Consider the following 144179-nt stretch of genomic DNA (forward strand, 5'->3'; position numbering starts at 1 on the left):
GCCACTCAAACACCATCTAGGCCTCAAACCGACAACCAACTACATATCTCATTTAAAAGCATTTAAGGGCTTGATTTTTTCAATGGTTCTCAAAATTAACCACACAATTTTTAGTCCCAACACATGGTATTTATGAAAAGGATTTCTTGTGATAAGAAGTGTGCTTATATGCTTATGTAATTGTGAATTGGGAATTGAGCAAAATTCTGTGAAAGCGATATGTGTAAATTTTTATCTAGTGATCCAAGATTGAGCTAAAGATTAGAGATTAAACAAGAAAGGAAAATAATAGTAAATTACTTGTTTGAGTAGTTAGCTCTTCTTGTAGTTGAAATTACATGTTTGGATAGTGGGCTATTCTTGCATACATTATACTAAAACTCCTAATAGGGTTGGAATCTACCAATAGGGATTCAAAGTCTCCTAATAGGGACTAGTTATACTGAATTTTCTTATTGACTCCTAATAGGGTCCATCCTCTAACAAGGAACATATATATCAGTATATTATCTAGTGGATATCATCCCCATTGGGTTTTCCCTTGGTTAGGGTTTCCCTAGTTAACAAAATATGGTGTCATGAGTTATCTTTGTGAATTGTTACTATTATTGTTCAACATTACTTTATTGCTTTGTTATGCATGGTTTAAGGTAAGTAGTAATATCTAGTTGGTAACTAAAGTTTGTAGATTACTGATTCACCCCTACCCTCCGTAATCCCTATTTTCAATAATTGGTATCAGAGAATAGTTACTTTCAAGAGGCTTAATAGCTTAAGTAAGATCCCTATGGATATAGAATTGTTGATGAAGATCCTTGAAGAATCTCTTGAACAAATTGATTTCCATATTGAAAACGAGACAAGCTGAAGGATAGATATGAAGAATCCAAAGTATACATTAGTGAGTTGAAAGAAAATATTGAACATCTAAAATCAAAGTTTGAATTTACTAAATTTGGAACTACTGATGATGACTATTCAAAGTTGAAGATAGAGTACCAGATCTTGAAGCATGAATTAAAGATTACAAATCTGAAGTTGACTTTGAGAAATAATCCTAGCAAATTTGAAATTGATTTGAAGATTGAAAATGCAGATATGAGAGCAAGTCTGGCAAACAAAACATCTAAGTTTGAAGCATTGGAAGAAGATCATGAAGAAATTCATAAGTACAATATTATTGTGAAAAGTTAATTGACGCAGTACAAACAACAGCTTGAGAAACTTTATTCTAGTAGAGAAAACCTTGATGATTCTATATCTATATAGAGACCTTCTTATGACAAGACTAGTCTTGGTTATTTGATTAACATGTCTACAAAGAAACCTAAAATTATATTAGATCCAAACAAAAAAGACAAATCTAATGATGAGATTGAATAAAGTCAATCTTCTGAGAAACCTATAGAAATTGAGCAAATCAATGAAGTTCAAATCGTGAGTCTCCAAGATAGCTAGGTATGAAATTAGAGGTAAGTTCTTTATATGTAATGAAATAGGTCATATGAAAAGAGATTGTACTAATAAGTAATTTAATCATGTCAAGGACTTTTATTGTCGTAATTGTCATGGTATGGGTCATAATGCAATTGATTGTAGGAAGCCTACATATGATAATGATAAGAGAAATAGTAGAATGTCTAGAAATACTAACCCTATAGATAGAAGAAGATCTAATTAAAGGGCATCAGGAGAAAGAAGATCTTATGATGAAAGAAGATAGATCATGTGTTACAAGTGTAACAATTTAGGAAACATTTCTCAGAATTGTCATGTACCTAATAATTAGTAGAATCCTAGAAGTAGAGTACTTGTATGTCAATTATGAAAGAACTTCAAACACATAGTGAATTATTGTAGAATGGACAAAAACTTTGGAGATAGAAGGAACAATGGAAGAAACTTTAGAAATAGAAGGAATGATAGAAGGAAACATGAAAGGAACTTTGGATCTAACAATGAAGAACAAAGAAACATTGTGAGTGAACTTTAAGAAGAAATTAATGAAGCATTCATAAAAGGAATAGATATTTCAAAAGAAAATTTAGGTGATGAGATAGGGAGATCAAAGTTAGTTGTTGAGTTTGATTCAATCAAGTTGAATTAAGCTTGTTCACAGCATCAAAATTTGAGAATTTTAGTTAGAGACAAAATTAGAGGTAACAAAGTTGGGAAAAGGTGTATTCAGTCATATTTAGATGGTACCTAAGCTCACTTGTGATTTCAAGCTCATGTAAACAAGTTGTGATGAAATTCAAAGTTACTGGTACTATAGTAAAAGTCGATTCTATAACAAAAGATGAAAGGTATATTTTTGAAGAGAATTTTGTGATGCAAAGTCTTGAGGATGTTTATCATGATGGAAGGAGACTATAGTAAACTTTGGGTGACATATAAAGATCAAATAGATATGGTTGGGAAGTTATCTCATTGTAGAATGCAAATAACAACCTTTTCATATTTGTGAAGTATGCAATTAATGTAGTTTTCAAGTTGATGGATAAATGGAGTACATAATTAAATTTTACTTCATTATGAATAGTTTCAAAGTGAACAGCATCCAAAAGCAACTTGTCAGAGTACTTTCATAGAAAATCCTATTTTTAGAAAGAGGTATTTTATCATTTTGGCACAAAATTTGTTTGGTAAAAGATATTGTTGATAAAGATCATGGATATGTTAGTTGTTCACAGTGTTGAGAATAAGGATAGATGTAAGCTCAAGATAGTTTCCATAAAACTTAGTGATGGAAACCCTAACTCTACATTGTATATTACTCTGAACAATGTAGTTTACCTTGAAGATGTAGAAAATTATTTAAATTGTAAGTTTGAGTCATTTGGCAATGAATATGTGAATAAGGATATGGAACTAGTGTTTAACCATGACATGAGTATGAAGCCCAAATTTGATCACTTAAAAGAATTTGATTTGTTTAAGTATATTTCTACCACAAGCTAGATACATATGAATGTACTCAAATCATATTGAGTAGGATACATGATGGAAAATTGTGGATGCAATACAATGTAGTAGACATTTCTGCCAACTTGATTCATCAGGTAACTAGTCTTGGCAATCAAGGTAGTGTACCTATAGGTGAAAAGATGGTTAGAAGAAAGTAGAAAGTTACACTAAGGAAGTACACAATGGGAGAGCCATGGTAATCAGATCCATCAAGAAGGATGATGTGAGATTTCTTGGCACAATTGTTGCTTATTTAGTTTGTGCAAGTTCTAAGATAGATGAACTTTCAACAACATTTATTTATGTAGCTTACAAGATATGTGTTGAGAAAGAGAAAGTTAATTTGAGTGAAATACTAGGGATGCAACTCTTGGAAAATCTTGAAAAGATTAAAAGAATAAAGAATGGTGTATTTAGATTCCAAACAATGATAAATCACATATTATTTTATGTATTGAAGAGATTTCCTTACTTGTCAATAATAGATATAATGAGTAGTGATAGATGCACTATGGAAAAGATTACAAAGGTATGCAAAAGGCAGCCTGCAGACAAGGTATTAGACAATGGTAATCTAATTATGAGGACATTCCAAAATGAGATGAAATAGAGATTTAGGATCTCACCTAAAATTATGGATAGGACAAAGGAGGACATATCTATTCTATTTGATACAAACTATACATACATTCAAGCAATAGAACCTTGGAAAACATTTTTGGATCCTTTGAGCTATGAGTTGAGTGATGGTGTTGCAGTTAGCTACATTGAGTTGTTGTTAAATTTAGAAAAAGATAAAGTTAAGTATAGACTTAGTATGTATGATGAGATTACACATAATGCTCATCAAGAAACCTTGGAGAAGGCATCTCATAAGAAGCTTGAGTCAATCATGAAGAGGGCATTATCTGAGGCTAGAATGATAGAAAGTGAGACTAAGGCCATGAGATAGATAATGAAACAAGATGTATTGAACATATAACCATTGTCAATTTCATTTGCTAAGAAAAATTCAAATAGAGAACTAATCTGATGTTTATCCCAATGAACACAAGAGAAAATCAGAGAGATTGGTTGAAGCAATGTCAAAAAAGACTAAGAGAGTTAAATAGATGGCTACAAGACCTAGCAAGAGGTAGAAAACATTATTGACAATTGAATCTAGTGATGATGAAGAGGTTGAGGAATAGGAAACAAAGCAAGCTGAAAAGGTGACACCACCTAAACAAGAAGTAGGAAAATTTTAGCAACCACGGAAGCCGAAGATTGAGAATATAAATATAGCAATTATGAATGAGGAAAACTTTGTTCAAATGAACAAGTTTTATGATCTATACAATAATTTTGAGAAAGATCAAATTGATATATCTACTATGAGACATATCATTGAAAATGATCTAACTATGAAGGATATCAAAGGAGTAGTGAACCAAAAAGTCTATGAGGGACTCATAGAAAAGAAGACTCTAGAAAAAGAAAAAGACCTTGAATTTCATAAGTCTATGCTAAGGAAAATTTTCAAGACTAATGTAAGAGATTGTTAGATAACCTCACACCATACCCAAGGAATAAGTTGAGGCCATTCTTATTTATTTTTGGTGAGAAGGATAATTTGAGAAAGGAGACTGCATCAGCTATTAGCAAGATTTTGTTAGAGTCATAGGCAGTATCTCCTCTAGCTCCTCAAACCTCAGAAGTGTCAGTCAGTAGAGACACTATGAAGATTAATCAAAGCAATATTACTCTCAACATTGATGACACCAATCCATTTAGTGGTTAGAAACCAAATGTATCAAACACCAAACATATTGGGGAAAATTTGAAACAAATTGAGGAAGAGAAGAGGCTAATAGAAGTTGAAAAGAAGAAGATAGAGGAAGCCAAGAAAAAATTGCTTGAGGAAGATAGAAAAAGAAAGGAAGATGAATATAAGAAGAATGATTGTAGAAGAAGTAAAGAAAAATAAAATAGAGGAGGAGGAAAGGAAAAGATTAGAAGAGAAGAAAGAAAGAGAGGATAAATAAAGGAAGGAAGAGGAGGAGAGGAGAGCTAAGGAACCAGCAAAGAAACAAAAGGAGGATGAGAGTAAACCATCTAGTTCATCTACTCTGCTTTGTCTTACTAGTTTAGCTACTAATAATGATGATCAAATTGATCTAATTTCATCCTTATCCAAACTTTTACAAAAGTATAAGATAATTAAGACTTTGTAGAGGTCACTAATGGAAGTAACTGATAGATTGTAGAGTACCTTGACAGTACAACATATTGAGTAAGATCCTAAACTAAGAGCATAGGTAGTGCTAAAGTCTTTTGATGAAGAGTTTACTAATTTAATGAATATTGTAGAGGTGAAGGCTCAAATTTCCCATGATGCTAACTTGTTTCATAACAACATCTGCTAGAACATTAAGAATGACTTAGTTAATCTTGATACATGCATAAAAGAACTTCAGAAATGTTAGTAGGAAGGGAAAATTTTGTCTGTAAAGAAGACCTTATCATAAAAATTGACTAAGGATTTGGATAGTTAGATAGAGGAAAAGATGAATGAGCTAGAGGATTTATATAGCTTAATCTAGTACCCATCTAGCAAATTTGTTGATATTGAGAGTCAAGTTGCCAATTTTCATAGCAATATCAAGAAATTGTAACTTTAGAAAGATTAGATATTAAGGAGAACATCCAATTTCAAAGAATCCATTGCTTTGAAGTTATCATTTTTTGAGAAGCAGCTAGAATAATGTTCGAGGCCAAAGACACATATACAAACTTTTTGTATTCAAATATCAATGCAATTGAGATTGCATCATATGCATTATGTGCAATTATCACATCAGCATAGTCTACCAAAGAGACATGGAACAAAGTTATGAATAGCCTAAAGATTAGTTTTGATGATTGTATGAAGATAATATCAACATAAGGGAAGATAATAGTTTCAATAGTTTTTGATAGTTTTGGATGGAATCTTGGCATTTCGACCTTTATCATTGATGTCAAAAAGGGTTGTGATTCATGTGAAAATTGTATATATATCATTGTTGGGAAAGATACAAAGGGGAGAGATACATGTGGAGATTGTAAAAGTGTAAAGTATATTGTAAGGGGGGGCATATGTAAAAACTTATCTATTAGTTGTAAGGTGGTATTTACATTAGTTTTTGTCACTTAGCCAATTTTCCCTATTTTGTTATCATCAGTGCCAAAGGGGGCAATTGCTGACCATTGGCTAATATGATATGTAATTATTGTTATTAATGGAAACACATGATATATATGTTAACACAAAACCTTAGAAATAAAGATACTTAGTGTTTGGCTATCAAAAAATTGTCTAAGTATAGAATTTGGTTTATAGAAGTGTATTGTTTTGTTTATAACATGTTGCAAACATCATATCATGACAAGAAAAGCTACATGGTAATAGTATGCATGTTGGTGATGACATGTATAGTTTTGAAAGTTTATACAAATTTTATAAAACAAAGTTAATCATGTTTTGATGAAGTAGTACAACAAAATTGAAGGAAAGAATTGTTTTGGTTGCAAAACAATTACTTGTCCAATTAGGGCCAACATCCTAGATGTTTACTCTAACTTGGAAAACTGAATTGTGGTCTTAGCTGACCCAATAATATTTTATGTAAAGGCATGGTATTTATGCAAAGGACTTCTTGTGATACGAAGTGTTCTTGTATGCTTATGTAATTATGAATTAAGAAGTGAGAAAACTTTTGTGAAAGTGATATATGTGAAGTTTTATTGGGTGATCAAAGATCAATCTAAAGATCATAGATCAAACAAGAAAGGAAAATAATAGTAAATTACTTTTTTGAGTAGTGATCTCTTCTTGTAGTTGAAATTGCATGTTTGGGAAGTGGGCTCTTCTTACATACATTATACTACAACTCTTAATAGGGTTGGAATCTCCTAATAGGGATTCAAAGTCTCGTAACAAGGACTAGTTATACTAAATTTTCTCATTGATTCCTAATAGAGTCCATCCTCTAACAAGGAGCCTATATATTAGTATGTTATCTAGTGGGTATCATCCACACCAAGCTTTTCCCTTGGCTAAGGTTTCCCTAGTTAACAAAATATGATGTCATGAGTTATCTTTGTGTATTGTTACTAATACTATTCATGATTGCTTTATTTCTTTGTTATGCATAGTTTAAAGTAATTAGTAATATCCAGTTGGCAACTAAAGTTTGTAGATTACTGATTCTCACCCCCCACCTCACCCCACCCCCCACCCCACACACACACACTAGTAATACCTATTTCTAACAATTAGATGAAGGAAAGGGAGGACCTAAGTGGCTAGATCCTACCTTGATCTTTACACAATGAAAATAGGAGCTTGAAAGAAAATCTATTATGTCCTACCCTAATTCTTCCTAGGAGGAATGATAAAAAGAATAAGGGGGAGATATGAAAATAAATAATAATCATGCATTAAATAGGCAATAAACCATTATCAAATAGAACTTCTTCCAATTTAAGATGTTACATTTACCTGCACTTTAGTTAGAGTATGGAATCCAGATGGTTGGAAAAGTATAGCACAAGACATAAGATAAACTTATAATAATCAAGGAGACAAAGAATCCATCAAGCTCCAAAGGGATTTAGTCTTTTATAACTCTTAGATCATAATAAGAGAGAAATTATTGTTGATCTTAGATTAGTTTTGATAATTGAGTGTCAACACACGTAAGCCATTTACTTAGTTCATGTGAAACTAGTAATACATGTCGAGCACAACATGTAAATACTAAACTATGTTGAGTTACAATGAGTGTCGAGTCACTCATGTTCCAAGTCACTCAAGTGCTAAGAAAATAGACCATGTTAAGTGATTTAGGAGCTAAATAAATAGTGGATGTTGAGCAATGTAGGTCCTAAGTCATACTATAAATATTAGTGCATGTTGAGCATAAGAAACTTCATATGATGAGTGACACAATTTTGACATATTTGTTTGTAATGGCACAAACAACTATGTAAATTTTTTTTTATCTGACTTAAGATTATATTTTGATATTTTTGAGATAAGGAAGAATATCTATTTGGATTCTTTATGCAATTACATGCAGCCAATTAGAAAATGGGAAGGATTAAGTGAAAAAATGGATGAATCTGAACCATAGATTCATACCTAACCCTAAGCCACCAAAGTCTTCTTAAGGAGGATGAAGTCCTAAAATATATAGAGAATGGAATGGAATATTTAAGGAATTAAAGGAGTGAACATGATAGTTTTCATGTAGAGCATTCAAGGTGACTTAGAAGTTATGAAGAAAGAGTGAATTGTAGAATCAATTAGAGAAGAACAGATGATAGAGAAAAGGATACAACATTGAGACATCTGATCAAGAAGGATAAAGAAGACATTGTTTAGAGGTGATCTATTATTAGGGAAGCAAGTGCCAACCATAGAATCTATGCTGAGACATTTTAACATGTGATTTCAGTCAAATCTCTTTCTAAAAGTAGTTCTAACAGGCTATATGAAATCCTTTTACATGGTACTTATTTATTTGTAAGTTGAAGTCCTCTAGCAATGCACACTTCTAACAGGGTGTTGAAATCCTCTAACAATGTGAGACCTAAACAGTCTTTGTAAGCCTTTAATATGTATATCTTTCATAGATTAGATCATGTTTCATTGTAAAAACATTGTAACCTTCATTAGATACACTTTATTACTATAGTAGTGAAGATTTGTGGGTGTTAACCCCATCTCAATTTTACCCTCTCACTTGAAGGGGTTTTGGGTAATCATATCTAGTGTTATGTGTGTGAATGCTTACATGGTTATATGATTTAGATGTATATGCTTTGCATGCTATTTTAGTTTACTTATTGAATGGATGTGATGTATGTATGGTGAAAGTTTTATGGGTCCAAGTTTAAACTACTAACTCACCCCTACCTCCCCCCACTAGAATTTTACCTTTCCTATTATAATTCAAAAAATTGGTATCAGAGCCTTGTTCTCTAAAAGAGAGGCTTTGTAGCTTTGTGGAAAGATCTTAAAATGGAAGTCTACAAGTTGGGAAAGACTATTGAAAACTAGGAGATTGAAATGCATCTTATACTACATCAACTAAATGAAGCAAGAGAGGAACTCAAGAAATTCTTAACAAGAAGGAAAGAGATTGCTATTATGGAGAATGACACACTATATAAATAGATAGACACTACTAAGCTATTTGTAGATGATGAATCCTATTGGAAATATAGAAGGAGTAGTTGAGAGTGGGGGGATGAATCAGATACCACTAAAATAAGCCATAGACGCCTTAAATGTCAATAATAAAATTTAGACTAAGTAAACTGATTATTATTATTACTCGGTAAGTGTAGAGTGTGAATTAATTTTGATAGATCTTAAAACATTAATAGTAAGTAACTTCCAAGCATAAGAGAAATAACATGAACACATGAGACACTAGGATTTAACGTGGAAACCCAATTTGGGAAAAACCATCAATGTAACTAGTTACTATTTTTCACTCTTTTGAAGTGAACCCTCTTAGGAGCCAACCTTATTAAAGGTTACAAACCACACTGTTAGGTGTGACACTATTAGGGGATTTAATCACCCTATTAGGAGTGGCCTTGCAAGAGGTCTTAAAATAATTCAATAGAATTTCCACCTTGTTAGAGTATTTACAATTGGTTGTTAAACCAACTCTTACAAGATTTTAGATCACTGCTGCAATGGTTAGAGAGTAACAATGAAATGACCTGATTGTGATGCAACTGAATTGTTGAATCCATATCTCTTTTCTACTTAAACTTTATCCTTCTTGATCAAATATTACTTTTATGCTCCACAAGGATACCTACTTATCCTTCAACTTCACTCCCTCTCTTTTCCTTTTTCAATTCAATCAACACACTTTCAAGCACACTAGAAATCTCAACTTGACCTTTCATTTATACCTTCTAGATTGTCAATTCAGCCCAAATTCAAATTACAATAATCAATATTCATCATCATAGTTGGCTAGAATTAATACATAAAGTAATTAAGCTTCATATGCCAAAATAAGAAAATTCCTTCATAACTCGATCCTGCTTGGTAGAAACTAACTTTGCAATGATTTCCTATGTTAACCAATAGAAGCCTTGTTAACACTGAGGACTTGCGAAAATCCTTTAGCAACTAAGAAAACTTGATAAGTACTAACTTTGTCTGGCTTTCCCTTCATTAATCGAGAGAGCTTGTTAACACTCTTTTCTATCTTAATTCCTTTGACACCCGAGTGGCCTCGGTAGACACTATCATCCATTGAGAGTAAACCTATGAATACTCAATAAACAAGGAAAACTATATTCACTGACCAAGTGAGCTCAGTAAGTATTGTCTCTCAATTGACATGACATTTGTGTAACATTAAAGACAACACACAATTAATCAATTGTATCCAACAATCTCCCTCTTTGGCATTGATGACAACACAACATGTCATAGAGCAATGAAATTTTGAGAACAAGACTCCCTTTGACAAAAAATTTCTCCCTCTTTGATTTTACACAAGAACTTCTTCTCGTTTTTTGTATTCTCCCTTTGCATAACTTCTTTTCAAACTTCTCCCTCTACAAAATTTTAGAAAGATAAAGATATGACAATAAACTTCTTCCTCTTTGACAACACATGCCAAAAACAACACATGCCAAATTTGTATCAATGTACCTTGACTATTGATTGATCTTTAGCTTGGTTCTAGTTGATACATCACTAAACTTTATTTAGTGAGCTTCAGATAATGGAATGACCCCTAGCTTACCTCTTAGATACAAGAATGCATCCTTAGGTAATGGATTGGTGAATATGTCTACAATTTGTTCTTTTGTATGGACATATTTCAATATGATTTCTTTTTCTTTCACCAGTTCTTAGACGAAGTGATATTTTATAGCAATGTTTTTTGCTTTGGAATGCATTACTAGGTTATTTGATATGTGAATTGCACTGGTGTTATCACAATACATAACTACTGGCTCTTTGATTTCAACCTTCATTCCTTCCAGCAATTATTTGAACTGAACAATGTTAGAAAATTTTTTTGCTACTACTACATACTCTGCTTCTACTATGGATTGGGATCTGTAGTTTTGTTTCTTCCTTGTCAAAGATACCAATCTTTTTCCAAGAATGAAAGCTCTACCACTAGTACTTTTTTGTCATCAAAATTTCCTGCCCAATCAGCATCAGTAAATACCTTTAGGTCTAGATTTCCTCCAAGTTTGTACCATAAACCATAGTCTTCAGTACCTTTTAGATATCTTAGGTTTCTTTTTATTTTCATCATGTGATTCTCTTTGGGTTTAGCTAAGAATCTTGCCACTATCCCAATTGCTAAAGCAATATTAGGCCTTTTGTGAACTACATATAGTAATTTTCCCATTATTGATCTATATAAGGTCTGATCTACTTCTTTGGAGTCATTATCTTTGGTAAGCTTGAGTCCAATACACATGGGGTTACCAATTGGTTTAGAATCTTCCATATGTCTTGAGTATATCTTTTACATACTTTGATTGGGTGATATAGATACTAGTTTTGTTCTATTATATCAGAAATCTAACAAAGAATTTTATTTCACCAAACATGGACATCTCAAACTCTTTGTTCATTTGTTCTGAAAATGCTTTGCATATGTTATCATTTCCTATAAATAAAGTATCATCCACAAATATCTAGGCCAACACAATTTTGTTATCTAGTCTTTCCTTGATGTATAGACTACTATTATGATTTGTTCTCTAAAAACCAATCTATATCAAGTAGTTATGTAGTCTTTCATACCAAGCTCTATGAGCTTGTTTGACCATTTAGTGCTTTCTATAATTTGCACACCATCTCCCTTTTGTCAAGATCAACAAAACCTTTATGGTTGTTCAATGTAGACTTCTTCATCAAGAATTCTATTCAGGAATGCAAATTTAACATCCATTTGATATACTTTGAATCCTTTGTGAGTTGCATATGCAAGTAGGCTCCTAACACCTTCTAATCTTGTAACAGGGGCAAAAGACTCACCATAATCAATTCCTTGTTCTTGAGAATAGCCTTTACACACTAATCTAGCTTTGTTTCTTGATATTTGTGTTGGAAATATAGAAGGACTATTTGAGAGGGGGGGTGAATTAGTTACCACTAAAATAAATCTCAAATCCCTTAGATGTCAACAATAAAATTTAGACTGACAAAACCAATTGCTACTGTTACTCGATAAACACACAGAAAATATTGTAACTCAATAAATGCAGAGTGTGAATTACTTTTAGCTAATCTTAAAACATTAACAGTAATTAATTTGAAAGCATAAGAGAAATAATATAAACACATGAGACACCTGGATTTAACGTGGAAACCCAATATGGAAAAAAACACCAATGTAACTAGTTACTATAATTCACTCTTCAAAAGTGAGCCCTGTTAGGAGCCAACCCAGTTAAAGGTTACAAAATGCACTGTTAGGTGTAACCCTGTTAGAGGATTTAATCACCCTGTTAGGAGTGGCCTTGAGAGAGGTCTTAAAACAATTCAATGGAACTATCACCTTGTTAGAGGATTTACAAATGGCTGTTAAACTGACTCTATTAAGAGATTTTAGATCACTGCTACAATTGTTAGAGAGTAACAATGAAATGACCTAATTGTGATGCAAATGAATTGTTGATTTTAGATCTCTATTCTACTTCATGCTTGATTCTTCCTGATCAAATAACTCTTTCTACTCCACAAGGATACTTGCTTACCCTTCAAATTCACTCTCACTCTTTCCTTCTTAATTCAATCAACACTCTTGCACACACACTAGAAATCTCAACTTGACCTTTCATTTATACCATCTAGATTGTCTAGTCAGCCTAAATTCAAATTACAATAACCAGTAATCATCACCATAGTCAGCTAGAAACAATACTTAAAATAATTAAGATTCTTATGCCAAGACAAAAAAATCCTTCATTGGCTGACCCTGCTTGGTAAACACTAGTTCTGAGATGATTTTCTATATTAACCAACAAAAGCTTGGTTAACACTGCAAACTTGCAAAAATCCTTTGGTAAATGAGTGAACTCGATTAGCACTAACTTTGACCAACTTTCCTTCATTAACCATGAGAACTTAGTTAACACTATTTCCTACCTAAATTCTTTCAATGCCCAAGTGAGTTCGGTAGACACTATCTTCGAAGAGTAAACTTCACGAGTGCTTGATAGATAAGGAAATCTATTTTACTAACTAAGTGATCTTAGTAAGCACTATCTGCCATGTGATATGACATTTTTGTAGCATCAAAGACAACACACAATTGGATGATTATATCCAACAACTTGTTCATCTTCATTTAGCTTATTTCTGAATACGCATTTTGTACCAACAACATTTTTATCTTCAGGCCTAGGAACAAGAGTCCAAGTTTTGTTCTATTTCTTTTTTCATTGCCTCAATCCAACTTTCATTTTCTATGGCATCCTTAACACTTCTAGGTTCAAAATCAGCAACTAAACATGTGCCTTTCAATTTGCTTCTTGTCATAGTACCTTCTAATTTATCTCCAATAATCTAATCAAGTGCATGATGCCTTCTAACATATTTGGCCAATATAAGTTCTTTACCTTTTGAATGAATTACATTGTCTTCATTTTGAATTTCAAATTTAGGCTTAGGTCATTCAAACTTGGTAAGCATTAGCTTGGTAGATACAAAATGTGACTCAAGTCGCTGTGACTTAGTTTGTACTTCTTGCAACTTAGTATTGTGGAAGACTCGAGAGGTGAAGTCTCCTTATTGTTAGATGTGCCTAGCAATGTATCAAGTTTGACATAAACAAATCATTTTTAATCTTCTGGTTCCCTTTTGCTTTCTTCTTTAGTCTTTTCTAAAAACTCATCAATTCTCACATGTGTACTTTCTATCATTTTATGAGTAGACAAATTCAAACAGTTATATGCCTTACTTCTGAAAGGATATCCTAAGAATATACCTTCATCACCTTTCACATCAAACTTACCTTTTCTAGACTCTTTCAAGATATAACATTTACTACCAAATACTTTCAGATAACTTACATTGGGTTTGTATCCATATCATAGCTCATAGGGAGTTTTATGTGAGTCCTTCTTCAACTGTACTTGGTTCAAAGTATAAAATGCAATGCTGATGGTTTCCTTCCAATATTTGATAGCAGCATTCCTTTCAATCATTAGAGTCCTTGCATAATCCATAATTGATCCATTTCTTCTTTCAACTATTCCATTCTTCCCAGGAGTGTCAAGGGTTGATACTTGCCTTTTGATTCCTCTTTCAATGCAAAAATTATTGAATTCATTGGAGATGAATTCACCACCTCTATCTAAGCTAAAGAATTTCAATATTTTTTCCTATTTCTTTATCTACTCTTTGCTAGATACCATTTGAATTTATCAAATGCTTGTGACTTTTCTCTAAGATACATAACAGTCATCATTCTAGAATAGTCATCAACAAAAAGAATAAAGAATTTTTCTCCACTATCACTTTCTATTCCAATAGGTCCACATAAGTCAGTATGTACAATTTTTAAGACATCTTTAGATTGATAGTTTTTCTTTTAAAACTAGCATTTCCCATTTTTCCAATCTGACAATTTTTGCATAAAACAACATTTGGTTTCTTCAAACTAGGGATACCTCTTACTTTTTTGAATTTTCTTATCTTGACCATATTATCAAAGTTTACATGACAAAGTCTTCTATGTAATAACCAACTTTCTTCCATTTGAGAAATAAAACATGAGCAATCACCAAGATCAAGATAAAATAAGTTACCTCTTATTTGTTTGCATGATCTAATCAGATTCTCTTTTTCATCTAGTAGTCTTACCTTGCCATGCATGAATTCTAACTTAAATCCAATGTTGATTAGTTGTGCTAAACTTAGTAGGTTATGTTTTAGTCCTTCAACCCAATAGGCATTGTCACATACAAGTCCATTGGTTAATGATATGCAACCTTTCCCTTTTATGCAGGAAGGTTCTTTCTTTCAAAACCTTACACTACCTCCATCATAGCATTCAAAGTGTTCAAATTTTTTTTTGTCTCCAGTCTTATAATGTAAATATCCACTATCTATGATCCATGTGTTATTTTTACTAACATGACAGATAAGTGCCATCTTTTCTTCTTCATCATCAGATTCATCTTTTACAACAATCTACACTATCTCATCTTCACTATTATTAAAATCTTTAGCTATAAAATAAGTCTTCTTACCTTTGTCTTTGAAGGATTTGTGACTTTTGGATTCCTTCTTGCCTTTGTACTTGTGGCTCTTCTTCTCATCCTTTCTTTCTCTTTTTTGGCACCTAGCAAAAATATGACCAATTTCTTCATATGAAAATTAGATTAAAGAAACTTTACCTTTATACCTTCCTTTACCTTTAGAATATTTCTTTCCAAGTAAATCTTCAACAACTTAAAGATCACTATCAAAACTTTCCTCTGTTTCCTCTTCACTTTCTGATTGAATGTCCTTTATTTTTTTGCCTTTTTTCTTTGAGTGAAAGTTTAGCTTCAAATGCAGACTCAAAATTTTTGGAAATTGGAACATAATTGTCAAATTTGTCTCGCTCAAATGTTGTCAATCTTCCTACTAAGGCATCCAAACTTAACTTGTGATTTGGATCACACCTATTTTCTTGAATAGAAAATACTCTAATTGCATAGATAGGAAGAAATGTTCTAAGAACTTTACTTACAATAGTTTCTTCAGTGATTTCTTCTCTAGAAGCTCTAATTGCACTGACACGAGCTTTAATTCTTTCTACATATTTGGCAACATTTTCATCTTCTCTCATTCTCATTTGATCAAACTATCCTCTAAAGCTTTCTGCTTTGGCTCTCCTTACATTTTCATCACCATCATAGATATCTTTTAGCTTGTTCCACATATCAAAAGTAGTTTTACACTCTTTGACATCATCAAATTCATTATAGCTAAGAGCAGATGCAATATCAATCATCATGATGTTTTGGTTCTTTTTCTCAGCAAGATCTCCAATAGATAATGTACCATTAGGAGTTTTGTATACTTCATGAAGGTATTTGTAGCCTAAATCACTAATGGTGGCTAGATGAAGTCTTATGAGCCCCTATCAAGCTAAAAAGCTCTCTCTGTTTAGCTTTGGAATCTCTCTCTTGTAAGACATCTTGATCTTTAGCTTAGGTCCTTGAAACCTTTCTTGCAAGAACCAAATGCTCTGATACCAATTTTTGGAAATATAGGAGTAATTGGGGGGTGAATCAATTACCACTAAAATAAGTCATAGATCTCTTAGATGTCAACAATAAAATTTAGACTGAGAAAATTGATTACTATTATTACTCGATAAGTGTAGGGTACGAATTAATTTTGGCAGATCTTAAAACATTAACAGTAATTAACTTCCAAGCATAAGAGAAATAACATGAACACATGAAACACCAAGATTTAACGTGGAAACCCAATTTGGAAAAAACCACCAATGTAACTAGTTAATATTTTTCACTCTTCTAAAGTGATCTCTATTAGGAGCCAACTCTGTTAAAGGTTACAAAACACACTATTAGGTGTGACCCTATTAGGGGATTTAATCACCCTGCTAGGAGTGGCCTTCTAAGAGGTCTTAAAAAAATTCAATGGAATTGCCACCTTATTAGAGGATTTATAACTAGTTGTTAAACCAACTTTGTTAAGAGATTTTAGATCACTACTACAATGGTTAGAGAGTAACAATGAAATGAATTGATTTTGATGCAACTAAATTGCTGAATCCATATCTCTTTTTGGCTTAAACTTGATCCTTCCTGATTGAATATTACTTTTCTGCTCCACAAGGATACCTACTTATCCTTCAAGTTTACTCCCTCTCTTTTTCTTTTTCAATTCAATCAAGACACTTGCACACATGCAAAATCTTAACTTGACCTTTTATTTATACCTTCTAGATTGTCAAGTCAGCCCAAATTCAAATTACAATAACCAATATTCATCATCATAGTAGGTTAGAATCAATTCATAAAGTAATTAAGCTTCATATGCCAAAATAATAAATCCTTCGTAACTTGAACCTACTAGATAGAAATTAACTTTGGAACAATTTCCTCTATTCACCAACACAAGCTTGATTAACACTGTGGACTCGCAGAATTCCTTTGGTAGCCAAGTGAACTCAGTGAAAACTAACTATGTTAAACTTTTTCTTCATTAATTGAAAGATCTTGGTTGACACTCTTTTCTACCTCAATTCCTTCGACGCTAAAGCGAGCTCATTAGAAACTATCATTTGTTAAGATTAAACTTGTGAATGCTCGGTAGACAAGGAAAACTATCTTCACTGACAAAGTGAGCTTGGTGAGCACTGTCTATCAATTGATATGACATTTGTGTAACATCAAAGACAACACACAATTAATAAATTCTATCCAATAGACTCTAATGAATTTGATGTAGTAGTTGTAGATCTAATGGAAAAGAATATAGTCCAAGCTAAGGAAAACATAAATCTCAAGATAGACTAAGAATCACAAGCTATACTGCTATGTTAGGTAAGTGAACAAAAGTAGAAAGCCATGGAAGACAAACACATGACCTAAGAGGACAAAAAAATTCTAGCCAACATATTGGAAGAGAAGTCAATAGATTCTCTAAGTCAAATGATGAATGACAAGTATGAATTAAATATCAAGGAAATTGAGATAACTACATTGAAGTTGCAAATGAACAATTGCAGAGTGACCTAAAGAGAGAAAAGGAATTTCCTAAAAGTTTCAACAAACCAAATGAAGCCATCAAATATTTTGAGCAATTATTAAGATCCTCTAGGTCCAACAATGATACATCAAGACTGGGGTACATGAGCACTGAAGAAGGAGAATCATCCAAAGATGTAGAAGAAAGGAACACCAAAGGTAAGAGCTCCAAACCTACTTGTCATAATTTTGGTAAGAAAGGACATACTTCTGATGTGTACAAGAGAAAGACTACAAATTAGAATGTAAAGCCTAAGAACATGACTCATTGTTATACATACAACAAGCAAGGTCATCAAGGCACATGAATGCAAAATTAGCATCATGCCTACACAAAAATTTGAAGGATATTGCTATAGTTGTCAAAGTATGGACATAGAGCTTTTGAATGTAGATCCAAATCCATGTGGTCATCAAACAAGAAAAAAAGGTAAGGAACAATAGAAACTCTTATAATTTGAATTATAATACAAAATATAACTATAATTATTGTCAAGAATATGGACATGTTCCTAAGAATTGTGTTAGAACAAACTTCAGTGGTAATTACAAAAGATAGTTAAGTCAAACTACATGTTTTAGCTATTTGAAGATTTGTCACATCAGTAAATATTGTCCAACTAAGTCAAAGGCACCAAGTTGTAAATTTGATAAAGGTAAAGACAAGGTAGATGTTGAACACATCAAAGATGAGATGAACAAGACATGGAAAAAGAAAGATATTTTTAGCACATCAAATCGAGAAGGGATCACTTCACCCAATGGGTCAAGTGATCACATCTCACCAAACTAGGAAAACAAGAGGTATGTGGGACTGATATTTAAAGGCTATATCATACATCAGTTCCAAATGGAGATAGTACTAAAAGGAATACATTAGCACAAGTAAAGATGCAAGATGTTATTAGAAATTCAAAAAAAATCTTTATATTTTTTATGTTGTTGCCGAGTATTGAAAGTTTCCTATGTGTGTCGAGTGGAATGCAAGAAGTTGTTGAGCTATTAGACTAGGTGGTTGATGTTGAGCTCATAGTAGTTGTCGAGTGATGAAAATATCAATGAATGTTGAGTGAGCCCAAAATTGGTTATTTTTGAGCTTACATTTTTGTAAGAACTTAACATTAAATACAAGGTTTTCAAAGGGTATATGATCAATTTGAGCTCATTTTTCATAATTTCAAATTTGAGAAAGAGCAAGAAGAGCTAGAAGAGACTTGGAAATTTGTCAAAAATGATTGCAAAAGATTTGTGTAGTGATTCAATCCTAGTTCATCAAATTTTATAAGGTATTTATCAACAGTTGAACTACGTTGCTTAAATGTTCATAAACCCTAGCTTGACAAAATGACATCAAGTTCAAAAATTGTTGAAGGGAAATAAGTTTTAAACATTCAGCTAGTTAGTAATGAAGTTAAGAAGCTTGTGTTTAAAGCCATTCCTAACATCCCTTATAAACAAGACCCTTTTGGTGCATTGTCTATGATCCCACCAAATGTGATAATGGTGAAATATGTGAGGAAATGCTACAATTCCAAGATAGGAAGCATTGGTGACATGGAAATAAGAGGTGTATAGAACAGGTTGTGTGAAAATAGTATTTTAAAATAAGAATTCAAAATTATTAAGAAAAAGGGTTTAACATGAGCCCTAGATTTTCCTAATGTATTTAAAATAGAGTGGATAGCTATGGATGTTTGTTATAGGATTGTTAAGAAAGATCATGCATATGATCTAGCAGAACTTCAATTGCAACAACATATCGAGAACCTTGGAGCAATAAGGAAAATTAAGAGTGAAAAATGCAAGTTTTGTTCTATACTAGTTTGTATATTCTTTTATGTATAGAACACATTTCCCTCATTTGGAACAGTAGGATGGAGGACTAAAAGATCAGTTGTAGTACAAATTAGAGTGTATATTAAGAAACTAGGTAGAAACTTTGAATCCTTAATGACTACCTACTTTGAAAATTGCAAAAGGTCAATGAAGCAGAGAAATAGAATACCAGTTTCCTTAGTTGAGAAACATTATAATGATGTATGTTTTCTTGTTGATGCTGACTAAAAATTCGTACAAGATGCCACACCAAGGGTAAGATGGTTGAGACCCTTAGGATATGAGGTAAATTTGGATGAAGACTTAGTAGCCATAATAGCTCTACTTTTAGAAGAAGTGGAAAAAATTGCAAAAGTTTTTGGAAACTATGAGACGGTAAATTCTAAAATTACCATGGATTTAAAGACTATCTTTTTCATAAAGAATAAGGAAAAGATAGTAAAAAAGTTGAAAGAAAAATTTGGGGAAGGTGCCAAGGAGGAAGAAGAAGAAGAAGAAGAGGATGAAGAGGAAGAACAAACTCAAGCTCAAGAACCTCTAGCATTAACACAGGGCATGGGAGAAGATAAGGAAGAGGAGGAGACTAAAGGTGCTAAGTGAGAAGAAGCCAAGGAAGCACCTAGTCCTACTGAGAAAAAGAAAAGAAAGGAAAAGGAATATGTAGTGGAAAGGACAAAGAAACTTGTCAAACCAAGTTAGCCAAAGCCCACTACACCTAAAACTAGAGCTTGCATACATGCTACAACACAAAAGGCTAAAGAAAAGATAAAGAAGATAGAGCAAGGAGGTCAAGAGTAGAAAATATAGAGAAGGAAGTATGTGGCTTAACTATATTCTAATGAAAAGAAGACTGAATCAAATGATAATAGCCAATTCAAGGTGCTAAGTCACAATCCTCTCTTAGATCTTGAGAATATATGTGAAAATGTCTAGAACAATGTTGATTTATCAGGTTTTAGTCATGATGATTTTGATAAATTGGGTGAAGAAGAGAAAATCCAAATGGAAGAGGCATTATATGCCATGATGTCAAAGTTCATGACCATGCCACTAGAATTCGCCAACACAATACTAGAAATTCTATATGGCATAGTTGAGCATTATTGTCTAAATTTAGAAAGACAAATTAGGGAAACAACACTAGCCCAAGTAATGCCTAAGTTGACAAAGGAACAAATTTCTAAGATAGTAAAGAAATATCTAGTTTGGTTTACACCTAAATATAGAACCTTTAGCATTCTCCAAAATAATATTGAAGATGTTGTTAAGAGATCAACATAAATTATGGAAACTCATTTATGAGTTAACCACTGTCAAGAAAGGAGAAGTTGACCCTTTAGAGGGTAAAGATGATGATAAAAATGATGAAAAAGATGATGATAAGGAAGATGATGACAAAGATAACACAGTTGGAGGAGAGATAGAAAAGCAAGAAGATGACAAGGTAACAACTGAGCATTAGCAAGAAGAATAGAGTTTACATCACACACATTGTTGAGTGTTAGTCCTCCCAATGACATAACCAAAACATCATCTCAGAACATCAATCCTCCTATTGTAGAAGATTTAAAGAAGATCTTAGATCAATCTACATTGAAAGTCAAACTATGTGGCAATCCAATTTTGGTTAGTGTAGATGAACTAGAAAAGGTAGTAACTGATGTCACAAGGGAAAACGTGAATCCATAAGAACCACCTTCCATCATCCCTTCAATTACTAATATAAAACTTTTAATCCAAATGATAGTATATACTTTAACCAACATTGATACAATCAAGAAGAAAATAGCAGAAGAGAACAACAATACTATAGGATAACAAAAGGAAATAGGACAGATAGATTCATTTATACCTACAACACAAGAACAAGGTGCAAGCCAAGTCATAGTGATAGACTAGGCCAAGCTTGAAGAGATAGAACCAAAGGTGAAGGAAGAAGTGGCCATCTAAGCATTAGTAGCTTTACCAATATTTAGAACTCCTTCCACACAAACTCTTCAAAAGCTAAGCACATATGCTACTCCATTGTAGATCTTAGTGCCAAGCCAAAGCTCGTCAAAGGATGAAAAGGTAATATATTATGGAGATATAAGCCTTGATGAATAAATTATTATTCCAAAGTATGATTATGATAGTATGAAATTTGAATAAATAGGCATTTTGTAGCAAGCCTTAGGAAGGAAAAAGCATCAAGAAATGCTTAGGAGAGAACATAGGTAGAAGCAAACACTTCAAGATATTAAGGACATCTTTCTAGATGCATTCAGTCTATCAACCCTTGAATTGACCAAGCCACTAATAAAACAATTAATAGATATAGTGGAGAAGGTTAGTAATGAAGACATTGATACAAATGCAAAACTATTAGAATGATAAGAAAAGAAGTTCCAAAATAAAATAAATGAAAAAATATATGGTGATATAACACTTACTCAATTTGCATTAGAAACAAAGGTTGAGGATGTGAAGAAGGTACTTGAGAATATATTCTCATTGTACACAAAACTATGCAATTCTACACTCTTCACCCAAGAGACCAAAAGTCACATTCTGAGTTTCAAAATTCAAATATATGCATCAGGTACAAGACTGCCTACAAATCTAGCTTAGAGTGAGAAGCATTTTAGGACATTACTTTAGACATAGACTCAGCTAGCTATCTTAATAGCAAATGAGGCTAACATAAGAGCCAAACTAACATGCATACAAGCTATCCTCACCCCACACATAAAGATATTGTAGAAGGAGCTATTCTATGTTGAAACTCTATTGAAGAAAGATATTGATCTTTCTATTTTAGATGGTCTAGTACACCTACAATCCAAATTAAGTCATTGGATTTTGCATGTGATCACTGGGATGCAACCCTCAAGATCATAATGGATGTCTATAAATCCTTTTTGGACAAACACACACCAAGTTTACAGCCCATTTGACATAAGTTTCAAAAACACTCGAATATAAAATGTTATCATTAATCTCTAGAGCATAGCATATCCATGACTCATCTTATACATAAAATTTCCAAATGTTGCACTAACTTGTATACCTCAAAATTTGATAACTCCCCCTAAGTTAATATGTCTATTTTGTACCCAAAATATGTACTCCTTTCTAAGTAAATGTGTCTCTATTGCTACACTTTGACTTCAATGCACTATGTTATTGATACACTTTCATCTGATATGCTCTCTCTTGGCTAATAGTTCTCCCTTTCTACTCTTTCTCCCCAAAAAATATATATCTCCCCAATAATATATTAGCTAAGGCAGAGCATATCAAATGAAATAGTATCAGTAACATAGTGCATTGAAGTCAAAATGTATCAAAAAAGACACATTTACTCAGAAAGGAGCACAGATTTTGGATACAAAACAAACACATTAACTCAGGGGGAGTTATCAAATTTTGAGGTATACAAGTTAGTGCAACATATTGAAAATTTGAAATGTTGAATATAAGCCAAACCATGCATAAGTGTTTTTGACACTCATTAGATTAGTTTTGACAAGTGAGTGTTAACACACTTAAGCCATTTACTCAATTCATGTCGAACTAGTAATACATGCTAAGCACAACATGCAAATACTAGACCATGCTGAGTTGCAATGAGTGTCAAGTCACTTATTTTTTGATTCACTCAAGCACCGAGTAGATGGACCACGTCAAGTGATTCAAGAGCTGAGTATATAGTGGATGTCACGCAATGTAGGTGCCAAGTCATACTATAAATATTAGTGCATGTCGAGTATCAAAGACTTCATATGCAAAGCAACACAGTTTTGACATATTTGTTTGTAATAGAAAAAAAAACTATTTAAACCATTTTTTAGCCAACTTAATATTAGATTTTGATATTTTGGAGATAAGGACGAATCTCTATTTGGATTCCCTATGCAATTACATGTAGCCATTCAGAAAATAGGAAGGATCAAGTGATAAAATGGATGAAACTTGGCCATAGATTCATACCTAACCCTAAGCGACCAAAGTCTTCTTAAGGAGGACAAAGCCCTAAACTCTTTAGAGAATGGAATGGAATGTTTAAGGAATTGAAGGAGCAAACAAGATAGTTTGCATGCAGTGCATTCAAGGTGATTTATAAGTTATGAAGAAAGATTGAATTACAGAATCAATTAGAGAAGAATAGAGTATATAACAAAGAATACAACATTGAGACATCTAATCAAGAAGCATCAAGAAGACATTTTTTAGAGGTGATCTGTTATTAGGAAAGCAAGTGCCATAGTAGGATCTATGCTGAGACATTTTAATGGGTGATTTTAGTCAGATCTCTTAATAGAGTAGTCCTAATAGGTAGTATGAAATCCTTTAACAGGGTTCTTACTTAGTTGTACGTTGAAGTACTCTAACAAGGCACGCCTATAATAGGGTGTTCAAATCCTCTAACATGGTGAGACCTAATAGTCTTTGTAAGCCTTTAATAGGAGAGACCTTTTACAGGGTAGATCATGTTTCATGTTCAAAACATTATAACCTTCATTGGATACACTTTATCACTATAATAGTGAAGATTTGTGGGTGCAATCCCCACCTCAGTTTTACCTTCTCACTTGGAGGGTTTCTAGGTAATCATATCTAGTGTTATGTTTGTGAATTCTTACCTAGTTATATGATTTAGATGTATATGATTTACATGTTATTTCAGTTTACTTATTGGATGCATATGATGAATGTATGGTGAAATTTTTATGGGTCCAAATTTAAACTACTGATTCACCCCTTTCTGCCCACTCTCACTCAAAAGTTTACCTTTCCTATTCTAATTCCAATAATTATTGATTGAATGAAGAAAGGAGAGAAGGGGTGTAATTACCTAACCAATGAGAATTGTACATTTCATTGTCAATCATAGAAAACAAAAACAAAAAATGCATTATGAGCGTACATGACTTAACATGTTGTGCTTGATTACATTACCTATATATGAGATATAGAAAATTCTTATGCATTATACCTATATATAAGGTTTATCATATATCATTGGATATTTTACCCACATATAAGATTTAGCAAGCTCGTATGCAATACCTATATATGATATTTAGCATATGTGTGTGCAAAAGAAGGAGAGACATAATCTCAAATATTCTCACATCACAAATTGAAGGTGTGCATGGAGAATCCATTCTTTAGTAATGTGTATAATCCATAAAGGGATTTACATAATGTGTACAAAAAGGGTGATGAAGCAGCAATGCATAGATTTAGGGATGACTCAAAAATCATACCAAGCATTGAAAGATAAAGTACTCCAAGCAATGCATAGAATTTGTATTGGCTACTCCATGATAGTAAGAAAAACTTATTAAAAAGTAAAGTCCACCAAGATAACTAAGATGGGGGAGAATAAATTATGAATTTAAAATAAGTCTCAACATCTTTATTAGTTATAAAAAAATTAAATAATAAATGCAATAACCCACTAATACATTTGGTACCAAATTGCAACGGCAGTGCCGTTGCAGTTTTTCCATCACAACCTTGTCGTCATCTCAATTGCGACGGTAGACCATCGCAATTGCGATGATGACAAGGTTGTGACGGAAAAACTGCAATGGCACTGCCGTTGCAATTTGGTACCAAATGTATTAGTGACCATAAAAAGATAACCATGCAACACTATATATTTGATCTAGGGAAATCCTTTATTATAGGGAAATATAATGGGGAGGATCCCTTCTATGCCATGGTTCCCCACTAGAACTCTCCTAGAATTCTTTCTAAGCCTCTTAAGATCTTTTACTTTATCCTAACACAAGAGGAATCTCTTTCCTATTCCCCTTCTTCGCTAGTCCTCACCAATCAATTCAAGAACCTCTCCAAACATTGAAACACACCTTAGTTTTCAATTGATCAAATACATCACCTAACAAATTAAGGAGCATTTTTTAATAAGATAGCATACAAGAGATTCTTTCAAGGTCCACTCAATAGTTTTTTTTTTCACCTTGGTAGTTTTACCCATGATTTCCCAATCGATCTCTTTGTGCACTTGTTAGAAGGGCTCATAGGCCTACCTAGTGCACAATTAGACCCCCAATTGGACTTTTTTCTTAATAACTCTCCAAACTTATTAAATATTCTCTAAAATAATCAAGGATATAGATACCATTTTGGAAGTACTCAATTTTATTTTTTTGTCTTGGGGTCCCAGACTATCTATATAGTGTTTTTCCAAATCTAGGCTACAAATGAGGGTTTCTAACTTGGTATGGTTGTAGTCCTTAGGGTATGTTTAAATAATGGTGTGATGGGATTCTAAAAAATTTCCCCGTTTATCCTTCATTTTATTCTCTTTCTATCCATTCACTTGGATTGAGAGAATTAATTCATTCAAAGTGCTATTCAAACTTCTGATTATTGAATGATTGCCTAGTTGTGTGTGTTAAACTTGTATATGGATTCTTCCCAAAACTAGAAAACCTACTTAAAATGAAACAAAAATGTATATTTACATAATTTACATAGTGTGTTACTTGTTTGCAAATGGCCATTAAGGTTTGACCGTTAGAATTCAAGTTAGAGTCATTTCATGGTTGATTTCTCTATTTAGAATAATGAACTAGCAACTTGAAGCAAATTTGAAAAATATTATCCAAGATTAGTAACCAAAAACCAAATAATTGTCTAAGAAAATAATAAAAATGATCTATCGAAACATGTTGAATAGAGTTCCCACTCAATCCATTAACACGTGGATGATGGGTTTGCATAGAAAACTAAGACAACTTTGCTTTGTGTTGATGCTAGTCGCAGACTCCAACAACATACAAATGACTTCCAACTCTTGTCATGGGTTTGGCATAGTCTTATATTGTTTTCTTTCACATGTGGAAATTTTTAGAATGACCATTTGACTAATTCTCTTGAAGTTGTTCATTTTTTGTCAATGTTGTGATGACAACTTTACAAAGTTGCAAAGTTGTAATAATCCACTTTTACAATTTTTGTATTTTGAGTCTTTCTAACCTCAAAACCTTACCAAATGAGCCTAATGTGAGTTGATTCAACAATTTGACACATTTTCACATCTTTTTACTTAATCTGAGGTCAAAGTCAATGATTGGCCAACTTTGACATGCCTAAAAAACTTTTGCAACTATAGACTCATATTACCAACTTGTTGGTGAACAATTTTTTTTGGTTAAAACCTACAAGCCTTTTCTACTTGATTCTAGGAAATCAACACAATTTTCATCGACCAAAAAGGTTGAAATGAAATTACTCAACCTCCACTCTTCCCAACTCTTATAGAGGAGGAAAATTGCCAATGCAGACTTGAAATTGATACTCTCGAGTGGGAAAGCACTTTCTCAAGCAGAAATCAATTGTAAAATTGAATCGTTGAATGTTTTATGAATTTTTTTAAGATGATTTCAAATAATTATTAGAGATGAAGATGAAAATGGATGAATGATATGCAGGTGATTAGGGTAAAGAACCACACTACAATGCAACTAGAAATTTAAATAAATTAATGAATACCATTCCCTAGGTCTAATTGGGAAAATGGAGTCAATACTATAAGAAATTGTCATCAAAATCTTATGGAGATGGTTGGCCAAACCATCAACTATTGGACAGAGAACTTAGAACATAAAACCATTGTCTAAATAAATTTAAGTCAAGCTAAAGGAGGCGAATTAGACAAATACTATAATGCACTATGAAAATATTTGATGATCAAGAGTAATCATGAAGTTCAATCTATCAAATAATAGTTATGTATCCAAGAGGACAATATAGCATGCAAGTTTCAATAGAACCAATTTCTAATATTAGATAGGAAACTACATCATTTTATTTATTCAAAAAAAAAAAACAATTGAGTTTTGTTCAAGTTGCATTACCAAACCATACTACTATAAGCATACATCCAATATCTATAATTTCAAAATGTTTTTCTACTACTTAACTACATCTAACTTGAACGATCCAAAGGATTCGTACAAGGTTCAGATCATTGCACCATTTCCTAAATAACTAAAATGAAATTGAAACACTTAATAATTATAATTCAAAGATTAAATAAAATAATTAGTCTGGAAGATCATCTTTGTAGGAAAGTCAGGGCCCTGTGATTGAGAGAATAACTAAATCTTTGACACCTTTTCTGATCTCCTTCATATCTCTTAGTAAATACCTTCATGCTTTAGATTCTAAAATAAGTCTTGCACAAAACATAAATTAACAAGTGCCACTTAGTGGCATGTACTTGCCATAAAATAATTGTACTAGAAATAACTTTTGAATATTATAATAATTAATCATAGATTAAAAAAAAAAGAGGAATAATAAAAAATTTTCATTATATAATATATAATTTTAATATTATAAAATGGATTATAAAACAACAGATTTTAAAATAATATTTTATTTTAAATTTAATTTGAATTGAGTTGTTATTTTTTTAGTAAAATAAGAAAATATTTATGAATGAATTTAAGAAATAGATTATATTCATTAAATGACAAAGTTGAAATAGAGAAATAAAATATCAAAATATAATATAATTTGTGTCATTGAGAAAATTAAATATCTTAATTAAAATAAAGCACATATTAATTGAAACATTGGTGAAAAAATTAGATAAATAGTTTGTAAAATATTTAAATTTGACCTTAAGATTATAATCCTAAAATTTTGCCAAAAAAAATGAATATGGAGTATGGCTCCAAAAAAAAGGGGTCTTACAAGACCAAATTGATTGAGCCAATCATAATTCAAATAAATCATTTGTATAATATTTCTAATTAATAAATATTTATGAAAATTTAGAGATATGTAATTAAGAAACACATGTTTATATGACTGATCAAAACTATTGATCAATTGAGTTGAACTGAATGAAATAGTACATTGCCTATGAAAAGTACAATAAGACACCTCATAATATAAATTTAATCAAATATAAGTGTTTTAAAATCATTTCCTATATACAAATATGAAGTCAAAACATTTTACTTGAAATAATCTTCAAATATCATTAGAAAGATATTCTCATGAACTAGAATGAAATCTCAAACCCTAGTTTTGGTCCTTGCATTAATTTAGGAAAGCATAAGATATCTCACTAAGAAATTATTTTAATCAGATAATCTTAAGAACATTATATTATATTTAAAGATAAATGAAATACGTATACACTTATAAAAATATATTTCATTTAATAATGTCATGAGAAAAAATTATTCTCTCAATGAAATAATAAAAATAGACACCTTACACTTACCATTTCGTCTCCCGGGAAGATAAAGAAACTCACCATGTGAGATGACAAAAAAATTTCATTTTCGAAAACTCATACTTATGTGTACACTTTTTTAGGAAGACCCAAACCTATGATGTATGTTTTCATGATTTTAGAATCTTGTGGTGAGTTGCTTTCCAAATTGCCGATATTTAGGTTTGCTTAACGATTCCTCCATTTCAGAGCCTTCCCACATCTATCTCTACAACTTAGTGATTTAGGGTTGAAAGAAACTCTCGCTGCTATAAATATCTTCTTTATTATAAGAAATGAAAGGTCGATGTTTAAATCATTAGTTCTCCATATGGGATATCCATTTGAAATTAATTCAACTATGGATATTTTTGCCCCATTGCAATGTTTCGAAGACAATAGTGTTTCTCCTTAATCAAACTCTAATTTTTAATTATACTCCATTCCTCGGTTGATGAAGTGTTCTTTAGAATGATTCACAGTGGACCCATTTGGAATCAATTCACCATTACATAATAATGAAGAAGATCCAAAATCCTCAACATTGGAAATGTCTATGATATTCTTTCTTGCAGCTTAAATTTTTGAATCCATTTAATCAGCAACACATTGGCAAACCATTCCCATAATCTGGAATCTTGTTTAATACTGCTAATCGCATTTTCATAAAGTTTCTAAAGCCTTTATGACAAATCCATGCAGTGCATTATCTTGGATTAGACATCTTCATTTTCTCAAAAAATGAATCGCGTAATTAATAAATCTGGTCTATTTTTCAGCTTCCAAATGTTTCAAAAACATTAAGAACATCGACAAAATGTCTCCCAAGACATAGCATATGGTTTGGGCATCTTTTGGTAAACCAAAATCACCATTTAAAGATCATATTCAGTCCCCAAAGCTGGGTGAAATAGCTTATGTCTTATTTGAGTATTAATCTAGGGTCTATTATTGGATAGATTTTCATTCTATGATATATGGGATAAAATTTAAAAGGTCATACAAAAATCATATTCAACATGTTTAAATAACAAATTTTTATCTGTATACGATCTACCTCTCATAATATAATATCCTTGAATCTTATATATTTCTCAATTTTAAATCACTCTTTTTCACATCAATCATATGTAAATAAGTCTTATCTCATTGGGAAAATATATATCAAATTTAATTCTATTTGTAAATGATCAAGTGTAATTCCAAATCATTTAAACTGTGATATATCTCTCAAAAAAGCTCTTTTGGAATTGAACAAATTATTCTTAAAATAGATTCAAAGTACTTACTTGAAGATGTCAAAGCCCATATATGTTAAACATTGTATAGCCCTTTTACCTAAGACCTTCTTAGTAATAATTTGGAAGTCTGAATTTATGCAAATTTAGAGTGTCATCTCAACTTAATGATATCAACTTCTCACACACCTAATAACCTATATACAAAGACTCTCAAACACTCTTGGGACTTTATTTTAGTCTTGATTCCTTGGTGGTTGGCTAGAACCACCTATAAGCCAAAAAAAAATTGGACCTTAACTAAGATCCCAGGTGCTCCTCTGTAATGCACTGCCCAGAGATCCTTGGATGCAAGGATGAAATACAAGCCAAGAATTTTTTTTTTTACAAGTATGAATGCACATGACAACATCATACAGGGATCACAAAGATCGCAACGGAAGACTTCACCACAATCCCGGCAACCAACGAATCTCCAAATGCCACTACCAACAGATACACATGAACCAAAGCCAACAACCACCACAAACAAGATGAGGGCTCAAGAAATGACCACTCATCAACAAAACACCAAGCTGAGGTAAAATGCATAATTCTGAAATTTGGCTAAGCCTGAAATCCTGAAGCCCTGAAAATTGGCTAAGTCTGGATTTTTGAAGCCCTGAAATTTCCTAGAATCCTTATCTCCGAGAGATCTGAAACCTATCTCAAAAGATTTGTCGCATATATTAAGATATATCTTAAGTGCAACTTATACTTAAACGATATATTTTAAACCTCAAGAGATTAAAACAGAAACACGAAAATTAGATTTCAAGAGAAACCGACAGAATTCAAAATGCAATAGCATAGGGTCAAAGAACACCCAAAAGGGTATCCAAAACAACTCTCAAAAAGTTCAAATCAAGACAAAAAGTGCCTGTTGTCTGCCTGCATAAGTTTTTACAAAAAATTGTGCGACACTTCTTACTAAGGGAGGGTAACACTTCTCCTTAAGGCATGTGACACTCTTCTAGTGTCATGCGACATTTCTCAAGAAGGCGTGCAACATTTTATAGTGTCGTACGACATTTTTCAAGAAGGCATGCGACACATTACAGTGTCGTACGACATAGTTTGCATGGGCGTGCGATACATTTTTATGTCACACAATGCTGACAAAATGTTGCCCATAGAAACACAAAAACACTCCTGGAAGCATAAAGGACCAAAAATAGAGCAAAGAACCTCCACACCAAGGAGTACCGAATCCATAAAGGCTCGAGGAATGAACACTCGAGTGCAAGAATAACACATAAAGAAGAACATCTATCCATCTAAACTATAGCAGCAAAGAACACACTGAAATAAACATCGAAGAGAATAAAAGCAACATCACAATGAACTAAAAAAACAAACTAAGTACGCAATTTCTCCCAACTGTCAATAGCATCATAAGACCATCGTGGGTCCTAGCCATCCCCCGTGAGTAACATCCCAAGCCACCGACCAAATCGTCAGTACTGTCATAATAGGGACGTCACTACTAAAACATGCAACAATATAAGCATAAGGAAATCAAAGATTCTAGTGAAAATGCATAAGATAATCTTACAGTAGATAACATCACCTATCACGTGCTAAATAGCAGTAAGCAACAGATATACTACTAAAGCAAATCACATCATCTAATCATATGCTAAACATCATGATAAGAGAATGCATCAAATAAAATAACATTATCTAAACATGATATACAAGCATCCCAATGAAAGCATAAATAACAAGAAAGCATACTTTGAAACTCGAAGTACCAAGTGAAAACATCTAGCAACGGTTGCACTAGGACAAGACCATCTCTGTACATCGATCCCTAGCAGTGGTGAAGGTAGCTATGCCTCCCAACCATGTGGAACCCGTAGGTTCACACCCATCGTGCTGATGGAGATAAAGATCCAACCACAAACACACAAAAATCACAACATCCATGGCTAACACTCACACCAGACAGTATGATGGCTAAACCAAGAACCTAAGACAATGCAAGGAGTACAAGTCCTGGTCAGACACTCAAAAGGCTACTAAGTAGGGACTAACACCATGGAGAGTGGCTTGGCATCCAAAAGCCCAAGCTCAAATCTTTGTAGCTCAACTCCCTCAATGAAAGACCAATACACTATGTAGCTCAACTCCCTCAACGGAAGGCCAATACAGAAAAGTACCATTTTATTATCCTAAGTTTTATTACCAATCACACATTTTATTTAATTATCACTTATTTAAAAATTTCTATCCTCCACCAACCCTATGGGACTAAGGTCACCAGGCTACGAGATAGAAGCCCCCTCCATATGCTACCCTACCCTACCCATGCTCATCCTACAACAAGTGCTCGTGGGCATGCATACTCCCATCCCAACCCCAATGATCATAACTTCTGACAGATCCACGGAAGATCGAGCCTCGCAAGTCACCCAACAAATGTACATATACATACTCGTGTGTGGTGCACCACCATCACGAATATCATAACACAATGATAGGAATGAGAACACAATGCAAAGAAGACACCCAACTAAAAGCAACACAGGAAGGATGGATTCTACATGAATCCCAAAGCCAAAATAACTATACATCATAAAATCACTCAACCAGCCTCAATCTAAGAGTATGGATTCTACACGAATCCCAATGATGTAACAAGACCAAAAGTCATGAACTTACTCAACTGGCCTCAATCTGAGAGTATGGATTCTACACGAATCCTAGCGTTCACAAAACAAAAGCAAAGGTTTGAAAGAAACCATAACAGGTATAAAATCACTCAACCGAACACAACGTCAGGAGTACGGATTTAACACGCATCCCAATGCAACATAAAAGTGTAGAAGTGGTCTAACTAATATCCAAATGGATCATCGAAGTCTACGACCCACATTGTGCCAAGAAAACTCGAGAAAATAGGGCAGCACGCGAAACAAGGTAAAAACCCCAAATTTTAGAAAAATTCCAAAATTAAAACCCATTTGACCTTTGGGTTCAAAAAATCCAAAAATTCAAAAATAAATGGAATTGGACACCTTATGCAAAAATGGCCAGCATAACAACGTAAAATCCCAAACCCTCATCTCAAAAAATAAGGAAATGTTCATACCCGCCCAATCGGGTAGAACTAGCATACAGAAATGGAGGGGAACACTAGTTCTTAGCCTCCAAACAAATGGCTACCAAAAATAGAAGCAAAAATAGAGCAAAAACAATAAAACAGGAAAGCCCTACCTCCCAGCCAAAAGGGCAAAACGAAAATCTGAACCATAAAATAAATATCCCATAGAAGTAGCTAAAAATTGTGGCAATCCAAGGTTTCTCCGAGCCAGATCCAACAAGCCCAACCTCTTGACGATCCCATGCTCATAGCTCCCACAACGAACAAAACAGTAAATCCTCATGAAGAGGATTTTGGGTTTTATTCTCCAACTTTCCAATTTGAAAGTGAGAAGTGAGTAATTAAATTCCTCTTTGGATACTTATTCACTTTTCGAGTGAATAATCAATTAGGGAATTTAACTAGCCAATCTAGTTAAACCCTGAATCGACCCAAACAAAAATAGGCTATTCCTAGAAATAGGAATTCATCTATGGAAAAGCTACCAGAAATTAAAATAAATCAATTTAAAAGCTCAAAAACCCAAAAAACATAGAAATCTCCTTAACAACTTTCGCGACAATGCAAACCTCTAAAAGCACAGACACGCTTACTAGTCTAATCACATAATACAAATGAGTTTGGATTTAATAATCACCAAAGGGTTTAAATTAAACATTTAATAAAGGATACATGAACCATATAAGGATGACATTGGTAAAATATGAATGGCTGAATCACTAACTCCTTGTGCCATTGCCAGGGATATAAATCTTGCACACTAAACAACACGATCAAGTGCAATTGCATATAATAACATAGCTAAAGAAATAAATGTATTAAATCACCTAATTTAACCATTTATTTAATTATATTAAAATAATCTATTTACATCACTCACATTCGCATAAAGCATAACAACACAGGAATAAAGTAAATAACTATAGCATTAAATCCATCACATAACAAAATCAAAGGTATGTCCAAATACCAGATAACCAGATATCATCATAAAACACACTGTCATCTCAAAATGGCATCATCATGCAATATGATTAACTGAACAATATAGTAGTCTAATATCTGTGATACTAAAATCAAAGTGTAACATCTGACCCTTAGGTCATCTCAAATGTAAAGCATCATATAAGAACAGATATCTCTAAGATCAAAATATAACAAGGTAAATGTTTGCAGCACATAACCAAATAATCCCACATGAACAATCCATTTCTAAATATTAATGCATTTAATAAAGATTGATTACTCTACATTAAAAAGGCATTTAAAACACATAAGCAAACACAGTCATAAACATGACTAACCACTGCTACAGGAACCTAGTCCAGTGTAGCATGGTAAAAATTACACAGTGCAATCTTTGCACACATCTTAGGGTAATCACGAAACAACCTCATAATACCACATCGATCTTGGTAACCACTGGCATAAACCTCAGTGAACCAAAATCACAACATAATCTCATAGATCAGTCAAAAGCATAAATAAGCAACCGATACAGAAACATAAATCCAAACACCTCGATGGTGTAGACCACTCAGGGTCACAATCATGATCCCATCACAACAAAAGATCAATAAGGTTGCATCCATCAGGAAGACTTACAGAAGTCAAATGGGAGAGGCACTACATCCTCTCACACTACAAGAAGAAACTAAGTTACCTTAGGAGATAACATGTCCAAATTGATTCCAAACTTCTTGAAGTCAACTTCTTCTACCCAAGTAGCTTCTGATTTAGTCTAGGATTTCCACTCGACAAAGTGTTCCAGATAGACTTGATGCCTTGGTTTCTTATTAAACCTTGAATCAAGTATCTTTCCATCTTGTGGCTTGGTCTTTACTTTTATATTGATGTCTTTAACTTCCTCATCAACATCTATACTATTTTCCTTCTCTATTATCTCAAGCACTTCATATTTGACAAGATCTTGAACATTAAAAATGGGGAAGAGCTAATTATTTTTCCAAATCTACTTTGTAAGCATTTTCTCTATACTTTGAAAAAACTCTACATGGTCCAATCCTTCTCATTTGGGGCTTTCTTGGCATTCTTTTTTTGTAATATATCCTTGTTCAAGTGCACTAACACCCAATCACCGACTTCAAACTATAGATCCTTTCTCTTTTCATTGACTTTTACTCTTCAATTTTGATGAGATTCCATTAAGGTTCTCTTAACATGTTCATGCACCTCCTTCATGGATTGTGCAAAGTCGTATAATTTGTAAACTTACCTCTTCATAGTTCTTTAATTCTTTGATTTCACAAACTCCTCTTGGATGAAGGTCATAAACAATCTAAAATGGATTCTTTCCAATAGTCATGTTTCTACTATCACTATAAGAAAATTCATCTTCAAGAATCACTCAGTCCCATGCTTGAACATACTCCTTTTTAAAACACCTTATAAGGTTTCCAAGCACTCTATTAACCACCTCTACCATCTATTTGAGGATGGTATGCTACATTATGTGCCAAATTTGCACCTAGTCTCCTCCATAGATTTTTCCAAAAGTGTCTCATGAATTTAACATCCCTATCAAAAACTATATTGATAGGTTAGCCATGAATCCTTACCACTTCTTTGAAAAACAAGTGAGCAATATAACTAGCATCATGAGTTATTTTACAAGGAATAAAATAGATAATTTATCTAAATCTGTCGACAACTACAAACACACTCTCCAAACATATTTTTTTCCTTGGTAAGCCCAATATGAAGTTCATACTTATGCACTTCCATGGCCTATTTGGAGTAGGTAACAGCTAGTACAACCCTACATTTGAAGAAGTTCCCTTAACCTTTTGACATAACACACATTGTTCCACATATTTTCTAACATCCCTTTTTATTTTGGGCCAATAATAGAACCTTTCCATTAAATCTAATGTCTTATTCAAACCAAAGTGACCATTAAGACTACCATTATCCTTTTCTTTTATTATATTTTCTCTCATTTATAATCTACACATAGATAACTAATGTCCCGTAAATAATAGTCCATTTTGCAAGGTATATTCAGAAATCTTACTATGGAAGTGATTGCTATACCTTGTAGGCCTCTGAGAAGTCCTCATCCCCAATATATAAGCCTTCTACTTAATGTGTATGCTACCTTACATGTTTGTCTTTTCTTGTGCTTTAAAGTGAATGTGTAATATTGGAGAAACTCCATCCACTTGATATGTCTAAGACTTAACTTCTCTTAAATATTAATGTAGCTTAAGGCTTGGTTATCTGGGTAGACAAAACACTCCTTGGGTAAAAGATAGTGCTTACACTTCCTAAGTGCTTGAATGAGTGCATCAAGTTCTAGATCATAGGATGAGTACCTAGACTTGGCTTCATTCAACCTTTCACTAAAGAATGCTATTTGCCTCTATTCTTTCCTCAATACTACTCCAATAGAAATATTACATGCATCACATTCCACAATGAACAATTTATCAAAACTTGGCAATACTAGGATGTGTTTTGTAGCTACCTCTATCTTCAACTATTCAAACCCTTCATTGGCTTCTTTGGTACATTTTAACTTAGGCTTTAGACCTCCCTTGATGGTGTCCAGTATTGGTGCACATATCTCATTGAATCCTTTTACAAACTTCCTATTAAATTGTGCCAAACTATGCAAACTTCTAATATCAATCCTTATATTTTTTGTTGGCCAGTTTAGGATAACTTCTACCTTACTTGGTTCCAATTTGAAATCACCTTGAGAAATTACAAAGCCTAGGTACATAAGCTCCTACTTTAAAAATTCTTTCTTTTCTAGGTTGATGGTTAACTTTTCTTCTTGTAGCCTTCTCAAAACAATCTCCAAGTGCCTCATATGTTCTTACTTAGTCTTGCTAAAGATAAGAATGTCATCAAGCTAAACCACAAAAAAATTCCTATGTAGTATTTTAACACTTCATTCATTAGCCTCATGAATGTTCTAGGTGTGTTAGTGAGGCCAAATGACATTACTAACTATTCATAAAATCCTTTTCTTTTCTTGAGGGTTGTCTTTCATTCATCACTTTCATTTATTCTAATTCTATGGTAACCTCTTTTAAGATCTATTTTTGAAAACTATCCATCACCCCCTAAGCACTCCATCAAGTCTTCTATTCAAGAGATAGGAAGCCTATATCTAATAGAAATCTTATTTATTTCCCTTGAATCAATACCATCCTCCACTTTTCTCCTTTCTTAGGTTCTAGCACAACTAGAAATACACATGGGAAAATACTCTTCCTAATAAAGCCTTTATCTAGAATTTCTTGGACATGTCATCCAATTTCCTTATTTTGATCTAGTATCATCTTATGTGCAACCTTGTAAGGCAATGAAGCTCCTAGCACAAAATCAATTTGATGGCTGATAGCTCTATGTGGTGGAAGTGTGGCAAGTTCTCCATCACTAATGATGTCTTCAAAATGATCTAGTAGACCTTGTACCTCTTTAGGAATTGATATTTTATTGTTTTTTTCCTCCTCCTTTGGTTTCACAACTATGGAAAAACCAAATCCTTCTCCATCCTTGAGGTAATGTAGAAACTCCTTCCCACTCATAAGTAGCACACTAGGATCTACTAGTGTATTTGCCCCTTCAACCAAAGATTAAATTTTATAAACTACTGCATTTTTCTTGAATTTATACAAATTCATATTTCATGGTATACAACATCTCTATCATATTTTCATGGTCTACCCAAGAGTATATGTAAATATCCATGGGAAAAACATCACAATAAGATTTTTTCTTGATATTCTCTAATTGAGAACTCAACCCAAGATTTATCATCAACTAGTACATTATGCCCTTTATTTAGCCATGTAACCTTGTAAGGGTGATTAAGAGGAAATTTTTTAGTTGTATCTTTCAAATAGCCTCCTCTGATATGATATTATCAGTTGAACCTAAGTCCGCAATAACCTTACAAACTTTTCCAAGTATCTTTCACTTCACTTTAAAGAGCACCCATCTTTTCTTAGGCTCTTCCTTGTTAGGTTGTTTCAAAAAAAACTCTTATAAAAATTACATTCTCTCTCTTTTCTAAATCAAGATTCACCTTTGAATTTTTAGTGCTACTATGCTCTTCTTGGACATATACAATCTCTTTTCACTTTGAGAGGATGGTGCCTTTTCAAGGGACTTATAAGCTGGATGGCCAATTTTCCCACAATGACAATAGTTCATGTTGGAAAAGTGTGGACGTTACTTGATCTACCTATATCTACACCATTGAATCATTTTCCTTTATTAAAATAACCTCTACCATTTCATTCACTACTTTATTCAATCATCTTGGAGTGTCCTTGGTTCTTTGGTTCATTTCTGGTACCATCATATCCACCTCTATGTTTTCTAGAGTTTCTTCCTCTTTTTGTACCCCTAGAGTTAAATTATATTTTCATTTTATTCTTCTCTTCTACATTGAATGCTAATTGGAAAATCCTATGAATAGTAGTAGGAGTCCATAGGTTGATCTCTTCTTGGATACTCTACCTTAATCCACCTAAGTACCTCACCACCTTAATACTTTCCTCTTCTTGAACCTTAGATCTATAGAAAAAAAATTGAAATTCTTTAGGGTAGGAGGAAATATACATATCATTTTTCTTCAAACTCTACCTCTTCTTATGTAGTTAAATCTCATATTCTTTAGGTAGATAGTTGTTTCATATTTTAGCCACCATATCCTTCCAATTTTCTATTGTCTTGTTACCTTATCTTTCCCTCTCTTTTTGATGGAATTTACACTACATGTTGATCCCCTCAATCTTGACTTAGCAACCTTCACTTTTTGTGCTTCTATAATGTACTAACATTCAAAGTTATTTTCCATGCCTCCTATCCATTCCATAATTACCTCTAAATTGATCTTTCCATTAAATAGGGGTTTACCCTCAAAAGCTTTATCACCCAATGCCTTGATGGCTAAGAAAGGGTTCTTCTTGCAATGGAGAATCAAATTCAAGTAAAAAATCCTCTTCATCCACTTCATTTCCTTTATCTTCAATATTTTCTAGTTTTTCTTTAACCTTATCAGTTGCCTTTGTAGCCTCATCAAGTTGTGTCTTCATAGCCTCTAGGTCTTCCTCCAGGAGTATATTCTTCTCCCTTTGATCTATCACTTCCCTAGCTAACTTGGAATTTTTCACCATGGTGGTTTCTCACATTGCTTCACCTTTAAAGTTAGACATATACAATGCCTTGTCTAAAATCTTTTGTAGCTCTAATACTAGTTTGATGGGGGATGATCCCAACTAATCCCTAGTTCCCCTCTAGAACTCTCCTAGGCTTCTTTATAAGCCTCTTAGGGTCCTTTCCTTTATCCTAACACAATATTAATCTCTTTCATATTCATCTTATTCTCTAGTCCTTACCAATCAATTCAATAACCTCTCCAAACCCTGAGACTCACCTTAGTCTTCAATGGATCAAATCCATCACCTAACAATCCATTATACATTTCTTGATGGGATAGTATAAAAGAGATTTTTTCAAGGTCCACTCAATACTTTATAAATATAAAAAATATTTAAGGATTCCCTAAAATAGTTATGGATATGAATACCCTTTTTAATTACTCAAATAATTTTCTAGTCTTGGGCACCCAGGCTATCTATATAGTGCTTTCTCCAAATCTAGGCTATAAATGAGGGTTTCTAATTTGGTATGACTATAGTCATAATGGTATGTTTAAACACTAATATAATGGGCTTCTACCAACTTTTCCTTTTTCTTATTTATCCTTAAATATGTATTGTTTCAATCCATGCATTTGGATTAATCAAATCAAACCATTCAAAGTGTTATTCAAACCTCTGATTATTGACTGATTGCCTAGTCAAGTGTGTTAAACTCACCTAGGCCTTCTTCCCAAAAATAGAAAACCTTTATAGAATTTTAAAAAAAAATCATATTTACATAGTTTACATTGACTAATTTCCTAGTCAAGTGTGTTAAACTCACCTAGGCCTTCTTCATAAAAATAGAAAACCTTTATAGAATGAAAAAAAAATCATATTTCAATAGTTTACATAGTTATTTAATTTATTGCAAATGTACAATAAGGTTCAAGCATTAGAATTTAAGTTAGATCCATTTCTTGATTGATTTCTCTATTCAAGATGGTGAACTAGCAACTTGAAACAAATTTACAAAACTACTATTGGTCTGATTTTTCATAGTATAGAAAAAGTCTGAAATTTTGGTGAAAAATCAGTTTAGGTCTTTGCATTTGGCAGACTAGGGTTTTCATTCCTCATAATTTTCAATAATTTTAGGTTACCCTAGTCATGCCCTAATTCATATGTTGTCAAAATCTATTAAATTCTCAAAGTTTTTCTCTTAACACAGCTATTATAATACCCTAAGTAAGCCCTAAGTCTCATGTGTTTATTTAAACTCGGGCCCAAGTATTTTAAAGTTTCTAAATATTCCCTTATGTTCTTTAGCTTTCACACCTTGCATCTCTTTTCCTTTTAAGGAGCACCACTCGATCGTGACAAGATCAAGGGCTATCACTTTGTCATTATGATAAGATATGAGTTAAGTGACCATCACGACATAGTGACTATCGTCAAACCAAGATATGGTGCCCCGATAAATGGAGGCAATGACGAAAAAAGTTTTGCATTGGTTTTAAATCACATAAACTTTTTTTTTTCTTCTTCAGCTGGAAAAGTAACCAAGGATCCTAGAAATATTTTAGGCTCTGGTACTCGTGTCTTCGCTATCAAGAAGTTCAAGTCTCTTACCGATAGCAAGGTAGTGATCAACCTAGAAACTTGTGTCAATGCAGTCATCAAACTTCCCAGTGGTCATTAATAGTCCCAAGTGGCATAATAAATGATGATATCATTTCCATGTTAGAACTACTAAGTGGGTAACTATGATGTGACATGATTTTTTTTCTAGCATTGAGTTTTGTTAAGTCATCGAAGCTCGGTACCTCGCTAATCAAAAAATCTAGGCCTCTCATCATTAGCGATATAGTGAGTTGCAATGAAATGAGCATATAGTGGAACCCAAGCAACATGGAAAGATGACTGGAATTAAAATATTATTTTTCTTTCACCAGCTATATAGAATTTATCACATCATCAGTCTTCTAGACCCACCCCCCATTCACAAAATGTAGGAGGGATTTTGATCATCAAGTCAAGCTAAGATCAATGATTCTCGTTGTCTCACCATAAAAAAAATGTGTGTGGTTTACTCCAAGTGAGATAGCGACTATGGGACCCACCTCAACTTAAGAAGTTTGTGTTGTCTTTTTACCCCTTCAATTGATCTTAGATCAATGGTCATTGTTATCTCTCTATGAAGAGTTGCTCAGAGGATACATATAATGAGATAGTGAATATGGGCCCCACCACTATTCTTCTAAAAAATGCAGTTGTGTGTCATCTACATGATCAAGATTAAATCAACAAGTGTTGTTACTTCATTGTGGCAAGGTGCTCGTTCTTTATGTATAGCAAGGTAGCGACCTATTGACACGTGTCCTCAATTGCTAGTGGGTCCAAATGGAGATGCCACTAGGAAGGGAGCTATATATGCAGTTTGTTCGCATTAGATTGATTAACCAACTTATTAAGTGGAATAGTTGTCACCTTTTTTTGCATCCCTTGATCACAGGATTTGTTAAGATCGACATCATAGATTTTAAAAACAAAAGGTGGTGCCACTCTATGTATTTATTTGATATTACAACTTCACATGTGTAAAAGATAGATTATGACATAGAAGATTTTCTCAGTCCCACCTTATGTGAATAAAGATTTCAAGCATTTTCTAAGTAGAAGCAATTAATGAGAAGATTGTATTTGGCAAGTGTATGAAGTAATTTGTTCATGAAAAGGTTGTAGAATTGCAAAAAGGAATAAGAAAGAACATCAATTAAGTAACTATACTATAATTTTTGTTGTGCTCCAATCCTGCAAGTATAGTCAAAGAATGCCTCCAATGGACTAAAAAATCTTAGGTTGTGCATAGTAGAGGGATTTCTTAATGAAGGCAATTGGGTCTAAGATGTTGATACCTCACAAACTAATTTAAATTTTTTCAAAAGATGGTTTGCAGAGAGGAAGTTGCTTACTCCACTTCCTAGTATATGGAATTTTGACTGAGGAAGACTAGTAATCCTGGGTGTTTTTGTTGATTATGATCTCCTTGAGACTGTGTTAAAGCATTGTGATTGAGCCACTAAGGTAGTGAAAAGAGAAAAAGGTGAACTTGGCAAAATTGGAATCTTGTCACCAATAACATCATTCTCTAAAGATTTTTTCAAGAAAGTATACTTCAATACCAAGGTAGTCGAGATATATAGAGCCATGTGTAGAGTTTTTGGAGAGGGTGAAGAAGATTTTATACATACAATTACTCTTACTTTTTGTTAATGCATGTCTTTCTTTTCAAAAGAGGGACATATTTTGGTAGAGGAATGGTTTTGAATGTAGATATGGTTGAGGAAGTAGAAAATGCTCATTTTGTTATATTTGATAGCCACATTGCCTCTAAATCTATGATGCTTCATATTAAGTGACAATTCCATTACCCTAGGATACTGGTATAACCAAGGAATACTAACAAGTAAGAGTGACTCTTATAGTATAGTATAATGATGTTGAAACCCATGGGTTGAGGTCAGTTAGCAATATTTAGAATAGATTTTGTCATTGGTGGGCTTAACAGTTGCATACACAAAGGAATCAGAGTTGCAGCCAAATCAGAATAATAAAATGTAATATGAAGGGACCCACAAAAGAATATTTGATTTACATGTCCTTTTGTTATTTGCAGTTTTGTCTTTTCTGATAGGTGTTTTGAATTTGTTGTAAAGAGATGCCTATTAATCACAATTTCCCTTTGCTTGTGGCAACTCATGCTATATAAATGAGTTTTCAAGGCATTGTGATGGTCCAAAAAAATTTATATGTCTTCAGTTATTCCAAGAAAATACATTCGATCTAGTCATACGTAGTTGTTCTAAGTTTATTTCTAGGCATATATGTTCTGATAACGAATAGAAATACAGAGTCAGTATGATTCTCTAGGTTCTTTACTAAGTTCCTATTGGTCATTGTATTAGTCAACAAGAAGGATAATACAAAGGGATATTTACAGAAAAATCTATGTTATTATTTTTCTATCTCCTTTTCATGAGTTAATTAGTTTTGACATCATTTGGATAATGTTCATTTGATTCAATGCATTCTAGATGGAGTTTGTATTTGTTATATTGTTGCTTTTAATTCAATGAGTTATGTAAATGCTTCAATAAATTGGTAGAATTCATGAGTTTATGAAGAGGATATCATGTAAGAATGGAAATAGGTGATTATAGTTGACAGACTCAATTACAAGGTAATTGAACAAGGTCTCCTACCAATAATCAACTCTGTTGCCCACTAGATAAGGTACTAGTCCTATAAATAAAAAATGATCAAGAGTAAATTCTACCTCTACATGTTAAAACTATTATAAATTCGAAATCATTCATATATTATTTTGTTCAAGGTTGTAATGCTGGTCACCACTCACTTACATCTAGTTTTTTGAGTCATAGGTAGCTACTATTCTTAGAAAACACTTGTAAACTCTAGGAGAACTAGGCCTAGATCTACTTATAGGGGATGCATATAGATTGGAGAGCTTCAAAGACATTGATAAAATGTGTATGTGCCTAAGGGTAGAAGATGAAAATTCGAATGAAACTAAGATAATTGTATACAATAGTTTGCTTTAGAATAATCCCTTGGTATATCCACCTTGGTTTAGCAGAGCCTAAAGAGTAGGAAACCATCCTTGGTTTCATTGAAGGTGGGTCTAGATGATCTACTTGTGTAATTGATTATGAGAATTAGCTAATATTTAGATTATTTGAGCACTTTCATTCTAGTATTGAGCATTTTGTTTCTTAGTGGTTTCAAAAACCAACAAAATGGGGACTCTGCTAAGGATTAACACTTTATTTGTCATAAACCAATGTATCATTTAAGATCTATGTTTCCCTTGGGTAGAGTCTTAGGTAGATGTTTTATTGAGATATTTTCTATGGTCTCAAGGGTTATTAATATTTTTTTTGTGGAATTTAGTGAAAGAAGTGTGATCCATTCAAAAATTTTTCCCATTCTGATAGGATGGGTGGTGACTCATAAGGTTCTAACCAGTGTCATTATTCAGAAGATTTAGTATCTCAAAATCATGGAAAACAAAAGAAACACACTAGAAAATGTGAGGAAAAATCGAGGAATCAAATTACAAACTGATCTCCCTCCTAAGGGAAAATAAAATTGGGCTGTGAAGAGATCTTAGATGCATAGAGAAGACCATCCTTGAGAGAAATAAATAAGGGGAGAGAATGTTCATTTTTCTACTATGGAAGAGTTCTAGATCACATCCTGGGCTATCTAGTGATGATTTTTTTAGCACACCCAAAGTAATATGCCAAGAAAATGCAAAGCTGCATAATACACTCAATTTAGACAAAAGGAATAGCAATAATCTTTTTCAATGAAGTACGAGCCCTTCCTTATCTGACTATTCTCAAGGAGAAGTAGCACCAAAACATCTAGATCCTGAAAGTCTCAATAATGAAAAAACTGCTAGTTCTAAGTTTACTATCCTAGATCCTAATGAGATTGAAGTCTTGAGAATGCAACTAGCTAAGCAAGAATCCATAGATAAAAAGTTACAAAAGGAAAGGGAGGATAATATTACAAAATTCTTTGAAGAACAATAGACATTACTTAGGAAAGTTGATATGGTAAAGAAGAAAAATGAAATAGCAGCTAAGGCATGGCAACTAGAGATTATAAGTCAAGTTGAATAGCTTAAAATACAAGAACAAAAGCTGTTGGAAACTTAGAACCTAAACCTAGAAGGACCTGTAATACAACAGATTAAAAACTATAGTGCTCTAGAAGCTAACAACAGCAAAGCAAAGGATATAAGGTATATTGTTGAGGTTAAAGATAAGGGAAAACAAAAGGAGATTGGTGTTAAGATTAATGAACTAGAAAAAGTTGTTCAGATCCATGATTCCATGTCACTTTAAGATATTGAGCTGAAAAAGAAAAGAAAAGAGAAGGATGCCTTGGTTAAGAAATTGGAGATCGCAAAAAATGAAGTAGCCATAGCTGAGATAAACAATAACATCAAATTCTTGGAGAATGCTAAAAGGCAATTTGTAGTTATGCCTGAAGATGATGGTGGATCTAATGATGCAAATCAAAATACTACTAAGGTACCTACTCCTTTCTTATTCTCATTTTCACATAAAGTAGACCTTAACAAATCTATTGGTGATGCTAGCACTAGTAATACTGTGGGTAACACGAGGAAAGATGTTGACCATAATCCTAAGCTTGATTCACATAGAAGACCTATCCAATTAGAAGGCTATAGGAAAATATGTTTTGATGGAATCCCTGGTTACCCTAATCTTATTCCACAAGAAATGAGAAAAAGGTTGTCTAAATTTGCTGGGAACAATGCTATAACTTGTGAAGACCATTTGAGGAGTTTTCTTGATATAATGAGTGATAATGAGGTTGAGGTTGAGGATGTTATTATGAAGTTGTTTGTTCAGTCCTTAACTGAAGATGCTAGAGAATGGTTCAAGAGACTTCCTAAATTATCTATTGTTGACTAGAAGGATATTGAATACTTTTTCAAGGAACAATATGGTGACAGGAAAAATTAGAGCTACATTTTGAGTGAATTCAATAATATGAAGAGGTTACCTAATGAATCTATTTCTAAATTTAACATTAGATTCTAGAAGAGGATGTGCAAGCTAATGCAGACCATGTGATTAGATGATAAGGTATGTTTGATTACTTCTTTGAATGCTTTTTATCATAAAATTGCATACCAACTTAGGGATAAAGAGCCTAGGACTTTAAGAGATTCTTTTAGAATTGTCATAAATGTGGAAAATAATTTGAGAATTTTAGGAAGGCTTGAAAGTAAGAGAGATGACCCTAGATTGTTTGGAAATAAGGGAAACAAAAAGGAGGATAGCAAAGGTGTAGGTGGGAAGAAGCAAGATCCTAGTGAGATAAGTCAAGTTTTAAATGCTACAAAGAATTTAAATATCCCTTAGGTGAAAAATGATAAGAATCCTACTGAAAATAGGGTCCCTTACCAGTCAAATTTTAATAGACAAAATAGGTTGCAAAATTTCCTTTATACTACCAACTAGAAAGATGGTCAACCAAATGTCCCTTCCCCCAAGAATACAAACAACAAGGTCACCCCTGATCCCTTATCTAAAAACTCTATAAATGTAGTAGATGAACCTAAATTCACTGTTGAACCCATATGGTGTTTTGTGTGTCAATTACCCCATGCTCCTGAATCTTGTGCAGTATACTTGTCTTTCCTTGGAAATCAAAATGTAGTAGAAAAATGTCAATAATATCAAGAAGACCAAGAGGATGTAGGATGTAACATGTTTGAATAACATTACGATCATTCTGACTATGAGGATCATGATAGAGATGTAAATGAGCAAAGGTAGTCTAAGAATAAAGTGCAATAGCAAGTGTTCTCTAATGAGAGTGATGTTGAAGACATTGTATGTAACATGGTAAGTGCCAAAGAAGAAATCACTTTAAGGAAGCCCTCTATGGAAGAGATTGACCAAATTACTACAAACATGATAGCTCAAGTATAGACTAGAAACATGGCTAAAAGGGAAGGAAAGGATAAGGTGGTTGGCATGTTTATAAAGGAAGTTAATCCTAAAAAAGGGGAAGCTATGAAGCCTAAAGAGATCCTTGCTAAGAAGGTTAAGATTAAAAATAAAAAGTGGGAACCAAAGAAGGAAAGTAATCCTAAAGTTGGTGAGTTCTGAAATAGTGTTTCGAAGAAGTTAGATGAGAAGATAGCAAAAGAAATCATTACAAGTGATAAGAATCACCAAGGTAAGGTAAGTATTTTTGATAAGCATCATGATAAGAGGAGTATAGTCATTGATAGCTCATTTGATTATTTTATAGATATGACTACAATGTTAGAACAAATCACTGTCAAAGTTCCTTTATCTGAATTATTAAGGAATCTTGAACATAGAGATAAAGCTTTATCACGATTGGGAAATATTGGTATAAATGTGAGACATGAGTGCAATGAAAGCCATAGTCCCAAAGAGAGTAGTAAAGAAAGGGTAAAGGCCAATGAAGCTAAAGTGGTTGTGTATCAAATTCCTCAAATGTTTTTTGATAATTTTGTAAATCAGTTTTTGGGAAATGTTGAACCATTTTTCTTAAGAATTTTAGTAAATGGTAAAACATTAAAAAATTGCATGATTGACTCTGGTGCCTCCAATACTATGATGCCTTTTGAAATAATTAAGGAATTAGGTTTAATGATGGATACTACTCAAGGAAGATGTTGTGCTATGGATAAAAGAGAAGTTACAGTCATAAGCACTATAAATTTTTTGCCATATAGATTAACAACCTGTCCTAACAAAGAACTTACTGAGTGTGTTGGTTGTTGGCATTCCGCCTCAGTATGGCATGTTGTTATCAAGAAAGTGGAGTGATGCCATGGGTGGGAGTCTAAAATGTGATTTGTCATTTGCAAGTTTTAATATTGAGGGGAATTCGATAAAAGTCAATAGGAAGCCTAAAAGTATATACATGATAGAGGAAGACATAGAAGACAATATGACAAATGTTGTGGATACATACATCAATGCATTTAGAGCTGAAATTTTGACTTTGAAGAAATCCTAACATAAGTCTTAGATGGAAATGGAAGCTATCACAAAAATAGACAAGGGTGATCTATGGACTATGTTTTTTGATGGTGCATGCTGCAAAGATGGATCTTGTGCAGGCATTTTTTTGATATCTCCAGCAGGGGTAACATACAAGTTCTCCTTTACTTTAAGTTTCCCTTGTACTAACAATATAGTAGAAAATGAGGCTTTTTTGTTAGGTCTTAGATTAGCTCATAAGCATTGGATAAAGTGTCTACATGTTGTAGGAGATTCTAAATTAAATGGTATAGAAATGTAGTGTGGGATATGATTGAATGTTTTGATGCATTTGGGATAATTTGAAAAGATAGGACAAATAATAAGATGGTAGTCTTATTGGCAAGCATAGCAATAAAACTTGATGATATTACATTTTTTGGTGTCTCTAAGATTGAGATTCAAACTAGACCTTTTTTCCCTAATAATGTTCAGAATTGGCAAGTGTTTGAAGATGATAAGGATATCATGAGATTTTTGAACTGTGATAGTATGTTGTCAGGACAAGAAATTGAATGTGCAACTTATGCAAAGAATATAGATGGAAAAGATATTGTTTTTGGGCGGGAAGTTGTGCAATTGAAGATAAATAAAATACCTAAGGGTCTAGTTGTCTTAGAAACTATTTTGGACAACTAGGATAGGTCACACATGAATACTAATGAGTACAATGCCAAATATTTGGAGGAGGTGAACTTGGGAACTCAAAGAACACCTAAAAAGGTGTATATTGGTAAGAAATTACCTCCTAAAATTAGAAAAGATTTGATAGACCTACTAAGGAAATATAGACATGTGTTTGAATGGTCATATGATGACCTAAAGGCATATAGGGAAGATATTTTTTAGCATGAGATCTCTTTGAAACTAGATGCCAAACCTTTTAGGTAGAAACAAAGACCAATAAATCCAACTTTGGCTCCCAAAATGCAAGAAGAACTAATCAAATTAAGAGATGTAGGAATCCTAAAACCTATTAGAAATTCTTCTTGGGTATCCAATTTAGTTCTTGTCAGGAAGAAAAATTGAGACATAAGGTTATGTGTTAATTTCAAAAATTTCAATATATCTTCCTTAAAAGATAATTATGGATTGCCAAATATGGAAGCCATGAGGCAAAGGGTCACTGGTTTAGAGCTTATGTCAATGATGGATGGATTTTTAGGTTACAATCAAGTGGTTGTTAAAGAATCAAAATAGTTCAAGACTTATTTCACTACTCCATGTCGTACTTATGTTTATGTCAAGATGCCTTTTGGGGTTACTAATGTTGGAGCTACTTTTCAAAGGGCAATGGATGTGGCTTTTGCTGATATTATTGACAAATGTTTGGTTGTATATCAGGATGACCTCACTACCTATTCCAAAGATGAGAATGATCATTTCCTACATTTGGAAAAGGTATTTATCCAAGCCCTTAAGTATGGTATTTCTTTGAATCCAAGGAAGAGTAATTTTGGTGTTACTAAAGGAAGGTTGCTAGGAAATTTAGTTGGCAAGAATGGAGTGAGGATTGACCCTGAAAGAGTAGAAGCAATAGACAAGATTCAGAAACCCAAAACTAGTAAAGGCATTCAGACATTCTTTGGACGAATCAACTTTCTTAGGAGATTTGTGACAAATTTTGCAAAAACTAGTAGGCCTATATCAAGGATGCTAATGAAAGGATCTAAGATAAAATGGGATGGTGAACCTAGTATTGCATTCTAGAAAATTAAGCAAACCATTAAAGATGCCCCTATCCGCAAAGCTCCAAATTATTATAAACCAATACATATATTTTCTTTTGCCTTGTTTCACACTGTTGTTGTAGTATTGTTACAAAAAAATGAGGAAGGTTGTGAGCAGCCCATTGCATTCTTTTGCAAGTATTTGCAAGCAGTAGAACTTAAGTATGACATCAATGAAAAATAAGCATATGCACTGGTGAAGGGAGTCAAGGCTTTTAGATGTTACTTAGTGGGAGCTACTATCATTTCTTTTGTTCCTACTACTGTTGTGAAGGAAATTTTTTTACAACAAGAGGTATCTAGCAAGAGGTTTAGATGGATTAATATGATACAAGAGTTTAATATTGATATTTAGATTACCAAACTAGTCAGGGGTCAAGGTTTGGCTGAATTGATGATAGAAGCCAATCTAGAGGTAAATCAAATTAATCAACTTGATGATAGTTACAAGGATAATTTTTTTGATATGGATACCTCTGACTAGTACAAAGATGCAATTTATTATTTGAAAAATATGAAATCTCCATCAAAGTTAACAAACAATCACAAAAGATCCCTCAAGTTGCAGGCCATAAAGTGTGTTATAGTGTAGGGTCAATTGTGGTGGAGAAATATGGAAGGGGTACTTTTAAAGTGTGTGGATGAGGTTGAGTCTAAAAGAATTTTGAAAGATATGCATGAAGGTGTGTGTGGTGGTCATTATATGGCTAAAACTAGTGCTCATAAAATTCTTAGGGCTGGTTTTTGGTGGCCAACACTTTTCAGAGAAACTCATGAGTTTGTAAAGGTTTGTGATGCTTGTCAAAGCTTTAGTGAAAAGTTTAAATTCTCTAGGAATTTTCCATTGAGACCAATTGAAGTGAAAATACCATTTCAACAGTGGGGAATTGATTTTATAGGTGAAATCAAAAATAAATCCAGTGGTGGACATTCATGGATCTTAGTAGCCACTGATTATTTCACCAAGTGGGTTGAGGTAGTCCCTACTAAGAATGCAACAAGAAGGTGGTGATTAATTTTATTCTAAATAATATTGTGACTAGATTTGGGTACCCACAAAAGATTGTAACAGATAATTCTATGTGTTTTAGATCAAAGGAATATAAATTTTTTTGTAAGAAATATGGCATTACAGAGTACACATCATCACGCTATCATCCTCAAGGAAATGGTCAGGCAGAATCAAGTAATAAGAGTATATTAAAGAGCATCAAGAGGATTTAAGTAGAAAATAAGAAAGCCTGGGATTCAAAATTGCCATTAACCCTATGGGCTAATAGGGTTGCTATGAAAAGGGCCATTGGATGTGCTCCATTTGACCTGGTTTATGGTATAGAAGCTAGACTTCTATAAAATAACCTAAAAGAGATGTATAAATTTGTTCAATTGTATGAAGATGATGTCGTTGATGAAATGCAACTTAGAATGGATGACATATTGCAACTAGAGGAAGCAAAGAAAGAGTCTTCTATTCAAAATGCCAATTTGTAATCACAAATGAAGCATCTATGTGACAAAAGAGCCATTAAGAGAAAATTCAAAATAGGTGACATGGTACTGATGTAGAATGCTAGAGTGGAAGATAAAGGAAAGTATGGTAAATTTGACCCAATCTAGCTTGGCCCATATAAAATTTGTGATACAAATGGAGATGATTCATATTTTTTGAGAAATTTAACTAGAGATATTCTTGAATTTCCAGTTCATGGACAATTCTTGAAGAGATATTTTTCTTAAGATATCTGCTTTTCCATGAACAATAGTTTAGGTTCTTTGTGTTCTCATACATTGTGTATATTTTGTAGATCCTTGTAAATTTCTCTGTACAATCTAGTCTCTTGTTTTTGTGTGTTGCTTTGTGTTCTTTGAAGAAGTTTTCATTTAGAATGTCAAGTATGTGGTCTACTCTTCCATAGATCATGAATTCTTGCATAGACTTAAGTAGTCTATCATCCCCAGACAAAGCCACTATTGATCTAATTTTTCATAGTATAGAAAAAGTCTGAAATTTTGGTGAAAAATTAGTTTAGATCTTTGCATTTAGCAGACTAGGGTTTTCATTCCTCATAATTTTCAATAATTTTAGGTTACCCTAGTCATGCCCTGATTCATGTGTTGTGAAAATCTATTAAATTCTCAAAGTTTGTGTCTTAACATAGCTATTATATTACCCTAAGTAAGCCCTAGGTCTCTTGTGTTTATTTAAACTCGAGTGCAAGTATTTTAAAGTTTTTGAATATTCCCTTATGTTCTTTAGCTTTATCACCCTGCATCTCTTTTCCTTTCAAGGAGCACCACCTAATCATGAAAAGATCGAGGGTTGTCACTTTGTCATTATGATGAGATGTGAGTTAAGTGACCATTGCAACATAGCAACTGCCATCAACCCAAGCTGCGGTGCGCAGATAAATGGAGGCAGTGACTAGAAAAGTTTTGTGTTTTTTTTTAATCACATGAACTTTGTTTTTGCTCCCTGAGTAGGAAAAACAACCAAGGATCCCAAAAATATTTTTGGCTTTAGTACTCATATCTTCGCTGTCAAGAAGTTCGAGTCTCTTGCCAATATCAAGGTAGTAATCAACCTAGAAACCCATGTCACGGTAGTCGTCAAACTTCCTGGTGGTCATTAAGAGTCCCAAGTGCCATAATAAATGATGAATCATTACTGTGTCAGAACTAGTAACTGGGTAACTATGATGTGCCATGCTTTTGTTTTTTGGCACCAAGTTTTGTTAAGTCACCAAAGCTTGCTCCCTCACTAATCCAAAAATCTAGGCCACTCACCATTAATGATATAGCGAGTTGCCATGAAATGAGCATATGGTGGAACCCAAGCAATGTGGAAAGATGACTAGAATTAAAATATTATTTTTCTTTCGCCAGCTATGAAAAATTTATCATGTCATCAGTCTTCTAGATGCACCCCCCATTCATAAAATGTAGCGAGATTTTGATCATCAGATCAAGCCAAGATCAATGATTCTTGCTATCTTTCCATAAAAAAATGTGTGTGGTTTACTCCAAGTGAGATAGTGAATATGGGACCAACCTTAGCTTAAGAAGTTTGTGCAGTTTCTTTACCCCTTGGATTGATCTCAAATCAATGGCTGTCGCTATCTCGCTATGAAGAGTTTCTCAGAGGTTATGTACAATGAGATAGTGAATATGGGGCCCACCACTATTCTTATAAGAAATTTAGTTGCATGTCATCTACATGATCAAGATCAAATCAACAGCTCTCATTACTTCGCTATGGCAAGGTGCTTGTTCTTTATGTATAGCGAGGTAGTGACCTGTTGACACATGTCCTCAATTGCTAATGGGTTCAAATAGAGATGTCACCAAGAAGGGAGTTGTATACACAGTCCATTCTCATTGGATTGATTGACCAACTTGTCAAGTGGAATACTTGTCATCTTTTTCCACATCCCTTCATCATAGGATTTGTTAAGATTGACGGCATAGATTTTAAAAACAAAAGGTGGTGCAACTCTATGTATTTATTTGATCTGAAAGCTTTACATGTGTAAACAATAGAGTTAAACACAAAAAAATTTCTCAGTCCCACCTTATGAAAATAAAGATTTCAAGCCTCTTTTTAGCAGAAACAATTAATGAGAAGGTTGTATTTGGCAAGTGTGTGAAGTAATTTGTTCATGAAAAGCTTGTAGGATTGCACAAAGGAATAAGAAAGAACTTCAATTAAGTAACTACACTATAATTTTTGTTGTGCTCTAGTACTACAAGTATAGTCAAAGAATGCCTCCAATGGACTCATAAAATCTTAGGTTGTGGATAGCAAAGGGATTTTTTAATGAAGGCAATTGGGTCTGGGATACTAATACCTCACAAACCAATTTAAATTTTCTCAAAATATGGTTTGCAGAGAGGAAGTTGTTTACTCCACTTGCCAGTATATGGAATTTTGACTGAGGAAGACTAGTAATCCTAGGTGTTTTTGTGGATTATGATCTCCTTGAGACTATGGTAAAGGGTTGTGATCAAGCCACTAAGGTAGTGAAAAGAGCAAAGGGTGAACTTGGAAAAATTAGAATCCTATTAGCAATAACATTATTCTCTAAAGAATTTCTCAAGAAAGTATACTTCAATACTAGGGTAGTAGAGATAAATATGGCCTTGTGCAAAGTTTTTGGAGAGAGTGAAGAATATTTTATACTCATGGGTTTCATGTGTATAATTACTCTTACTTTTTGTTACTGCGTGTCTTTCTTTTCAAAAGAGGGACATATTTTCATAGAGGAATGGTTTTGAATGCATATATGGTTGAGGAAGCAAAAAATATTTATTTTTTCATATTTGATAGCTAGATTGCCTCTAAACCTCTGATGCTTCATATTAAGTGACAATCCCATTATTCTAGGATACTGGTATAACCAAGGAATAGTGACAAGTAAGAGTGACTCTCACAGTACAGTATAATGATGATGAAACCCACCAAATTGAGGTTAGTTAGCAATCTTTAGAATATATTTTGTCATTGGTGGGCTTAGTAGTTGCATACACAAAGGAATCAGAGTTGTAGCCAAATCAAAATATGGAAATGGAATAGAAAGGGACCAGCAAGAGAATATTTGATTTGGATGTCTTTCTTCTATTTGTAGTTTTTTTTTTCTGATAGGTGTTTTGAATTTGTTGTAAAGAGACACTTGTTAATCATAATTGTCCTTTACTTGTGGCAACTCATGCTATATAAATAAGTTTTCAAAGCATTGTAATGGTCCAAAATTTTTTGTATGTCTCCAGCTATTCCAAGAAAATACATTTGGTCTGGTCAATGTAGTTGTTCTGAGTTTATTTTCAGGGATATATTTTCTAATAACAAATAGAAATGTAGAGTCGATATGATTCTCTAGGTTCCTTACTGAGTTCCTATTGGTTATTGTATTAGTCAGCAAGAAGGATAATACAAAGGGATATTTATAGCAAAATCTATGTTACTATTTTTTTATCTCCTTTTCATGATTTTATCAGTTTTGAGATCATTTCGATAATGTTCATCTGGTTGAATGCATTCTGCATGGGGTGTGTATTGGTTATATTGTTGCTTTTAATTCAATGAGTTATGTAAATGCTTCAATAAATTGGTAGAATTCATTATTTTATGAAGAGGATATCATGTAAGAATGGAAATAGTGATTATAGTTGACAGATTCAATTACAAGCTAATTGAACAAGGTCTCCTACCAATAATCGACTCTATTGCCCACTAGATAAGGTACTGGTCTTATAAATCAGAAATGATCAAGAGTAAATTTTTCCTCTACATTTTAAAACTATTATAAATCCAAAATCATTCATATATTATTTTGTGCAACGTTGTAATGTTGGTCACCACTCATTTACATTTAGTTTTATGAGTGATAGGTAGCTACTATTCCCAGAAAACACTTATAAGCTCTAGGAGAATTAGGACCAGATCTTCTTATAGGGGATGTATATAGATTGGAGAGCTTTAAAGAAATTGATAAACTATGTATGTGCCTAAGGGTAGAAGATGAAAATCAAAATGAAACTAATATAATTTCATACAACAGTTTTCTTTAGAATCACCCCTAGGTATACCCACCTTGGTTTAGCAAAGCCTAAAGAGTAGGAAAACATCCTTAGTTTCATTGAAGTTGGGTCTAGATGATCCACTTGTGTAATATATTATGAGAATTAGCTAATCTTTAGATTATTTGAGCACTTTCATTCTGGTATTGAGCATTTTGTTGCTCAGTAGTTTCAAACACCAACAACTACTATCAAAGATTAGAAAATAGATACCAAGCTTTTAAATAAGAAACTACAAAAACTTATATATCAAATCATGTTTAATATATTTCCCACTCAATCCATTATCATGTCAATGATAGGTTTGCAAAGAAAACTAAGACAAATTTTCTTTGTATTGTTGCTAGTTTTAGACTCCAACTTTATACAAATGACTTCCAACCCTTAAATTGGGTTTGGCACGGTCTTATATAATTTTCTTACATTCGTGGAAACTATTATAATGACCATATAATTGATATTAGGGAGTTTTTTCATTTTTTATCAATGTTGTAATGATAACGTTGCAAAGTTGAAAAGTTGTCATGAGTCACTTTTACAATTTTTGTATTTTGATTCTTTCTAACCTCAAGTCCTCACCAAATGAGCCCAGTGTGAGTCAATTCAAAAATTTGACACATATTTACTTATTTTCACTAAATTTGGGCTCAAAGTCAATGTTTGACCAACTTTGATGTACCCAAACAAATTATGCAACTATAGACTCATATTAGCAACTTATCTCAACACCAACTTCTCACACACCTAATCACCTTTTTAAAGACTCTCAAACACACCTAGGACTTTATTTTAGTCCTTATTCCTTGGTGGTTTGCTAGAACCACCTATGAGACAAAAAAAAATTGGACCTTAACTTAGATCATAGGTCCTCCTTTCCAAAAAACCCTAGTGGGAATGATGCCCACAAGATGATGTACTAAAATTAAAATTCTTTGTAAAAAGAGGGACTCTATTAGGATCCTGTAAAATAAAATTAGTACATTTAAGTCCATTTTAGCAGATCTTGAATCAATTTTAGAAGATTTTTACCCTATTAGGAGTTGTACAACACTATTAGGTGTTGAAAGGATGACAACTAAACCCGCTATTCAAATAATTCTAGACTATCTTCCCTAAAAAGTCTTCACAATAAGATATCCAAGTTTTGAAATGACTAAAGAACAAATTATTTTTTACAATACATTTCTTTTGAAGCATAAAGTACATCCTTGACATCGATCTCTTCTCTGATCATAGCCAAATTTGAATTCAAGCTTGCGTAATGAAAAAAATAATTTCATTGATGATTTAACATAAGGAAAGAATCTTACCTTTTTGCTAAGTCATAAAATAAGTATTTATTTGGCCTTGAGGATTTCTCAATTTACAATGAATATTATAGGGCATCATAAAGAAGATACATTACAATTAACACTTCCTATAATGATTTTATTAAAAGTTGGCTCACATGAAACATGTTAAATAGACTTCATAGGTAGGCTCAAACTACATATCAAATTTTTATGTCTTTATTGTAGCATCTTCAATAGTTCTTTGACCATCTTCTAAGGTCACTTAAAACCAAAGTCCATATCTTCTTAAAGATACAATTATTTTACTAGTACCCATTGTCTAGAAACTCTCTCTAAAAGCTAACTTCAAAAAACATCACATAACTTTAGAATATCTTCATATTTCTTTATATGCACATAAATATATCAATATACAAATTACTAAATATATTTCTATGAGCACAAAGCCCAACTTGTAATACTCTAACATTGTTAAATGAATCTTCCTCTGTAACTTATTAATCTTTATAGAATAGTGTATATGTTGACATCAATGAAAACCACTATCATGAATGCAACACATAAGCACTCAATCATATCTTCACCAATGTTAACATCCTCCCCCATAGGAATCTTATTAGTATTCATGCTAACAATCTCTCACTTTTGCATTGATGACAACATAGATGGAAACATCTAACTACCATGAATACCAATTACCATGAATGCCAAATATACATTTTCTCATCTACCTTTACAATACACTCACAACCATAAAATACATTAAATAATTAGTATTTACAAATAATATGTTAATCTACCCTATACATAACATAAATACTCTCTCCTACATTGATGTCAATAAATTTTTTATTCATGTGTAAATCTTTCCCATAAGGATTACTCTCTCTCTCTCTCTCTCTCTCTCTCTCTCTCTCTCTCTCTCTCTCTCTCTCTCTCTTCTCTAGTACCTTCCAGAAAAATATTAATTTAGAATAATGTTTTTCTTGTGTTACTATCTCCCCCATTGACATCAATGACAAAGGTTTCATTAAGTCAATTCAATCATTTCCAAAAAATAATTGTTCAAGCTCTCAACAAAGTATCAAAAAATAGTGTTAAATACCACTACAAAGATTCCTTAATGACTCATCCCAAACATAGATACTCCCTTAAAGGAGAAGCATAAGGCATCTATTCCAAACAAAAAAAATAGTTCTCTGACCATACTAGATTGATGCATCCTCTACATCAGTTACTCTAAATAAGCTTGGGGGCATAACCCCAAGCATCCCTCTCAAATACTCAAATGTATCTTTAACCAAAGTTTTTGTAAATATGTCTTCTTGAGCTAACATATTCCAATATGATCTCTTTCTCTACTACCTTTTCTATCAAAAAGTGATACTTAATTGAAATGTTCTTTTTTTTTAATGTAAAATTGGATTCTTGGACATATGTATTGTACTTTTATTATGACAATGTATGATAATATGCTTAGTAAACTAAATTCTATTATACTTCATTATCTACTTCATCCAAATAATTTGATTATACCTATTTCATGTTGCTACATATTCTACTTATGTTGTACTTTATGAAATGAAATCATATTTTTATTGGAAATATAAGAGGAGTAACTAAGTAACTAGATATTAAATGTAATTTGGTTAAAAAATCATCTTGAGATATTAATCTGTATTAACCTTTAGTAACTTAGTTGCAGGAAGATAAAGTAGAAAGAAAATAACATGAACAAATGAGACACCAAGATTTAACATGGAAACACAATTTTGGAAAACCACCAATGCAACTAGTTACATGGTGATCCAACAATAGTGTGTGCCACATTGTGACCAATTTTGACATTGAAATCAATATTTTTGAAACCACCCTCACATTTGAGAGACTATATCTCTAAAACTATGAATAAATTAAAGATGAAGTAAAGTAGTGATTTCTAGTACTCTATTCCTACTTTGTAACCATATTTTCTAAAAAAAATTTAAAAAGTTTATTTAAGTCAAATTTTTCTCCTCCCTTAAAAAGTGATAAATATGAAAAATCAATATTTTTAAAGAGTGACAAGCATAACCTTTTTTTTCTATACATGATAATGAGGTAATTCTTTCAAAGTTTATTTTCTAACATCAATATCTAGAGGATGCATTTTGTTTGATTCAATTTGGTTGAATATTATATAGTTTAGGAATTTTTGAAGTGACATCAATTGTAATTCAAACATACATTCAATTTGAAATAGATAACTTGAACTCAATTTATCATAAATCAATTTTTCTTTTTGTAATAGAAAGCTATCTCAACAGCCTATTTCCTAGATATTTTTCAAAAAAAGGAACTAATTTACAATTTTTTCTAAAGTGTTGAAATCAATTGATGTCTAATCGTTAATGAACCTATAATGAGTTAAACTCATATTTGAAAGTCTTAATGAATAATATGTATTACAATTATAGTCATTGGAAAGCTTGCTTCAAGCAACACAAATTGGCACTTTTTGTTTTACAGTGAGATATCATTTGATCTAAATTTTGGGGGTCAAAATAGACAATATCAATTTTTTTTAAGAAAACAACCCCAAAATTTTGGAAATTAATGTGTTCACATGAACACTATGTTCTCACGAACATATTTAATATGTTTGCATAAACACTTGTTCATGCAAATGCACAAGGAAAAACATTTAGGTGGCTGGAAATTTAATTTGATGAGTTTGCACAAACATTTTTTAAAAGCTCCTGTTTTCTCAAACATGCCAAAAAAAAATGTTGACATCACCTAGGTAGTGAAGAAAAAAGTATGAAAGTAAAACCAAATTTTATAAAGTTAATACAAAATTTGTATAAAGTTACTGTGAATTTTTTAGGGCAATGGCAAATTTTTAATTTTTTGATTTTTTGATGGGAAAGAAGAAAGGAATACAAAACAAAAAATGAAAGGAAGAGATCTCATGAAGATATATATATATATATATATATATATATATATATATATATATATATATATATATATATATATATATATATATATATATATATATATATATATATATATATATATATATATATATATATATATATATATATATATATATATATATATATATATATATATATATATATATATATATATATATAATTTATTTATTTTCATGGTCTTGAATTTAATTATGTATCAATCATTTATAAACTTGTTGTAGATAATCAACAAGGTGAAGGTGAAGAAAATGTTGAAGGACGCTCGACAAAAGTACAAGAAGTTCATATAGAAGAAGGGTGATGATTACTCCCTACAGAATCTCAAAAAATGAATGTTGAAGAAGGTTCAAGATCGCTCCCTATAGAGGTTCAAGTAACAGAAGTCAAAGAAGGGTCAAAATCTTTCCTTGTAGAATCTCAACCAATGAATATTGGAGAAGGCTCAAGGTCATTCCCTATAGAAATTTCAGTAATAGAAGTCAAAGAAGGGTCCATATTAGGTGAAAGTACTAGTTTAGACAAACTCATAACTATTGCCCAATCTATAAAGAATGGAATTTCTCATAAAAATTTTGATCATTTACTTAAAATTGATGTGGATAAATTGAGAACACTTGTAGCTACTGCTCAACCCTTAATTATTTCTAAGAAAAGGTCAATAAATAAGAAGATAAGTGAAATAAAGACTAAATTTGATAACATTGAAACAATTGAACAAGCTCAGTTGCTTTTACTTTTTCTTATACAAAAGAAGTTGAAAGAGGCATTGAAATTGTTAGGTGTAGACACAACATCAAAGAAGAGAAGATTTCTAACATGCAAATTGATGTGATTGAAAATTTTAAACAAGGTTTGAGAAACATAGGAAAGAAGACTATGTTGATGTCTATTGTAAATAAGAATATGATCCAAAATAGATAAATATCTTCAATTTTTTCTGAAATGGGTTTTAGTAGGAAAACAATGAGAGACTATGTTAAGAGAAGATTAATTTTGGATGACAATACTACGAAAGGCAATCGGGAAACCATGTGTAGAGAACTTGATTCTGATAGGATTGATGAGGGATTCGAAAATTTAGTCATATCATTTTGGATTGATAACACTCTTCCTTCATCAAATAGTAGAGATATTATCAGGCATAGGATTGTATCTAGTCAATATGAACATCATACAAGATATTGGTTGGACCCAACGCAACATGAGTTATATGTTTAATTTTTTTGTCAATATCCTAAGGTAAATATTAGGCAACCATTGTTTTTAAAATTGAATTCATACTTTGTGAGGTCAAACAAAGTGTTTGAAAAATGTTTTTGTTGTCATCATACTAAGTTTGATCTCCACTATCAGTTATTTTGAAAGTTGATAGAAGACACATATGGTTTTCATGCTACTCCTCCTAGTAGGAGAAGCAAGTTTATATCATCCATTCTATATGACAAAATAGATGATCCAACTAGTCAAATAAGTTGCATCAAAGGATTATGTGAAACATGTGGTGAATTGGCAATGAATTGGCTCTATTTCCTTTGAAAATTGAAAATATTGATGTAACAAAAAAATTGAATTGCAAAAGTTACAAGTATGTGGATAATGAAACAAAGTTGGGGAAAGAGACAAAAAGGTTAGAATATGTTGAAGAGGAATTACCTATTATAACATTTATGGATAGATTTAAGAATTTGATTCAACCTTATATTTTTCATGCATTTTTTACAAAGTGGCAAGCCCAATAGTTTCAAATTTTGAGAGATAATTTTTTGCTTGGAACGATTGTATCAGTCTTTGATTTTACAGAGAACTAAATTCCTTTGTTCATTAGAAAGAAATTCAATCAGATTATTTCTTTTCTAAGTAGGTCACTATTATGGTAGATGTTTATTGTAGACATTCATAGTTACATTTTGATGGTGTTTAGAGTACACTTGAAGTACCATGTATTAATTACTTCAATGTGTTCTTTTCTTATTTGAATGAAGGAGACATAAATGTTGATAGACATTATGTTTGGTCTGATCGATGTGCTGCATAGTTCAAATCATCTAGACCATTTTATGCATTATGTATACATCATCATAATGAGAATATAAAACACATATGGAATTTCTTTGAGAGTGGGCATGGAAAAGTTTAACATAATGGTGTCGGACCTTGCATTAAACATGCTTTGCAAAAGTATCAAATGAATTATTAGGGATTCATATTAATGATGCACATGATGTTTTTGAATGATGGAAGACACATTTTGCATTACATGAGGTTGGGACATTATCAACAATGAGTCAATAGGTACTATTGGGACTCAAATTGGAGCCCTAATTTTGAGTACCATTCAGTGAATCAAGCCCTTAAGCACTTTTTAATGCATGTGTATGTGGTTGTCCTTTTGAGGCATAAGAGATGTTTAATGTTTATAACACCTTGTATTTAGTACATTTATGTGTTCCATGATGATAAACTACCATTTTGAGTCATTTGGTGAAGTTCCATTTTGAGCAATGACCAAATTTACATTTTTGCTTAAGTGTCAAACAATGACAGGAGGTCTTGTTTGCAATTGAATATCTTGCACCTAGTTATGTTTCATGAGTCTCCACTTTGGGAGTGTTTAGTTTCCATACCAAAGAGCCTATGTATCATATTTCAAGTCATTTTGATATGTTTTGACTAGGTTTTGAATCCCTCAAAGTTGGTTGTTTATTTTGTCATGCTAATGTAAATTGTTCAGAATTTTGGGAGGCCCTTTTTCACCAATTATAACTTTGACCTAGTTGACCAAAATGAGAAAAATCCTTTTTATTTGCATTCTAGAGGTTAGATACTTGCTATGTTTCAATTTTGAGTTTATGAAAAATCAGTTTGATTAGTTTTCGAATGCGATTCCAAAAGCAATTTCTAAAGTTTTACTGGTATCATAATTGTAGATTGGTTGGTACCGCTATTTAGAACATCATAAATCTAAATCTATGATAAGTGAGATCAAATGGATTAAACCACTATGTTCAACTCTAAAAATACTTTATGTATGCCAGTTTGCAAGTTTTGATGAATCCATCTACACACTTTCGCTAGTCCATTCCATTTGTAAAAACCACCTTTCTACCACGATTTCTAGTTTGCAAATCTAAATAGCCCTCTTTGAACGCTTGCCAAATTTTCCTAATTATTCATCATGAGCTATAAGCTCAGATTTACACTCTCCTCATGATAATGAACCAACACCCCATCTCTTGTTCTCCCAAGTGTCAGTTTGCCCAATTTTTGAAGCCAAAATGGAATTTGATTTATGGTTTTTTGACATGTTTGCTTGCAGGTAATTCTTAGAGGGCAACTTTGATGGTCAATATCTTTTGACTGAGAATTTTTTATGAGACAAGATTCAACAAGGTGCAAGAATGTAGAACGCATAATCAGAATGTTCAGTCTCAGATCTTGATTAGGTGTTTTTGTTAGTTTTTAAAGCCGATGAAAAGACCAAACAAGGTGCAAGAATGTGGAACAAAGAATCGGTATGTTTAATCTCAGATCTTGGTCAGGTTTTTTTGTCAATTTTTAAAGCAAGTCAAAAGACCCCTTTGGCATGAAATTTCTAATTTGCAAATAAAAGGTAAAATGAGTTCAATTGATAGTTCAGTGGTTTAGTAAGGGTTAAGTTTGAGTGTAGTTAATGTTGGATGCTTATTGAATCATTTTAAGGGTTCAATATTTTGAAACAAAAAAAAATTAGCCAGACCCACTTTGGGGCCCGACTAATTCCATTAGGTCTATGAGACATGATGATGTTTTGATATGGATAAATGAGATTATAATGAATTTGATTTATTAAAACGTCATAATACAAAGGTGAGAAATGGTAGTGGTGGTTAGTACAAGAAAGGTTGCATTAAAAATGGGTGATCATGTGCATAAAATGTATTGAAAGTTGAAAATCCATAGGAAAGTTTCCAAATTGGGGCCGAGTTCTATCAATGGATGCAAGATTCCTAATATACCAAACAATAGACTTATTAAGCTTCACACCCATAAGAAAGTTATTTATACCATTGATGTATTTGAGATGAGTCCTATGTAGGAGCTTCATTGTGCCAATTCACCTCAAGACATTATTATCTAAATTGTACTAAGTGCATAATACCCATAGATGATGAAATAGGAGATATATCCAATGATGACATGAGAATAGATAAAACCTTTTTTGATGACATTATACCTATATTAAGAGACACATTAGGAATGGTGTTAGTAAAGGTCAATCTTGACTTTTCCTCTGAGGTTGACAAGCTAATAGGACTAAGAGTGTCATTACAAAGTATGAGCCAAGGTGATGATAGATGAAAGCTGTATTATGGACTCCTATTGTTATTTTCCACAAAATGTGCATTATCTTTGTTTGTCCAAGGATATCATAGCAATGAAGGATTAGGGTATGAGGATCTACAAATTTCCCTAAGTATTTATTCTTTCAAACTCTACATAGACCAAATCATTTGGAGTATAGCAAGATTGTTAGTATTTTCATAGTTGATGTCATTTGACAGATCCACAATAGGGATAGGAATAGTAAGAACCAACAAATTATGTATAATAATTGTTATACGTGCTCCTCTATCCAAATTTAAAGAAATTGGGAGTATGTGTCTATGAAGGAAGAGATAGAGGAAGACTTAGAGGGGATAGGTCAATTCCCAGAGAGTGTTATGTCTTTATTAAGGAGTGTAAAGCATGTGATACTTCAGGAGTTGGATATGATAATAGTAGTGCATAAAGGGTATCTAGAACATATAATGGTCCCAAAATTGAATTGCACCTATTGAGAGTATCAGATAATGTTAGGATTTTTGATGCTACATATCAGATGTTATAATTGTGCTAAAGCAGCAAGTGAAATGGAAGCCAACTGTAGGCCACAAATGCATAGCATGCACTTTAGGTAGAAGTGCCAAGGAAGGAGAGGAGTCAATGGAAATATGAAAGATAAAAGCCTCATCCACATCCATGTACAAGGAAGAGCAAGTGTAGTAGGGGCAACTTATGGCATGGAGGTCCAAAACATAGAAAAAACTTGAGCAAGGGGACAAAATAGTCATAACTCAATATCCCACATCCATTGTGATGTGGTTCTTTCAAGTCTTTAAATATAACAATACACCTATTACATGGTGTCTATTTAGATAGTGCCTTTTGAAGGCAACTACTCATGCATGGGACCTAGCCAATTGACCACAAAGTAAATTTTGATCTAGCACGATGACAAAGTAATGACATGGAATTCTAATAAATCAAAGACTCAGAAGTGGCACCTTAACAATGAATCTTGAGATTAGAAGTGGCAAGATGTGCTCTAGCTAGGTGCAGATTCTACAAATGATGATGTGGCACAAGGGACATATGTCACGAAGGTGCATCCCTGCATGCACAGTCAGTAGCCTAGTAATTGTAATGCAGGAAAGTGCCTAGCTAACACATGGTAGAAGGCCCCAATTAGTGATGATGTTGCAATCTAGTGCCAATCCAATTAGTAGGTGAGGTGGCAATGATATATCAATTAGGTAGTGAATAAGAAGCTAACATGTGGTTGTGACATGTTAGCCAATCAGAAAGTTCCATGTGGCACTTAGTGGCAGATGACATGGTAGATGCCAACTAATGGCTTACTGTCACATGGTGGTAAGAGTCAAACTTTAGTTGACCTAAAATGCATGGGTAGAGTAAAAAAAATAGAAATGATTTAAAAATATTATTTTTAATGTTTTTCAAATATTCACATATAGTGATTTTAAATTCAAAAAAATGATAAAGCTAAAGTTTGAACTTTAGAAATTTTTAATTTTTTAAAAGTGAATTTCAGATCAAAAAGCCATAATAGGGGCATATTTTTAAAAATGAGTTTCTGGGTGTTTCTAATGGGCTAATATAGCAATATTATATATCGATGGAATCAGGAGAGAATAAACTTTCTATTTATGGAGTTTTCATTTGTACAAGAAGCCATTTGTTTAAGTTATACAAGGTTTTCTCCTAGATTCCCAGTTTGTAACCACATTCAAGTATTGAAGTTCAAAATACAATTTCTAGCAAGGTGATAAATTGAATGTATGCAAAAGATAGTAAAAATGTAGTTGTGGTTGATTTTGGTCACCTTCAAGTTAGTTGAATCTAGATTATATCAGCATGCCATTATGCATTTCAGATATTTGAGTGACATAAGGGTTTTCATCATTCATATGAGATATTTCTAAGTTTGTTACACAATAATGATGAAAACTCAATCAGATTTCAAGGGTAGAAAGATGAGAGATGTGTTACAACATCAAAGAATGGAGGTTCAAGTGGACACATGTCACTTCCAGATTACATCTGAGATTCCATTCTTCCTCTATATCTTTCTCTTTCTCATCCATTATAAGGGTTGGTAGTTTTTTTATTGTAAAACTAGTGTGTTTGTTCTAGTTTGTCTATGAGACCACATTGTTGGATCCAAAGCTATGATTCCACCACATTCTTCAGCATATTTTCTCTTGTATGAACAATAGTAGTGAAGATAATATAGCTATTTTTTATCTCTTTAGTAGTTTTGTGAATTATTTGCATGCATTTGAATGTATAGTTTCAAAGAAATGAATACAAATGAGCAAGAATCTCTTTAGTTTCATTCTAATTCTTATATCCTATCTCTATAATCTGCAATCTTATGTGATTTAAGGACACAAAACTAAGACCCATTTGCATCCCCTTAAGGTTGTATGTCTGATATATTTTCCTATTGGAACAAAGGGCCAAGTAAATGGTTGATGTGTTTGACATGGTTGCTAGGTATTTGAGAAGGATACTTAATAAGAATGAGGTCTTTATGAATACCAATGTCTGACTCATAAGGTGATAAGATAATTCTGATATTTGGGTGTATGAAATATGTCACTAATGTCATAGATGTATTTATTTATTTTGTGCAACTACCCAATAGATAAGGAACTGATCAGTTACAAGATCAACTTGTTCTTATTGCTGCATATTTGGGGTTTTGTTAAAATCAATGTCATTAATTAAAAATCTTTCCCTTTAATGTCGAAGAACTGAAAAGGATGCCCTTACTTAGCTTAAAAATGTCTTTTCTCATGTTATTAGCTATTTCATGTCTAAGATTTGTGCATAAGTGTCAAAAGATTAAGGGTTATATATGCTTTTTCAATACTCAAGTTTATTTATTAGCACTAGTACCATATAAATGAATCTAAGGTACACCTAGCTAGGTTTTGCAAAGCCTGAAGTAGAAGAAGGATCTAGCCTTATAGTTGGCTCGATTTTTAAAAGGGTATGTTGAAAATGGGAAGTAGCTACCCCTAGATGTATCTTTGTTCTCATCGGGATAATTTGGAACTATGTTGTTTCAAAACACCAACAGGTACCATATAGAGTCTTTTGGGAGATAACAAGTATGGATGTGTACATTTTTTTAAATTTTATGCAATTACTTTTTAAAATTTCATTATTAAGTTTTATCTTGATTCGTTGAAGTTTAAATTTAATTTTTCCATATTTTCAATGTAATGAAGTTTTAAGTGTTAATAGAAAAACCATGCATGGTTGCAAAGGATAGAAAAGACATGTTCTGTACGTTCAATCATGAGTATAGATAATCACAATTAGACATTGAAGACAAAAGAATGCTCATGTTTTTGAGACAGTTGCAATGACAAACACTACCAAGAATGTATCAATCAAACATGTGGATATATAGGTGCATGGATTTTAGTACCACTTGATGTCACTATTGTTTTGATATTGGTTTTGACAAGTGAGTGTCTATACACTTAAGTCATTTACTTAGTTCATATTGAATACTTGTACTACATGCCAAGCACAACATCTATATAAGATACAACATGTCAAGTCTATAATGAGTGTCGAGCCACTAATGTGCCAAGTCACTCAAGTTCCAAGCAAACAGAGTATGCCGAGTGATACATGAGCCGAGTAAGCAATGCATGCCAAGTTATTTAGATGCCAAGTCATAGTATAGAAATTAGTATATGCCTAGATCAAAGACTTTAGATGTCGAGTAAGATATTTTTGACATAGTTTTTTGTAATGGCACAAACTACTATGTAAACCATTTTTGAGCCAACTTAAAGATTGAATTACAATATTTTGGAGATAAGGACGAATCTTAAGTTGGAATCCCGATGCATTATATATAGCCAATTAGGTAAAGGGAATGTTTAAGTGAAAAAATGGATGAATCATAGCCATTAATTCATACATAACCCTAAGTCACCTAAGTCTTCTTAAGGAGGATAAAACCCTAAACTATCTAATGTGTATGGAAGAAGAGAAGAGAGAACCTTGCATACGTAAACAAAGCATTCATGGTGGCTAAGGAATTGTGAAATGAAACTGCATTGTAGAATTAGTTAAAAGAGAATAGAGGAAGGGAATAGTATACAATATGGAGACATATAATCAAGAAGGATCAAGAATACATTAATTTAGAGGTGATCTATCATTAAGCAACCAAGTGCTAATTGCAAGATCAATGTTGAGTCATTCTAGCAGGTGAATTAGTTAAATCTCTTAAAAGAGTAGCCCTAATAGGCTATATTGAAATAATTTAATTTGTGAGTTAAAGTCCTTTAACAACGCACACTTCTAATAGGGTGTTGAAATCCTTTAGCAAGGTAAGACCTAACAGTCTTTGTAAGCCTTTAATAGGGTAGACCTTTCATAGGGTAGATCATGGCTCATGATCAAACATTGTAATCTTCATTGGATACACTTTATTACTATAGTAGTGAAGTTTTTTGGGTGTCATCCCCAACCCAATTTTACCTTCTGATTGGAGGGTTTCTAGGTAATTATATCTGGTATCATATATGTGTGAATGTTTACTTGTTTGCATGATTTAGTTGTACATGCTATACATGGTATTTCGTTTACTTATTGATTGTATGAGATGAATGTGTGGTGAATGTTTTATGGGTCAAAGTTTAAACTATTGATTAACTAACCCCCCACCCCCCAAGAAGTTTACCTTTCCTATTGTAATTTCAAAAATTGGTATCAAAGCCTAGTTTTCTAAAAGAGAAGCTTTGCAGCTTTGAGGAAATGATTTGAAAATGGAAGTCTACAAGTTGGGAAAGATCATTTAGAATTAGGGTTACAAAATACAACTCATTATACATCAAATGAATGAAGCAAGAGAGGAACTAAAGAAATATTTGAAGTGAAGGAAGGAAATTTCCATTGAGGAGAATGATAGACAATATAGAGAGATAGACACTACTAAGATATTTTCTAATGGAGACTATTATGAGTTTGATGTAGTAGTTGCAGATATGATGGAGAAGAATAGAGCCCAAGCTAAGGAAATCAAAAATCTCAAGTTAGAGCAAGAATCACAAGCCACACTACTATGTGAGATGACTAAATAGAAGAATAAAGATATGGAAGAAAAATTCATGGTTGAAGAAGACAAAAGATTTTTGACCAATAGACTAGAAGAGAAATCATCAGAGCTAACTGAGATTTCCAACATGTAATTGGCTACTCTGAGTCAAATGGTTAATTTCAACTATGAATTGAATGTCAAGGACATTGAGATAACAACATTGAAGTTGCAAAATGAGAAATTTTAGAGTGACCTAAAAAGGGAAAAGGAATTTATTGAAAGTTTCAATAAACTAAGAGAAGCCATCAAATAGTTTGAGTAGTTATTGAGATCCCCTAGATCTCATAATGATACACCTAGACTAGGATATAGAAGCACCAAAGAAGGAGAGTCATTCAAAAATGCTAAAGAAAGAAACAACAAAGGTAAGAATTCCAAACCTACTTGTCATAATTGTGGTAAGAAAGGACATATTGCTAATATGTCTAGGAGCAAGACTATAAATTAGAATGTCAAGTATAAGAGCATGGTTCATTGCAATAAGTGCAAAAAATAAGGTGAATATAGAACTATGACCATGCACACACAAAGATTTGAAGGATATTTCTATAACTATCAAAAGTATGGTCATAGATCTTTTTAGTGCAGATCCAAACACATATGGTCATCTGACAGACAAACAAAGGTAAAGAACAATGGAAACTCTTACAACTGGGATTATAATACAAGATATAGCTATCATTATTGTCAAGAATATGGACATGTTCCTGAGAATTGTATTATGACACACTTCATAAGTGACTACAAAAGGTGGTTGAGTCAAACCACATGTTTTAGATGTTTGAAGATTGGTCACATCAATCAACATTATCCAACAAAGTCAAAGGTACCAAGTTGTGAGTGTGATAGAGGAAAAGGCAAGGCAAATGTTTAAAATGTCAAAAATGAAATGAACAAGACATGGAAGAAAAAGGATGACTGCAACATATCAAGTGGAGAAGGGATCACTTCACCCAATGGGTTAGGTGATCACACCTCATCAAACTAAGCAATCAAGAGGTATGTGAGACTGATATTCATAAGTTATATCATACATTAGTTTCAAAAGAATTTAGTACTAAATAGTCTACATAAGCATGAATAAAGATGCACATGTTATTAGGAATTAAAGAAAAATCTTTAATTTTTTCATGTTACTAACTAGCATAAAAAGTTTCTTGTGATTGCCAAGTGAAAATAGTTAATGCTAAGCTCATAATGATTGTTGAAAAATTAAAAATGCTAATGGATTCCAAGTGAGCCTAAAATTGGTTGATGTTGAGCTTATAGTTGTGTAAGAACTCAACATTAATTGTGTGTTTTCAAAAGTGTATTTGATCAATTTTCAGCTCGTTTTACATCATTTCAAATTTGAGAAAGAGCAAGGAGAGAAAAAGATGATCAATAAACTCATCAAAAGAATTTGTAGAAGATTTGAATAGCAATTCAACACCATTTCATCGGATCTTGCAAGCTATTTATCATGTGTTGAGCTATGCTATTTCTATTTTAAAAAACCCTAGTTTCACAAAATGGCATATAGTTTATAGGGTGTAGAGGGCAAGGAGGTTTTGAATGTTAAATTGGTTAGTAATGAGGTCAAGCAACCAATTTTCAAGGCCATACTAGATATTGCATATAAACAAGATCCCCCTGATGCATTATCCATGATACCATCATAATTTTTAATGGTTCAAGATGTCATAAAATACTATAACTATAAAATTTGAAGTATTCAAGAGATGGAGATTAGACAAGCATATGATAGACTATGTGAAACTAGTGTGTTAAAGGAAAAATTCAAAATTGTAGAGAAGAAAGGGTTAACTCATGCCCTTGATTTCTTGAATGTTTTCAAAACTAAATGGATTAGGATTGTATTAAGTAGGATTCATGATAGTACACTTTGGTTAGATAATGGGCCTCTCAAAATAACCAAAAGAATAATGTTAAAAATAGTGTAGATGCTAAGCCTATTAGTGTAGATGCTAAGCCTATCTAGATCACAACCCACTAGAGATTTCTAACTCTATGCCTAAAAGCCTATATGAAAGAGTTGAGTAGAAATGGCATTATTGTTTGAATTTAGGAAGGAAAATAAGGGAGATATCACTTGCACAAGTTATGCCTGAACTCAGTATGGCACAAATTGCTAAGACTATGAAGAAATATGTAGTTATATTTGTTCCAAAATATAGAGCCTTCAACATAGTGCAAAATAATATTGAAGATGTTGTGAAGAAGTCCACACAGATGTGGAAGGTCACATATGGGCTTGCTTTAGTAAAATAAGGAGAATAGGAACCCATTGAGGTAAAAGACGATGAAGAAGATAATAACAGTGATGACAAACCTGAGGGAGGTATAGAAATGAATATAGATGACAAGGCAATAGATGAGGTAGAGTAGAAAAAAAAAAGTATACAAGATACACAATTACCTAATGTCATCCCTCAACATATAACAAGTGAAAATACTAAAACAATAACAATGAATGATTTTTCTAATCTAACTACTTAGAACATCAACCCCCTAATAGAGGAAAATCTGAAAAACATACTTGATCAATCTATGCTATAGGAAAAATTATGTGACAATCCTGTATTAGTAAGTGTAGATGAGATTCAAAAATCAATGATTGACACTAAAATAGAAGATGTGAAAACACAAGAACCACCTACCATCACCCATTAACTCACTAATGTAAAACCTTTATATAAAGTCCCAGAAGCTACACCAATAAAGGTTGATACAATTGGAAAGGATACAATGGAAACCCAAGCCACTACTAAAGAAAAGAGTCAAACATGTTAGATAAATCTATCTGCACCTCCAACACAAGTACAAGGTGCAAGTCAAGGCATTATGGAAAATAAGGACAAGCCTAAAGAAAATGAGTTGACACCAAAGCTGAAGGAGAAAGCAACCATTCAAGCACTGGTAACTTCACTAGAATTTGGCACTCCTTCCAATCACACTCTTTAGAAGCTAAGCACAGATGCAACACCATTGCAAATTCCAGTGTTGAGTCCAAGTATATCAAAGGTAGAAGAGGTAATTACATATGGATATGTAAGCCTAAATGAAGAGATTGCATTACCAAAGTATGATTATGACACAATGACAACTGAGAAGATGGATATATTGCAAGAAGCCCTAGCTAGAAAGAAGCATCAAGAACTACTTAGAAGGGAGCATAGGTAGAAGAAAGAATTGTTGGATATTAAAGACATCTTCCTAGATGCATTCAGCCTACCTACTCCTAATGAAACCAAGCCACTAATTGAACAACTAAAAAATATAGTGGAAAAGGTAAATGATGCAAACCTTGATACAAAAGGTAAATTGTTAGAATGGTTTGAAAAGAATGTCAAAGTAAAGTGAATGAGAAAACATCAAGTGAAATAGCACTCACAAAAATTGGACTGACAAAAAAGGTAGAAAGTGTGAATAAGGTACTTGGGAACATTTTCTCAATGTACACCAAATTGTGCAACCCCACACTCATCACACAAGAAACAAGGAGTTGAATTTTGAGTTTGGAAAGTCAAATTAATGCATCAGGTGAAAAATTTCCTATGACTCCATCCCAAAGTGAGAAACATTTTAGAACTTTATTGCAAACATAAAGTTAGTTAGCAGCATTATCTACCATTGAAGCCAACATAAGGGAAAAAGTTATTAGCATCCAAACCACATTGACCCCACACATGGAGATTTTGCACAAGGAGTTAGGCTACATAGGAACTCTTATGAAGAAAGATCCCAATATTTCTACATTAGATGGCCTAGTCCACCTTGTTGATGAGCTAGCTATCCAAATTAAGTCTTTGGATGTAGCATGTGAAAATTGGGATGCAACTCTTAAGATTATACTAGAAGTCCATAAATCTTTCTTTGAAAAACACTATCAGTGTATAGCCCATTGACAAAAATGTCAAAAAGGGGGATAAATAAAGTAATAAAGAATAAGGGGGAGAAAAATAAGCTTAAGAAAAAGGGGGAGAAAAGAAAAGAAAAGGGAGAAACAATAAAAATAGATAGTAAAAACAAAGAGAAGGAAAGGTAAGACTAAACCAAAGTAAGATCATGGGAGAGCAAGAAAAGAATAGCACAAAACAACATGATGTGAAGGAGTATCACTTGAAGCATATCTACTCAATAGGAGTACAAAATTTTGAATATAGAACAGACCTATCAACTTAGGGGGAATTATCAAATTTTGAGGTATAAGTTGTTGATAAATTTTGATATTTTTAAAATTTTGTATAAAATTCAAATAAGAGTTATGTTATACTCATAAGAATAAGGATATCAATGCATGACCAAGTTTTTTTGACACTAATGTCAAATGGGGAGATTGTTAATCTTAGATTGGTTTTGACAAGTGAGTGTATATACACTTAAGTAATTTACTTAGTTCATGTCGAATAAGTAGTGCATGCTGAGCACAACATGTATAAGATAGAGCATGTTGAGTCTATAGTGAGTGCCAAGCCACTCATGTGCTGAGTCACTCAAGTACCAAGAAAATAGTGTATGTCAAGTGATATAGGAGTTGAGCAAGTAGTGCATGATGAGTTATTCAAATGCTGAGTCACAATCTAGAAATCAGTATATGTTGAGCATCAGAGACTTCAGGCTTTGAGTAAGAAAATTTTGACATGGTTGTTTTTAATGAAATAAACTACTATGTAAACTATTTTTGAGCTGACTAAAAGATTGAATTATGATATTTTGGAGATAAGGACAAATCTTAAGTTGGACTCCCAATGCATTACATGCAACCAAATAAGTAAAGGGAAGGTTTAAGCAACGAAATGGATGAATCATAACCATTGATTCATACCTAACCCTAAGTCACCTAAGTCTTATTAAGGAGGAAAAAACCCTAATCTATCTAATGTGTGTGGAAAAAGCAAAGAGAGAAGCTTGTTGGTGTTGGACTAGTTTTAACAATTGAGTGTCAACACACTTAAGAAGCTTTCTAAGTTGATTTTGAGTATAATATAGATGTTAAGGCACAATATGTGTCGAGCCAAAAATTCAGCAAGTGCCAAGTCATTTAGATGTTGAGTGACTAATAAATGTCAAGCTAGCATATGTGCCAAGTAAATTATAGGTGTCAAACAAGATAGAATTTCTATAGATGCTAAGCAAGACATAATTTCTATAGATATCAAGCAAGTCAAAATTTCTATATTTGTCGAGCATTAGTAATTAGTAAGTATCAAGTAACATAGAATCAACATAAGATTGTGTACCCTCACAAACTAAGATGTAAACCATTTTTGAGCTAACATATGATGAATCTTGAAGGATTCAAAGATAAGATCAAATTTATTTGATTCCTTATGCAATCAACATGCAACCAATCAAAAAAATGGAAATATTTGATTAGAAAAGATGGACAAATCTTAATCTTAGATTCATAACTAATGCTAAGTCATGAAACAATTTTAATGAGGTTGAAACCCCATAATTTAGTAATCTATGAGAGAGTATGCAAGAAGAGAATGCATGCAAGGAGTGAATACTAGAAACATTTGAAGGAAGTGAAAGGGGTGAAAAGACTTAGAAGAAGGACAACATTGCAGTATCAGTTAATAGAATAGAGTATCAACACTTTTATGGAGTCATATCCAATCAAAGAGGATAAAATCAGAATGGAATGAACATTGATCTAAAATCATAAATTGAAGATTGTAAGTGATTAGGTCAACACATTGTACTATACTTTCTAGCCATTGTATTAGGAGACGAAAATCCTATGAAGACAAGTTGGTTTAATAGTCATTTTGTAAATCTTTTAATAGGGTGACATTCCAAGTGAATATTTTGTAAATCCTTTAGATAGGTAGACTTTTAATAGGGTGTGGAAGCTTTTAACAGGGTAGGCCTCTGATAGGGTAGATCATTGATGATGGTCAAACTTTCTAACCTTGACAAGTTACATATTGCTATAGTGATAAGTTGTGGGTGTCATCTGCACTCTAGTTTTACCTTCTCATTTTGGAGGGTTTCTAGGTGATCAAATATTGTGTTGTCTATTTTCATGCATGCCCTTACTTTCATGTTAATTAGAAATGTTTCATGCATGTATTGATTTCAGTTAAAAGTTTTATAGCTTAAAGTTTAGTACTTCTGATTCACCCCCCCCTTAAAAGTATTCTTCCCATTTGTAAATTCCAACAATTGGTATCAGAGCCAAGTTCTTACAAGGAGAAGCCTCATAGCTTGAAGAAAAGAACTAGAAATGGAAGTCTACAAGTGGGAAGATTATAGAGAATTAAGAGATTGAAATACATCTCATTCTACATTCTCTAGAAGAAGCTAGGGAAGAATTGAGGAAATCCTTAAAGAGAAGAAAGGAAATCACCATAGTTGAGCACGATACACAGTACAAGGAGATTGACACCTCAAAAGTGTTTTCCAGTGGAGATTCCAAGGATTTTGATACAAAAATTGCAAACCTAATGGAGAAGAATAGAGCTCAAGCAGACAAGATCAGAACTCTCAAGATTGAACAAGAATCACAAGCCATGATACTTTTTGAAGTGACTAAACAAAAGAAGAGAACCATTGAAGATAAAGCTATGATAGAAGATGACAAGAGAAACCTTTCCAATAGACTAGAGGAAAATTCATGTGAGCTTGCAAGAGTTTCCAACATGCAGCTAGACAGCCTAAGCCAAATGATGAATGCCCATCATGAGCTGAATGTCAAGGAAATTGAGATCTCCACATTGAAGATGCAAAATGAACAATTCCAAAATGACTTGAGAAGAGAAAAAGAAATTGAAGAAATCTTCAAAAAACCTAATGAATCCATCAAGTACTTTGAATGGCTACTAAAGTCACCAAGATCTAGCAATGACACCTCAGGACTAGGATATACTGACACTGAAAAAGGAGAGTCATCCAAGACTATAGAAGAAAGAAGTAACAAAGGTAAGAACACAAAACCCACTTGTCATTTTTGTGGTAAAAAGGGACATACCTCTAATGTGTGTAAGAGAAAGAATGCCAATTAGCATGACAAATCTAAAAACATGGGTCATTGTCACAAGTGCAACAAGCAAGGTTATCAGGCACATGACTACAGGACTAGAGCTATTAGGACACCAATATTTGAAGGTCACTGCTACACTTGAAAAAAGTATGTACACAAAGCTTTTGAATGTAGATCCAAGCCCACATGGTCATCAAACAAAGGAAGAAGCCATGAAAACTACTATAATTTGGACTACAACACTAGGCACAGCTATCACTACTATTAAGAGTATGGACACATCCCTAAAAATTGCATAAGAACACATTTTAGTTGAAACTATAGTATATGGTTGAGCCAAACTACATGCTTTAGCTATTTGAAGAATAGTCACATTAGCAAGCGTTGCCCAAGAAGGACAAAGGTACGTAGCTCTAACTTAAACAAAGGAAAAGATAATGTTGATTTTGAACACAATAGAGGATAGATGAATAAGATATGGAAGAAAAGAGATGAAAGTAGGACATCCAATGGAGGGATCACTTCACCTAAAAGGTCAAGTGGTCACACTTCATCCAACTAAGCAAAAGAAGGTATGAGGAATTGATATACAATGCTTTATCATACATCAGTTCCAAGATGAGTTAGTACTGCAAAGGTTATAAATAGCATGAATAAAGATGCAAGTCTTTCCTCAAAAGCTTTCATGAAAAGTTACCTTCAGTTGCCAAATGAAATCATAGTATGTGTCGAGTTGTTGATAGAACTAGTGGAAGCTAAGTGATTAGTTGCTATTAAGTAAAAACTATGCTAGTTGAAGCCGAGAAAGGGGAAAAACTTCAGCTACTGAGTGAAATAGAATTGCATAAGGAGTCAAGTGGATAGCTATATATGCACTAAGCATTAAATGCAATCAAATGAAAGGTATAAGGTTGAGTTTTCTATCATTTTTCATCATCGCGAATGATGATCTATTTTTTCATAGTGTAGAGAAGTTCCAAAAATATGTGTGAAAAATCATTTAACTCTTGTGTCCTATAGATTAGGGTCTCTCTTTTTAAAAAAAAATTCAAAATCTTTTGTTATCCTAGTTATGCCCTGATCTCTATATTGCTTGAATTTTATTAAATTCTCAATGTTTGTCATCAAAATAGTCATTAAAATGCCCTAAGTATGTTTAAGACCCTAGGTTTATCTTCAACTTTTTGAAAGAGTTTTCAAAATTCCTAAGTTCCACTCCTTTATGGTGTTACAGTGTTAGTGTTTCCTATAGGAGCGTTAAGCTCTCTTTCTTTTCTTTTTGTGGTCATGCTTCACTAAATGGCATAAAGGTGTAAAGGCATTCTGGTTTACAACCATATGGTTATGTAACTCGTAACCATGAAGTGATGGACTTTGAAGCTTTCTAGGTATACAATTCATCTTTGGGCAAAGAGGTGAAAAAGGTTTTCATATATTGTAAGTTTTGACTTACGGTTCCATAGTGACAAGTTGATCAGATGAGCAAAAGCACTTCATTAAGGTACTTCTAGTTATATGTTTTCCTTTTAAATGTATGAGTGTAATAAGTTTTAAAGTGATCATCTATTGATTTATGGGGGTATGAACAATAAGTTGAGTAGACGAGTAGAAAGGTGTAGGGTATGTGCAGAATCATGGTGTACCAAACTATGGCCTTAAGTGGCAGTGAAAATTCAGCAAATCAGGTTTATGTCAACTTAACACATAATTTTGAAGTGGTTATGGAATTTATATCAAAAATTTGTAAGAAAATAATTTGTAGAAAATTGATTGTATTTTCTAAACTACTAGGCCTTATCAGGAGAAAAAAATAATTGATTGGTCAAAAGTTTGAATTTTAATGCAGTACTAAGAAAATTTCAGGGCGAAAATAAAAAGTAGGTGTATGTCTGACCACCTTAATCAAAATCAAATCATAATTTTTTTTAATATAATTATAGATATGAAAACTAGACTCATGCCCGGATGTGACGCATATTTTTTGATATTTTTATTCTAAATAAATAATTAAATATGAATTTTCTACCAAAAATTTTTTGGATTAAAAAAACGTCCCGTGTCTGACCACCCTAACTAATAGAAAATTTGACCTATTTTTTTAATTTTTTTTCTTATACTAGGTGAAGTATAGAATGTGATGCAACTTTTAGATTTAAAAAATGTTATACCGTTTGAAAGTTATAGTTATTTTTCATTTAGTATGTCAATCATCACTTTACAATAATCTTCACTGATAATTAACTAATAAATACTTATCGAATTCAGAATTTGACAAAAATTATATTGATGGAATCTAGAGAGGGATATTAAAAAACCCATTTCGTTTCATTCAATTTCGATCAAAATAACATTGTCAGACGGCTACCTGAAGTCTGAGTATCACTAAAACTCTCTATAAACATGTCTTTGGGGTTGACTGGGCAAGCTTGGTAAATACCTAGCCTGATCGGATATCGGATTCCAAATCGGATATCCAATTTCAAATCGGATATCCGATATGGCTCGATAGTCAAATTCAAAAAAATTTCAAATTTTGGAGGGAAATTCGATTTAAACATTCTAGTTTTTTATTTTTAAATAATTTCACTTATATTAATATGTAAAGGCATATATATATATATATATATATAATAACATAATGTAAACGTACAAGATATAATCTAGTAATATATAATAATATCTTATGTTAATCTTATTACAATCTATAAATATAATTATATTATTATTATTTTCACTAAATATAATAACATAATTTATATATATATATAAAATACGTATTATATATTATTATATTAATATGTATGTTATTAATATATACAATAACGTAATATTTTCATTAAATGTAATATGTATTATATATTATTATATTAAAATGTATAATAATATAATATACATATATAACAACGTAATATTTTTGTTAAATATAATATATATTATAAATATTATTATATTAATATGTATGTTATTAATATATCTATATAATAACGTAATATTTTCATTAAATATAATAATGTAATATATATATGTATGTATGTATGTATATGTATATTATTAATATATAAGAAGCAGAGGGGGTCATAGGGTGACCTATGACCCTCTTTGACCCATTAAACGACGATATGTCTCTAGGGGTCCTAGGACCCCTAGGGACATATTCGAATGGGTATTATGGGTCAAAGGGGGTCATAGGGTGACCTATGACCCTCTTTGACCCATTAAATGATGACATATGTCCCTAGGGGTCCTAGGAACCCTAGAGACATAGTCAAATCGTTCATATGGGTCAAAGGGGGTCATAGGGTGACCTATGACCCCCTTTGACCCATTCAACAATGACATATGTCCCTAGGGATCCTAGGACCCCTAGGGACATATACGAATGGGTAATATGGGTCAAAGGGGGTCATGGGTGACCTATGACCTTCTTTGACCCATTAAACGATGACATATGTCAAGGACCCTTAGGGACATATTCGAATCGTTCATATGGGTCAAAAGGGGTCATAGGGTGACCTATGACCTCATTTGACCCATTAAACGATGACATATGTCTCTACGGGTCCTACAACCCCTAGGGACATAGTCGAATCATTCATATGGGTCAAAGGGGGTCATAGGGTGACCTATGACCCTTTTTGAACCATTAAATGACGATATATGTCTTTAGGGGTCTTAGGACCCATAGGGACATTCAAATGGGTAATATGGGTCAAATGGGGTCATAGGGTGACCTATGACCCTCTTTGACCCATTAAAAGATGATATATGTCTCTAGGGGTCCTAAGACCCCTGAGGACTTATTTGAATGGGTAATATGGGTCAAAGGGGGTCATAGGGTGACCTATGAACCTCTTTGACCCATGAAATGATGACATATGTCCCTAGGGGTCCTCAGACACCTAGGGACATATTCGAATGGGTAATATAGGTCAAAGGGGGTTATAGGGTGACCTATGACTCTCTTTGACCCATTAAACGATGAAAAATGTCCCTAGGGGTCCTAGGACCCCTAAGGAAATATTTGAATCGTTCATATGGGTCAAAGGGGGTCATAGGTCACCCTATGACACTCTTTGACCCATTAAATGATGACATATGTCCCTAGGGATCCTAAGACCCCTAAGGACATATTTGAATCGTTCATATGGGTCAAAGGGGGTCATAGGGTGACCTATGACCCCCTTTGACTCATTAAACGATGACATATGTCCCTAGAGGTCCTATGACCCCTAGGAACATATTCGAATGGGTAATATGGGACAAATGAGGTCATAGGGTAACCTATGACCCTCTTTGACCCATTAAACAATGACATATGTCCTTAGGGGTCCTAGGACCCCTACGGACATATTCGAATCGTTCATATGGATCAAAGGGGGTCATAGGTCAAGCGGGTCATAGGGTGACCTATGACCCTCTTTGACCTATTAAATGATGATCTATGTCCCTAGGGGTCCTAGGAACCCTAGGGACATAGTTGTCACCCTATGACATCCTTTGACCTATTAAATGAAGACATATGTCTCTAGGGGTCCTAGGACCCCTAGGGACATAGTCGAATCATTTATATGGGTCAAAGGGGGTCATAGGGTGACGTATGAATCTCTTTGACCCATTAAACGATGATATATGTCTCTAAGGATCCTAGGAGGCCTAGCGACATATTTGAATGGGTAATATGGGTCAAAGGGGGTCATAGGGTGACCTATGACCCTCTTCGACCCAATAAACGAAAACATATGTCCCTAGGGGTCCTAGGACCCTTAGGGACATAGTTGAATCATTCATATCGGTCAAAGGAGGTCATAGGTCCCTTTGACATATTAAACGATGAAATATGTCCCTAGGGGTCCTATGACCCCTAAGGACATATTCGAATCGTTCATATGGATCAAAGGGAGTCATAGGGTGACTTAAGACCCCCTTTGACCAATTAAACGATGACATATGTCCTTAGGGGTCCAAGGACACCTAATGACATATTTGAATCGTTCACATGGGTTAAAGGTGGTCATAGAGTTACCTATGACCCCCTTTGACCCATTAAACGATGACATATGTCAGTAGGGGTCCTAGGACCCCTAGGGAGATATTCGAATGGGTAATATGGGTCAAATGGGGTCATAGGGTAACCTATGACCCTCTTTGACTCACTAAATGACGATATATGTCCCTAGGGGTCCTAGGACCTCTAGGGACATATTCAAACAGGTATTATTGGTCAAAGGGGGTCAGAGGGTGACCTATGACCCTCTTTCACCCATTAAATGATGACATATGTCCCTAGGGGTCTTAAGACCCCTAGGGACATAGTTGAATCATTCATATGGGTCAAAGGAGGTCATAGGGTGACCTATGACCTCCTTTGACCCATTAAATTATGACATATGTTCATACAGGTCCTAAGACCCCTAGGCACATAGTCAAATCATTTGTATGGGTTAAAGGGGGTCATAGGGTGACCTATGACCCTCTTTTACCCATTAAACGATGATATATGTCTCTAGGGGTCTTAGGACCCCTAAGAACATATTTGAATGGGTAATATGGGTCAAAGGGTGTCATAGGGTGACCTATGACCCTCTTTGACCTATTAAATGATGACGTATGTCCTTAGGGGTCCTAGGAACCCTAGAGACATAGTTGTCACCCTATGACATCCTTTGACCTATTAAATGACAACATATGTCCCTAGGGGTCCTAGGACCCCTAGGGACATAGTCAAATCATTCATATGGGTCAAAGGAGGTCATAGGGTGACCTATGAATCTCTTTGACCCATTAAACGACGATATATGTCTCTAGGGATCCTAGGACCTCTAGGGACATATTCGAATGGGTAATATAGGTCAAAAGAGGTCATAGGGTTACCTATGACTCTTTTTGACCCATTAAATGACGACATATGTCCCTAGGGGACCTAGGACCCCTTAGGACATATTCTAATCATTCATATGGATAAAATGAGGTCATAGGGTGACCTATGACCCCCTTTGACTCATTAAATGATGACATATGTCCCTATGGGTCCTACGACCCCTAAGGACATAGTTGAATCGTTCATATGCATCAGAGGGGGTCATAAGGTGACTTATGACCCTCTTTCACCCATTAAATGATGACATATCCCCTAGGGGTCCTAGGACCCCTATGGATATAGTCGAATTGTTCATATGGGTCAAAAGAGGTCATAGGGTGACCTATGACCTCTTTTGACCCATTAAATAATGACATATGTCCCTAAGGGTCTTAGGAGACCTCGGGACATATTTGAATGGGTAATATGGGTCAAAGGGTGTCATAGGGTGACCTATGACCCTCTTTCACCCATAAAATGATGACATATGTCCCTAGGTGTCCTAGGACCCCTAGGGACATATTCGAATCGTTCATATAGGTCAAACGGGGTCATAGGATGACCATTGACCCTCTTTGACCCATTAAATGATGACATATGTCCTTAGGGGTCTTAAGACCTCTAGGGACATATTCGAATCGTTCATATGGGTCAAAGGGGGTCAAAGGGGGTCATAGGGTGACCTATGACCCCCTTTGACTCATCAAATGATGACATATGTCCCTAGGGGTCTATGCACCCCTAGGGACATATTTGAATGGGTAATATGGGTAAAATCGGGTCATAGGGTAACCTATGACCCTCTTTGACCCATTAAACAATGATATATGTCCCTAGGGGTCCTAAGACCCCTAAGGACATATTCGAATCGTTCATATAGGTCAAAGGGGGTCATAGGGTGACCTATGACCCTCTTTGACCTATTAAATGATGATATATGTGTCTAGGGATTCTAATACCCCTAGGGACATATTCGAATGGCTATTATGAGTCAAAGGGGGTCATAAGGTGACCTGTGACCCTCTTTGATAGATTAAACGATGACATATGTCCCTAGGGGTTCTAGGACCCCTAAGAAAATAGTCGAATCGTTCATATGGGTCAAAGGAGGTCATAGGGTGACCTATGACCCCCTTTGACCCATTAAACGATGACATATGTCCCAAGGGGCCCTAAGACCCCTAGGGACATATTCGAATCGTTCATATGGGTTAAAGGTGGTCATAGGGTGACCTATGACCCCTTTTGACACATTAAATGATGACATATGTCCCTCAGGGTCCTAGGACCCCTAGGGACATATTCGAATCGTTCATATGGGTCAACGGGGGTCATAAGGTGACCTATGACCCTTTTTGTTCCATTAAATGATGATGAATGTCCTTGGGGGTCTTACAACCCCTAGGGACATATTCAAATGGGTAATATGGGTCAAAGGAGGTCATAGGGTGACCTATGACCCTCTTTGACCCATTAAATGATGACATATGTCCCTACAAGTGCTAAGACCTTTAGGGACATATTTGAATCGTTCATATGGGTCAAAGGGGGTCATAAGGTGACCTATGACACCCTTTGACCCATTAAACGATGACATATGTCCCTACGTGTCCTGCGACCCCTAGGGATATAGTCGAATCGTTCATATGGGTCAAAGGGGGTTATAGGGTGACCTATGACCCTTTTTGACCCATTAAATGATGATATATGTCTCTAGGGGTTCTAAGACCTCTAGGGATATATTCGAATGGGTAATATGGGTCTAAGGGGGTCATAGGGTGACCTATGACCATCGTTGGCCCATTAAACGACTATATATGTCTTTAGTGGTCCTAGGACCCCTAGGGACATATTCGAATGGGTAATATGGGTCAAAGGGGGTCAAAAGGTGAGCTATGACCCTTTTTGATCCATTAAGCGATGACATATGTTCCTAAGGGTCCTCGAACTCTTAGGGACATATTTGAATGGGTAATATGGGTCAAAGGGGGTCATAAGGTGACTTATGACCCTCTTTGACCCATTAAATGATGACATATGTCCCTAAGGGTCTGAGGACCCTTATGGACATATTTAAATCGTTCATATGGGTCAAAGGAGGTCATAGGGTGACCTATGACCCCCTTTGACCAATTAAACGACGACATAAGTCCCTAAGGGTCCTAGGACCCCTAGGGACATATTTGAATCATTCATATGGGTCAAAGGGAGTCATAGGGTGACCTATGACTCCCTTTGACCCATTAAACGATGCCATATGTCCCGAGGGGTCCTAGGACCCCTGGGGATATATTCGAATGGGTAATATGGGTCAAATGGCATTATAGAGTAACCAATGACCCTCTTTGTCTCATTAAACAATGACATATATCCCTAGGGGTCCTAAGACCCCTAAAGAAATATTTGAATCGTTCATATGGGTCAGAGGGTGTCATAGGGTGACCTATGACCCTCTTTGACCCATTAATCGACGATATATGTCTCTAGGGTTCCTAGGACCCCTAGGGACATATTTGAATGGGTATTATGGGTCAAAGGGGGTCTTAGCGTGACCTATGACTCTCTTTGACCCATTAAAGGATGACATATGTCCCTAGGGGTCCTAGGACCCCTAGGGACATAGTCGAATCGTTCATATGCGTCAAAAGAGGTCATAGGATGACCTATGACCTCTTTTGACCCATTAAATGATGACATATGTCCCTAGAGGTCCTAAGACCCATAGAAACATATTCAAATCTTTTATATGAGTCAAAGGGGGTCATAGGCTGACCTATGACCCCCTTTGACCCCATATGAACGATTCAAATATGTCCCTAGGGGTCCTAGGACCACTAAAGACATATTTGAATGGGTAATATGGGTCAAATGGGTTCATAAGGTAACCTATGACCCTTTTTGACCCATTAAATAATGACATATGTCCCTAGGGGTCCTAGGACCCCTAGGTACATATTCAAATCGTTCATATGGATCAGAGGGGGTCATAGGGTGACATATGACCCTCTTTGACCGACAATATATGTCTCTAGGGGTCTTAGGACCCCTAGGGACATATTTGAATGGATATTATGCTTCAAAGGGGGTCATAGGTTTCTTTGACCCAATAAACGATGACATATGTCCCTAGGGGTCCTAGGACCCCTAAGGACATAGTTGAATCGTTCATATGGGTCAAAGGAGATCATAGGGTGACCTATGACCCCCTTTGGCCCATTAAACGATGACATATGTCCCTAGGGGTCCTATGACCCCTAGGGACATATTTGAATCATTCATATGGGTCAAAAGGGGTGATAGGGTGACTTATGACCCCTTTTGACCCATTAAACGATGACATATGTCCTTAGGGGTCCAAGGACACCTAATGACATATTTGAATCGTTCATTTGGGTTAAAGGTGGTCATAGGGTGACCTATGACCCCTTTTGACCCATTAAATGACGACATATGTCCCTAGGGGTCCTAGGACCCCTAGGAACATATTCGAATGGGTAATATAGGTCAAATGGTGTCATTGCATAACCTATGACCCTCTTTGACCCATTATACAATGACATATGTCCCTAGGGGTCCTCGAACCCTTAGGGACATATTCGAATCATTCATATGGGTCAGAGGGGGTCATAGGGTGACCTATGACCCTCTTTGACCCACTAAATGATGATATATGTCCCTAGGGGTCCTAGGACCTCTAGGGACATATTCAAACGGGTATTATTGGTCAAAGGGGTTCATAGGGTGACCTATGACCCTCTTTGATCCGTTAAATGATGACATATGTCCCTAGGGGTCTTAGGACCTCTAAGGACATAGTTGAATCATTCATATGGGTCAAAGGAGGTCATAGGGTGACCTATGACCTCCTTTGACCCATTAAATTATGACATATGTCCCTAGAGGTCCTAAGACCACTAAGCACATAGTCGAATCATTTGTATGGGTCAAAGCGGGTCATAGGGTGACCTATGACGCTCTTTGACCAATTAAATGATGATATATGTCTCTAGGGGTCCTAGGACCCCTAAGGACATATTTTAATGGGTAATATGGGTCAAAGGGGGTCATAGGGTGACCTATGACCCTGTTTGACTCGTTAAACAATGACATATGTCCCTAGGGTTCCTAAGACCCGTAGGGACATGTTAAAATTGTTCATATGGGTCAAAGGGGTTCATAGGGTGACCTATGACCCCCTTTGACCTATTAAACGATGACATATATCCCTACAAGTCCTACGACCCCTAGGGACATAGTCGAATTGTTCATATGGGTCAAAGGCGATCATGGGGTGACCTATGACCCTCTTTGACCCATTAAATGATGACATATGTCCCTAAGGGTCCTAGGACCCCTAGGGACATAGTCAAATCATTCATATGGGTCAAAAGAGGTCATAGGGTGACCTATGGCCTTCTTTGACCCATTAAACGATAACATATGTCGCTATGGATCTTAAGACCCCTAGGGACATATTCAAATCGTTCATATGGGTCAAAGGGGGTCATAGGGTGACCTATGACCCCCTTTGGCCCATTAAATGATGACATATGTCCCTAGGGGTCATAGGACCCCTAGGGACATATTCGAATCATTCATATGGGTCAAAGGGGGTCATTATGACCCCCTTTGACCCATTAAACGATGACATATGTCCGTAGGGGTCCTAAGACTCTTCGGGACATATTCAAATCATTCATATCGGTCAAAGGGGGTTGTAAGGTGACCTATGACCTCCTTTTACCCATTAAACGATGACATATGTCCCTAGGGGTCCTAGGACCCCTAGGGACTTATTCGAATGGGTAATATGGGTCAGAGGGGGTCACAGTGTGACCTATGACCCTCTTTGACCCATTAAATGATGAAATATGTCCCTAGGGTTCCTAGGACCCCTAAGGACATAGTCAAATCATTCATATGGGTCAAAGGAGGTCATAGGGTGTCCTATGACCCTCTGTGACCCATTAAATGATGACATATGTCCCTAGGGGTCATAAGACCCCTAGAGACATAGTCAAATCGTTCATATGGGTCAAAGGAGGTCATAGGGTGACGTATAACCCCCTTTGACCCATTAAATGACAACATATGTCCCTGGGGGTCCTAGGACCCTTAGGGTCATAGTCAAATCCTTCATATGGGTCAAAAGGGGTCATAGGGAGACGTATGACCCTCTTTGACACATTAAACTACGATATATGTCTCTAGGGGTCCTAAGACCCTTAGAGACATATTCGAATGGGTAATATGGGCCAAAGGGGGTCATAGGCTGACTTGTGAACCTCTTTGACCCATTAAATGATGACATATGTCCCTAGGGGTCCTAGGACCCTTAGGGACATATTCGAATCATTCATATGGGTCAAAGGGGGTCATAGGTCAACCCATTAAACGACAACATATGTCCCTCGGGGTCTTAGGACCCCTAGGGACATATTTGAATTGTTCATATGGGTCAAAGGTGGTCATAAGGTGACCTATGACCCCCTTTGATGCAGTAAACGATAACATATTTTCCTAGGACCCCTAGGGAGATATTTGAATCGTTCATATGGGGCAAAGGGGGTCATAGGGTGACCTATGACCCCTTTTGCCCCATTAAATGATGACATATGTCCCTAGGGGTCCTAAGACCCTTAGGGACATATTTGAATCGTTCATATGGGACATATTTGTATTATAGATTATTATATTAATATGTATAATATATATATATATATATAACAATGTAATATTTTTATTAAATATATTATATATTATAAATATTATTATATTAATATGTATGTTATTAATATATCTATATAATAACGTAATATTTTAGGATATACTATTTATACTATTTTAGGATAATAATTATAATATAAATAAACACTAAATATTAATATTATTATATGTATAGTAATAATAAATATACTATTATAGCTATAATAATAATATATATTAATACTATATATTGTAGCTTAATATAAATCAACACTATATATTTACACTATTATATCTATATTAATAATATTAATACTATTATATATTAATATTATTGATACTTTATACTAATACTAATATACTATTAACTTAGTTATAAATTAAAGTTGTTTGCCTCCAAATATTTTCATAATATTAATATTATTGTGGCAAAGGAGGAAAACCTTAGCAAGTTTTACCCCAAAAAGTCCTTTTCCTATATCGGATATCCAATATGAAATCGGATATCCGATTTTACTGGCATCAATTTCCAATGTTTGACTATCCCTACAGACCTGACAACATTACTTTTTTACTTCTTTTTTCACACAATTTGTAAAAATTCACATTCCATTTGGATTCAGCACAACGATCTCGCTCGATGCCAAAACTCGCAGTGTGCCTCAGTTCATAGGTGCACCACAGCGTAACTTTGAAACTGCTGATCTTGGCATCGAATCGTCAGTGCCATTAGCTCTGGATGGGCAAGTGAACCCTAGTCACACCCTTTTTCTGGCCATGAAGACCATCCATCATTTGCGGCCACCGCATATCGAGGAGTCTCCAAGGTGCTCTAAGTGCATTTGGACGTCAATCTTTCGAGGGTCATAAGTCAAAACTCGTGAGAGCTATCGATGAACTGTCAAATGCTACAGGATGGTGATCCTGAGGCCTAAAATAACCTATCATGATGGCTTGGAATGATCATCTTGCAGATTGATGTTGGATGAGAAAACTTGACATTGTGGCCTCATTTGTGAAGGAGGATTCACCAGCTTGTTCATTTTCTCAATGATCATGTTGGACAATGTTCATGCTACTCATTTTCCATATCTTTCAATGTCCATGTTCCTTATGATTTTGAAAAGTCCCTTATGTTGCCCCATTGTGATGGAAGGAGATTGTTTCATTGTTACCTAATGTACATGTAGAATAAATAATTGATAAGGTTGTATATGCATGTTTCATTTGGAGTTTATATTGTTATGAAAGCATTGCTATGAGTCACAGATTTGCTTTGACATCATTGTTATCATTTTAGAATGTGAAAGAAAGTTTTCTCCTTGTGGTATTGTAAATGACTAGTTGATAATAACAATCCATAGATGTTATGTGATACCATTGATTGTATAAATTTAAAACTTAGTAGATTGCTTACAATCTTGTTGTGCACTCAGTAATTTGGAAGGAAATTTTTATGTTCATATCACATGCATGGATAACATTGATTTTAATTACCAAGCTTAATGCAATTCTAAGCAAGAAAATCATCAAATTAATTTTATGATATAACAAAATGAAGTTTGTTGTAAAAGAAGACATAATAAAATGTATGAGATACATTGTTGTAGGCATGCATTTTCCTCTCTAGAAAATGTATGGTAAAGGAAAATAAATCCCTTCCTTAATACAGAGCAATAAAATATTAAAGAATATTCCCAGATTCTAGACTGCTATCCAATAAAAATAAAAATAATAATAGCATATAGAGACTAATGAGTGTCCTAGACTAATATATTTTCTAAGTGACAGAATGGTACACATTACAATCTTGTGACCTCTAAGTCACATCCAACACTCAAATAATAAATTAGTAATTGAATAAATAAAGGCATATTAGTGTGCATGTTAGAGAATATGACTCAAATCTAGTTTTATCTAGTCAATAAAGCACATTGATACATTGATACATATATGTCAAAACGACAAGGTATGTTATATACAAACCTTATTTATATGCTTGCACCTAATATTTGCATAAACAATTCATCTAACAAATTTAAATTGACACACTCAATATGATGATGTAGTAGGATGTGTTTAAATACAGATCGTGAATTATTATTGAGTTAAGTACTTTGAATTGGCCCTTAGACTTACTAAGAGTTTCTCATTTTATGTGCTTACTAATTCATACTATGAAACTACTTTGAATCTTAACATGCTTTGATAATAATAATATTGATAGTGAGAAAGTGAGCTTATGGTGAATAGTTAGATGTAATTTAATGTAAAAAGTTAATGTAATAGTATAGTAATTATAGTAATTAAAATAGTAAATGTAAAAGCATGGAAATGTAGCTAGATTAGTTAGTAGTTGATGAGCTAGATAGTTAGTAATTGTCTTTTGTTAGAGTGAGTTTAATTTATGTATTGAAATAGTAATTTTTGTGTTTAGAAAACTGTATTGAGTGCTAGTTTGGTGAGGAAGCAATGTTGATAGATAATGAGGATATAGTAATATAGTAATTATCACATTAATATATATTTTAATGATTAATGAATTTGTGTACATTGGTAATGAGGATAACAAGTAATTCTGATCCCCTTCCCTTACATGCTAGAATCATGACCTAGTCCATATGATACAACCGATAGACCCTAATAGAATATTAGTATCAGAGGCTTGTTAGGATATGAATTACCTCACTAATTTATGAGTGTTGTATCTTGAACTTTCTCGTTTGACTCGTGACGCTAACTTGAACTAGACTGTCATCCAATCTATTTGAAAACCACCTGTGACTAAAATTTTAACACCTTCACACTATTCACATGAGTCTTGAACTCCTATTCAATGATAACCTTGTTTTACAATATGTAATTTCTTATGCGATTTCATAAGCTACAAAAAAATATATATATATTGTTGTGTTTTTACTAGTAAAATTTAGGGCATGACACATGATCCACGATAAATTGAACAATACTAGATACTAAATTAATATGTATATCATTGTGCACGTAAATCACAAAAATATATATCAAATTACATGTATCCATAGAAATTTTTTTACACAAATATATATCAAAGATCATGTATCCATAGACAAAGTACTCAAATATATATATATATATCAAAATACATAGATCCATATACAAAATGTGGCTGATCCTACCATCAGAATGTGTATAATATCAATGTTTCTATATACAATGTGGCATATGCCATCTCAAAATGCGTCATGATGCATCCTACAAAAAATATACTATCCTAGGGTGCTGGTAGATGATCAAAATGTAGCCTCTTCACTGCACTAGGTGGATCGGATGCCTCCTACATAAACAAAAAAGGAAAACCCAAAGTTAGACTACTAAATTTATATGATTCTACGTATCTAACATTGAATTACTCAAATGCATAATGATCTTTTCCATATTGGAGATTAATACTATCAAAATTTCATAATAAATACCTCTCTCGTCAACCTCCTGCACCGGTCAAGAGTCCTCTCGTATGCCCTCAGCAATGCTGGTACCTTTGTGATTTTGGGTTGTATATGTTCAAATACCTTTGTCAGATGAATCTACAATTTAAACTATAACATTATAATTCATTGCATGCTAAATTTATAACATATTTAATCATGAATTCAAACTACAACTTACTATTGTGGGCTCCTCCTCAGGAGTGAGTGGCTGCATCATCAAATCTACATAACTGTCCCGTCAAACCTCATGTGCACTAGGAGTCTCCTATGAGATACAAAATATTAGTTGGTAATATCATGGAAATTAGTTTTGAATTTATTTATGAAGATAAGTGATGCAAGAGCATCCCATGATCATTAGGGGAACATTGAAGATCCAAGGCATTATAGAGGTCATGGAACATCTCTTGAAGTCAATTGGGCAATCCTTGCACCAATTATGGCTCATGGAAGCATACAAAGTTATAATGTTGGAATCATATGTGGAAGATAGTTGTAATTGGGCATGAGATAGGATTTTAGAATTTCATATGGTAGATGAGTCATTTGATAGGTTCGTGTAGGTTGTCATGATCATATCTTGTCATTAGACAAGTCAAAATGTTATAGAATTGAGTTTTGGGGTTTGAACAAGCAAGCCCTGGTTTTTAAGCCATTTTAAGGAGGGTTTTGAAGTTTGGGTGTTTAGGAGTGTGACCAAGACCTATAATCTTGAAAATCCTTAGTGTGCTGATCCCTTTGTTGAAGCCTTGGTGTTCTAATTCCTCCTTGTGTGTCCCAGAGTTGAAAGGTACATAAGTGGTGTCTAGAGATTTCTTGGTGAGGAAAGAAAGAGAATCAGTGAGTTGGCCCTTGGGAAGGAAGAAAACTTTTTGTGAAAATTCCTACTAAAAACCAAATGGCTAGAGAACTTGAAGAATTGAGAGAAGAGTTGGCAAAAGAGAAAAGAGAGAGGAGAGAACTTGAAACATCTAGAGTGAGGGAAGAAAGACAGATGAGAAGAGAGAGGCTGAAGCTTATTGCAAGGATAGAATCCTTAGAAAAGGAAAGGCAAGAACCTAGAGGAGAAGAGGTTAGAGGAAGAAATCATGGAGAGAACCATGAAGAAGAAGAGGTTGGTAATGCAAGGCAAGAGCATGAGACAATAGATGATCCTGAAGAAAGGAGATTTATGAGAATCATTAAGGTAGTACAAGGTAATGGTGGGAAGAACCATATTGATTTTCCAATATACCAGGGTAAAATGAATAGTGAAGAAGTGCTAGGGTGGATAGAGGCCCTTGAGAACTACTTTGATCTTGAAGACATAGAGGTAGATAAGAAGGTAAAAGTAGCAAAAACAAGACTAGGAGGAACATCACTCACTTGGTGGACTAGTGTTCAGAATGAAAGAGAGGAAAGGTGGTGCAGGGAACCTAACCTATGTGGCAAGGGGGAACAAGTATCTCTATTGCCAGACACCTTGCCACTCCATGAAAGTGAGGATTCAACTAGATTAGGAAGTTGGAATAAAGGTTTGGTCCATATTTTACAAGTTGGTCTATGTTTTGTAATAAAGGAACATGTAAGGCCCACAAGCATTTTGGTGTGGTTATAAACCAAGTGACTCCATGGGACCAAAAGGCCTTAGAATAGGGTATTTAGAGTCTAAACAGTATTAGCAAAAAGTGGTTGTTTTTTTTTTTTTATGGTTGGGAACACCTATATGGTTGTTCCAACAGTCATGTAGACCTTTATATATGTCATATGTGATCTCATTTGAAAGGGGGAGATCAGAGTGTACGGTGGTTTGGAGAAAAAACAATAATAACTTCAATTTTCTAAAAATTTACTTAGTTGCATTTAATAAATCCATATGACCAATTTTGAGTCAATGGAATAGTTTAGAAAGTTAGGGAATGCATAAAAACTATAGTTTGAAATTTGAATTTCAAATTCAAATGATCATATTAGTTTTGGAGGGAAAGTAGTAATTTGGTATTTGTTTGATTAAATAAACCTTTGTAACCAACTTGGTCAGTTGGATAGGTGCATATAAGCCTATTTAAGTTGTAATAAACATATGCAAGACATGAATCATTATTGGTATGGAAAAAATCACAAAAATTGTATAGAACAACAATCATACTTTCCTCTACATCAATTTTTTTTTTAAAAAAAAATGATACTTATGAATACAATGGGGCTCTCTGTGCGAATGAAAATCCCTGATGATCTAGGACGCCGAATCTGTACAGGCTCATCGCTAGTAGCCACACCCTATATACAATAAATAATGTAATTAAATGAGATTACCACAAAAATTTTACAAGAATGCATCAATATTTAATCAATTAGAAAACATCTAATTACCTTTCCTTTGTCAATGCATGTTGGCTCACCCCCCGCACTTTCTCCCCTCGGGGCAGGTGGTATCTGCAAGATAAAAGAAAGATTAGCAACCATATATGCTACAATATCAAATAGAAAAAAGAAATGTGAACACAACATAATGTACCGTAGATGTCTAAAGGCCAAATGAAATGGCCGAGAGTGTAGCATCATCTATTTGTCTGAGCTCCTCCTTGGTCATCAACTAAACATGAATGAAGATGACATACATGTAAAAGTCAGTATGGCTTAAAAATTAAAATTACTCTATTATAAAAATTAACTTTAAATCACATATGTCATAACAAAAAAATGTATACACGTACCGACACCAAAGGAGTCCATGCCTCTGCATTCCCCTCCTCTCTCGCATCAGGGTCTGTAGCCTCTACACGTGCGTCTGGTGTATCCTCGTCTAATTCAAAATGATACTCAGTAAGATCACCTATGGGACCTAGGCAAATATTCTTGCATGTAATGCAAGTGTGAGGCACACAAACGTGTGATGAGCTAGCCGATGATTAACTGGCACCAACATCATTAACACGAGGAGGCAGGGCTGACCTAGCCTGAGATATCATTAGGCTACTTAGCCTATGAATGGCTCTGATGGTTTGAGAGCTAGCCTCTGCCATAATATCTGGATGTTGCACTCAAGGAATGGGGGAGATATCTGGGGGGGGACAAAAGTGCCAAGTTTCTTCCACTGGGAAGAGGGTCTATCCTAAGGAGCTTCTAGTCCTAAGCCCATGTTGGGCTTCATGCTCCAATAGTTCACTTTAAGTTTCAACACAAATTCTGCATATAATTTTCTAAGAAAATAAAATGGTATGTCTAAATTGCCATGTGGAGGGATATCAAAGACCATCCACGAACGGTCCCAAAAATTTGCACGTATGGCATCACTTGTGCACCATTTAATCGATAGTTTGGTTTTTTTGGGGTCAACTAGTATACCCATTTTTGGGTTAGCAAAAAGGCTTGCCAAATCGTCTTTGGTTATGTTGAGGGCCATGACCTCATCATAATCCAAACCATCATCAAACATCTAGTGCATTTCATCATGCCAACGAAGAGCGGCATTTTGTTGGTTTGTAAGGGTTTCAATGTTATCCACTATGGTGTTTAACATGGACAACATAGGAGCCAGTACAGGTACATTATTGTATGTTCTATGCAAACTTCTCAACTCAGTGAGATTTTCATTTATCAAATCCTTGATTCGAGGAGGGTTTTGAGGAGGTAGAGGATCATTTGGTGGTGGGTTGCAAGGAATATTATTCCCTGCCTCAGTGTCATCATTTTGATTAGCCATTCCTATTGAATTGCAAAACGTAATATATATTAAAAAAAAATCTAAATTTTAACCATTTTTGTCAAAAAAACCCTAGATTCAACTAAAACAAACAAAATCATGTTAAAATCTATTAAATTTAGGTTAAAAATGAGTCGGGGGGGGGGGGGAACATACCTGATATCTGATATTCGATTTAGTATCTGATATCTGATTTGGTATCTGATATCCAATCCGCGATAGAAATACTGGCCCAAATTCGCATAAAATAAGGGTCGTGGGTCTGTGATTTTGTTTAATCCAATGCATAGGTATCAGATATCCAATATTATATCGGATATCCGATATAACATCGGATATACGATATGACATTACAATATATATAATATAACATATAATATATAATATATATTACATTTTATATATTTTTATATTATATTTTATATTTATTATATTAATTTACTATATATTATAATATAAAATATTATTATTATTATATTATATTATTATAATTTATAATATATTATACTTTTTTATTATATATTATATTACAAGATATTACTTTTTATTATTATATTATATCATATATATATATTATATTACATTACTATATATTATAATATATGAAATATTATATTATATTATTATAATATAATATGTTATTATAATATTATTATTATAGTATAATATTATACGATTATAATATAATAATAATATTAAATAATATATCATACTATTATATGATTTTAATTATTAGTCGGATATTTGATTTAAAATCGGATAGCTGATATGATATCGGATATTCGATAAGGCTCGGCTTAACCTTCCAGGTTTGGTTCCTGGATAGGTAAAAAAAAGTCAGAGCAGATTTTGAAGCACTTTTAGGCGTCTTCAAATTCTTTTTTTTTCACATCGCCACTTTTTGGCACACCATGATCCTGCACATACCCTGTAATGCTTTGATCTATGCTCTCATATTTTCTTGAATGGCGTAAGAACATAAAGACCCATCATGGCATAAAAGGTATATCACAAAGATATAAAATGGGTTTTATGGTTCTACGCATAAGGGAAACTTCTAAGAGCAAAGCAAGATTTGAATTCTTTTATGAACCTTTGCTATTTTGGTTTGCAGGAAACCATAAAGTGATGTCATAAGGAAGAACATGTTGTGTGGGGTGGGACCTGATAAATTGTCACTTGAGCCCTGAGAAGAATGAATCAAGTTGCGACATGTCACATTTGTCAGATAGGACCAGTTCGCATGGAAGATAATGTAAGTTATTCTTTTTGCATGTGCTTAAATCAACGATGATGTTTTTCTAAGATTTGATCTAGGTATTTGATTTGTTGAAAAAAGAAATTTCCCATTACACTCTTACATTTTCAAGGTTACCATATGGACGAAGAGGTATTTCATGTCTTTCTCTATAGATATAAGATTGGTTTAGTGTATGAGTGTAAAGGTTAAAATGAGGAGTAACATGAATGCTTTACACTGGTATGAGATGTGTTGGAGCATAAGCACATAAAAGTATGTGAGAGGGCTTGAGATTCTATGATAAAAGGGGCCATGTAAGAGTGTAAAAGGAATTGCAAAGCCATGCTTTAAGAACCCTAATGCTTCCACGCTTGAAGTTTTCTAAAGCATCACCAGAAAAACATAAGGGTTTGATAGTTGTATCTCCAAAGTTATGAGGATCAAAGGGTTTTGACATAGTGTATAAGAAAAAGACAAAACATGAAAAAGGAGGTTGACTGAGGGTAAGTGTACCAAGTTGTGGTGCCAAAAGGGGGGTATAAGTGGACACCTTTTTCCTGAAATCAGCAAATTCTGGACTTCAACAAGAATTTGAAGATAGTTACGCTCAAAATTTTAAGATATGACAAAAACAAAAGTCGTAGTCCTTTGAATCTAGTTTCTAAACTACTAATTTTTTTTCAAAATGGTTTAGTTTTAGGTCCTCAAAAAAGGGGGCCACAGAAAGTGGTACTGTTTATTCCAAAAAAACATAACATAGTACAAAGTGTGGCCCCCCTAAAATTTTAACTTTTTTTTTGAAATTATTTAATCGCTCCGGTCAAAAGTTACCTAACACTATGTAGTTTATCCCAAAATTTTTGGGTAATTTTATAATGTGTATTTTTTTTTAATGAATTTTTAAATTAGACCCATCCCAAAAATGTGAAATATCTGTGTGCTCCCCCTAGAAATGATTGAAAACTAATCTAAAATCAAAACTTATTTTTTTCAAAGTGTGTATAATGGACTCTAGTTTCTAAAAAACTAAGTTGTTACAAAATTTGATGAATGAGCTAAAATCTACAGCCCAATTAGTACATGGTGGTTTCTGACAAAAAATGAACATACATTCAAAAGAAATTATAGATGAAATACTTAAAATAGTTCAAATTAAAAATAAATTATATGGTTAGATAGCTAACATAGAGACCTATAATGTTATGTAACCTGATCTTATCGATACCCAACCACGAGGAATCTTGAAGGGGAGCACACAAGAAAAATCAATCATTTTTTGTATGTTTGCTGGAAAACACATCTCAGACCTGTTTATAAAATCCAAACCTTTGGGTTGGATCTCCAAGGAAAAACCAAGCCTTAGGCTTGGTTTTAATGCAAAGCTTTGAATAGCGTGTGCGCCCTATAGCGCATGCACACTGTTAAAATGCTAGTGAATTCGAGGTAGTGTGCATGCGCTATAGTGCGCACGCACTATTGAGACCTAAATTGCAAACCAAAAACCAAGAGAGAGCTAGGGGGGTGGGGCGAGGGAATGGCTATTTGTGTGTGTGAGAGAGATAGAGAGAAAGTAGGGGATGGGAGAGGGGAGAGAGGAAGTGAGAAAGAGTAGGGGTGGCAGAGAGTATAGGATGGGAGATAGAGGAAATGTGAGAGAGTAGGGGTGGCAAAGAGAGTACAAGATGCAAGAGAGAGGAAGTGTGAGAGAAAGAGTAGAGGTGGCAAAGAGAGAGTATGGGATGGGGGAGAGAGATTGAAAGTAGGGGATGGGAGAGAGAGGAAGTGTGAGAGAGAGTACAAGTTGGGAGAGAGAGATTGAGAGTAGGGGATGGGGAAGAGAGAGAGTAGGTGGTGGGAGATGGAGTGGGAGAGGAAGAGTGAGAGAGAGGAGGATGGGATTGCATGTGTGTGAAAGAGAGAGAGTAGGGAATGGGAGAGGGGGAAGATAGAGTATCATGAGAGAGAGTAGGGGATGGAAGAGAGAGTAGGGGATGGAAGAGAGAGTAGGCGATGGGAGGGGGAGTGGGAGAGGGAGAGAGAGAGAGGGGGGGGATGGAAATGTGTGTAAGAGAGAAAGAGAGAGTGTGTGAAAATGTGAGAGAGGGTAGGGGGTAGCAAAGAGAGAGTAGAGAGGGAGAGAGAGAGAGAGAGAGAGAGAGAGAGAGAGAGAGAGAGAGAGAGAGAGAGAGTAGGTAGTGGGAGAGGGAGAGTGAGTGAGAGAAAAAGTAGAGGATGGGAGAGGAGAGAGGGGGGATGGGTGTGTGTGAAAGAGAGAGAGTAGGGAATGAGAGAGGGGAGAGAGAGATAGAGAGAGTAGGAGATGGGATAGAAAGAGAGTAGGCAATGGCAAAGGGAGTGGGAGAGGGGGAGAGAGGGTGGATGGAAGAGAAAGAGATTAGGCAATGGCAGAGGGAGTGGGAGAGGGAGAGAGAGGGGGGATGGAAGTGTGTGTAAGAGAGAAAGTAGGGGATGGGAGAGAGTGTGAGAGTGTGAGAGAGAGTAGGGGTGGCAAAGAGAGAGAGAGTGAGAGAGAGAGAGAGAGAGAGGGAGAGAGAGAGAGAGATAGTAGGCGATGGGAGAGGGAGTGGGAATGGAAGTGTGTAAGAGAGATAGAGTTGGGGATGGGAGAGAGTAGGAAATGGGAGAGGGAGTGAGAGAGAGAGAGAGGGGGGGGAATGGGAATGTGTATAAGAGAGATAGAGTAGGGGATGGGAGAGAGTAGGGGGTGGTAGAGAGAGCTTGTATAGGATGGGGGTGAGAGAGAGAGAGAGTAGAGGATGGGAGAGAGTGTGAGAGAGAGTAGGGGATGGAAGAGAGAGAGAGAGTAGGGGATGGGAGAGAGAAAGTAAAGAGGGAAAGAGAGTACTTGAGAGAGAGAGAGAGATAGTAGGTGGTGCAAGAGGGAGTGGGAGAGGGAGAGAGAGGGGGGATGGGAGTGTGTGTGACAAATCTAGAGAGTAGGGGATGGGAGAGGAGAGAGAGAGGGGGGGATGGGAGTGTGTGTCTATGAAAGAGAGAGAGTCGGGGATGGGGGAGAGAAAGTAGGCAGTGGGAGAGGGAGTGGGAGAGGGAGAGAGAGAGAGGGGGAATGGGAACGTGTGTAAGAGAGATAGAGTAGGGGATGCGAGAGAGTGTGAGAGTGTGAGAGAGAGTAGGTGGTGGCGGAGAGAGCTCATATGGGATGGGAGAGAGAGAGTGAGATTAGGGGATGAGAGTGTGAGAGAGAGTAGGGGATGGGAGAGAGAGAGAGAGTGAGAGTAAGGGATGAGATGGGAGAGAGAGAGAGAGTAGAGAGGGAGAGAGAGAACTTGAGAGAGAGAGAGATCTAGTAGGCGGTAGGAGAGGGAGAGGGAGAGAGATAGGGGGGATGGGAGTGTGTGTGACAGATGTAGAGAGTAGGGGATGGGGAGAGAAGAGAGTGGGGGGATAAGAGTGTGTGTGTCTGTGAAAGAGAGAGAGTAGGGGATGGGAGAGAGTGTGAGAGTGTGAGAGAGAGTAGGGGGTGGCAGAGAGAGAGAGAGTATGGGATGGGAGAGACAGAGTGAAAGGATGGAAGAGATAGAGTGAAAGGATGGGAGAGAGAGAGAGAGAGAGTAGGGGGCGGCAGAGAGAGAGAGTACGGGATGGGAGAGACAGAGTGAAAGGATGGGAGAGAGTGTGAGAGAGAGTAGGGGATGGGAGAGTGTGAGAGAGAGTTGGGAATGGGAGAGAGAGAGAGTAAGAGTAGGGGGATGGGAGAGAGAGAGTAGAGAGGGAGAGAGAGAACTTGAGAGAGAGAAATAGTAGGTGACCTGGGAGAGGGAGTGGGAGAGGAGGAGAGAGAGGGATGGGAGTGCGTGTGACAAATCTAGAGAGTAGGGGATGGGAGAGAAGAGAGAGGGGGGATGGGAGTGTGTGTGTGTGTGCGTGTGTGTGTGTGTGTGTGTTTGTGAAAGAGAGAGAGTAGGGGATAGGAGAGAGTGTGAGAGTGTGAGAGAGAGTAGGGGGTGGCAAAGAGAGAGTACAAGATGAGAGAGATAGAGTGAAAGGATGGGAAAGAGTTTGAGAGAGAGTAGGAGGTGGCAAAGAGAGAGAGAGAGTACGAGATGAGAGAGATAGAATGAAAGGATGAGAGAGAGTGTCAGAGAGAGTAGGGGATGGGAGAGAGTGTGAGAGAGAGTTGGGGATTGGAGAGAGAGAGAGAGTAAGAGTAGGGGATGGGAGAGAGAGAGAGTAGAGAGGGAGAGAGAGAACTTGAGAGAGAGATAGAGATAGTAGGTGGTGGGAGAGGGAGTGGGAGAGGAGGAGAGAGAGGGATGGGAGTGCTTGTGATCGATCTAGAGAGTAAGGGATGGGAGAGGGGAGAGAGAGAGGGGGATGGGAGTGTGTATCTACAAAAGAGAGAGTTTAGGGGATGGGAGAGGTGAGAGAGAGAGTAGCCCAAGAGAGAGAGAGAGATAGTAGCAGATGGGAGTGTGTGTAAGAGAGAGTAGGGGATGGGAGAGAGTGTGAGAGAGAGTAGGAGGTGGCAGAGAGAGAGAGAGAGTAAGAAGTGGGAGAGGGAGGATGGGAGTGTGTGTGAGAGATCTAAAGAGTAGGAGATGGGAGAGGAGAGAGGGTGAGAGAGATAGAGAGAGTAGGCGGTGGGAGAGGGAGAGCGAGAGAGTATAAAGGATGGGAGAGGGGAGAGAAAGAGAGTGTAGGGGATGGGAGAGGGGAGAGAGAGTAGGAAGAGAGAGAGAGTAGGGAGAGAGAGAGTAGGGAAGGTGGAGAGTGATGTGTTCTCATATAGTGCATACGTGCTATGTGAAATCACCTAAAAATGTTCAAAAAGCAACTTTGGGGCCCGTTTCATTTATTCTCTGCTTTTGTTCTATTATGCACTCTGTTATCCTGATAGAAATCATGGGTTTCAACATAGCAAACACTCTTTCAAGGTGGCAAACACTATTTAAAGCTAACAAACACTATTTCAAGGTGGCAAACACTTTTGGAAGCTAGCAAACACCAAATTCAATCATTGGATACACGATTTGAAGACTTTTTGAATATTCCTTGTATAGAAAAGGTTAGTGCAATCTATTTTTAATATTGTTTGTTGATATATAGATACAAATTTGATTATAATTTGACATGTTGTTTAATACATAGTGAATTCATTGAAATTTGTATGTTTCAATCAAATGTTATTTTGAAATGGTTAGAAATTTGACAAGTCATTTTATATATATATTGTGTATTCATTCAAATAATTATAATTTTTATATGTATTTGAATAATTTGTAATTTACACATTTTAAGTAATTCAAATGTTTGAATAATTTTTCATGTAGAAATTATCATCATGCCAAGGAAGAAACTAAAAAATCAAACAAATGAAGATAGGGAGAGAGATTTGGAAATTAAAAGAGATAAAATGAAATTACTACGTGAGCAAAGAAAATTGCAAAGCAAGAATGAAGAATTGACTTTTGAAGAGGATCAAGAACCACCGGTACCAAGAAACAAAGAGGAAGAATTGGAAAGACAAAGAGAATGAATGAGACTATTACGCTCAAGAAGATAATTGAATTGTGAAGCTACATCATCTTCTAATGTTGGAGTCATATCGTCCGCTACACCATCTTCCAATGTTGAATTCATATCGTCCTCTCATGTTGAAGAGACACCGATTTGTAGATCCGACGATATACACACTCCATCATGTCATGTTGAAGGCACAACATCAACACATCAAGTAGGTGATATTCCATCTTTTGCATCTTATTGCCAAGGCACATCATCTTTGGTTCAAGGTATGCAATACACTCAACCTTATGTTGATGTTCAAAATGTTGAGAGAATTGAAGAGATTATAACACCTTCTAGAATTCATTTTAGAAGACCAAAATATTTGATTGATATTGATAGTAACATTTTGAAATCAATGCCTGACAAGATTAGCAAGCGTACTTGTCAAAGAAAAGTTAATCGCGTGTGGATATTATTTTTTGATGAATTAAATATTACAAGTCAATGCCAATTATTTGTTGAAATGATGAGGAATTTAAAATTTAGGCCTATCATGAAGATTCTTGGGCTAAGAACGATGGATGATTCAAATGAAAAAATATTGTAAAGAATCTAATGAATGCTTATGACAAAGTGGGTTCTAAATCATGCACCAAAGATAGTAATATCGCAAGACGAGTACTTACATCTACAATAGTAAGTAGCCAAATGAAGAAAGCTCGACTCATGAGAAAGACAAGAAAAACATTAAAAATTGGTAGAGGTACTCTAAGGAGAGCCATGCTAAGGCGTGAGAGATTGGAAGTTCCAACAAAAAATGAGTTATGGACATTTAGCGGTAGACTACTGCGAAAGGATAAAGAAATTAGTGAAGCCTTGAAATCATTGATCGAAGATTTTTGGAAAAATAACACACGTGTTTCCCCTAATCAAAGAGATGTTGTAAGAAGGAGGATTGGTAGCCAAAATCATGAGCCACATGCGAAACATTTTTTGGACACAACTCAGACACAATTTTTTGCAAAATTTATTGGTATGTATCCTCAAATTCAAATAATTCAAATATTTTTTGAGATGGGTAAACCTTTTTATGTGAAGATAAATCACACACGCACAACTTGTTGTTGTAGGATACATATTGAATTTTCTAACCATTTTGATGTTTTTAGGCATATATGCGTAATTTTGCATTCTCAGTTTGTTTTGCAGGATTGTGACATAAATGAGCCACCAAGATCTTCAAAGGAATTCATATCCAACATTTTATGTGAAATAAGGGATGACCAACAATTTTACAAGACATCATGCTTGGATGGTACGTGCTTATTTTATGGTTCTTTGCAACTTTTATCAACTTGTCAACATATGGATAATACACATGCAATTGAAAATGAAATAGTAGATTATGGAAAATTTAAGACAGTGACATATGCTCTAAAAGATGGGAAACATGGTAAAAGATGTGATTTATTCATTGAAAAGATTCCAGTGTATGAGTTCATGAAGATTTTTTGTGAAAACATTATTTACGAGTATGCAAGGTATACCCATAGAGCTCGATGGCTGCATTTGCAATTCAAGTTGTGCAAGGATACGTTTCCACTGGATACCATTTTTTTGGTTGTAGATTTCGTAGAGAACTACACACTACAAACACAAAATGAGGTGTAAGAAAAGTATTATACTTCTCAACAGGTTTCCATATTTGTTCACATAACATTCATGCATTCACCTACAAGTACAGAGGATGACAGGAAGATTTTGAGAGAGTACCATTTTTACATCAGAAATGATCGATCACATTCTATGAAGTTCATACATGGTTGTTTTCAACTATTTTATGGAGATTTGGCTAACAAGGGCATCACATATTGTTAGCACATTATTTGGTCAGACAATTGTGCATCTCAATTCAAGAATGCATGGATGTTCTATTGGTTTAGCAGGATGCACAAGTTGTGTAGAATTCAATACATGTGGAATTTCATAGAGGCTGGTCATGGAAAGGGAGAGCACAATGGTGTAGGCACATGCATCAAAAGAGCCTTAGCTTGTGAAGAACTAAAGTACAAAGATGGAGCAATATTGACAGATGCAAAATCCATCGTCTAGTGGTGTAACGCTACAATGGGTCCAGGTAAGGAAGGTGAGTCTACGGTTCATAGATTTTTTTGGTTGATAGATAATACTAACATTGCACCATATCAGGATTGCTGCACACTAACATGATCCAGTGAGTTGCACTCTTTTAGAAGCTCTGATGCAGGTTCATGGAGTATCCACACACGAAAAATGGCATGCTATTGTCCATCATGTGCAGAGAAAAATTGGGATGACTGTGAGTCGACTGAATGGGTGGACAAATGGGATATACGAGTTTTGGACCCAATTGACACCTATCGTCCCCTACAAGCACTAGAAATGGTATAGATGGAATCATCTATTGACTTTGACTACTTGTCTAATCTAGTGGAACTTGGTAATATATATATTTATATATCTTTGTAATTTCAATATGTAACTTTATAACTTTTACACAAGTATTTTCAGAATTAATGACCGCATTTTGTACATTTGTCACTGCAGGCCATGTTTTTGTTATTATTGCACCTAAAGACAATGAAGAAGGGATAGATTATTATTTGTGTCGTTGTGTTCAAGCCAAAGAAAAATTGGATCACTCGGTTATAGATGGTGAAGGTTTAGAGTACCATGTCAGTGTGGTAGTTGTAACCGGCACATGGCTTAGACGATATTCTATGAAGAACCCTAACTTGTGGTTATTCAAGGATTGGCAAATAGAGAGGAAGATTCTTCATTATTCAAATCTTGTTGTTGCATCAAATGTCCACTTGATAAAATATGGTGGAAAACCACATAATAAGAATCTTTGGAGAGTTCACGAGTCAGACCACGAGGCAATACTTGAGACATTAAAATGTCAAGCAGATCCAGTTGGCTCATTAGATTGAATACAGAGAGAGGGAGAGAGAGAAAGAGTGATCAACTGGATCCAAATACATTGTTGCAACCTCTTCCCCAAGACTGTCCACATGACTAAGGTGGACTGTATTGTTATGATGCGTAAGTGATGAGATTTAGTTTAAATCATAGATTTTATGTTTTGATTTGTTTAGAATCTAGATTTTATGTTTTGATGTCTCCAATTTTTTTAAAGTTAGAACAATATTTTTCATATTTTCTTATTGTGATGATATTTTTCTTTCATTGCATGTTCTCTTGGATGATAGGAGGCAAAGAAGAAAAATAAGTAGATTTCCAAACAGCCAGCCACCCTTCTTCGTGTAATTTATTCATTTAAGGTAAAAGTCCCATTTCCTTTGTTTGGCTTTGGTATTTGGTTATTTAAAGTCATTATTCTAGTTGGACCTTCGTATGTTTGAATTTGGGATTTTTTAGTGTCTATTTGTTATGATTATACTAAATTATTAATTCTACGATGTTTCTATTATTTAATTATTTAAAATAAATTAAAACTTTTTGTATAAAATTATTATTATTTATTTCTATCTATTTGTTATGATTATTTCTATTATTTAAAATAAATAAATTATATAATATCTCTATGATGAACTATTTATATTTCTAAACTTTACATATTTTACACCATGACCAACAATCAAACTATTATAACAATACAAATACATTTAAATAGTAATGTAAGAATGGTTTAGTTCACATAAAAAATAAGTCTATCTTAGATACTATAAATACATCACAAAACTTTATCGCTTCAAAAAAATTGGAATTTCTCCCATCTACTTGAGTTCCCATCAATTGTCCATAAAACTGGGAAAGGGAATAGGTGATATGCTCCCAATCCCAACATCCTCCTGTCCACTACTAGGAGATGTGTGTAATGTAGGATTCAGCTCCATCAACTTAGTCATTTTTTTCACTAGTTGATTGGGACTCTCACCATTTTTTGCCAACTATGGTGACAATGCTTGGGGTTACACTTATTAAGTAAGAATATTTCCTAATCTAGGGATTAGAGCATTGAACATATTAGAATGTGATTTATGCTATGAGAGAAGAGGTATGTTGGGTTCCAATATTGATTTGAGGGTTCCTAGCCAACTACACATTCCAAATATGTTTTAAGTAAGATTTTAATGGTGAGAAAAAACTAACATCTAATGATTGACACCTATAGATGGTATACATTACAAGTGACACACAATCTATGCCCAACTTCTTTGCTTTATCAATTATTTTCCATGTCATATGGATTCCATGATAATCAAATACTAGAAGACACCTTTTTGAGAGAAACGCCCCACATGGAATTGTTCTTACAAAGTGGTCTAGCCAATTCAAGAATAATTATTTCATCATCCATCCATATACTTGGACTGCCATGCAGGCCTTGAGATCATAATTGAAAATGTAGTTTTTTATATGTCTCTTAGCCTTGAACAAATAAAAATTGGAATTCTCTAACCAACAGTAATGTAAGGAGACCCACCCTAATAGTTTAGGCCACTATGCCCAAACTAACCAATGACTTCTTCTGATCCTATAGGGTTTCTTCTTGACCCTATTCCCAAGATGATATCTCCCAACTATCCCCTTCCCTAGGATCTATGCACACCAATTGACTATGTGACAAAGAACTCATGGTGGATAAATCTGAAGGAATTTCATAGGAATACCTTTCTTTCCAAAATCACTCTCATCTATCCATGTTACTTCAGATTCTAGTTGATCCTTCCATTTGATAGGATGATCCATATAGGTGCCACGACAAGTCTTCTTCTTGATTCTTGAATCCATAACCTTTTCAGCTTTTGGCTGAGATTATGATGGGATAGTGACTTCTTCAACCTTTGATTTTGTTTGTCCTTCTATGAATGTTGGCCCTTTATATTGAACTTAGTCCTTGACATTAAAGATATGGTAAATTTCCAAGTTTGGTGGGAGTTCTATTTTGTCGGCATTAGAACCATAATTTGCAAGTACCTTACAAGGTCCTATCCTATGCATTTGTAGCTTGGTTGGAACACCCTATGCAAGTACCAAAACTCATCCTTGGCATCATATCATGGCCTCAACACCTTGTATAATCTCAAAAAATATCATCTAACATGTTCCAACTCCTTGCACACTCTTAGCAACTCATCTCTTACACTTTCTCAATTTTGCCTCTTCTAGGCTTGTTCCAACTAGCCCTTGCCAGTCACTAATTTGTTGTTTTCTCCAAAATTTTCCACACAACTTCCTAAAATATTGGGTGATTAAAATAACCTTTTCCTCACTCTAAAATATACTCCAAAACCAACTACACTTGTTTTGTAAAATACCACTCAAAACTGGCTATTTCAGTTTGCCAACTAGGCCTAGTTTGAGGCCATTTACAAAGAAACACACAATCCCTTGACTTTTGGAACTCCCATGACCCAAAAAAGTCTTAATAAATTACTCAAATGCAAGGATTCTTCTATTTTTTTGGTCTCATGATCAACTTTACAATGGTTTTTACAAAACCCTCCTTTCTAGCCCCTTTACCCTAGGGCTTTCTAGAAATCTTAATTTGCAACGTCTCTAGAACCCCAAAATGGCTCAAACACCTTCACTTTGGTTATATTAGATGACTTCAAACATAAAATATAACTCTTGTTTGGAGAAAACACTAAATCCACCTTGGGAGCAATCACATACCCCTTTTTATGCTCTCAAATTTTAGGGAAAACTATGCAAATACTTCTTAAATGATTTCAACACTTGACTTTTTAGATGGAAATGGTTATTATAGACTCAAACCAACAAGAAAAATCCCAAACTTAAGGTTTCTCAACACTCAACAATCAAATTTCAAAACTGTTACCAGCACTTACTACTACCACAATTTTTAGTTTTAATGGTCAAACTCCCAAACCATACAAAGGACCCTCTGCTGTTTTTGCATTTTTAAACACTCTTTTTGGAGACCTACAATAACCTCTCTCACTTTTTGGAGATCACACTTTGTTTTCATTTTACGACGCCATCTCGGGTGATGCTGAAACTTGCAATGTCGGCTAGTACAAAGTTGCCAACTGCCAAATCTCTCTCACCTTTCCTCGTGGGATCGAACTGTCTGCTCTGTTAGCTCCACATGGTTAGGTAAACCCTATCCCCAACCTCTTCCTATCCCCTTTAGTGCTCAAACGTTCTCAGGCATGCCAATCCAGAATGTCCCCAAGGGTCACTAAATGCCTTAGGGCTGCAATCTTTGACGGGGCATATCTTAGAGCTCGTGTGAGGTATGGATGCGATTCTAGTTCCTATAGGACCATGTTGTAGAGACCTACAATAAAATCTCTCACTTGTTGGAGATCACACTCCATTTTGATTTTACAATGCCATCTTGGGTGATGCTGAAACTTGCAGTGTGGGCTAGTACAAAGTTGCCAACTACCAAATCTCTCTCACCTTTCATCGTGGGATCAAACTGTCTGCTCCGTTAGCTCTGGGTGGCTGGGTAAACCCTATCCCCAACCTGATCTTATCCCATTTAGTGCTCGAACATTCTCAGGCACGCCCATCTGGAATGTCCCCAAGGGTCACTAAATGCCATAGGGCTGCGATCTTTGATGGGGCATATCTCGGAGCTCGTGCAAGGTATGGATGCAATTCTAGTTCCTACAGGACCATATTGCAGAGACCTACAATAACCTCTCTCTCTTTTTGGAGATCACATTCTTTTTTCATTTTACAATGCCATCTTGGGTGATGCTGAAACTTGTAGTGTTGGCTAGTACAAAGTTGCCAACTGCCAAATCTCTCTCATCTTTCGTCGTGGGATCAAACTGTCTACTCCATTAGCTCCAAGTGGCCAGGTAGACCCTATCCCCAACCTAGTATTATCCCCTTCAGTTCTCAAACGTTCTCAGGCACGCCGAACCAGAATGTCCCTAAGGGTCACTAAATGCCACAGGGCTGCGATATTTGACAAGGTATATCTTAGAGCTCATGTGAGATATGGATGAGATTCCAATTCCTACAGGACTGTGTTGTAGAGACCTACAATAACCTCTCTCACTTTTTGGAGATCACATTCCATTTTCATTCTATAATGCCATCTCGGGTGATGCTGAAACTTGTAGTGTTGGCCAATACAAAGTTGCCAACTGCCAAATCTCTCTCATCTTTCATTGTGGGATCAAACTGTCTACTCCATTAGCTCTGGGTGGGTGGGTAAACCCTATCCCCAACCTCTTCCTATCCCCTTCAGTGCTCGAACATTCTCAAGCACACTGAACTAGAATGTCCCTAAGGGTCACTAAATGCCATAGGGATGCGATCTTTGATGGGGCATATCTCGAAGCTCGTGTGAGGTATGGATGTGATTCTAGTTCCTACAAGACCGTATTATAGAGACCTACAATAAACTCTCTCACTTTTTGGAGATCACATTCTGTTTTCATTTTACAACGCCATCTTGGGTGATGCTGAAACTTGTAGTGTTGGCCAGTACAAAGTTGCCAACTACCAAATCTCTCTCATCTTTCATCGTGGGATCAAACCATCTACTCCATTAGCTCCAAGTGGCTGGGTAAACCCTATCCCCAACCTTTTCTTGTCCCCTTCAGTGCTCGAACATTCTCAGGCACGCCGAACTAGAATGTCCCTAAGGGTCACTAAATGCCACAGGGCTGCGATCTTTGATGGGCCATATCTCGAAGCTCATGTGAGATATGGATGAGATTCCAATTCTTACAGGACTGTGTTGCAGAGATCTACAATAACCTCTCTCACTTTTTGGAGATCACATTCTATTTTCATTTTACAACGCCATCTTCGGTGATGCTAAAACTTGTAGTGTTGGCCAGTACAAAGTTGCCAACTGCCAAATCTCTCTCATCTTTCGTCGTGGGATAAAACTATCTACTCCATTAGCTCTGGGTGGCTGGGTAAACCCTATCCCCAACCTTTTCTTGTCCCCTTCAGTTCTCGAACGTTCTCAGGCATGCCAAACCAGAATGTCCCTAAGGGTCACTAAATGCCACAGGGCTGTGATCTTTGATGGGGCATATCTTAGAGCTCATGCGAGATATGGATGAGATTCCAATTCCTATAGGACTGTGTTGCAGAGACCTAAAATAACCTCTCTCACTTTTTGGAGATCACATTCCACTTTCATTCTACAATGCCATCTCGGGTGATGCTGAAACTTGTAGTGTTGGCCAGTACAAAGTTGCCAACTATCAAATCTCTCTCATCTTTCATCGTGGAATCAAACTGTCTACTCCATTAGCTCCGGGTGGCTGGGTAAACCCTATCCCCAACCTCTTCCTATCCCCTTCAGTGCTTGAACATTCTCAGGCACCCTGAACCAGAATGTCCCTAAGGGTCACTAAAAGCCATAGGGCTACGATCTTTGATGGGGCATATCTCGAAGCTCGTGTGAGGTATGGATGAGATTCTAGTTCCTATAGGACCATGTTGTAGAGACCTACAATAACCTCTCTCACCTTTTGGAGATCACATTCCATTTTTGTTTGACAACGCCATTTTGGGTGATGCTAAAACTTGTAGTGTTGGCCAATACAAAGTTGCCAACTGCCAAATCTCTCTCATCTTTCGTTGTGGGATCAAACTGTCTGCTCCATTAGCTCCGAGTGGTCGGGTAAACCCTATCCCCAACCTTTTATTTTCCCCTTCAGTGATCGAATGTTCTCAGGCACACCGAACTAGAATGTCCCTAAGGGTCACTAAATGCCACAGGGCTGCAATCTTTGTCGGGGCATATCTCGGAGCTCATGCGAGATATGGATGAGATTCCAATTCCTACAGGACTATGTTGTGGAGACCTACAATAACCTCTCTCTCTTTTTGGGGATCACATTCCATTTTCATTCTACAATGCCATCTTAGGTGATGCTGAAACTTGTAGTGTTGGCCAGTACAAAGTTGCCAACTGCCAAATCTCTCTCATCTTTTTTCGTGGGATCGACCTGTCTACTCCATTAGCTCCAGGTGGCTAGGTAAACCCTATCCCCAACCTCTTTCTATCCCCTTCAATTCTCGAACATTCTCAGGAACGCTGAACCAGAATGTCCCTAAGGGTCACTAAATGCCACAGGGCTGCGATCTTTGACGGGGCATATCTATGGGCTGTCAATACTTCGACTATAATTTAAGTCAACAATTATCAATATGTGAAAAAATGGAACTCGTTGTATTTTGAAGTACTGAGAAGATGGCCTTGCCCTTCCCCAAGAGTTTCAGAAATGGGAGACATTAGGTAAGAGAGTGAAAATGTTACTATCGCTTCAATGCACATGACACAATTGGAAATGCAAATTTTGATGGTAATCATTTTGTGATAAGGGAGAGACTAGGGATGTTCATTGTTACTATCTCTTTAGTAGTGGAATTTTGAATTCTCTTGAATTTGGTGGTGGGGGGTCAGTGGTAAGACTCCTTGGATATTCCTTCTTATGATGTTAGTGACAAGTGTTGCTCTTTGAAAACACTTGTACAATCCTTTTTAAATTATTAGATAAAAATAGAGAATTGTAAGTATTAAACATGATTAGCCTTTAGTTCCTAGAAGATCTTTATGTCCCCATCAATGCATTTAGAAAGTTAAGTTTTAAGAAGATCATAAATAGAAAAAATTAGAGAAGCGATTTAAACATTTATATTGATTGGAAACATGTGATTCTTGAGTTTTCTCTACCTTTTAAAGAATGTTCCTTAGCTAGCAGACCTAATTCCACATTCCATAAGACTGTCATTGCACTAAAGATTTAGGAAACCAACTGCTCTGAGATAAAGCTTCCCGGTCAATAATAATCTAGCCTATTGAGGTACATAATACTTCTTAATTAAACTTGTGTTAATTCAGTATTAATTTTGTAATTAACTACAATTTTAGTATCTGTGTACAGGAGGTGACTGAGAAAACTATTTGAGGTCCAATTTGAAAATATATTTGTAAGGATCTTTACCAAAGTTCACAACTTTGATGATTAATACATTCATTCAGGCCAGAACCTCACTACAAAAAAATAATATATAAAAAAGGTAGTGGATAACCTCATGTCTAGACCCAAATCAACCAATGAAAGTCAAATTATGCATAATGTGGAATAACAATATATGCATTGAGTGGGTTTTCATAAAAAAGCTTCATAATAAAATTCATGTCTAGAATTAAAAGACCTTAAAGAACATTTATGCTTGTAACACAAATGGCCATTCAAAACTGAATATGATTACAATATGTGAAATAGCATTACAAGAACTTGTAATGCTCTTGTGAACATCTTGTTAATTCTTGTAAGAATCCCTAAGATGCTTGTTATACTCTAAATTTTGTTGAAATTGAATTAATTTTTATCCTGTCGGTTAATTGGCTTAGGGTGATTTATGCTTCTTGGATGGAATTATGAGTTCGTGATTAACTCTGTATTAAGATTCATAGCATCTTCTAGTTATTTGCAAAGGAAATTTATAAATTACTTGCTAATGTCATATGGCTTTCTTGAGAAAGATGTCTGTGTTCTTATTGATGGGTACTAATGAGTATCCACATTTAGTTCTTCAATATCCTATTTGACAAGGTTTCCATAGACATTTCTTTGCCATACTAAGTATTTTTGAAAACATATTTGAGTAGAAGGACTACAGTAGATACTACATGATGTTTTAACAAATAAAGTAATGGGTTAAAGACTATTATTTCCAAGGTATTATGTCATAGTATTTTAATTGTAATGATCTTAGACTAATGATATTCTTGAAGGTAACTTCGACATGCAGCAAGAAAGACAACCTATAGCCAAGGCTATATTGTGCCTACAACCAAAGCCATAAATGCTCACAACCAAAGCCACTAGTGCACATAGCCAAAGCCATGGATGCTTATAACCAAAGTTACAAGTGTTCACAGCCAAAGCCATGAGTACATGAAGTCTATGATCACAATTGTTTAAAACTATTCACCAGAAACAACTTCTTTGCAATTTTTGAGAAATACTAATAAAGCAAAAAAGAACATCTACTAGTTGGTAGACATAATGGCAACTCTCTAGCAATTGAATTTAATTTCATACATGCACATATCTAATTTAATGCCATACATGAACATATCTAATTTAACGTCATACATGAACAAACATATAATATAAAATGATAACCAATAATGTCATATACATTAACAAACACATAATATATTATGATAACCAATAATGTCATATATGAACAAACATATCATATATTAACCAATAATGTCATACATCAAATATTTCATACATCAAATATGTCATACATCAAATATAGAATGTCATATGTACATCAAATGTGTATCGAATATGTCTCTCAGATGCCTATATATATACATGGGGAAGGAAACAAGTCTCTATATATATGTATCAAATATCTCAACTACATCTTTTCCTTCCCACGAGGGGAAGGAAACAAGTCTCTTGACATCCTCTGCCGTCATGTGGAGGGAGACAGTGGAGATGATGGGGCCCTCCTAACACGCTCACTTGACCTCTTGTTGAGGCTCTTCTCTAGGTCCAACTGATACAAAGAAAGTAGATATGAATCAATATTTATTATACATTGAAATCAAATATATGTACTCACAAAATCAATTATTTTCTTACCGCCAACAAATAGTCACTCTGTAAGTCCACCTCAAATGCTCGTGGACGATCAGGTGTGACAAGACCCTACAACAATTCAATAAATATAATCACTTATAAATAACATTAGAAATTTTGAGATTAACTATTATAAACAACAACTAAAATGAAGAAAATTCTTTCATACCTCTGTCAGTGGCTGTGAGCTAGCCACAGCTGCTACCACTCCACTATCAACAGATTGTCGCAGATGAGGAGGTGTGTCTGACATCATGAGCTGCATGTCATACAATACACATTATATCTAACATGAAACATGGAATAAATATAATCAAATGAATTAAATTAACATGAAACAATTGTACCTATGTGAAGCTCGTATGATGTCTTTGCTCTGCATCTGTGGTAAAGGTTGAGGGTCCTGTGGAGAACTGATGCACATGCATTTTTTTTTGGTCAATCCTTAATATGATTATGTAATAAATATATGTATTAATTAAAATGATTAAATTGATACATACCTCAGGACTCATCGAAGGGACAAAAAATGGGCCTGGAGGATTGTTGCTAGGCCCAGGAACACTTTGACCCTAAATTTTGAACAATGTCAATAAATCCTAATTAATTAATCATTCACTATACGTATGAAATGTGATCAAATTAGTAATTTACCTGTGTGTCAATGCCAAATGTCTCTTTTAGGAACTGATTGGTGACAAGCCCATCATCTGCACCATCTCCGACATGAGTGCCAAATGTGCATAGGGATCCGCATGAAGTGCACATGTGACCATGACATATAGAAGGCTCCCCCTCAACTAATAGGCTCATGGAATGGATGAGGGTCTGAGTCAAAGCATTAATGGTCCCTAGAGTGCTGGCCTCTACATGTTCCTTCACAACTAAAGGAATAATCACATGCTCACGCTGTGGATGGACCACAGGTGCCCTAACTACATTAGGGTCATGACGTGCTCCGGACTTCTCAAATGATGACCCCCCACCTCTACCCTAGGAGTCTAACATATCAAAATAATTGGGGATCTCCCCAAGGACAAACTCACAATATAATTTCTTCAAAAAATACATGGGGACCTCATGATTGTTGTAAGGAGGTGCATCAAAAACCATCCACCATCTATCCCAAAAATTATTTCTATTAGCATCATGTATGCACCAATGGATGGGGAATCATTTAGTACCCTCTCTAATAGTATTTTTCTCACCGAGTTTTCTAAATAATGCACATATACTACCTTTTGGTATTTCCTTTTTTCTAACATCTTCATATGACAATTTATTTGCATAAAATCTTTTTTGTTCATCCCTCTTAGCCCGCCAAATATCTAACTGACCACTAACTGAGGCTATCTAAGTGTTAATGGATTCAAGGGATGATGCTAATTGAGCCCTCATTGGATTGGTTTGTCTGGATTCTTTCAACCAAGCAATGATTCCTTCTAATTGAGTTTTACCTGTCTCTATTTCATTTCTTATATTTTCTTGTGTGCCTGGTGGAGGTCTTGCAATTGGTTCGGGTTGTGGAATTTGTTCTTCTTCTTGAGGAGGGTTTTGGTTTTGGGGTTCTTGAGGGTTTTGATGTTCTTGTGGATTTTTTGGTTGATTATGAACATTTCCTGATAAAAAATCAATTGAAATTCAAATAAATAAACAAATCTAAATGAAATTTGTAAAAACCCTACAAAAGAATATAAAAAACTTACAAAATAATATGAAAAATATATCAAACAATGCAAAGTTAGGTTTATATCACTTACGGCATTGTCGTGGGTGCGCTAGTGGTCTTGGATTTCGTCGATGAGGAGGCATTTTGGCAAATGGTGGTGCAAATGTTGAGTCTTCAACTCACGTATGCGCTACTCACTGTAGGAGTATAAGAAAATGCTGATGAAAATGATGGGCTGTGGATTTGCAACCCATCATATATACTTTTTATTTTTTTTAAAGCGCATGCATGCTATAGCGCGTACGCACTTTTTAAAATAGGAAAAAAAAATTTCCTTGTCACCTTTTTTGGCACCACAACTCGGTGCATATGCCCCTGAGGTGTCATGCTAGTTAAGAAAAAAGGATGAATTCACCGTAGTCAAGTAAAATGAAAATAAAAACATACTTTAGGATCAAATTACATGGTTATATTCTTTGCTAACATCCTACAAGGGTGGTATTAAAACTCATGCATACAAAATTCATTAAAGTTGGTAGATTACATGATTAAACTATAAAGATTTGATTTAAAGTTCAGAGTATTTTCCATTTCGAAGAGCTTCTATCTTCTATTTTAAAAATTCTTTAGGAGTCCATAGGTTTTTTCTCTCTGTACCATTGTTGCAAGAGTTTGAGATAGATTTGCAAAAAAAATGGCTGACATGGATGTTGAAGAGATTCTTGTTGGGGAACTAATGGTTGAAGAGATGTTATATAGGTCACACTAGGAGGGAAGAAGAAGAAGGGTACATTAAAAAAAGTAAAAAAATGAAGGGTTTGAAAGCTAAATAAGCATGCATAGGACTAGTTGAAGATACTTCCAGGTCATCCAATGCAATCTCAGCTAATGACCACATTTTCAAAGAACCTTACTTCTTATGCAAAGATGCAAAATACCCTAAGGTCAATGGTTTTAATCTATATATTTCTTTTTACCAGAATATAATTGAGAATGTACCAGTATGCAACCCATGGATTGAAAACATGGAAAAATTGATATTCCTGAAGGTATTTGTTGATGTGGAAATGTTGAAAGCTTTCATAAACTTGTAAGACCTAGTCATGAGATCATTTCATAGATATAATGGGAGCATTTTATGCACACTTCATAGGACTTCTTTCATAGAAGCTTTTTATTTGGAGAGAAAAATGGATGTGCTCATAGACAATGAGGATTTATAGGGAAAATTTGGGGGAAATAAAACTCATTATCTGAATAATGTGATGTTGACCCACATCCCCTATAATGTAAAAATCATAGGGCAGATACCAAAGAAAGTAGAGGATCACTTGCCATTGAGTAGATTCAAAAACTACCTCAAGAATACAGTGTATGGATTACACTAGGTTTTGGGAAGTGAAGGGGTAGAGGATTGTGTATATGGCTCATTATTTCTGATAGCATGTGACATAGAAAACACTTTCCACAATAGAGAATATGATTATGTGGGTTTCATTATGGATAGAATGCACCATCAGATTGTGATTGCCAAGAAGGGAGAGATGAAGGACTTCAAATTTCATCATTACTCATTGCTGATGTACCTAATCCTATATAAGAACATTGGTTACATCAGTCAAGATTTCATTGATCAAAATTTTGATGAATTTGGTGAGTTACCTGTGCAACTATGGACTCACATTTGGGATAAAAAAATTCATTATTCAAATGCAATTGTGTTTTTCAATATGTTTAGTTCTATGATTATGATAATGGTAGACCATACCTTTTTTAGGACCCCTAATGTTCTGAGAACATTACTCAAACCTTCCTATCTAGATAATAAAATAAAATTGGACCATAATTGGGGTGGTACACTTTTTTTTCGAAGTGTATTCCTTGATGAGAGTTTATGCCTGCCCATAGCCACATCATATATTACCCAAATATCTTCCTCCTAGGTTAGCAATTATTGAATTCTTTTGGCAATTCTTATTGATGAATAAAGAGATGATTACTCCTTCCCTACATTAACCCACTTTTGGTTATAGATTTTTTAAAGTAGGAGATTTCATAATTGGGAAGAATACTTAGGAGGAACTTAGTACATATTTAAGCCAGTATAAGTTTGCACTGGACAATATAGAATGTATGATGTACACAATTATGTAACCAATGAGGTCAAAGCCATTAGGGGTTGTATTCTACCTCCTAGTAAACCCATCCCTATAGAAGATTTGATTGCAAATATAGTAGCAACAGGGGAGTCTAATGAGTTACTTGGAAAGTATGCTAAGGTTAGAAAGGTGGAGGATGCCTTGAGAAGAACCAACCCAGTTTTCAAGGGTTTTTACATAGATATATCATATCTTGGCAATTTGAGGAAGATTATTGAGAATTTTGATCATATCATGGCACAAATACCAAGTGAGACAATGGGAGAAGAGGCAAAAGTGAATAGAGAATCCCCTGAGCCTGATGTCTAATTAGAAATTGATGTTGAGGAGGAAGAAGAACCCTAATCTTCTACATAGGTGGCTAAAGGAAATAAGAGATAGAAAACCATGCACATCCTAGAGAGGGTGGTGAGTAGAGGTTTGTAGGATATACTAGGAAATGATCAATATTTTTCTAATATCAAGAAGAACTACTTGTAGGAAAGGTCAATAGAGGCAAGAAGAGCCTCAACTGATTTACAAATTGTAGCTTCTAGATTGGATGACAGACTCATCCAATCTAAGAAATTCATGGAGGATGATGATTTTATTAAATCATTTGAATTTTTAAAAAAATTTATATAGAATTTAGAAAAATGAGCTCACATTGAGCTTGATGCCAGGAGAAGATCCCAAGAAGAATAAAGAACTAGTGGATCAATTATTGGCATATCATCCAGACAGTGAAACAATGACCCCTATAGAAGCCAGGGAGTTGGTGCATACAAGTGGCATGATTTTGGTGCCAAGATGGTACATAGAAAGGTCCTTTGTAGTTGACCAAATTATAAGGCAAGGCAAGGCAATCAGTTATGAGGCCAGCAACAGTGAAGGATTGAAGGGTTAGGTTTTAGTATAGATACAAAGACCCTAGCTATGTGGAGTGTTACCCCTAACACTAAGAAATCTAAAATGATGAATATAGAGGAGACTAATTAGGGAAATATGATTGTTTGGACATTAGATAACACCGCTGGCAAGGAGATCTCTAGCATGGTTAAACACTTTCCACTCATCAATGAGGCAAAGGTGGATCAAATTGGGTATAGGCTTGCTACTACCTATAATGAATGCTTGGATGTTAGAAAGTTGTGTGAAGAAGAACTTAAAATAAGTTATTAACAAAAAAAAAAGAATAGAAGAGTTGGAGGGAAAATTTTAGAGCCTGGAAGAGAAAATTACATCCCTGAAGGACAAACTAAAAATTGCAGTAGAGGTAGAACATGCACAAAAAAATGTGGAGGAGGTTAGGCACACAATTGTAGTAGAGGTCAAAATAGAGGATATACCTAGGGGTAACAATGCCAGTGCCAACTTTGAATGTGGAAGCTGAGGTTTTTCAATCTGATAATGCACCAAAAAGGAGTGTAATGCTAAGTATGTTAAATCATATGGTAGGCATCTTGAAGAGAATATCGAAAGATGCATATAATGCACTCACCAACTTGCAAGATACAGAGAAAATATGTAGAGAAGCAATAGATTGGCTTGAACCCATTTTTCAGCAATGAGGACCTTATATGCAATTTTTTGATAGATTGACACCTTTGCTAGCTAAAAGGCTCGATATTCTTGATAAGGTCATCTCTATTAAATAGGGCATGGTTAAAGCAAAGGATTTGTTATAGTTCTTTAGAAGAAAATTGGAAATTATTCAAAATAAGATGAAAGTGTTGATTAATGGCTTTTATTCTTTCATCATTTCAATCCTCAAATTTGATAACCAAATAAAAGATTGGAATGAGTGGTCTAGTTCTTTTAACCATATTGCAAACTTTCCATAGGTGGTATCCATTTTTGAAGGTGACACTAATGAGTTTTCTTTTAACAAACTCATTGATACTTTGTTCAAAATTGAAGCTACTATGAATAGGTTCATCACAAAGGGGAAGACAGTTATAGATGTCAGGTGGAAAAGGTACATTGGTGAGTTAACAACAATCAAAGCATGTGAGTGGCCAACAAAAAGAGAAGTTATTGTATGGGAGGCAATCATAGAAATAAAGGCTTTATCAAAAGGGGTTAGTTGAAGAAGAGGACAAAATTGAAGATTTAATGCTCCAGCTATCATGTGCAACTATTTCTACTTTTTTCTATTTATGTTAAGGATTCAAAAATATTTTGAAAACTTTTTGTATTCCTTGTTCTAAAAGGACACCTAAAAATCACATTTTTCCCTTATCTTGTTGCAGCTCATGCTTATATAAATGAGTTTTCAAGGCATTTTGATAGGTCTAAGAGTTGCATAATTTTTCTTTTGTTCAAGAAAAGTACAGTCGGTCCACCTATGTGTAGTTTTTTGGAGTTTTATTTTCAAGTCTTTTATTCTCTAATGTTTATTTATCAATGACAGGATCAGCAAGATATTCTGAGTTTCATTGAGTTTCTATTGGTTGTTGTATCAATCTATTCAAAGGATAATACAAAAAATGGTACTTACATTATGTTTGTCTTATCAATTGTTGTCTCCATTTTATAAGCTTGTTTACTTTGAGGTCAATTAAATAATGTTTAATTGAGTCAATGCAACTGGGTAGTTTGTATGCTGATTTTATTATTTCTTTTGATTCAAGGAATTAAGGAAGTGCTTCAATAAGTCAGTAGGGTCTTGGATTTTATAGAAAGGATATTTCATAAGAATGGGAATCGGTGATTACAGTTGATAAATTCATCTACAAGTTATTTGAATTAGATCCCCTACTAGTAGTTGACTCTATGTAACAATGGATAAAGCACTAACCATATGAATAAAATACAAATTGAAGTAAATCTTTCTACACATATCCAATTTATATTCAAATTCTAAATCTATCAAACATTATATCAATTGTATAAGGGTGGTCAACATTTGTGTGTGAGAATTCATGAGATATTGTTAGCTATTGTAGTTCATGTTTATTTCACATATATTAGAGAAATTGGACCATATCTACTATTTTTAGGGATTAAGGGTAAGAGTCATAAAATAAATTAAAATCCCTAAAGGTACTCCCGCCTTGGTTTTGCAGAGCTAGAAGTGTAGGAGGCATAGTGCTTCATACTATTGGCCCAAAGACATAGTGTGTTATACTACCCATAAGCATTGGTTACCTCTAGTTATAATACATTTTGTTGTCTACTGGTAGTAAATAATCACTGTTAAGTTAGGAGCCAATAAAATATGTGACTCTATTGGGGAAAAATTGTACAACACATGCTTAGGTGTTGAATTACTATATTTTCCTTGGCCATGTCAGTATTTCAATTGTCAAATATTTTGGGAATTACCCATGGTTTTAGGGGGATTTCATAGTGACAAACCTTGAGAATTTAGAAAGAAAAGGAGAAAATCCCCATGCCACAAGTGTACACTAACATGTATGGTCCTTACAAAGGTGTATTACCCATAAAGAAAAACTTGCAGTCCTAAGAACAATTCTGATTGCTTGTATTCTATTTGTCAATTTTTTTGATAATCCTATGATATTTGCATTACTTTTCCCCTAGGTGGGTGGTGACTCAAAAAGGTTTTAACTAGTGTCTAATTTAAAGAAGTTTTTAGATCATGGGAAGTTTGAAAAATATGCAAGCAAATGTGAAGAAAAACCCATCTATTAAGTTACAGACTGATCTTCCTCCTAAAGGAAAGAAAAATTGGGTTTTGAAAAGAGCTTAGATGTAGAAAGGAAATCATTCCCAAGAGAAAATTTCAAGGAAAGATAATACTTACCTTTTTGCTATTGAAAGTGAACCCTTCTACAAGGGTCCTAGATCTCATCTAGGTTTATCTGATGATGATTTCTATAATACTCCTAAAATGATATGTTAGGAAAAAGTTGTACAATTGCATGCACTTATTCTAGATGATAGGAATAGTAATAATCTTTTCTAGCATAGTATGAACCCTTTCATGTCATATTATTCTCCTAAAAGAGTAAGACCTAAACATTTAGAACTTGAGAGTTTCAATGATGAGAAGACCTCTAGTTCTAAGTTTACCATTCTTGACCTTGATGAGAATGAAATCTTGAGAATGCAACATGCTAAGCAAGAGGCTATTGATAGGAAATTTCAAAAGGAAAGGGAAGAAAAGATCATAAAAGCTTATGAAGAAAAGAAAGAATTACTTGGAAACCTAAAATTTTGGGTTAAGTTTAATAGCTTAACTTACAAGAGAAAAAGTTGATAAAAGCCAAGATACAAACCAACAGGGTCCTATGTTACAACAGATCAAGAGTTATAAGACTCTAGAAGTTAAAAGGGATGTAGTACATGTTTTTGATGTTCAAGATAAGGGAAAACAAAAGGAAGTGGGTATTAGGATCAATGAGCCAAAAAAGTTCATCCAGATCCATGACTCTTTGTCACTTTCTAATATTGAGTTGGAGAAAAGGAGGAAGGAGAAGGATGCTTTGGTTAAGAAATTGGAAATTGCAGAGAATGAGGTAGCCATAGCTGAGATGAATAACAAGATTAAGTTTTTGGAGAATGCTAACAAGAAATATACATATATTCCTAGAGATAATGTTAGATCAAATATTGTAAATTAGAATGCTGCTAAGTTGTGTACCTCTTTCTTGTCTTCTTCATCACATAAAGTGGATCTTAATAAATATACTATAGAAACTAGCACTAGTAATACTTTTAACAACAATAAAAGAAATTTTTTTAATACCTCTAAGATTGATCTACAAAGGAGACCTATTCACTTAGATGATTATAGACAGATATGCTTTGATGATATTCCTAGTTTCCCTAACCCTATCCTACAAGAAATGAGGAAAAGATTTCCTAAGTTTGCAGGAAATAATGCTATCAATTGTTAGGATCACTTGAGAAATTTTCTTGACATGATGAGTGATTATGAGGTTGAGGCTAAAGATGTTATCATGAAGTTATTTGTTCAGTCATTAACTGAAGATGCTAGAGAATGGTTCAAGAGGCTCCCTAAGTCATCCATTGCAAACTAGAAAGACATTGAATGTTGTTTCAAGGAACAATATGTTGATAAACAAACCTGAGTTTTATTTTAAGTGAGTTCAATAATATTAAGAAGTTGCATAATGAATCTGTTACTGACTTCAACACTAGGTTCCAAAAGAGGATGTATAAGTTGATGCAAGCCATGTGAGTTGATGATAAGATATGCATGATCACTTATTTTAATGATTTTGATGGTAAAATGGCATACCAACTTAGGGATAAGGAGCCTAGGACCTTAAGAGATGATTTTAGAATTGCTATCAATGTAGAAAATAATTTGAGGATTTCAAGGAGATTAGAAAGAAAAAGAGATGATCCTAGGTTATTTGGGAGCAAGGGAAATAGAAAAGAAGAACACGAATTTACAGGTTGAAAAAAGAAAGAGCCTAGTGAGATGAGTCAATTTCTAAATGCTATAAAAGGTTTGAATCTTCCTCAGGGAAAGAATGATAGAAATCCTACTGAAAATATGGTCCCATATTAGTCCAACTTTAGTAGACAGAATAGACTACAAAATTTCCCTTATAACACTACTTGGAAGGATGGTCAGCCCAATGTTCCTCCTCCTAAGAACACCAGTAACAAGGTCACCCATGATCCCTTATCAAAAAATTCTATAAATGTGTTAAATGTTCCTAATTTCGCGGATGAACCCACATGGTGTTTTGTTTGTCAATTACCTCATGCTCTTGAATTTTGTGCAGTAGCTTTGTCATTTTTTGGAAATAAAACTAAGGTAGAAGGAAATAAGGAACATGAAGAGAATAGAGATGATGTAGGATGCAATATGTTTTAGTCACATTATGATTATTATGATAGTGATGATCATGATAGGGATGTAGAGGAGCAAAGATAGTTTCAAAATCATATGCAGTAGCTAGTATTTTCTAATGAGGAGAGTGATGTTGAGGACAATATATGTAACATGGCATCTAATAGAGAGGACATGATACTGAGGAAGCCTTCTAGAGAAGAGGTTGATTAGATCATTGCTAGCATGGTAGCTCAAGTAGAGACCAAACATATGGCTCAGAGTTCTGATGGTTGTAAGGTGGCTAGTATATTTATCAAGAAAGTTGACCCTAAGAAAAAGGAAGTTGTAAAGCCTAAGGATATCCCCTCTCTAAAGGTCAAAATTATAAACAAGAAATGGGAGCCAAGAAAGGTAGATAATCCCAAGGTTCCTAAGCTTCAGAATGATAGTCCTAAGAAGTTGAGCATAAGATATCAAAAATACCAAATGTAAATGACACAAATAATCATGGTGTTGTAAGTATTTTTCATTAAAAAATGAGAAAAATGGTGTAAATATTGATGTCTCTTCTGACTCTTCTATAGATATACTTGTTGTTTTATCACAAATTAATGTCAAGGTTCCTTTGTCTAAATTATTAAGAATCCCTAAACACTGAAATAAAGCCATAGCATGGGTAGTAGGTACTGATGAAAAGATAAAATATGATTGTAATAAAGATCATGCTTGTAAGGAAAACAATGAAGAAAAGATAACAGACAAAGAAACTAAAGTAGTTGTGTCTCAAATTCCCCAAATTTTCTTAGATAGCTCTATAAATCAATGTTTCGGAAGTGTTGAGCCATTTTTCTTGAGTATCTTAGTAAATGGTAAAACATCAAAAAATTTATGATTGATTCTAGTGCTTCCAATACTGTGATGCCTTTTGAGATAATGAAGGAATTGGGCTTGAAGGTTGATACTACTCAAGGAAGGTGTTGTGCTATGGATAAAAGAGAGGTGATAGTCATAGGCACTATTAATGCTTTACCATATAAATTGATAGCTTATCCTAGCAAAGAGCTTACTATGAGTGTATTAGTTGTTGACATTCCACCTCAATATGGCATATTGTTGTCGAGAAAGTGGAGCGCTACCATGGGAGGGAGTTTACAATATGATTTATCATTTTATACTTTCAACATTGAGGGGACCTTGGTAAAAATAAATAGAGAGCCTAACAGTATATATATGATAGAAAAGGAGATAGAGGATGATATGAAAAACTTTGTAGATACAAATGTCAATGCATTCTGAGCTAAGGATCTCACTTTGAAGAAAGGTAAGCATAAATCTCATATGGAAGTAGAAGTTGACACAAAAATAGACAAAGGTGATCTATGGGCTATGTTTTTTGATGGTGCATACTGCAATGATGGATCTGGTGTAGGTATTTTGTTGATATCTCTAGCAGGGGTAACATACAAATTCTCCTTTACACTATGTTTCCCTTGTACCAACAATATAGCAGAATATGAGGCTTTGCTATTAGGACTTAGATTAGCTCATAAGCATGGGATAAAATATTTTCATGTTCTAGGAGATTTTGAATTGGTTGTATCCCAAGTAAGGAATGCTTATGTGTCAAAAAACAAAAGATTAAAATAATGCAGGAATATTGTATGGGACATGATTGAACATTTTGATGCATTTGGGATAGTTTGGAAAGATAGGACTAATAACAAGATGGCAGACTTGTTAGAAAATATAGCAATAAAGCCTAATGATATTAAATTTGTTGGTATATCCAAAGTTGAGATTCAAACTAGACCTTTTGTTCCTAACAACGTCCAGAATTGGCAAGTATTTGAAGACGATAAGGACATTCTAAGATTTTAGAATTGTGAAAATTTATTGTTAGGACAAGAAATTGATTGTGGAACTTATGTAGAAATTATAAATGAAAAAGATACTATTTTTGGGCAATAAGTTGTGCAATTGAAGACAAACAAAATTCCAAAGGATTTAGTTGTTTTGGAAACTATTTTTGAAAACCAAGACAAGTCACAAATTGATGCCAGTAAGTATGATGCTAAAGATCTGGAGGAGGTGAATTTGGGAATCGAGGAAACACCTAAGAAAGTATATATTGGTAAGAAATTGCCTCCTAAAATTAGGCAAGAGTTGATAGATTTGTTAAGGAAATATAGACATGTGTTTGCATGGTCATATGATGACCTAAAAGCTTATAGAGAATATATTTTTTAGCATGAAATTCCTTTGAAACTAGATGCTAAACCTTTTAGGTAGAAACAGAGGCCAATAAATCCAACTTTGGCTCCCAAAATACAAGAGGAACTAATCAAGTTAAGAGATGCAAGGGTCATAAAGCCTATTAGACACTCCTTTTGGGTGTCCAATTTAATCCCTATTAGGAAGAAATATGGAGACATAAGATTGTGTGTTGACTTCAAGAATCCTAATATATTTTCATTAAAGGATAATTATGGATTGCCAAATGTGGAAGCTATGTTGCAAAGGGTCACTATTTTTGAACTTATGTCTATGATGGATGGATTTTCAGGTTATAATTAAGTGGTTGTTAAGGAATAAAAGTAGTTTAAGACTACTTTTACTACTCCATGGGGTACTTATGTCTATGTTAGGATGCCTTTTTGGCTTACTAATGCTGGGACTACTTTTCAATGAGAAATGGATGTGGCTTTTGCTAATATTATTGATAAATTTTTGGCTATGTATCAAGAAGATTAACTGCTTATTCTAAGGATGAGAATGATCATTGCATGCATCTAGAAAAGGTATTTATCAAATCCCTTAAGTATGGTATTTCTTTTTATCTAAGAAAGTGTATTTTTTGTGTTACTGAAGGAAAGTTGTTAGGACATTTAGTTGATAAGTGTGGAGTGAGGATTGATCTTGAAAGGGTAGAAGCAATAGGAAAAATTCAAAAGCCTAAAAGTGTTAAGGGAATTAAGTCATTTTTTGGGCAAATCAACTTTCTTAGAAGATTTGTAACTAATTTTACAAAAAATAGTAGGCCTATATCAAGAATTTTAAAGAAAGGATCTGAGATAAAATGGGATGGAGAGCCTAGCATTACATTCTAGAAGATCAAGCAAGCTATTAAGGATGCTCCTATTCTTGGGGCACCTAATTGTGATAAGCCAATGCATATATTTTCTTTTTCTTCATTTCACACTGTTGTTATAGTATTGTTATAGAAAAATGAGGAAGGTTATGAACATCCCATTGCATTTTCTAGCAAATCCTTGTAGGCAGGAGAACTCAAGTATGATATAAATGAAAAATAGACATATGCATTGGTGAAAGAAGTGAAGGCTTTTAGGTGTTACCTAATAGGAGCCACTATCATTGCATTTTTCCCTACTACTACTATAAAGGATATCTTTTCACAACAAGAGGTATTTGGCAGAAGATGTAGGTGGATTAATAAAATACAAGAATTTAACATTGATATTTAGATCACCAAAGTAGATAGGGGTCAAGGTTTGGTCAAATTAATGATAGAAACCAATTTAGAGATAAACCAAATCAATCAACTTGATGATAGTTGTAGGGATAATCTTTGTGATATGGATATTTTTTAGTGGTATAGAGATGTGATTTATTACTTGCAAAACATGAAATCTCCACCAAGATTAATAGATAACTAGAAAAGATCTCTGAAGTTGCAGGCTATAAGGTATGTTATAGTATAGGGGCAATTATGGTGGAAGAATATGGAAGGGGTCATTTTGAAATGTATAGATTAAATTGAGTCTAAAAGGATCTTAAGAGATGCATGAAGGGGTATATGGTGGTCATTACATGGCTAAAACCACTACTCATAAAGTTCTAAGGGCTAGTTTTTGGTGGCCAGCACATTTTAGAGATGCTCATGCTAAGTTTGTTAAAACATGCGATGCTTGTCAAAGGTTTAGTGGAAAGTTTTTTTTTTGGGGGAATTTACCATTATGACCTGTTGAAGTGTAGGCACCATTTCAACAATGGGGAATTGATTTCATTGGTGAGATTGCAAAAAAAATCCAGTGGTGGACATTCTTGGATACTAGTAGCTACTGACTACTTCACTAAATGGGTTGAAGCAATTACTACTAAGAATGCAACAAGTAAAGTGATGATTAATTTTATTATAAAGAACATTGTGACCAGATTTGGATGCCCATAGAAGATTGTGACTCTTAAGAGAGAAGCAAGATTTGATTTCCTTTACGAGCCTTCATTTCTTTGGCTTGCAAGCAACTATAAAGTGATGTCATAAGGAAGAACATGTTGTGTGGGACCTAATAAATTTCCACTTGGGCATTGGGAAGAATGAATCAAGTTGCAACATGTCACATTTGTTAGATGGGCCCATTATATATGGAAGATAAGTCATTCTTTTTGCATGTGCTTAAATCAATAGTGATGTTTTTCTAAGATCTAATCTAGGTCATTGATTTGTTGAAAAGGGAAATTTCCATTATGCTCTTATGTTTTCAAGGATATCGTGTGGACAAAGAGGTATTTCATGTCTTTCTCCATAGATATGAGATTGGTTTATTGTATGAGCATAAAGGGTAAAATGAGAAGTGACATGAATACTTTATGCTGGTACAAGATGTGTTGGAGCATAAGCATGTAAAGGTATGTTGAGAGGGCTTGAAATTATACAATAAAAAAAGGCCATGCAAGAGTGTAAAAGGAATTGTAAAGCCATGTTTAAAGAACCCTAACACTTCTATGCTTCAATTTTTCTAAAGCATCACTAGGAAAACATAGGGGTTTGATAGTTGTATCTTCAAAGCTATTAGGATCAAAGGATTTTGACTTAGCATGTAAGTGGAAGACCAAATTTGAAAAATGAAAATAAAAAGGTACTTTAGGATTGAATTACATGGTTGATATTCTTTGCTAGCATCCTACAAGGGTGGTTTTAAAACTTGTGCATGTAGAATTCATTAAAGTTGGTAGATTGCAAGATTAAACTATAAAGATTTGATTGAAAGTTCAAAGCATTTTCCATTTCGAAGAGCTTCTATTTTCTATTCTAAAAATTCTCCAGGTGTCCATAGGTTTGTGTTCTGTATACCATTTTTATAGGAGTTTGAGATGGATTTGCAAAAAAAATGGCAGACATGGATGTTGAAGAGATTCTTGCTAAGGAATTAGAGGTTGAAGAGGAAAGTGATGATGTTTTAAGGTCACACCAGAAGGAAAGAAGAATAAGCATGTAGAGGACTGGTTGAAGATACTTCCAGGGTCATCCAATGCAATCTAAGCTAATGACCATGTTTTCATATACCCTTAGTTTTTATGCAGAGATACAAAATTCCCAAAGGTTGATGGTTTTAATCTGTATTTATACTTTTACTTGAATAGAACTGAGAATGTACTAGTATGCAACCCATGGAATAGGAACATGGTGAAATTGATATTCCCAAAGGTATTTATTGATGTGGACTTGTTCAAACCTTTGATAAAATCATATAACCTATTTATGAGGTCACTTCGTAGAAATAATGGGAGTATTTTATGGACACTTGATAGGACTTCTTTCATAAAAGCTTTTGGTTTTGAGGGACAAATGGATGTGCCCATAGACATTGAGGATTTAAAAGGAAAATTTGGGAGAAATAAAACTCATTATCTGAATAATGTGATGCTACCTCACATCCCCTACAATGTAAAAAAGGCAAGACAGATACCAAAGAAAGTAGAGGATCACTTACTATTGAGAAGATTCAAAAACTACTTCAAGAATACAATGTATGGATTACACAAGGTTCTGGGAAGTGATGGGGCAGAGGACTGTGTATATGCCTCATTGTTTCTAATAGCATGTGACATACAAGACCCTTTCCACAATAGAGAATATGATTATGTGGGTTTCATTATGGATAGCATGCACCATCAGATTGTGAATACCAAGAAGGGAGAGATGAAGGACTTCAAATTGCATCATTACTCATTGTTGATGCACTTGATCTTGTATAAGAACATTGGTTACATCAGTCAGGATTTCATTGATCAAACTTCTGATGAATTTGGTGAGTTACCTGTGCAACTTTGGACTCACATTTGGGATAAAAAATTTCATTATTCAAATGCAATTGTGTTTTTCAATATGTTTAGTTCTATGATTATGAGAATGGTAGACCATACCTTTTTTAGGGCCCCTAATGTTCTGAGAACATTACTCAGACCTTCCTATCTAGATGATAAAATAAAAGTGGACCATAATTGGTGTGATATATTTTTGTTAAAAGAGTATTCCTTGATGAGATTTTATGCATGCCCATAGCCACCTCATTAATTACCCAAATATCTTCCTCCTAGGTTAGCAATTATTGAATTCTTTTGGAAATTCTTATTGATGATTCCTTCTTCCCTGCATAAACCCACTTTTGTCTGTAGATGTTTTAAAGTAGGAGATTTCATAATTGGGAAAAATGTTTATAAGGAACTTAGTGAATATTTAAACTAGTATAAGTTTGCCACTAGACCCTACAGAATGTATGACCTAGACAATTATGTAACTGATGAGGTCAAAGCCATTAGGGGTTATATTCTACCTCCTAGTAAACCCATCCCTATAGAAGATTTGATTGCAAGTATAGTAGCAATAGGGGGGTTTGATGAGTTACTAGGAAAGTATGCTAAGGTTAGAAAGGTGGAGGATGCCTTGAGAAGAACCAACCTAGTTTTTAAGGGTTTTTACATAGATATCCCATATCCTAGCAATTTGAGGAAGATAGTTGATAATTTTGATCATATCATGGCCCAAATGTCAAGTGAGCCAGTGGAAGAAGAGGAAAAAATGAATACAGAATCCCCTTAGACTAATGTCCAATTGGAAATTGATGTTGAGGAGGAAGAATAGCCCTCATCTTCTACATAGGTGGCTAAAGGAATTAAGAGATAGAAAACCATGCACATCCTAGAGAGGCTGGTGAGTAGAGCCTTTTTCATTATACTTGGAAATGATCAATGTTTTGCTGATATCAAGTAGAAATACTTGTAGGAAAAGGAAACAGAGGCAGGATTGAATGATAGACTCATCCAATCTGAGAAATTCATGGAAGATGATGATTTTATTAAATCATATAAATTTAAAAGTTTTTATATATAGAATTAAGCAAAATGAGCTCACATTGAGCCTTATTCTAGGAGAAGATCTTGAGAAGAATAAAAAAATAGTGGATAAATTGTCGGCATATGATCTAGACAATGAAATAATGACCCCTGTAGAAGCTAGGGAGTTGGTGCATAGAACTGACATGATTTTAGTGCTAGGATGGGACATAGAAAGGGCATTTGTACCTAACCAAATTAGAAGGCAAGACAAGGTAATCAATTATGAGGCTAGTAGCAGCATAAGATTGGAGGGTTAGGTTTTCGTATAGATACAAAGACCCTAGCTGTTTGGAGTGTTGCCCATGACACTAAGAAACCTAAAATGATGAATATAGAAGAGATTTCTTAGGTCAACATGATTTTTTGGACATTATATAACACCATTAGCAAGGAGATCTCCAACATGGTTAAACACTTTGTACTCATGAATGAGGCAAAGGTGGATCAAATTGAGGATAGGCCTGCTACTCCTTATAATGAATGCTTGGATGTTAGAAATCTATATGAAGAAGAAATTAAAACAAGTTATGTACAAAAAAAAAAAGAATAGTAGAGTTGGAGGGAAAAGTTTAGAGCCTAGAAGAAGAAATTACGTCCCTTAAGGACCAACTCAAAACTGTAGCAGAGGTAGAACATGCAAAAAGGAATGTGGAAGAGGTTAGGCACATTATGTTTGTCTTATCAATTGTTTTCTCCATTTTATGAGCTTGTTTACTTTGAGGTCAATTAAATAAGGTTTAATTGAGTAAATTCAATCTAGATAGGTTGTGTGTTGATTTTATTGTTTCTTTTGATTCAAGGAATTAAGGAAGTGCTTCAATAAGTTAGTAGGGTCTATGAGTTTGTAGAAAGGATATTTCATAACAATGGGAATTGGTGATTATAGTTGATAAATTCATCTACAAGTTATTTTAATTAGAGCCCCTACTAGTAGTTGATTCTATGTAACAATGGATAAGGCACTGACCATATGAATCAAATACAAATTGAAGTAAATCTTGATTCACATATCCAATTTATATTCAAATTCTAAATCTATCAAACATTATATCAAGTGTATAAGGGTGGTCATCATCTGTGTGTGAGAATTCATGAGATATTGTTAGCTATTGTAATTCATGCTTATTTCACATATATTAGAGAAATTGGATGATATCGGCTATTTTTAGGGATTAATGGTAAGAGTCATAAAATAAATTAAAATCCCTAAAGGTACTCCCACTTTGGTTTTGTAGAAAAAGAAGTGTAGAAGGTATAGTGTTGCATACTATTGGCCCAGAGACATAGTCTACTATACTTACCATAAGCATTGGCTACCTCTACATATAAAATATTTTTTTGTCTAATGGTAGTAAATAATCACTTTTAAATCAAGAGCTAACAAAATTGGTGACACTACAGGGGAAAAATTGTACAACACATGCTTAGGTGTTGAATTACTATATTTTCCTTGGCCATGTTAGTATTTCAATTATCAGATCTTTTGGGAATTACTCGTGGTTTTAGGGGGCTTTTCTAGTGACAAACCTTGAGAATTTGAAAAGAGAAAGAGAAAACCCCCATGCCAAAGGTTTACACTGACATGTATGGTCCTTGCAAAGCTATCTTACCCATCAAGAAAGAATTGTAGTCCTAAAAACAATTCTGATTGGATGCATCTATTTGTTAGCCTTCTTGATAATCTTGTGATATTTGCATTACTTTTCCCCTAGGTGGGTGGAAAATAAGAAAAGGTTTTAACCAGTGTCAAATTTAAGGAAATTTTTAGATCATGGGAAGTGTGTAAAATATGTCGAAAAATGTGAAGAAAAACCTAACTATTAAGTCACAAACTAATCTTTCTCCTAAAGGGAAGAAATTTTGGGTTGTGAAAGGAGCTCAAATGCAAAAAGGAAATCATTCCCAGGAGAAAATTTCAAGGAAAGATAATGCTTAGCTTTCTCCTATTGAAAGGAAACCCTTCTACAAGGGTCCTAGATCTCATCCAAGTTTATATAATGATGATTTCTATAATACTCCTAAAATGATATGTCAAGAGAAATTTGTGTAACTGCATGCACTTAGTCTAGATGATAGGAATAGAAATAATCTTTTCTAGCATAGCAAGAACCCTTTCATGTCAGATTATTCTTCTAAAAGAGTAAGACCTAAACATTAGAACCTAAGAGTTTCAATGATGAGAAGACCTCCAATTCAAAGTTTACCATTCTTGACCCTAATGAGAATGAAATCTTGAGAATGCATCTTGTTGAGAAAGACACTATTGAAAGGAAATTTCAAAAGGAAAGGGAAGAAAAGATCATGAAGGCTTATGAAGAAAAGTAAGAATTACTTATGTGAATTTTTGCCTTGAAGAAGAAGAATGAGATAGCAGCTAGTGCTTGGCAATCTAAAATTGTGGGTCAAGTTGAATAGCTTAAATTACAAGAGCAAAAGTTGATAAAAAGCCAAGATACAAACCTAGAGGGTCCTGTGGTACAAAAATCAAGAGTTATAAGACTCTAGAAGTTAAAAGGGATGTAAAACATGTTGTTGATGTTCAAGATAAGGGAAAACAAAAGGGAGTTGGTATTAGGATCAATGAACCAACAAAGTTCATCCAAATCCATGACTCTTTGTTACCTTCTAATATTGAGTTGGAGAAAAAGAGGAAGGAGAAGAATGTTTTGGCTATGAAATTGGAAATTACAAAGAATTAGGTATCCATAACTAAGATGAATATCAAGATTAGGTTTCTAGAAAATCCTAACAAGAAATCTGCATTCATTCCTAGAGATAATGATAGATTAAATATTGCAAATCAGAATGTTACTAAGTTTTCTGCCTCTTTCTTGTCTTCTTCATCATAGAAAGTGGATCTTAATAAATCTACTATAGATGCCAGTACTAGTAATAATTTTAAGAATAATGAAAGAAATATTGTTAATACCTCTAAGATTGATCTACAAAGGAGACCTATTCAGTTAGAAGGTTATAGATAGATATGCTTTGAGGGTATTCCTAGTTTCCCTAATGTTATCCCAAAAGAAATAAGGAAAACATTTCCTAAGTTTTTTGGAAATAATGCTATCACTTGTGAGGATAACTTGAAAAAATTTCTTAACATGATGAGTGAGTATGAGGTTGAGGCTAAAGATGTTATCATGAAGTTATTTGTTCAATCATTAACTAAAGATGCTAGAGAATGGTTCAAGAGGCTCCCTGAGTCATCCATTGCAGATTGGAAAGACATTGAGTGTTGTTTTAAGTAACAATATGTTGATAAAAAAAACTTGAGTTATATTTTAAGTGAGTCAAATAATATTAAGAAGTTTCATAATGAATCTGTTACTGACTTCAACACTAGGTTCCAAAAGAGGATGTATAAGTTGATGCAAGCCATGTGAGTTGATGATAAGATATGTATGATCACTTATTTGAATGCTTTTGATGGTAAACTGGCATACTAGCTTAGGGATAAGGAGCCTAGGACCTTAAGAAATGCTTTCATAATTGCTATCAATATAGAAAGTGTTGATTACTGGCTTTTATTTCTTAATCCTTTCAATCCTCAATTTTGATAACCAAATAAAAGATTGGAATGAGTGGTCTAGTTCTTTTGACCATATTGCAAACTTTACATAGGTGGTATCCATTTTTGAAGGTGACACTTATAAGTTTTCTTTTAATGAACTCATTGATTCTTCGTTCAAAATTGAAACTAAAATGAATAGGTTCATCACAGAGGTGAAAGCAATTATAGATGTCAAGTGGCAAAAGTCTGTTGTTGAGTTAACAACAATCAAAGCATGTGAGTGGCCAACAAAAAGAGAAGTTATTGTATGGGAGGAAATCAAAAAAATAAAGGCTTTACCAACAGGGGGTAGTTGAAGAAGAGGAAAAAATTGGAGATTTGATGCTACAGCTATCATGTGCAACTGTTTCTACTTTTTTCTATTTATGTTAAGGATTCAAAGATATTTTGAAATCTTGTTGTATTCCTTTTTGTAAAAGGACACTTGTTAGTCAAATTTTTCACTTTTATTGTTGCAACTCATGCTTATATAAATGAGTTTTCAAGGAATTGTGATAGGTCCAAGTTGTACAATTTTTGTTTTTTTAAAGAAAAGAACAGTTGGTCCACCTATGTGTAGTTTTTCAGAGTTTTATTTTCAAGTCTTGTATTCTCTGAAGTTTATATAACAATGACAATATTAGCAAGATATTTTGAGTTTCATTGAGTTTCTATTGGTTTTTGTATCAATCTATTCAAAGGATAATAAAAAAAGAGTATTTATATTATGTTTTTCTTATCAATTGTTGTCTCCATTTTATGAGCTTTTTTACTTTGAGGTCAATTAAATAATGTTTAATTGAGTCAATGCAATCTGGATAAGTTGTATGCTGATTTTTTTTTTTTTTTTGATTTAAGGAATTAAGGAAGTGCTTCAATAAGTTAGTAGGGTTTGTGAGTTTATAGAAAGGATATTTCATAAGAATGGGAATTGGTGATTACAGTTGATCAATTCAACTACAAGTTATTTTAATTAGAGCCCCTGCTAGTAGTTGACTCTATCTAAAAATGGATAAGGCACTCACCATATGAATAAAATACAAATTGAAGTAAATCTTGCTCCACATATCCAATTTATATTCAAATTTTAAATCTATCAAACATTATATCAAGTGTATAAGGGTGGTCATCATCTATGTGTGAGGATTCATGAGATATTGTTAGCTATTGTAGTTCATGTTTACTTCACATATATTAGAGAAATTGGACCATATCTGCTATTTTTAGGGATTAAAGGTAAGAGTCATAAAATGAATTAAAATCCCTAAAGGTACTCCCACCTTGGTTTTGCAAAGCCAAAAGTGTAGGAGGCATAGTGCTTCATACTTTTGGCCCAGAGACAGTGTGTTATACTAACTATGAGTATTGGCTAGCTCTAGGTATAATACATTTTGTTGTCTATTGATAGTAAATAATCACTATTAAATTTGTAGCCAATAGAAAACATAGAGAAAGAGCAAAAAAAGCACAGAAACAAATTCCAAGTAGAGATTGAAGCTTTTGTGAAGATTCCAGCTGAGATTCAACATCATTTCATCGATTTAAGGTTTTACACTAGTGCCAAGCTATGTAGTTATCCCATTTTTATATCTTGAAACCCTAGTTTTTAGGAATGGCATCTAGCTCTAGAAAACCCCAAGTCAAGGAACCATTTAAGGTTCAGTTGGTCAGTAATGATGTAAAACAACTAGACTTTAGACCAATTCATGAAGTTGCATATAAAAATGACCCTTCTGATGCTTTATCCATTATTCCAACTAAATTTGTGATGGTTCAAGATGTTAGAAGGTGTTATAATTTTAAGATAGGTGCAATTGGTGACATGAAGATTTGGCAAGCATATCATAAACTTTGTTAGAATGGGGTATTGAAGGAAAAAATTTAAATTGTTGAGAGGAAGGGCTTAACCCATGTCCTAGATTTCCCTATATTATTTAAAATAGAATGCATAAGAAAATTTCTAAATAGAATCCATGATGGATACCTATGGTGGAGGATGGACCGATCAAATTGTCAAAAATAATTATACATAGGGTAACCAGGTATCCAACCCTAGAACTACCAAAGACCCTAAGGAGTGATTCAAAAGAAGCCATAGAGAAGAACACTGGAAAAAGTGGAACAAGAGAGGGATGAAAATTGACACAATAAAAGATCCTCTTGTAGAATTTTCTATTAGGATCATACCCCATAAGTTATACCAGTCAAGCCGATTGAACAATGTACCTTGTATTGTAGTTGATGTTGGATACAAAATTGTCAAGAACGATTATACATATGATCTAGCTCAACTACAATTACAAAAAATTATAGAGAATTTGGGAGTAATAAGGAGATTTAGGGGCGCTCAATGTAAATTTGGAGCAATTTGGATATGTTTATTTTTCTATGTTTAGAATGAATTACCCTCCTTAAAATAGGTCAATAGTAGTATAGACCAATGAATACATAGAGCATATGGGGGTAGATTTTGAAACTATAATGACCAGCTATTTTGAAGACTTTAAGAAGTCTATGAAATAGAGAATTAGGATACTTGTATCTCTTGTTGAAAAAAACATCAATGACATTTGCTTCTTAATTGATATTGATTTCACATATATCCAAGAATTAGTACCAAGAGTTAGATGGCTAAGGCACTTGGCTATATCATGAATATTGATGAAGCTTCTATAGCAATAAAAGATTTACTTGCAAAAGAAGTAAATAAGAGTGCTCAACCCTTTGGCACTAATGATGTTTTTAGATCCAAGGTGGACATGGAGTTGAAATTTTCTTCAACCTAAAGAAAAAGGAAAAACTATTTAAAATGCTTAAGGCCAGATTTGGAGAAGCGTCAATAGAAGTAGAAGAAGAAGAACAGGGCCAAGAGCCACTTGCATTGACCCAAGGAAAGGGAGAATATGCAAAAGAGATCAAAGGTGTCAAGGAGGAAGAGAAAGCCAAGGAAGCACCTACCAAGCCTGAGGTAAAGAAAAGGAAAGCTTAGAAACAACCTGTAGCTCAACCCAAAGGCAAGAAGATAGCTAAGCCAAGCCCAAAAAAGCCCACTACAAGGGAAAATACAAGAGATGCAAAAAAGGAGGCTAAGGAGAAAAAAAATTAGAAGGTTACTAAGTAGGAATGTCCAACCAAGAAGAAGCTAAGAACAAAATATGTTGCACCTCCTAAATCAAATGAAGAAAGAATAGAGTTTGAGGACATAAGCCAATTTAGAGTGGTAAGTCACACCACGAAGTCTGACTTAAACAATATATGTGATAACATTAGGGATTATGTAGACTTATCTGGCTTAAAAGGTGTTGATTTCAATAATTTGACTAGAGAAGAATAAAACATAGTTGAAGAGTCAGTCTACATTATGATGGCCAAGTTCAAGAACACTCCACTTGAACTTGACAATTCATTGCCTAAGGAGTTATATTCCATTATAGAAAATAAATTTCATTATTGCCTTAATATGGAAAAAGAAATAAGAGATTCAACATTGGCTTAAGTAAAGCCTAAACTCAAAAAAGGGAAAATTAGCAAGGAAAATAAGATGCATGGGAGAAAATTTGCACCCAAATATAGAGCATTTAGTAGACTTTAGAATAAAATTGAAGATGTTGTCAAAAATTCCACTCAAATGTGGAAGTTAATATATGGCCTCACAACTATGAAAGAACGAGAGGTAGATCACTTTGAAGGGAGGAAAAATAGAGAAGAGGATGAAAATGATAAGGAAGATGAAGGAGAAAAAGATAAGGTAGATGATACAGTGGAGAAGGAAACACAAAAATGATATGGCAATTATTGAACAGCAGCAAACAGAATATAGTGTGTAAGACACACAATTGCCACCACCAAGTCCTCCACATGTAACTCTCACACTTGTAGATATAATAAAAATACATGATGTTCCTAAAAATTTTGGTCAAAACATAAATCCACTAACTATAGAAGATCTTAAAAGGATCATTCACCAGACTACACTACAAGCACAATTGTGTATAAGTCCAGTCTTGATGAGTGTGGAAGAATTACAAAAGGTAGTAGTAGATATAGCAAGGGATGAGGTGAATCCACAAGAACCACCTTCTCATATCCCAATAGCTACAAGTGGACAACCCCAAGAGCAAGTTGAACATCAGCTAAGGTTGAGTCCATAGTACTAGTCACTACAACTACCAAGGAGCTAGTAAAGGATCAAACAAGACAGATGGATAACTCTATCTCTATAGAAAAAGAACAAGGTGAACCCCAAAGATCATAGTAATTGATAAGGAAAGATTTGAAGAGGACAAGAAAATTCCTAAGAAGAAGGAGCAAGAGGCAATACAAACATTGATAAATTTTCCTACAATAGGAACTCTAGCTACAAAATCTCAAAAGCCAAGCACTAAAGCAATACCACTTCAAATTTCAGCACCAAGATCGAGCTTTAAAAAGGTTGCAAGGGTACTTCATTATGGAGACCCTACTGTTGGTGAAGAAATAGTCATTCCAAAGTATGACTGTGCAACCATGAAGATTGAATAAATAAAAGAAGTGCAGGAGGCAGTGGAAAAGGAAATGAAACAAGAGCTACTCAGAAATGAGTATAAACAAAGGCAAGCATTAATTGAGATAAAAGATATCTCTCTTGATGCATTTAACTTGTAGGTATCTGATGAAACTAAGCCCATTATGGAGAAACTATCTAGTATAGTGGACCAAGTACAAAATGAAGACCTTGATACAAATTTAAATCTTCTAGAATGGTCAAAAAGGAAATTTTAGGTGAAGGTAAATGAGAAAATCTTTACTAAAGTTTCACTTTCACAAGTTGAGCTAGCAAATAAAATTGAAAAGGTAAAGATACTACTTGAGAACATATTCTCATTGTACTCAAAATTGTGTGACCCATCAATTTTCACACAAGAAACCAGCCAACAAATAATGAGCTTGGAGAGGAATTTAAAGATATCAAGCATGAAACTACCTATTGACCCAACTCAGAGTGAGAAGCATTTTAATACTATGCTTCACACTTAGAAGGAATTAGCTATGTTAATAGTAGACGAGGCAATACAAAAGCCAAATTAATCTAGATACAATCTACCATAACTCCAAACATGGAAATTTTGTAGAAAGAACTAGCCTATGCTGAAAATGTGTTAAAGAAAGACTCCAATATTTCTACATTAGAAGGCCTAGTTCACCTATAGTAGAGTTAGTCATTCAGATAAAATCACTAGAAATTGCACTAGAGAATTGGGATGCTGCTCTTAGGATAGTAATGGAGGTAAATTAATCCTTTTTGGCTAAATATTCAGTTAATATATAGAACCCATTGACATAAGTGTAAAAAAGGAGGAGATAAGATTTTGGGGGAGATAAATTTTGAGTGGGAGAAATAGAAAGCAAAAAGGAAATTATAACTACAAGAGAAGATGTGAGAAAGGGGGAGCTAGAACTGAGCAGATAGAATAGGGTAAATAGAGAAAGAATGATAAGGAAAGGCATATCAGAATCAACATGAGACAAATCCAGCATGTGAAGTTGTGGATATAGTAAAGGCATATCAACTTAGGGGGAGTTACAAATTTTGAGGTATAAAGTCCTTCACAAAATTTTGAATAGTTTTGAAGTCCTGTATATATGTATTATACTCAAAGAGATTAGATTCATCATGTATACTTAAGTGTTTTTGACACTCATGTCAAGGGGGGAGATTGTTGGTCTAAGACTAGTTTTGACAATTGAGTGTCAACAGACTTAAGAAATTTTCTAAGTTGATGTTGAGTATAATATAGATGTCGAGTCACAATATGTGTTCAGCCATAAATTCATCAAGTGCTAAGTCATTTAGATGCTGAGTGACTAATAGATGTTGAGCCATTATATATGCCAAGTAAAGTATATGTGTTGAGCAAAAAGAAAAAAATTATAGCTGTTGAGCAAGACAGAATTTCTATAGATGCTAAGAAAATCAAAATTTCTATATGTGTCGAGCATCAGTAATTAGTAAGTGTTGAGTAACACTGAATCAGCATAAGAGTTTGTACCCTCATAAACTAAGATGTAAACCATTTTTGAGCCAACATATGATGAATCTCAAAGGATTTAAAGATAAGATCAAATCTATTTGATTCCCTATGCAATTAACATGCAACCAATAAAAAAAAATGGAAAGATTTGAGTGGGAAAGATGGATGAATCTCAATTGTAGATTCATAACTAACCCTAAGTCATGAAACCTTTTTAAGGAGGTCATAACCCCATAGTTTAGTAACATATGAGAGAGTATGCAAGAAGCGAATGCATGCAAAGAGTGAATACTAACAAAGTTTGAAGGAAGTGAAAGGGGTGAAAAGACTTAGAAGAAGGACAACATTGCAGTATTAGTTAACAGAATAGAGTATCGAGAATTCATACAAATTCATATCAGATCAAAAAGGATCAGATCAAAATGGACTAAACATTGATCTAAAATCAGCAATTGAAGACTGTAAGTGATCAGGTCAACACATTCTACTATACTTTCTAGCCATTGTATTAGGAGGATGAAAATCCTATAAGATAGGTTGGTTTAATAGCCATTTTGTAAATCCTTTAATAGGGTGACATTCCAAGTGAATGTTTTCTAAATCCTTTAGATAGGTACACTTTTAATGTGGTGTTGAAGCCTTTAATAGGGTAGGCCTCTCATAGGGCAGACCATCAATGATGTTCAAACTTTATAACCTTGACAAGTTACATATTGTTACGATGATAAGTTGTGGGTATCATCCCCACCCTAGTTTTATCTTCTCATTTTGAAGGGTTTCTAGGTGATCAAATATTGTGTTGTCTATTTTCATGCATGCCTTTACTTTCATGTTAATTAGAAATGTTTCATGCATGTATTGATTTTAGTTAAAAGTTTGATGGACATCTAATCAAGAAGGATTGAGAATATATCAGTTTAGAGTTGATCTATCATCAGGCAATCAAGTGCTAATTACAAGATCAATGTCGAGTCATTCTAGTAGGTAAATTTGTTAAATCACTTAATAGATAGTCCTAATAGGCTATATTCAAATCCTTTCATAGGTCTCTTACTTAATTGTGAGTTAAAGTCCTTTAACAAGGCACACTTCTAACAAGGTGTTGAAATCCTTTAGTAGGGTAAGACCTAATAGTCTTTGTAAGCCTTTCACAGGTCAGACCTTTCATAGGGTAGATCATGCCTCATGATCACACATTGTAACCTTCATTGAATACATTTTATTACTACAGTAGCAAAGATTTTTGGGTGTCATCCCCACCCCTATTTTACCTTCTCCTTGGAGGGTTTTTGGGTTATCATATCCAATGTCATATATATGTGAATGTTTACTTGTTTGCATGATTTAGTTGTACATGCTTTACATGGTATTTCAATTTAGTTATTGAATGTATGAGATGGATGTGTGGTGAATGTTTTATGGGTCAAAGTTTAAACTACTGATTCAACACCCCTCCACCACCAACCCCTACCTGCCCCTCATACAAGTTTACCTTTATTATTGTAATTCCCCTTTATTATTGTAATTCTAACTGTTACTGATACATTTGATAAAGATGATGAAATTTTTGATGAAATTTCATTAACTTATGATTATTATAATCATATCTCTAGATTGGTAAAGGTGGCTATCATAAAAAATAATATCGTCTTGCCAATTAATCTCAACTTGTTATTTAATTATCAATGAACTATCTTATATACTATACATGTATGTATACTTGTTCTACAGGAGATATCTTTGTAGTAATTGTTGAGCCTAGAAATCATGAAGGTGTCAGTTATTATTTACTATGATGTACTGTAGAGAGGACAAAGTTATATGATCTTGAAGAAAGTGATTAAATGTTGTTCCCCATAGGTATTATCCATATATGTGCACGTACATATATGAATTTATATATATATCTAGGTAACTTTATATCTATCAAATTTTTATATATTTAAATTTGTGGTGTAGGTTCTATTGTGATATATGGAACATATTTCAAGCAAGACAAAATAGTCCAACATGGAATACACTTTGTTGATTATCAACTTGACCACAAGGTTTTACAACAAAACCACCTGGTTTTTGCTATTAGGCTTTGTCTATATTTAGTCAAATTTAAACATGTACATCGCAAGGTGAGACTAAATAGTGAAGATCATGAGAAGATATTACAAGTGTACATCATGGTTGAACTAACCTTTGAGATGGAAAATAATTTAATTTAAATCAAATTTTAAGATATTTAAATGTATATAATTAGAAGGGATGAATTTTATATTAATTTAATAATATTATCTTAACTAGATATTAGTTCTTCTTAAGATTTATTTTAAAATAATTTGAAATAAATTTAAAGTTGTTTTCCTTGATATATCAAATTTTTTGACCTTTAAATGTATACATTTTAATAATATTAATTACCATGGATGAAGATTGTTAAGAATACTATATTTTGTAAAAGTTTTTTAAAATATTGTATTGGCTTACCTACTAGCATATTTTTATCCACATAAAACAAATATGTATCTTTAGTTCTACTAATTGATTTAACAATTAGAAGGGATGAATGTTATATTGATTTAATAATATTATCTTAAATAGATATTAGTTCTTCATAAGATTTATTTTATAATAATTTGAACTTATTTAAAGTTGTTTACCTTGATATATCAAATTTCATAACCTTAAAATGTATACATTTTAATAATATTAATTACCATGGATGAAGGTCATTAAGAATATTATATTTTGTAAAAGTTTTTTAAAATAATGTAATGGCTTACCTAGTCAGCATGTTTTTATCCACATAAAACAAATATTTATCTTTAGTCTTGCTAATTGAATTAACAATTCGAAGGGATGAATGTTATATTAATTTAGTAATATTATCTTAAATAGATATTAGTTCTTCATAAGATTTATTTTATAATAATTTGAATTAATTTAAACTTGTTTACCTTGATATATAAAATTTCAAAACCTTCAAATGTATACATTTTATTACTATTAATCACCATGGATGAAGGTTGTCAAGAATATTATATTTTATAAAAGTTTTTTTTATTGGCTTACCTAGTTGACATTATTTTATCCACATAAAACAAATATTTAGATTTAGTCCTACTAATTGATTTAAAAAATATGTATCTTTAGTCTTATTAATTGGTTTAACAAACTTGTATCTTTAGTTCTACTAATTGATTTAACAAATATGTATATTTAGTCCTACTAATTGATTATTTTATAATGATTATAAATCAATATAATGTTTTAAATTTGTAATCTAAATTATTTGGGTTAATTTAGTAGTTTTAAGCACCTATATTAATTCATTTCAATCACCCTATATTATTATTATTTTTCAAAATTATAAATTAGGTTCATAGATCAATTTGGAACTTCTTCATATTTAACTATTGAAGTAGGTAAAGAGAAGTTAATTTGATTATTTTATAATGATCACAAACAAATCTAAATTTTAAAATCTATAATCTAATTCATGAAGAATGTTCTACTAAAATACAAAAATATATGCATACATACATCTCAAGAATAAACATCTACATCTAATATCTCTACTGAAATTCATGTATGCAAACTGTAAGTCTCGAATAAACATGTATGTACTAAAATATAAATAGTCAAATACATGTCATCCAACTACTAAAGTACTAAATAGTCAAATAAATAGTGAAATGTACATGTCATCGAGGTATTGAAATACACATGTATGTAACTCTCTAGAATATACAATGTCTCCAATATATAAATGCATCAAAATATATATAAATCTACTACTACTGGAGGGACCCCTCAAGATGCATACAAATAAAATGACCCTTTGATTGAGTCTTTTGTACATCATGTGGTTAAGGTGCAATAATCGAGCACTACAAATATATATACATTTGAACTATCTAAACATATGTATACATGTTTACATGAATCCAAGTCAATATAGTTTGAAAAATAAATAACTTTACAAACTATTTAAAACTTGTACCTAACCACTACTAGGTGTCTTAGTAGAATCTTGTCTCTAACATACATGCCCTGACCAAACACTAGATGTAATCATGTCCTCGGCAACCTGTGGCTACATGATTTATTATAACCTTTAAATATCTATCCGAACTATTTTTAAATTTCATATATTTAAATTTAAAAATATTGTATATATTTCCCTAGGTTTTAGGAGGTGGAGGATGATTATTAGAATCTATTGTATCATATATCAATGCACCTCTCATGTCAACATCCCATCCTAACACACCAGCATCATCTCCTGAAACTCCAACACCTATTGAACCACCCTCATTGCCACAATCTCCTAAAACACTTTTAGCACCACAATCTCTAACAGCTAGTAATGATGAGTGAAGTGGCGTGTGTAATTGGCTAGGTAATGGTGTAGAATTAGTGTTGGGTTGGAATAACATGTCCATCTATGATGAAAATCCCATGCTAAGACTAGTGTCAATCTCTGATAGCCCTTGTAACTACCAACCAAAATCATCAAGACCCTTAGTTGTGATCTTGACATCTCCAACTCATATGCCTAAGCCATCTATAGAGTGTTGTGAGCCTACTGCAAAATTTTGTGAGCTATGTTGTGTGGTGACTGTCACTAGTGTGGTCTATGCCTATGGAACAATGAGGCTCTAATGCTATCTAATGGTATCCATCACGGAGTGAACTAGTATCCCCTATGTATTAGAAGCATAACGGATACCCTACAACAGATCCTCCAAAAAATACAACACTAGATCCCTATGTGTGTGTTGTCCAAAAAGAGCACGAACATCACCTAGTACTAGTAG

This window comes from Cupressus sempervirens, chromosome 9 (genome assembly GCF_028749045.1).
Source record: "Cupressus sempervirens isolate cs-2001-9-10 chromosome 9, ASM2874904v1, whole genome shotgun sequence".
NCBI lineage: Eukaryota > Viridiplantae > Streptophyta > Pinopsida > Cupressales > Cupressaceae > Cupressus > Cupressus sempervirens.